Raw genomic sequence first — 144179 nt, 5'->3', positions numbered from 1 at the left:
GCATTCGTCTCAAGAATATTCTGCTATTAAGTGGATTTCATCATTGTGTCATTATTACAATTTCCCAAGGTCCTGAAATTGACATTGTTGTTGTCACCTAAAGTTGAATCATTGTACATTTGTATTACAGTTAGAAAAAAATTACTTTTTTTTACAATCCCCTATTACAACTAAGCTGCCGTAGTTTATTGGTAAAGGTGCTCTACTGTTTGGCCTGACTGGCATGAAATAAGTGTTTTCTGTCAATCCTTCCTGGAAAGAGCTGCCACTTCACTAGCTCCTGGGTTAGGTTTAAAATACATTTGATGCATATTAATTGTTGCACATGTCTCTAATTTTACAATGTATCATGTTTTGATTCAATTTAACTGGCCACTCAGAAACCATTAGTTTGTTTTGACCAAATTAAAAATTTCAGGTGTTTGTGTGAAATCTGGTGTGGAATAACTAGTCTTTTGCTTTTTCAAATTCTGAACATTAGTATCAGAAGATTTGTAATGTACACTAACTTAACTTTTAATCCTCCTGTAGGCAGCACCTGTCCCTGCAGCTGGGAGGACCTCACACACATCTGCATTCAGGAAAAGATTCAGAAATCGATTCAGAAATACATTTGACAAAGCTTTAATCTTCGAATGAAATTTGCCAGTCTCTCCTTAAATTATAGGAAATTTGTGTTCAAATTTTCCTTTAAATACTGTTCAATAAGAAATCTGCTTACGATTTGCTCAGAAAAAAATGTTGAATGCTCTATGTGTACAAAGCGAAACCATTTCAGAGTATAATATGAAGCCTGGCAAGAGAGAGAAGAGAGTGACCAGGACATCCTGATATTCATCCTATAGCCTTAGCATCTCTCAAGGGTAGTTCTCAAGTTTTCCATGCCTGTTTTGATATTGGGCTCTGTCAACCTCCAGAGGAGATGGCAGTAGCTGTTCTCCAAATACCTCAGTGTTGATAGTGGAGAAAAAAACCGATGGACACGCTCCTTCGATTTCGTATTCAGTAGGCACATTTTATGAATATCCTGCCTCCTGCTGGGCCCCTGCTGGGCATTGCAAACTTGGCTACTACTCTTTGTTGCAATTGTCCAGGGAGGTGCAAAGCCTTACTATGTGGGCATTTCATTGTGCAATAAACTCTAAAGTATTTTCTAGGGCTCAAACATGCTCTACAATAGCCAGAATTGAGTCTAGCTTTAAACATGAAAATAATACTGATGCAAATTTGGTGGGTTTTGAATTTTGAACAGCCCTAAATGTGAACACACCAGTTCAGAATGCAGTAAACAATTTTAGCACAATATAAAAGATAAAGAAAATAGTGGAAATAAAGGCAGCATCAGATGTTCCAACACTTAAAATTTGCCCATAACAGATACAGTCATATGAGTTTTTTTAACACAAGAATTTTAATATTTGGACTATAAATAATTGTGTAAAAAAAGAGATTAATAAGGAGGATCTTTAAATAACTAGTAAACATTAGGGTTAATGCTGTTTGAAATACTGTAATTACATCAATCATTAATATTTGTACAAATTAAATAAAATAAAAAAAATTTTATTAATAAAAAAAATTATCTAAGCATCAGGGTGGGAACACTTCCACTCACCCATATTGACAAATCCAATGTCCACATACAACTTTGCACAAAGTGATCCAAGGAGGTAGCCAAACACTGGGCCAATGACTGATATTGTCTGAACAAATCCTGAAACAAAGGAAGCATAGATTTCTATGACAGTTGGCAGGCAAAAACTGGAATATCAAAGTGACTAATACTACTTTACATGCTTACATATAAATGTAATGGCATTTGCACTTGGATTTGAGCATTTGCCTTACTATGGCCTTTGTTTCAGCCCAGAGTTTGCAATAATAATGTTAATGTTATATTTTCTTTTGGCAAGCATGTTCACAATGGACAACGCTTAGACAAGAAATACAACCCTAGTTTCAAAACAATTGGAACACTGTAAAATGTAAATAAAAGACAGAACATAAAAAACATAATAAAATGTTTGTTTCGCAATCGAACATAGAAAACATAATGAAATGTTTGAACTGTGTATATTTAATAAAAAAAAATAAGTTGATTTTATATTTGATGGCTGCCAAATTCGAGATGGTGAAAAAAAGGCTTGAAAAGTAAGTGTTAAAAGAAACAGTTGGAGAAATGTTTTCCAAATAATTTGGTTAATTGGTAAAAAGTAAATAGTATGATTAGGTATAAAAAGAACTTTTTGAGTCTTCAGAATTGAAGAAGTGAAACATGGCCCCATCCCAACTTTTTTTTATGTGTTTCAGCCATCAAATTTACAATCACCATATATAAAGCATCCAAAATTGTTTAAAATTGTGGTTGAATTTCTTTCTCATAGAGAGCACAGCCAACTAGTTGGGATAATATACAAATGATTCTAACTTCTTAAAGTAAAGGTTTGATTGTTCAGTTTTTCTTTATTTTTGGACTTGACCTTAATCTGGCTGTAACTAACATAAAAGGCATTCTAACCACAATATTACATGCTAAATATTTTTTTCATGCAAAGAATAAATGGTTTTGTACTTTTTAAGGCTGTTTTTATCTTTAAGACAAAAGCACTGAAGAGGACAACTTTACCTTAGAAAAATGGTTTTGCATAGTATGAATAGTTCAGAAAATTATTTTTTAACAAAAAGTGTCATGTAACATTGTTCCCAACCTGAGGTTGAAAATAATTTAACTGTTTTTTTTTGTAATTAAATATAAACATATATATTTAAATATATTTAAGCCTTTAGCTAATTTCGTTACTGATTACCATTTTCTGAATTTTACTGAAACTGCACAGTGGCTGGGGCAACTAAAACTCCTATTACGCTATATGGCCTACAAACATGTCCTCCACCATCTTCAATACCCAACTCACACAGGCTCTATCACATTCACGCTTACCTCCTCTAACCACACACATCTGAACACAATCACAGCCACTATATATGTACCCTTTTCTCATTCCACTCATTCAGTACAAAGTATCTATATTTTTCAGACCAGTCATTACCAAGCCTATGATTTGTCATACTCCTACTCTTAAACCATACTGGTTATCGATTCTTTCTGGTTATCTTTTTGACATGGGTAAAAAAGTGACACATTTATTTTTTGTTAAACATAATTTCTCTGCTGATCCACATCTGCACTGACATGTTGGCATACCTTGACACTGGCATGTAAAAATAGAAACTTTTTTCTATTCTTTTTGCCAAATTTATCCCTATGTATCAATAAAAAACAATAACAGAATCATAAACATTTCATACCAATGTAGAAGGCAGCATTATCCTCCATTGCATGATCATCTATGTATGAAATTCCCAATGGCTGTACGGGAGTTTCACCAATTCCCCGCAAGATGTTCCCCAGTAACACATAGATCCACATAGATAAGTTGGACTCGTTCTCACAGCCTGACATAAAAAAAAGTGCATGTACTAAAAGTAATACCTCCCATATAAGCAATGAAATATATATGAGATATTTGTATGTTTACTGTACAAACTCTTAACTCTGATGTACATAGTAAATAAGGGAGTGTACCTGTGTTTAAAACTGTAGAAGGGTGGTTACCCACAGACAGCATTCTAGGTGGACTGGCTGGACAAGGCGTGATGTTATGTGTTGAGTTCACTGAAGATCTAACTGATGTCTCATACTTATATCTAAATACAACCAATCAATTCAATTAATTTGTTAAACAGGCAAAATAAATTGAGCAAAATCTAGTGCTTGATGCATTTCAGTATACATTCATTCATTTAGACCAAAACATAAGGCTTCCTCTGGGGTTTTTAAAGGTAAATGCCACACTATAATTTTACTTTGGTGCATAATTATTTTCTTCAGCCAGTATTTTGGCTGAACCAATATATAAAACCAAAGTGCTATGTAAAAAAATTATTTGGTTCTTTTTAAACACATTTTCCTTTCTAATCAACCTCCCACACAATACTCAACTCTGTAGTGCACTTAAAATGGTTGTGTGGTGCACTTTCACTCCACTCTCAGCTACTCTACTCTTCCGAGTGGGTTTTGACCTTACTGTGGCTTCCTTTACCAACCTCTGTCTTGTTTGCTACAGTGGAACCCGGTTATGTCGATGTCCTAGGGGGGTGCCAAAAAGCATCGAGGTAACCGATGATCGAGATAAACGAAAATCAAAATGGCGGCAATATATTAACGTGCTTGAAATTTCTTTATGTACATGATGTGCGTTAATAAATGAGAATGTGTATGCACGTGTTTTTGAAGGGTTTTTTTACACAACAGCGTTGCCGCGATTTGTTTGATGAAGGCATGCTATAAAAATACATACAGTACATGTTTATCTGTCAGGAATCCACCTGCCACGCCCCCTTCGGCCCCCTTCAGCGTGTCAGGTGCTTTCTCGGCCGCTTTCTCTGAAGCTTCCGGCTTCAATCGCGCACATATGGTGCTCGTTTAGCATCATCACCAGCTCCTATTTAAACTTCCACACTCTCACTGTCCGTTATTGTTGGTATATGTTGGTTCACGGCGGTCGTTGTTATCGCTCATGCGTTTCCCGGTACGTGCCTTCCCACCGGCACTCTCTCAACGGCTGCTCTTTTCTTCCCAAAGCCGCGCCGCGCCGCGCCCCTACTAACACTACGAACACTAGCACTAACTAACAGCAGAGATTCACCAGTATACAATACAACACCTGTAGCATCTGTAAGGCTTGATTTTTCCGCCACTTCCGCGAGTTCTTCTGCGGCTGCACCGAAATAAGCGACGTTAAATGGCAAATTTTTCCCCCCTTGTGCTCGAGATATTAGGGTTCGGCGACATAAACAATGTCGACATAACCGATAAAAAATGCTTAGAAAAAGCGAGAATTTGCCGGTTCCACTTCAAAAATGTCGACTTAATAGGGTTGTCGAGGTAACCGAGGGTGAGATAACCGGGTTCCACTGTAGTTGAGTTTTAAGGGTGGCCTCTAGATAGTAATTGGGCTGTGTGATTTTAGGTCCTCATTGTTAATTCTAATGTTCATCTATTTTATCTTGCCAGAGATGCAAAAAAATGCTCAGTCTACTCCCTGGGAAAGTATTTATCTGGGCCATTGTACTTTTGATAATTTTTCCTCAAAAGGTTATTTTCTCTCAGGCAAGGCAACCCATCTGCTGATTTTGCACTAACCTTTTGCACTATTGTACTGTAGTTAACAATGGCTGGAAGAAGGCAACATAAATAGAAGTACAATGATAAAAAAGCAGACATAATATTATTTATGTTAAAAAAAAAGTTCAACAAAAGTGAGAACACCCCTAGTTAACATGTCAAATTGTGTCCAAAGTGTCAATATTTAGTTTGAGCATCATTGTTATCTAGCACTGCCTTTCACCAGAGTGGCACAGGTTGTTGCTGGATCCTCTTCCACTCTTCCATACCAGCACCAGCAGCACTCATGCAGCCCCAGACCATGATGGTACCGCCACCATGCTGGACTGTAAGCAAGACACAGTTTTTTTAGTGCTCCTCACCAGGGTGTCGCCACACATGCTGGACACCATCTGAGCCAAATAAGTTTATCTTTTAACCGCAGGAGATTGTTCCAGTAATTCATGCTCTTGGACAAACTGTTTGAAGGCTTTCTTGTGAGTCACTTAGAACAGGTTTCCTTCTGGGGTGACAGCAATGCAAACCGACTTATTGCAGTGCATATGGTCTGAGAGAATTGTAGAAAAAACATGAACATGATGAATAGGACATGTGGCTTTGCATGTTTACATGATGTACAGCTGTTATCACTTAGGATGTACTGATTTTTTTGCATTAATTTTAAATCTGAATTGGATATCTAAATTGGAAGCATACCAAACCAAGGTGAAAGCTGTTCAACAATGTTTACAGAGTGCAGAAGCTGGCTGCGACTGGCATGCATGTTTTGATTTTCCTTTTTTTTTTTTATCCATATTTATGCAAAGCACCTGAATCTAAGGTACCAGCGTCCTGTATTTATAATCCCTTCCTATGGTTAACAATGAAGGAGATCCAACAGGTTTAACATGATGACTCCCCCCCTCAAACATTGGCAGCATGTCCAGATCAAAAGAGGAGGTGATCCATTGGCTAAGCAGCTTTCAAATCTGGACACACTAGCATGTTTTGTATATAGTGTATAATTAGAATGTACAATTCCAATCTTATGTCTGGCAAAACATCACTGCTATTATATTATCATACTATTACCCGCTCAGGGTTCCACCACCCATACCTTCCCCAAACGCACCTATCACTCCTAGCAGCTCACCTCCATACTAAATACCCACACCTGGCACTCATCAGCTCACCTCCTACTTAAACCCCGCTCACCTTCATGTCACCGTCCGTTCTACAGTTCACGCTGGAGAACACTCACGGACTATGTACGCAAAAACCCTCTTGGAATATTCCCTTTCACAGGATTAGGTATGTTTCTCGGACTTGACCTTTCCAAAGGATTTCCCAGAGCTCATAGGACTTTCATGTGCTTCACGGTTTGCCGTTTTCCCTATTTTGTCTGCTTATTTCATTAAAACCTTGTTCTACTGAACTTCGGTTTCCGTCAAATTCTCCCGGCCTGACAGAAGAACAGACTAATAAAAAAATAAATAAAAAGGGGAACCACCAGCAATACCTTTTCATGGATCCACAACATCTCAGATACCGTGAAGGAGCTCACCGCTGTAAGCATTCGCACCAGCCGCAACCAGCTGGCCTTCAACGCCATCCAGCAGCCCTATGGCTCTTCCAACCACCTTCTCCAGAGAAGCGGCCAAATGTCACGGGTTCTTACTCCAGGTCTCTCTCTACATAGAGATGCAACCACATTGCTTCTCCTCAGAGCGGGCAAAGGTCACGTTTCTCATTTCCCTGCTCTCCGGGAAAGCGCTGGTATGGACGAGAGCAATCTGGAGTTCAGAGAGCCCAGCAATCGTTTCCTATGCCGCATTCACAGACCACTTCAAGTGAATATTCTGCACGCCCACTGGAACCACCTCGTCCGCCGACCAGCTCCTCAGACAGCGTCGCAGATTTCAGCCTCCGTTTCCACACTCTGGTGGCCACTAGCGGCTGAAACAAGGCAGCGCTTACAGAATGGGGTTAAATCAGAAGCTTTGGCTGCCTATGGCTACATACAGTGCCTTGCGAAAGTATTCGGCCCCCTTGAACTTTGCGACCTTTTGCCACATTTCAGGCTTCAAACATAAAGATATGAAACTGTAATTTTTAGTGAAGAATCAACAACAAGTGGGACACAATCATGATGTGGAACAAAATTTATTGGATATTTCAAACTTTTAAAAAAATTAAAAACTGAAAAATTGGGCGTGCAAAATTATTCAGCCCCCTTACTTTTAGTGCAGCAAACTCTCTCCAGAAGTTCAGTGAGGATCTCTGAATGATCCAATGTTGACCTAAATGACTAATGATGATAAATAGAATCCACCTGTGTGTAATCAAGTCTCCGTATAAATGCACCTGCACTGTGATAGTCTCAGAGGTCCGTTTAAAGTGCAGAGAGCATCATGAAGAACAAGGAACACACCAGGCAGGTCCGAGATACTGTTGTGGAGAAGTTTAAAGCCGGATTTGGATACAAAAAGATTTCCCAAGCTTTAAACATCCCAAGGAGCACTGTGCAAGCGATAATATTGAAATGAAAGGAGTATCAGACCACTGCAAATCTACCAAGACCTGGCCGTCCCTCTAAACTTTCAGCTTATACAAGGAGAAGACTGATCAGAGATGCAGCCAAGAGGCCCATGATCACTCTGGATGAACTGCAGAGATCTACAGCTGAGGTGGGAGACTCTGTCCATAGGACAACAATCTGCACAAATCTGGCCTTTATGGAAGAGTGGCAAGAAGAAAGCCATAAGATATCCATAAAAAGTGTCGTTTAAAGTTTGCCACAAGCCACCTGGGAGACACACCAAACATGTGGAAGAAGGTGCTCTGGTCAGATGAAACCAAAATCAAACTTTTTGGAAACAATGCAAAACGTTATGTTTGGCGTAAAAGCAACACAGCTCATCACCCTGAACACACCATCCCCACTGTCAAACATGGTGGTGGCAGCATCATGGTTTGGGCCTGCTTTTCTTCAGCAGGGACAGGGAAGATGGTTAAAATTGATGGAAAGATGGATGGAGCCAAATACAGGACCATTCTGGAAGAAAACCTGATGGAGTCTGCAAAAGACCTGAGACTGGGACGGAGATTTGTCTTCCAACAAGACAATGATCCAAAACATAAAGCAAAATCTACAATGGAATGGTTCACAAATAAACATATCCAGGTGTTAGAATGGCCAAGTCAAAGTCCAGACCTGAATCCAATCGATAATCTGTGGAAAGAACTGAAAACTGCTGTTCACAAATGCTATCCATCCAACCTCACTGAGCTCGAGCTGTTTTGCAAGGAGGAATGGGCAAAAATTTCAGTCTCTCGATGTGCAAAACTGATAGAGACATACCCCAAGCGACTTACAGCTGTAATCACAGCAAAAGGTGGCGCTACAAAGTATTAACTTAAGGGGGCTGAATGATTTTGCACGCCCAATTTTTCAGTTTTTTATTTGTTAAAAAAGTTTGAAATATCCAATAAATTTCGTTCCACTTCATGATTGTGTCCCACTTGTTGTTGATTCTTCACAAAAAATTACAGTTTTATATCTTTATGTTTGAAGCCTGAAATGTGGCAAAAGGTCGCAAAGTTCAAGGGGGCCGAAATACTTTCGCAAGGCACTGTATGACGATACATTGGGATTAGAGGCATTTATACAGCGATCCATTCGCATATCCCAACGCCTCACCACCTGCAGATACCCGGAGGGAGAGCCAGCTCAAACAACAGTCTCGCCGTCAGTTCCCGAACCCGAGCCCATGCAACTGGGGTTACAAAGACTGCCCCAGCAAGAGAGAGAACGCTGGTGGGCGGCCAGGGCTTGTCTATATTGTGGAGATTTGGGACATTGAGTCGGACAGTGTCCTACTCGACCCCCTCGCCGGACGGTTAGTACCGTTGACTTCCCCTTCGACATATCTCATCTGTTTAAACTCCCCGTACGCTTGCTAAACCCTGCTCTCTCACTTTCGGTCTCTGCCCTAGTCAACTTTGGCACCACAGGGAATTTCATCTCCCAGGCGTGCTTAAACCACCTCCAGCTGCGCTGGGGGCCCACGATGTTGGGGACCCACGAAATGGGGACCCACGAGTTGGCCGTCCAAACCATCCAACGACGTCCCCTCGGCAAGGGCTGGGTCAAATACTGTGCACCGACCCTCACCCTCCAGGTCAGTTTATTTTACCATGAGGCGATACGGTTCCTGGTACTGCAAAACCACGATGTCCATGGGACCTGTGCGATGTCCTCGAGTGGAGCCCCGAATGCCTGAAAAACTGCCTGTGCCATCTACCCATGCCACTCCAGGCACCCATGACCCTAGTGGCCACTCAAGTGGAGGGTGCTCCCCAGCCCATCCAGGTGAACATCCCGGAGGAATGCCAGGCCTTTGAGGATGTTTTCACAGAGAAAGCCACCACACGAGAAAGCCAACACACTACTGCCTCACAGGCTGTGGAACTGTGCCATAGATCTAATACCAGGGGCCAAATTACCCAAGGGTCGGGTTGGGTCTACCCCCTGTCGGCTCCAGGACACCAAGCCATGTACACCAAGTACATCCATCAGGCCCTCCATCAGGGCTTCATCGTCCCTTCTTCACCAGCTGCTTCAGCTTCTTCTTCAAGGGGAAGAAGGACGGAGGACTACGTCCCTACATACACTACCAGGGTCTTAACGCACAGATCTCCCCACTACCATACCCTCTTCCCCGGTTACGGCCGCTCTGGAGGACCTACAAGAGGCCCGCATCTTTACCAAGCTAGATCTGAGGAGTGCGCACAAACTATTGCGTATACGCCAGGGGGACGAGTGGAAGATGGCTTTCATCAGCCATCACCGGAGGTGCAGGAGGCCTTCGAGGAGCTACGGAGAAGGGTTTGCATCACTCCTCTCCTGCATCATCTGGATCCCCGGCTCCCGTTCATGGCGTAGGGGCTGCCCTTTCCCAGCAGTCAGGGAATCCCCCTTCGCTCCACCCCTGTGCCTACTTCTCTAAAAAGTTGTCCTCGGCGGAGCAGAACTACGATATCGGGAATCGAGAGCTCCTCACAATCAAATTGGTGTTAGAAGAATGGAGACACTGGCTGGAGGGGGCCACACATCCATTCACCGTGATTACAGATCATAAAAACCTCCAGTACCTTCGTGAGGCCAAAAGGCTAAACTCTTCTTTACCCAGTTACACTTTCGCATCACCTACCGGTCACCCACAGTATAATGGACAGATAGTCAAGTTGAACCAAGAGACAAGTCATGTCTTTCACTTGCTTTAATAACCAAGATGATTGGAGTAGGGGTTCTGTAATATCCAACCAATGCAGCTTCACTCAAGTTCACCAATGGGCACTCCCTTCCAAGTTCAGAAATGTTTCTTCTCTTGATATTCTTACTTCCTGCCTTTACATTTAAAGGATAACTCCGGTCTATACTTCAAAGGGAAGAAGAATATAAAATATCTGGGCAGAGTTTGCTCGAGGTTCTTTCTGACTCCGATTATCCCAAAGTGCTTTGTGTATTTTGTCACTGCTATGCTGTTATAAACTTCTTCATTACGATCTTCATTGTCCTCATCATAGGTGAGGGATTTCCAAAAAAAATAAAAAAATAAAAAAAAATAAAGTGGGGAAAGGTAAGAAACACAGTTTATTTCTTTTATGCTTTTATTTAAGTTCAGGGAACCCCTCATTTAAAAAATCTAGAAAAGAAAGATTTTAAGGATAGAAAAGTATTTAGTTTATTCAGTATAAGCAGGAGGAGTTCTTAAGCCTATTCTGTACATTTCTGTGTAAGATTCTAATGGAACTGAATCAGCCTGACATAGTGTGGCGGCAGAGTTGTATTGGAATTGTATTGTTTCTAAAGTAACTGAAGCAAAGTGCTTAAGTTTATAAGTTTCTAAAGTAATTGAAACTTTCTGTGAGAGTACTATTACAGTTTCTGACATCAGTGAAACTGGTAATAGTGTAAAGAGTGCGACGCACAGCGGCTCTGTAAAGTTTAAACAGTAACCCGAAGTACTGTGGTGTGTCTGACGCACTGTGACACTGTTTTAAACTCATGTTTTAAGCCCGAAGTACACTAAGTGGCTAAGTACACTGGTTTAGGATATAACATGGTATTGTGACAGCGTAATATTTTGAACAGTTAGTTTTAATTATTTCAGAAGTTTAATCGGTTCATAGACTCACGGCTATTTTTAGGCAACTAGATAATGTGTAGTTGGTAAAAACGCGTTAATAACAGTTTTGTCCGACGGACTGTGACACTTTTAAACATTTAGTGTGGTTTTGTCTTGTATTGTGACAGTGTTGCATTTATAACTGTTTGTGTTATATTGCTAAAGTTTATTCATTGTGTACTACAACTATTGTTATGGTGAATAAATAGACAAACGGTTATCTTAATGTATCTACATAACGTGTAGTTGTAACTTTGGAGTATTTTGAAAATGGAAGAGCTGATTATTAAGTACATTGCTAAACACGGCTCACAAGGGATGTTTGATGGAATAGAGAAGGTTGGTGATACGCCGTATGAATGGGCTGTTTCTAAGTTTGAAAGTTATCCAAAGATGCCTTGGAACAAACAAGGAAAAATTGCAAATGCCCTTCAGGGAGTTTTTGCCTCCTATAAGGTAACCAGGAGGAAGCTAGATGAGCTTGAGTCTAAAAAATAAGCAGCTTCATTCTAGAGTCAGTATCGGAGACATTAATCCAAAAAATTACCAAGTCAGTGAAATACTATGGAAAGAAGAAAAGGACAGAATGCAGAAAGAGATCGCATTTCTGAAAACTAACAACAGTCTGCTCAAATCATCTGTTGAATCCTTGTTAAGTAATTTGGAGGAATCTAATGCTGCCTGTCAGTTTCTGATAAAGAATGGCAGAATGGAGGAAAATCCCAGTCAATGGTTGGTAGATGTTGCACTGTATAACTGAGTTCCAGGAATATTAAATTTGCAGAAAGACATTGATGAGGGTTTGGAGAGAGAGTCTCAGTTACTCAATAGTAAAGGCTCTGACTATACAGTTAAATTTCCAGTAGCACCAATTCACTTCACTACGACTGTGAGAGCTAATGAAGGAGGGGAGGAGCCAATGGTTTCGACTCTGGTCAGAAGGTTTAGCCCCAATGAACTAGAAACCGTGATTAAGAATATTGTGAAATTTGATCCTGTAAAACAGGATCCCTTAGATTTTCTGAAAAACCTGGAATGATATGCCGACATTTACAAATGTACAGATGGAGACACATGCATTTTGTTAACCCTTTGTTTGCCTCACACCTTGTCTGGAGCCTTAACTAAGAAAGTAATGGATAGAACTGCAAATAAGTTTTAGAGGAAACAGGCACTGCTTAAAGTGCTAGGGCTGATATCAGTTAACTGGGATAAAATAGCTGACATTCACTTGCGAGAAGGGGAGCACCCAGTGGCATTTTCTGAGCGATTATTAGATGCCTTTAAAACTTTCAGTGGCAATCCTGATATTACTCAAAATGATGTCAGTTTCAAATCTGCCTTGATTAAGAAGTGTGATCCCCTCACCCACTCTGCTATAGCAATGCATGTGACTCATTTATCTGAATACAATGACATTATTACTAAGATGATAGTTTTACAGTAGTAATTCCAGTTCAAAGACGTCTCATCCTGTACTAGGTGCACTAGGTGTTAAGAAACCAGATTTTAAGGCCACAGAACAATGTAAGCAATTGAAGTTGCATCATAAGCAAAGTACATTTTGTTCCTTTTGCCACAAGATTGGCCACATAGTCCACAAATGCTCTTCTTTAGGAAAGGGACGTCCACCACCCTATTTCCTTCGGTGCAGAAATATGCATTCTGATAACCCAGATCAGGTAACTGTGCATCTAAAAGAAACTTTATGTGAACTCAGCAGTATTCAATAAGGCTATAGGGTCTGTAGTAAAATGTTAAGCTGTCCCCTAAGAGTAAAAACTCTGTTTACTAATGTTGCCTTGGTTAACGATTACTGCATTTTATGACTTTCGGCCCCGACAAAGATTCCTGTGATGTCCAAGTAGTTTGTTTAAAGCAACTTTGAAAATAAGCCTATATTGTTAAAATTACAGTCCTTACAGTTGTTCTTATGGAAACATATGCTATAAGTTACATGTGTAACAAACATAGATGTAGACTAATGTGAATTTGGCTGGTGTTGAACAGTTGTTAATGTGCTTAAGTGCATTTAGGCTAATATAACTAAAGTTTTTACTGTTGTGTTATGATTTAGATTATTGCAGGCATTGTGGTGCTGTAGTTGTTAATGCACTGTAATACATTGACACCAAAGTAGTTAAAAATTGTTGCATAAGTTGTCGCTGTAAATGCTAGCCATAATCAGTAATCTTATGTTGGAGATTTAAACTACAATTTGATAATGATCTAGCTACGTTTTGTCCTATTAGACGTGTTTTAAAGTGATTGCTGACAAGCAGAGATAAAAGGAAAGGTCTAAGCTTGTATGTCGATAAGAACCGCTGAGCTAATAGAACAATTGTTTAGTCATTAAATTATTCAATGTGTGTGTGTTAACTATGTTGAACCAATCTCTCAAAGTGGAATTGTATAGGTTATTTCTACCATAAGTAACACCAACAATACCACAGTAAAGAGTAGAGTTAACTGCTGAATTTTAACATGTAATGATTCTTCCCACTGCATTTAGAGGTGCTACACCTTAAACATAAGTTATGCCTTGGTAATGGGCTTTCATCCCATTCAATGTTTATTTATTGTTATTGTTCCCAGTATTTTCAGAGGAAACTCCGGATATGCTGAGAACTTTTATGTGTAAAAGGGGAGGGGGACAACTGTTTCTTTTTCCCTGAGTTTTTCAGAATCACCAAACAAAGATGGTTGAACCGATGGTAGCATTGGCCTTTCCAGTGACGAAAATGATGCAAGAATACGCAGAGCTACAACCAGCACTTCCTGCTGGTTCGGTGAAGACGAGACCATATCAACAGACATCATTCGAACCAGAAAAGCAATTAGTTTGAGATAAAAATATCCCAGAATTATATTTTTCCTATTCCGGTTTAATTTGGTATGTAACTTTTAAGATCACTGTATGTATGTATGTATGTATGTTATTCCTCATTATTGGCCAAGTATTATGTTGTATGTGTTTCATGTTAAGGTGTCCGATTTCAGACAATTCTATGATCACTATAGGACATTCCCATCGTTTATAAAACACTTTACTGTTTGTGTATGTAATTTTCCTATTTTTGACAGTGTATTATGTTCTATTGTATTTATGTTGAGATGTCAGATTGCGTATGATTCAATATTCAATGTAGGATGCCTCTATTGGTTATGATGTTTCCTGAAGGCCTCTATTCAAAACCCAGATAAAATTTTACATATAGGCAAATATTTTATAGAGATATGTCTAATACGTTTGCTCAATTGGATGAAACAGGTGTGCCTAAGGTGATGAAACAATGATGGATAAGATTTTACATATAACAAATATTTTAGGAGAAACCTGCGTGGTAAGCATGCCGAATGGGATGAAGCGATAACCGGTGTGCATGAGGTGAATGTTCCGATGACAGGTAAGATTCTCTAAAGGCCGAAGGAAGACAACCTAAGGCAGGGCTTCACCGCCAATGGGCACCTGCCTAAGGCAGGAGGTGTAATCTGTGTAAAGGAAGTGGATGTGATGCTTCAGGGCCAAAAGCATCAAAGTGGGGACTGTAAGAATTACAGACTGCCTCGATCCAGATTCCACCCTACACTATATCAAATTCAGCTCATCCTGAAAACGGCTAAAAATTGATAAAAAGTATTTATGTAGTTTGATGTAGAATTTCAGTTGTATCAATCTTAATCATAGACTTAATTGAATCAGTCTGGGAGAGGCAGCAAGCCATCAAGGACTATCTCTAAACAAAAGGTGTCTGAGACCAAGATTATCATTTAAACAATACACCTTCCTGACCTGCTGGGGTTCCAGCGCCAGCAAAGGTGTGAATACCGGTTATTACCACCTGCTTACCTCCGCCCCGAGAATGGTATCCCCCACCCTTTTGTTTCCTCACGCATGTACTATATCTAATTTACATTTAAAGAATAACTCCGGTCTATACTTCAAAGGGAAGAAGATTATAAAATATCTGGGCAGAGTTTGCTCGAGGTTCTTTCTGACTCCGATGAACCCAAAGTATTTGGGTATTAGCAGTGACAAAGTATTTTGTCACTGCTACGCTGTTATAAACTTCTTCATTATGATCTTCGTTGTCCTCATCATTTTTTCTTACACTACATACATAAACAGAGGTTTTTAGATTACATAAAGCCTTAAAGTTCACCTTGTCAGTTGGATTGAGCCATGTTATTCTGTATTGATACATTTTTATTGCATATGTTGTGCATTACCTCTTTTGCCTTCCTGGGTGAATACTTTGTTCTGTTTGAGGCTCTGAATAGATGCGATGGGTTATTATTTTCTAAAAGTAATCACTAGGCTGAAGTGCACACATTTTTATTGATGGCTTTAAAGGTGGTAAGCTTTCCGATTATGTAGCATCTCTAGATGATGTTTCTATCTCAGTGTGTACAGCAGTCACCTTGGTGTGATTATTGACTCTAGCCTTTCCTTTGAGGCTCACATTACATCTAAATTAGACTACTGTAATTCTTTACTGTCTGGGTGTAAGTAAGTGCATAAATAAGCTTAAGTTAGTTCAGAATGCAGCAGCAAGAGTCCTCACTATATCTAGAAAATATGACCACATCACCCCTGTTTTAATCAGTCTACACTGGCTCTCAAATAAATCTTGCATTGATTATAAAATACTACTACTGATGTATCAAGCACTTAACGGTCTCGCACCGCAGTATCTAAGTGAATGTTTGTACCAATATGATCCTCCATGCCTACTTAGATCAAAACGTGCAGGCTATTTGTTGGTACCTCAAATAATAAAGACTACAGCAAAGGGCAGATCTTTCTCTTATAAAGCCCCACAGTTATGAAACAACCTTCCAATCAGTGTTCAGGACTCAGACACAGTCTCAGTGTTCAAGTCGAGGTTGAAAACGTATTTATTTAGTCAAGTCTTTTATCAGTAGATTTTTCTTAGGTAAAAGATCAGATATGGAGGGATCATAGATATATAGTGTTTGGTGAACTGGGATATTTGTATGCTGTTGTCCCTTCATTCTCACACTTTCACTCAGGTTTGTTGACGGTGTTGTGGTGGGACATCTCTTATACCAGAGATCCCTCATGTCTGAGTTACCTTCTGGTTCTCCCTTTTAGCTATGCTGCCATAGCGAGTCTTGCCACAGTCCAAACTGCACAGTGACATTAACTTTCATACAACAATAAGGACACATAAAAATCCATATCCTTCTCTTTCTGTCACTCTCTCTCTCTCTCTCTCTCTCTCTCTCTCTCTCTCGGTTGAGTTAAACATGCTCCTCAGGTTCCAGTGACCACTGTTCCTGCCCCTCTTCCCTCTGCGGATCTTCCTACTGTGTCCAGGCCTGCCTCTGGATAGTGTTCTCTTCGTTTGGAGGCCACTCTGTGCAGCTGGGGACGGTTTCTCATCAACGCCTTGGGTGGTTCCATGAAATTTCAGAGTAAGAACGCAAGCTTTGAGTATGTATTTGGACTGTAGTTAATGTCAGCAGTCTGCTACATTGACTCAGGACTACAGTTTGCTTATGATCACCATCACTGTACCCCGCAACATCGTTTATCTGCAATAAATGGACATTCGGTGCAACTCAGATGAGGATGGGTTTCCTTCCTGAGTCTGGTTCCTCTCAAGGTTTCTTCCTTATGCCATCTCAGGGAGTTTTTCCTTGCCACAGTCACCAACAGCTTGCTCATCAGGGACAAACTTACATTTATAAAGAACATATTCATTTTTTATCACCACATTATCTGTTTAAATCTGCTTTGAGACAATGCTCATTGTTAAAAGCACTATACAAATAACAATGGATTGAATTGAATTGGACTCAGGTAGGATTTCGACCTAAAGCATGATCAAGAATGACTGCATCATGTTGCATAATAAACAGTCAAAGAAATCTGCCAAGCTAAACTAAGTTTATACCACTTCTGGGTGTAGGAGGTACTCTCCTCTCCTGTATGCTCATTTTCTGTACCACTGTGTTTGTTTTCAATAAAGTTCACCATAGTGAGTGCATTTACTGTGTGAGGTGAAGTATGTGGTGACCCCAGCTGTTCATATACCAAATCATTACTTTGTTTTCTGAGTGGATCAGGGCATGGAGGACTTAAGATCTAGCCAAACTGACCACAATTCTAATAAGTTGGTGTTTAATGGGGGAGAGAATCCCTGTGTACCCCCTTAGTGATATGTACGTAGGGGTCTGAAATTGATATGGTTGAAAGGAAATGGTGAAACTACAGCTTGAACTCCTGTGACAATGTTATCAGGATCTGCAACCCTTGGTCTTCAGTGATGAGCTCTGTGCAGTTTTTCAAAAAAAACAAATCATATTGCGGTCTAGGCCTGTGTTAGCAAGTTGGCAATGGCATGGACTAACGCATCACAGGGTGTATAGCTGATGATAAATCTCTATCAGGTCCAGACACTGGCTGCATGATCATGAACTTATCGATGTCTAGGTACATTTGAGGCCACCAGTATTTTCCCTGGAGGAGGTTGCGAATTTGGTCTGTGGTCCATAGTCCAGAAAGCTTTGCATGAATTGAAATTAGCAACCTTGTGCAGTTTATCAATTGTCAGTGGTGTGGGCCAGTTTGAGACTACTTATCTTTGCCTTGAACACCCCAACTTGTCCAGTTTTGTAGACAAGAAAAAGCCACTCTCATCACATGAAACACTTTTCTCTGCTTTACAATCTCTACTACACTTCCACCTGGCCCTCACTCATCTGGAAAATAAGGACACAGACAGTTGAATGCTGTTCATTGACATAGGCTCAGAGATCTGTAAAGCTGGAGAGACTTTAGGCGATCTGGATCACGAACAGCACCTCCAGCCACATCACACTGTGGTCCCCACATAGCTGTTGCTCAGTCCCCTGCTTTTCACACTGCTGACTCACCACTGAGTAGCAATGCACAACCCCAATCACATCATCAAGGTTGCAAATGACACAACCGTGGTGGGTCTCATCAGAAAGAGTGACAAATCAGCATAGAGAAATGAAGTTCAGAGTTTAATGGGCTTGTGCAAAGCCAACAACTCTCTGTGTGGGTAAAATACAAGAAATGGTTGTTGACCTCAGGAGAAGGGCATGCATTGATCACACCCTGCTGAACATCAAGGGTTCATTCGGAAAGATGGTCAAGAATACCAAATTCTTTGGTGTTCATTTGGCAGACCAGCGTCATAACAGTGAAAGCCCAGGAGAATCCCTAATTCTTGAGAAAGCTGAGAAAAGGTCGGCTCCAACCACACAACCTCACTATATACTGCCTGTTTTGGACAGTTTTCACCAGTGGATAGTAAGAACAGCTACAAATATCATCAGGGTCTCTCTTCCCGCCATCTTGGATATTTACCAGCATTGTAGCTGATCACACACCCCTTACACACACTCTTCACTTTGTTGCTATCTGGAAAATTGTACCATAGCATTTAGGCCCTAATGTCCAGACTGTGTAAGAGTTTCTTCTTTTCAATTCTATTCGACTCTTTAACACAAAGGAACTGGACACACACACACACACACACACACACACACACACACACACACACACACACAAATGAACAGAATCATTAACTGAAAAAGTCTGTTTTCACAAAACTGTTGTTTAGCACAAAATGCTGCTAAAACAATTTGGTAAAAAGTTTTTATATAGACAAATAACACAAATCTTCTGTATTGCACTGGCCAGTGCTGAGGTGTCACTGTGTCTACTGTCTTACTGTCTTATGTTGTTCTTCATGTTGTGCCCAAGTTGTTTTGTGGAGTCCTATGATTGGTGTAAATTTTTACAATTTATGTTGTCTTATGTAGCACCTTGGTTCTGGGCGAACACTGTTTCATTTCCCTGTATAGTGTACTGTATATAGTTTGAATGACAATAAAAGACTACTTCACTCGACTTCTTGACTTAAAGTAGGTTGGCAAGTAATCTCGCCAATTCCTCCCTGACATGAACAGTCTGTTTTTCCTTGTCTAAAGAGTAGATTTAAATATTGTAAATGTAAACAATGACAAGTTTCATTAGCACATTATATTGCACAGCATTTACCAGGCACTGGAACCCTTCATGTTCTGAAAATGTAACCATAATTAATTTCAATGTATTCAAAGTGGCCAGACCAGTGACTATTTTTAGTAAGTTTTATGCACTTTTCAAATGCAATTTTGTGAAGATTTTTGGTTTGTATTCTTCAAGATGGGTGGCTCACTCAGGATCCTGCTGTGGTGTCTGAGTCAGCGGCTTAAAGGAGCTTTGTGTTACTTGGTACTTAGGGCTGATAAATAATAGCACCACTATTGGGCATTCTTGCAGGCCAGCTCAGAAGCACATCAGTGTTCAGCCCTTGACAATACTCATAAACACTGTCACATTTAGGTCACATCCCATCGATAACATGCCAAAGATAAAGGTGTATTTGGCAGTCTTTTTCTTTATATCTTTGCTTTCTTAAAAATAGTCAGAGATCATCTGGAAGCTGGAGGAAGGACATGTAAGAAGACATGTGCTGACATCTGCCCCTGTCAGGATATTCTAGAGCTGTGCAACTTTGGCATTCTACTTTGGCCGGCAAACACAGCACTGGAGCCAGCACCCCCTGTATCCTGGGAACCGGCAGACTCAGGTAGTGTTTGAGCACTGATGCTCCAGGCAGAGCCAACACAGTGAAGTAGAGCTAAGTCATCTAAAAAATAAGCATGCTGTTTCTTGATGATGTGGCCCTGTGCCGTTATCAACCAATTCCACTCCAGTGCACATGCTGCATTTCTGATTTGGCAGTGTATTCTGTCATGAGGCAGATGTGGACACAAGAAGCAGACACTTCCAAAACATAGGGCAAGAGTGTAGTCAATAAACAGGCAAATGTCAGGCGATAATCACACTAGGCAAACTATGCAAAACTAAGGCAGAACAAGAAATACTTACAAAATCAGGAACTAGGTAGACAGTGCACAGTGATGAGAGTTGGTAACAACCAGTAAAAAACACACTATGCTTCTCAGTGTCATGCAGTTTAGAATTCCCTATTCTGTGAGCTGTTATTGTAAACATGTGTGATTATTAAGGTTGCAATTATGAATGTGACATTCTCTGATGGTACATGGTGTTTGTAGGCCAAAATGTAATCTGGGTAGTGTATGTACAGAAATTCTGTAAATAGCAGGACAGTACCACTACTATTACTACTGTTACTACTATTACTACTACTACTATGTATAATAATAATAATAATAATAATAATAATAATAATAATTATTATTATTATTATTATTATTATTATTTTATTATTATTATTATTATTTATATATAATTTTATCATTATAATTTTTTTTCTAATGGTCATATTATAAGGAACAAGCAACAAACAAAATAACAAATTTATGTAAATGTTAATACATGCAATAGGACTCACAAATTAAAAGCATCTTTACAGCTTACCTTCCAACAATAAAATGAGGGAGTGCAATTATGAATGTTCCCAGTGACATCAGCAGACACCCAGTGGCAATAATTTTTGGTCGATGAAGCTTGGCACCAAAGTAACTGACGAAGGCAATAACCAGCAAGTTACCTATCAGTAAAAGTGAGAATCGGGAATAAGAAAGGACCATATTCATATTCACAGAGTTACACCTTTTTTAATGGAAAGGTGTAACCACAAAACTGTTGTTATTCTATGTACATGGCGTAACTACCAGAGATTGTAAAAATCTGGTAAACAATCTTATAGATCTAAAGGAATCATCTGCAATCTTTTAGGACTAGGGAATAGTTGCTACACAGGTAGCAGGAAGCAGCAGCTTTCCCTCTGTGATAAGTGTTTATGTAATGCTCATTACTAAATAAACTAAATATTTATTAAGCCTATTAGAAAATTTGTCTGATAACTTCAATTAAATAGGTTTAATCCAAGCTAATTTATTCAGAAAACAGATAGGTCTCCAAATAATGCTAACTTTAACCAAATTGATTCTCTAAGTGGATTGTTGATTTAAAAAGATTTTACAATTAAATGTGTGCCCAGCTAGAATTGTTAAAGAACCTCTGCTGCAAAACGTTATTATGTTTGGTTTAGCAAGAAAGAAGCTGCCTTAATGCTAAAATGTTTTACAAAAATGCTCAATATGACCTTTGTTTTTGTGGTTTTCACACTCCTTTTGCCAAAACCATCACTCACATACACCGACAAATAATTCCATTAAAAGTCCTGCACCGGCTAGGATTACAGCACAATGAGGGGAGACCACACACAAAGCATTTAAAGTTAATGAAGCCCCCAGAAAGTTAATGAAGCCCCCCTACTGTGGTGCATGCAAATGTTTCGCTCTTTAGCAGTACCCAAAGAATGGTTAGGTTTTTGGGAATTGAAAATCAGGGCTTTTGCAGGATTAGAGTCGAATGTATAATTAAACAATTATACCAAGCAGGTATGGCAATCATCATTTGCATATGCACAATGTAACACAGTTATTAACTTAAACAGAAAAATCTGTGCAGGAGCTTAAACCTGGGTGAGGAACAGTCAGAATGTGCTCTACAATGAGGTTTTGGAAGACAGTTTAATCTCACAGGTCTATGACATTTTTAATACAGCAACAAAACACATGGTACTTATACTACATCAGCAAGGGTTTCAAGATGTGCTGTTCAAGGACAAAGAAACACAGAATGTTGTGGGTTGTAGACACAGTGGTCGACCATAAAAACGTAATGCAACATATGAAAGACACAACATGCTTACTTCTCTTCAACATCTGATGTCATCCAGCAAAGCATCGGGAAAGAACTGGAAAAAACAGTGGGACCCAGGTATGCCCATATATTGTGTGGAGATGTCTGGCCAGAAGTGGATTTTATGAAAGAATTTTGGCCAAAAAGCAACTATGCACAAAAACATAGGAACTGGGGTACAGAAAAATTATAGAAGGTGCTCTGGACTGATGAGTGAAAATATTAAATATTTTGTTGTTGCAGGTTGCAGGAGGCAGTTTTTTCCTTGAAGGACTGGAGAGGGGTATAATAATGAGTGTCTGCCAGCAACAGTGCAGCATGGGGGAGGTTCCATGCAAGTTTGGGGCTACATTTCTGTTAATGGAGTTGGAGATTTGGTCAGGATTAATAGAGTCCTCAATGCTGAGAAATACAGGCAGATACTTATACTTATCTTACTTACTTGGTCCCAAATTTATTCTGCAGCAGGACAATGGCCCCAAACAATAGAAAAAAAATAGCTATGATATCTGCCTTGTTCTAATGGCAGAAATTCTACTGAACTGGACATTAGTGACAATGTGTGGTTACTTCAGCAGTGAACCAAGTTTTAACATCTGATTCAGATCTCTGAAGGTGCTTGATTAATTAATTGTACATCACATTACGTTGCATCTCAGTGTAAAGTAAAACACAAGAAATGCCAATGGATTCATGAAAGGCTGTTAGTTCCATATAACTCTCTGCAACCTCAGTAAAAAGCACAAACATGATTTGGTGGGTGTTCTGCTAAAGGATGATGAAATGTTGCTTACCAATTTCAAAGCTGCCATCAATGATGCCTATTAAGTAACTGGGGATGTCAAAGCGCCGCTCCAGCTGAGTTATTGTGCTTTTCATATAGCTCCCAGTTAAAGCCTTTGAAAAGTATGCAAAGGACAAAGCTACAAGAAACATCTGGAATAAAAGAGACATAAGTTTATAGTTTGTATAACTTTCTCATATACAATGTGCGCATAATATTAATTTCACTCATACCTGATCATTAATCTACAGGGCATTCAGAAAGTATTCGGACACCCTTCACTTAAAAAAAAATGTATGTCTAATGTCTGAAAGCAGCTTTACAGCGATAAAGCAGTTATAAAGTTGTATTGAAGAATGTATATGTTTAGTGGCTATAAGTTTGTTTTTGTTTTTTTTTGTTTTGCGTTTTTCCCTAATTAGCAAGCAATGGATCTTTAGGCTGTTGAGATGGAACCATCCCCAGCTGCACAGAGTGGCCTCCAATTGAAAAGAACTTAGGGTCATTATCATGACGGAAGGCAAACCTTCAGCACAGTCTGAGGTCCTGAGCGCAGTGAAACATGTTTTTATTAAGGATATCTTTGTACTTTTCTCCATTACTGCTTTCCATCAACTCTGACCAGTCTCCCAGTCCTAGCTGCTGAAATAAACCCACCATCATGCTTCATTTTTGGGATGGTTCTGGGCAGGTAATGAGCGGTGCCTTATTTTCTCCAGACAAAGTAATTAGAACTGAGGCCAAACAGTTCAATCTTGGTTTCATCAGACCAGAGAATCTTGTTCCATAAAGTCTGAGAGTCCTTTAGGAGGCTTCCACAGGTTTTTTCACTGAGGAGAGGCTTCCTTCTAGAAAAGCTGCCATAAAGCCCAGATTGGTGGAGGAGGTCTTGGAAGAGTCCCGATTTTGCCAAATTTCTTACATTTGAGAATTATGGAGAATACTGTGCTATTGGTAACATAGCTTCAGTTCAGCAGAAATATGCAATGACATCTGTGAGGCATATAGAGAGGTGTGTGCCTGTCCAATCTATTTTATTTACCACAGGAGGACTCTAATGAAGGTGTAGAAACATCACAGCAATGATCAAGAAAAATGGGAGGCATCTCTGCTAAATTTCAAGTGTTTTTGCAAAGAGTCTGAATACATTTAAACATTTCTAGAATTCTGTTTTCACTTTGTCTGTATAGGGTGTTGAGTGTAGATTAATGAGAAGAAAATATAACAATTAAAGTATCAGACATCACAAATTATTACAAAAAAGGAAATTGTGAAGGGGGCTTTGAATACTTTCTGAATGCACTTTGTCACAAATCTTCTAATTTAACTACTCATTGTATATATCGTTAGTAACTGTTGCTCTGGGATTGGCAGTTGGCTTGACCACAAATTTTGATGAGACAGGATGACAAGAGTAACCACATAGTTTCAAAATTAATAAAAAAATAATAATTTTAGGCTACTGTCTAGTAATTTGTTTAGAGTAACACCAAAATAGGAAGTCAACAACATAGTCATCCAGCATACAAAATATACACTGGATTTGAGAAGTTTTGGAAGTAGCACATATTTGTTCAAACCCCACATAGATTAACCTTATCTCTAACCCCCTCAAAAAGTTGAAAATTGGAGGGAATTCAGAAAAGGGACAATCTTTTTTACAGCCTTGAGTGGGGAACAAATTATTTTACTTAATTATACATGCTGATTGGCAACTGCACAGACAGAATCTTAATGGTGAAGAAAACTTTATAAAGCATTCAATTAAATGAAATACAATTCAATCAATTCATTTTTATCTGTATAGTGCGTGGTCATTGTCTCAAAGCAGATAGAGGTTATGAAGTTGTATATACATTTTTTTTTTTAATGCTTATATGTTTGTTTCTTATAATTGTAAGTTTATCCCTAATGAGCGAGTGGCTAATGTGACAAAGAGAAACTTTCAGAGAAAGCATGAGGAAGAAAGAGAAGAACCAGACTCAAAAGGGAACCCGGTGGCACTGAATGTCCATTCATCAAAGTTGAATCATTGTTGAAGTATACTTTTCAGTGATAAATGCAAAACTGTTCATGCAGCCTGTGATCCTAAAGATTTGTAGTGGAATGTTGATATTATTACAGTCCAAATCCAGCTTTAAATTTCTTGATTTGCTTGGTAACTTTTCTACAACACAACGTGCTGGCAAGATATTAATGCAACTCTGGATGGAAATAAATGTTATAACATTGTATAAGCTTATTGAAACAATGCCATGGCAAAAGTGTGCTTTCACTTTGGTCGGCAGTCCAACAAAATATTAAAGTGTCAAAATATGTATTTGACAATAAAAATGTTTGTGTATTTTTCACAAAAATATATTTGAAAAGGGACCATGTTCCATTTTTTTTTTTTTTCTATTTGATGCATTGTACCGAATTTAGCAGATGTTTTCATCCACGGTCCCCTGGCAGTTAATAATAATTTTGCAGTTGCTTTTTCAGACCACTATTAAAATTAAGAATTTATAGCAGCTACAGTATTATATTAAGAACTGGGCAGTCAAGCACAGGCTTTCTTTCTTTTTTTTCTTTTCTTTTTCTTTCCAATTATTTTAATGTGAACCACTAGAAGAGTTATGATAACACCAACATCCACCATTTTACTTGGGCAAAATGTAGTCCAATCAGGTAGTTCCCATCATCGTTTTGCAGGCAAATATTAAAGTCATGTAATGGGAGTGTTTAGATAAAACCAATGAAAATAATTAATTGTGCTAAGCACAGCCATAGCACAAAAAATAATTTGTTAAGGGTGTAGCTACATTCACTGTGCCAACCACACATTAATCTGTCTATAAATCAGATTGTATAATTTTCTAGGTATTCAGCTCAGAAAATTAATTGCTGCAGAGCATTTCACTGAGAGCAGTGATATGATGCGAAAAGCAAAATAGCTATTGACAGTCTCCGGGTGCTAATTTCCACACATGGTGGTATAGAAAAGTAAAAGTAAAACAATTAGAATGTGTTTTTCCTTTATTGACAACTTCCAGTGCGTTCTTCTGAAAGTATAATTCAAACTTTTGAATTTTGTATATTTTTAATTTTTAATTAAAATTGTAATCAGTTACTGGAAATCCAATCCTGCTGGGACCTGAATGTGTTAGCTTTGTGAGATTGTGATCTGCTATGCTACTGAAATGAGATCCGCCACAGTGCATTTTGCTAAGCCTGGAAGCCACTTAGGTAACAGAGATTCCTTTTGGTGCAAACAAAAGGCATGTATTAAATTTGTTAAATTTTTAGTTAGTTCTACTGATCAGCACTATATTGCTTCTTATTTTTTTAAAGCCTAGGTTGCATATTTCAGGTTGATGGTTCTTGTGCAACTGACTTAAGGTAAATGATCACAGGTATTTATAAAACTGAAAAAGGTGATAAAAAATAGCAACAAACATAAGCAACACCCAGAATATTTATACATTTTAAATAAACAATATTTAGCTTATATTATTCCATTATTGGTACCAGTTTTTCTTCTGACAATGGGGACCAGTAGGAATTTTAATGATGATATGAGTATTAGAGGGAGGCACATGCAAATGTTGTAGAAATCTTCATTCAGAGGAGTCCAGCATTAGAACCATCAGTGTGTTAAATGGGTGGCAAGATTGTCATCAATACTTTTCTCTCATTCACTTAACAGGTTTGCTCTTCTTTCTAATACACCTGCTGAAAAGCCTACAGCCTGAACAAGCACTGGTAATAGGAGCCTCAGTTTAAAGGTCACATGTGTGTGTTTAGCTAATTAATTTAAGGTCTTTAGAGACTTTCTTTCCGTAATTTCTAGTCATAAGTCAGTATTATTACAACTAATTTACAGTGCATCTGGAAAGTATTCACAGAGCTTTAATTTTTCCACATTTTGTTATGTGATTAAATTCATTATTTTCCTTAAAAAAAATATTACTAATTACTTAGATAAGATTTGACAGAACTGATTCTTCATCAGTCAAAACTTAAAGCCATTTCTACATTTTTGCCTGAAACTAAAAATTATGTTTTTGGACATTTTGGGATGAGACATAATAAATGTCACTGTACCCTAAACAATGCTTTCAGCTTTTCAACTGAATGCTTTGACAAAAAGTAGGACACAACATTAAAAACATTAGAACCAACAAGTGGACTGACTGATTTCCTAGTTCATGAACATACTATGAAAACCCTTCTTTGTTCACCAGATTAAGTACTTCACTGAAGGATTCCTCCACAAACTGAAGCTAAATCTTGTTTTGATTTAGTGACGTCAATAGCCAATAATGTTCTAACCCAAAGCAAATAAAATACATTTCCACAGCACAATACACAGAGCAATTTGTTGAGAAAATTATTGTTCTTGGGAAAAGCTCCCCACAGAAATTTCCTCTTACTTTTAGGCCGGAACAGCATGAGTGCTGCCTTCTCGATGTAATCCCATTTTGTGGCGACCACGTGGTTTTCTCCACCCTCCTCAAAAAAGTTCCATTTTCCCTAATTAAATTTCTTGCCATTGCCATTGATGCAAACTCCCCTGCTGAAAAATAATAGAACCAGCATTCCTTATTCTATTTATTAATAACTGAAAATCATTTTTTAAATCACAAAAGAAAACAACAGTATACATAAAATGTAAATGCTAAATGAATATCAAGCTGTGTTAGTGTTTTAGATAGATTACTTTACTTTTAATTCTGAAACTTTTAAATATCATCACAATATTTATCATCTTTATGTAAGCATTAAAAATCAAAAGGTTTGACTTCTGCCTCTGCCCTTTAGTAAATAAGCATGAATTTATAAAATAACTGATCTCATGCATCAGGAGAGGATGTGGTACTATTTTAGCAAGCAGGTATGGAAGCAAATCATTAATATCAAGCAGCAAAGATATTTTTCTCAATAGTCACATAGATAACTTTTTTGGCATAACACACTAGCTAAACAATAAACCATTGTTAGATAAAAGGGCACTGGGAATGCTAGAAAAAAAATCTGCCTAATCTGAAGGCAAATAATTTTTTGTTTTATAATATTATTGTTAAAATGATATAATTAATATATCCCTAATGCATCCATTAAATATTAAAACCAAAAAATAAAGGCTTTTCTTTCCTACAGCGTTCAGGTCAATAACTCAGATTACATCCTTCATGTCATGACAAGTCATGTAATCATTTATTTGACCAGATTTGAACTGGGGAAAAAAACGATTTGTGCAAAAATATTAGCTTAAAAGTACAATGCAGAACTCGGTGGAGATTTGGTGAATATAGAACCACATGGTTGTTATTTGCAGTAAATGTAAAGGGCTAGAAGTTACGGCACCCACTCACTCACTCACTCACGTCTTCTAATGAAGCAACGCACATTGAAGCTTTTCTTCTTTTCTAGGTCAAATCCTGTGTTTGGACACAAACGACTACATACATACATAGGTATATATATATATATATATATATATATATATATATATATATATATATATATATATATATATATATATGTGTGTGTGTGTGTGTGTGTGTGTGTAATTTATTATACATATTATACAGCTTTACGGCTCATTCTCCTGAATTCACCTACCTACCGTAAGCACAAGATAAACCCTGTTTCACCCCGTTGTCATTTAAAGACGTGCGCAGGCTCAGTGAGAGCATTAATGCAATAACACGGCGTATGGTGGAGTTCACACGCGTGTAGAAACGTGGCACTTGTTTTCACGCAGTAAATGCGCAACGTCTGGGTTGTGTGTCCAGCACACCAGCCTACACACACACACACACACACACACACACACACACACACTGGCGCGTGCTTACTTAACGCGCAAATGAAATATTTAGTTTTCATTGCGCGCGCTTACAATCTAAACAATCAGAGTTACGGTTAAACGACACACACACACACCCCCATATATATATATATATATATATATATATATATATATATATATATATATATATATGTACAGGTACATGTACATTGGTTGTAACAAGCGTTTAATACCACTCACAGAAACACAGATAAAGGATAAAGTCCCGCTCCTCTCCGTCCTCTTCCGTAGTTTATATAATATACTGGTTTAAATTTCCCGACGCTACAGTATGAGCTGCTCTCCGGTGGATAAGAAAACCTTAGAATTAAGGAAGAGGAAACTTCCCACTGAGTTGGATGAAAGGCTTGTGTTTCGTGTCCTAGTCACATCCCGTGTTTTCCTCTGGAACCCAGCAGCGGTGTTCTTAATAGAATAATCTTTTGCGTCTGCATATGAACCCTCCTGAGAAACAGTTTCCACCGTTTCCGCAAGATTCTCGATGAATTGGCTTAAGCACGTGATACCTCTTAGCCTGTAGACAGTGGTGCTGGACCTACTTTACTAAGGTCCTTTGGAAATGTTTTATGGTCAGCAAAAAAAATAATAATAATAATAAAAAAAGATCGCCCGCTCAATTCAGATCCATTTTCAAGACATTGTCTCATAGCAGCTTTACAGAAGTAAAGATATTACGAATATCAATTTTTAAAATTTAGAAATCTGTCCATATAAGCAGGGTTGGGCAATGAAACATCAAAATGTATTTAAAAATAAAATGCCAAATACCTTAACTTTGAGTGTAAACTACAAAATACAGCAGCCACAACATGTATCAAAATAAACTACAGCATTTTTGTATTTTAAAACTACAAAAATATCTTTTACAAGGCAACATGAAACTGACTCTATTAATTAAGTAAAAAATGTTTGATAGCAACAGCTTTTCTCTGGTCAAATAATGCAGTAGATTTTATATGTGCAACCAATTGACATATACACATGACAATATACACATCCCTTTGATCTCCCAGATGAAGGTTAGTTTTAAAGTAACCAACAGTTTAATGTTTAACAGTGCAAATGACTAATAATTGTATCCTAATTTAGTTACTTGGCATTTGGTAACAAAGGACTACTTTACATCAGCAACACTGACTCAATGACAGTTATTAATGCAATGGAATGCAAAATCATGATCTCACAATCTGGTGAGATCTTCAATTAGGGTACAATATTCAGCAATCAAATATTTATTATTAGTCATCGGATGCCTATTTGAAAGCTTTCAGCCTGCGTGTTTCCTACCTTGTCCACCTTCTTCCATATGGATAGATTTTCTGTTCTGATCTCAAAAGTCCTTGCAAACCACTGTGTAGGCACCAATCAGAGGCCGCATTTTTATGATGTCATCATGTCATGATTCTTACAAAGTCTTTTTCTTCTTTTGGCTTCTCTTATTAGGGGTCGCCACAGCGGATCATCTGACTCCACCCACCCCCTGTACTCTACATCTGCCTCTTTCACCCCAACAATCTGCATGTCTTCCCTCACCACATACAAAAACCTCCTCTTTGGCCCTCCTCTTTTCTTCCCTCCTGGTGGCTCCATCTTCAGCATTCTCCTACCGATATACCCCATGTCCCTCCTCTGCACATGTCCAAACCATCTCAATCGAGCCCCCCTCACCTTGTCTCCGAAACGTCCTATGTGGGACTCTAAACCATACAACATTGCAGGTCTCACCACAGTCCTATAAGCTTTCCCTTTTACTCTTGCAGATACTCTTCTATCACAAATCACTCCTGCCACTTTTTTTCCACCCACTCCACCCTGCCTGAATTCTTTTCTTCACTTCTCTAACATACTCTCCATTACTTTGCACTGTTGATCCCAGGTACCTGAACTTCTCCACCTCTTCTCCCTGCAACCGCACCACTCCACTGCCCTCCCTCTCATTCACAAACATGTACTCTGTCTTACTCCTACTTATTCTCATTCCCTTTCTCTCCAGCACATATCTCCACCTCTTCTCCACCTGCTCTCTACTGCAAACAGGAAAGGGCTCAGACCTGATCCTTGATACAATCCAACCTTCAAATTGAACCAGTCTGTTGTTCCTACTGCACACTTCAGTGCTGTCACACTGTCCTCATACATGTCCTGCACCACCCTTACATACATCTCTGACACACCTGACTTGCTCATACAATACCACAACTTCTTTGTCATGTCGTACACTTTCTCTTAATCCACAAACACACAATGCAACTATTTTCTTTGTTATGTTCAGGGAAATGCTTCTGCTCCCTGAAAGCAAACACAGAGAGAATGAGGAGGAGCTTCTTCCTGCAGGCCATTCGGAGTTTGAACCAGGAAACACCCAGGATCTAAAACTGGTCAACTCTCTCCATCGTCACACTTTCTCTGCACATTTTTTTTTCTTTTCGCAGTTTAATCACTTTAATCTCTGGACTGTCACTTTAACTTTGGACTTGCACAGCACAGTGCACTTTAAACCAGAATTGGGATAAACCACACCATACCGCACACGGTCACTTTGAGAACAATCACATCAACCACCCCAAATGTTTTCTGTTTACTGTCATAAGCATCCTGTAGATACATTTTTTCTCATATATATCTTTATATATTTTATATTTTATATAGTTTATACTCTTTATTTATCTGCCTTCTTTTTTTCTTGGTTTATTTTTCTCCCCATCCTATTCCCTCATGCCGGGCCATCGTATAAAGCATTTTACTGCATGTCGTACTCTGTATGTATGTGTATGTGACAAATAAAATTGTATTTGATTTGATTTGAACTCCTTCTACCTTCTCTATACTTCTCCATCAACATTCTCGAAGCAGATAATGCATCTCTGGTGCTCTTCCTCGGCAAGAAACCATACTGCTGCTCACAGATGGTCAGGTGATAAATTAAACCCGACGTGGAGAAACTCTTTGCAGATACACCCCCTCTTGAAATTTCAGCATTGCATGTTTTGCAAATCGCTATCCGAACACCGCAGACATGTTAACTCTTATCCAGATAACCGTGTGCTGGCTGCGCTTTTTTACTGCGTCATTACAATTGTGTTTCTGCCGTGTTGTTTCTGTGATTTAGGTATTTCGGCCGAAAACTTTTGGTGGGCAAATACTAGTCAACACATATCCATCTCGATCCTTTATTGCTCTAATTTGCAGCACATCCATCCTAGCTCGGTCCCTCTGCCTGGCCAAACGGTACAAATCCTTTTCTCCTTTCTTAGTGTCCAACTTCTCATACAGCTCCTCATATGCCTTTTCCTTGGCTTTCGCCACATCCCTCTTTACCTGCTGCCGCATCTCTTGTACTCAGGCCTACTTTTCTCATCACTCTGTCTATCCCAATTCTGTTTTGCCAACCCCTTTCTCCTTATGCTCTCCTGCACTTTCTCATTCCACCACCACGTCTCTTTGTCTTCCTTTCTATTTCCAGATGTACACTAAGTACCTTACTAGCTGTCTCTGTTATGACTGCTGCAGTATTTGCACCTTCTGCACCTCTTTACCACCACCGAGCCCCTGTCTGACCTCTTCCCTGAATCTCATACTACAGTCTTCCTTCTTTAGTTTCCACCATCTTTTCTTCTTGCAATCCTCACTCTCCTTCTCTTCTTCTTAACCTCCAAAAAACATTCTACACACCACCATCCGATGCTGTCTAGCTACACTGTCCCCTGCCAACACCTTACAGTCTCCAATCTCCTTCAGGTTGCATCTGCTGCATAGAACATAGTCCACCTGTGTGCACCTTCCTTCACTCTTATATGTCACCCTATGATCATCCTTCTTCTTAAAATCACCTTCTCATTACCTCTGTTCCCTTCACCTACATGCCCATTAAAGTCTGCCCCAATTACCAATCGTTCATTTCTAGGTACATCTTCTACCACTCCATCTAACTTACTCCAGAATCTTTCCTTCTCCTCTATTTTACAACCCACTTGTGGAGCATAAGAACTGATGACATTTATCATCACCCCCTCAACTTCCACGTTCACGTTCATCAGAAACTATCCTTACCTCCACTACACTCTTCCTTCAGAATCACCTCTACACCATTTATTTCCATCTACACCATGACAGAACAGTTTAAACCCCCAATGCCTTACTCCCTTTCCACTTAGTCTCCTGAACACACAACATATATACCTTTCTCCTCTCCATCTCCTAAGCCATTTTATCAGACTGTTTACATTAATTACAATCTAAACCCATCTACATAGATTTTTAGATTAACCCTGATCAGTAATTTCAGCAGCGAGTTGTCTTTAATTATAAAGGACTCCATTCAGAAGTAGACCATCAGGATGGTTAAGGCAGGTCCAAATGAATTGGAAAAAAGAAAGGAAAAGGATCACTGGTAACTCAGGAGCATGTGAAACTTGACCAGGGGCAAAAGATAGAGAGAGAGAGAAACATTCTATGTCTCCATATTGTTACATTAGGTTAAGAACACTGTGCAATAAGATTGGCAAGTAAGAAAAATGATTGCTTACTTGCTATTTTTCTAGCAGTTTTGTCACAGGTTAGGTTGCTAGCCCAATGCCTGCCCTCCTCCTTTCACAGCTGAGGCCGTTCATGGTGGAGTACTTTATCCCTGTTTCCACAACTTAACACCCATGGGTGGGCCCCTGGTATGGTCGCTACTCAAACCCACAGCTGATGGATCCAAAGTCCAATGGCTTAACCACACAGAGTAAGAACAGAAACTCTGAGGATTTGGATTTGGACTATAGTTAATGTCAACAGTCTGCTTCACTGACTCAGGACTACAGTTTGCATCTGATCATTATTACTGCACACCTCAACATTGTTTATTTGTAATAAATGGACATTTGGTGCAACACAGATGAGGATGGGTTCCCTCTTGAGTCTGGTTCCACTCAAGGTTTCTTCCTTATGCCATCTCTGGTAGTTTTTACTTGCCACAGTCTCCACCGGGTCGCTCATCAGGGACAAACTAACACTTATATAATTTTTATTTTTTATCACCACATTATCGGTGTAAAGCTGCTTGGAGACAATGTTCGTTGTTAAAAGTGCTATACAAATTAAAATGAATTCATTGAATTAAATAGACTATCACCCTAATATGTTTTCATATGTTTTTTTTTATGTATGTTCAATGCCTAGATTCTGAGACTGTGTCTTGGTCCACAAGCACAATTTGGAAGGCTGTTCCATAACTGTGGGCTTTGCAAGAGAAAGCCCTGCTCCCTGCTGTACTCTTCACTATTAGAGGTACCAACAAATAGTCTGAGATGAAATAGGAAGCACTGTTAAAACCAACAAGCTTTAGTGATGCCGCCCACCTGTAAAATTTACTCGCTTTTTAAAAATTAAATAATATGAATATATCTTATTTATTTTTATAAAATTATATTAGGGAGTCACAAGCCAGTGCACTCTTAGTGCCGGTCCCAAGCCCGGATAAATGGGAAGGGTTGCGTTAGGAAGGGCATCCAGCGTAAAACGTGCCAAATCGAATATGCGTATCACAAACCAGAATTTCGTACAGGACCGGATTTCAAGCCCCGGGTTACCAATGACCGCCACAGGTATCGTTAGTCAACAGGGTACCGGTGGAAATTGGGCTAGTGTTAGCCGAAGGAGGAGAAGGAGAGGAGGGAAGATGTCTACAGAGAAAAGGAGAAGTGTAGGAGAGTGGAGGTTCGGGTTTTTACTTTAAATGTTGGTACTATGACTGGTAAAGGGTGAGAGGTCGCTGAAATGATGGAGAGGAGAAAGGTAGATATATTGTGTGTTCAGGAGACCAAGTGAAAAGGGAGTAAGGCCAAGAACATTGGAGGTGGGTTTAAACGGTTCTATCATGGTGTGGATGGAAAGAAAAATGGTGTAGGAGGTGATTCTGAAGGAAGAATACAGTAAGGGTGTAGTGGAGGTGAGGAGAGTTTCTGATAGGGTGATAAACATGAAGCTGGAAGTTGAAGGGCTGATGATAAATGTCATCAGTGCCTATGCTCTACAAGTCGGCTGTGAGATGGAGGAGAAGGAAAAATTCTGGCATCAATTAGATGAAGTGGAAGATGGTGTACTTAGGAATGAAAGATTGGTGATTGGGGCAGACTTTAATGGGCATGTAGGTGAAGGGAACAGAGGTGATGAGGAGGTGATGGGTAGGTATGGTTTTAAAAAGAAGATTGTAGAAGGGCAGATGGTGGTAGACTTTGCTAAAAGGATGGAAATGGCAGTGGTAAATACATATTTTAAGAAGAAGGATGATCATAGGGTGACCTATAAGACTGGGGGAAGGTGCACACAGGTGGACTATGTTCTATGTAGGAGATGCAACCTGAAGGAGACTGTAAGGTGTTAACAGGGGACAGTGTAGCTAGACAGCATCAGATGGTGGTCTGTAGGATGGTTTTGGAGGCAAAGAAGAGGAGGAGAGTGAGGACTGAAAGAAGAATAAGATTGTGAAAACTGAAGGAGGAAGCCTGTAGTGTAAGGTTATGGGAAGAGGTCAAATAGGGGCTCGGTGGTGGTGAAGAGGTGCTGGATGATTGGGTAACTACTGCAGGAGTGATGAGGGAGGCAGCTGGAAAAGTACTTGGTGTGACATCTGGAAATAGAAAGGAAGACAAAGAGACGTGGTGGTGGAATGAGGAAGTGCAGGAGAGCAAAACAGTTGTGGGATCGAAAAGTGATGAGAAAAGTAGGCAGGAGTACAAGGAGATGCAGCAGCAAGTAAAGAGGGACGTGGCGAAAGCCAAGGAAAAGGCATATGAGGAACTGTATGAGAGGTTGGACACTAAGGAAGGAGAAAAGGATTTCCTCCGACTGGCCAGGCAGAGGGACCGAGCTAGAAATGATGTGCTGCAAATTAGAGCAATAAAGGATGGAGATTGAAATGTGTTGACTAGTGAGAAGAGTGTGTTGAGAAGGTGGAGGGAGTATTTTGAGCAGCTGATGAATAAGGAAAATCCGAGAGAGAGAAGGTTGGATGATGTGGAGTTGGTGAAGCAGGAAGTGGATAGGATTACTAAGGAGGTAGTGAGGGCAGCAATTAAGAGGATGAAGAGTGGAAAGTCAGTTGGACCAGATGACATAACGTTAGAAGCATGGAGATGTTTAAGAGAGATGGCAGTGGAGTTTTTAACCAGATTGTTTAACAAGATTCTGTAAGGTGGGAGAATGCCTGAGGAATGGAGAAGGAGTGTGCTGGTACCAATCTTTAAGCATAAGGGAGATGTGCAGACCTGCAGTAACTACAGGGGAATAAAGCTGATCAGTTACACCATGAAGTTATGGGAAAGAGTAGTGGAAGCCAGGCTGAGAGAAGAGGTGACCATCTGTGAGCAACAGTATGGTTTCATCCAAAGAAGAGCACCACAGATGCCCTATTTGCTTTAAGAATGTTGATGGAGAAGTATAGGGAAGGTCAGAAGGAATTGCATTGTGTATTTGGATTAAGAGCGTACGACAGAGTGCCAAGAGAGGGGTTGTGGTATTGTATGAGGAAGTCAGGTGTGTCAGAGAAGTATCTGAGGGTGGTGCAGAACGTGTATGAGGACAGTGTGACAGCAGTAAAGTGTGCAGTAGGAACGACAGACTGGTTTAAGGTGAAGGTTGGACTGCATCAAGGATCGGCCCTGAGCCCTTTCCTGTTAGCAGTGGTGATAGACAGGTTGACGGACGAGGTCAGACAGGAGTCTCCCTGGATTATGATGTTTGCGGATGATATTGTGATTTGTGGTGAGAGTAGTGAGCAGGTTGAGAAGAGCCTGGAGAGGTGGAGGTATGCGCTGGAGAGAAGGGGAATGAAAGTCAGTAGGAGTAAGAGTACATGTGCGTAAATGAGAGGGAGGGCAGTGGAGTGGTGCGGTTCCAGGGAGAAGAGGTGGAGAAGGTGGAAGAGTTCAGGTACTGGGGGTCAACAGTGCAAAGTAATGAAGAGTGTGTTAGGGAAGTAAAGAAAAGAGTACAGGCAGGGTGGAGTGGGTGAAGAATAATGACAGGAGTGATTTGTGATAGAAGGGGATCTGCAAGAATGAAAGGGAATAGGACTGTGGTGAGACCTGCGATGATGTATGGATTGTGAGACAGTGGCATTGAGTAAAGTGGCATTGAGTAAAAGACAGGAGGTGGAGCTGGATGTAGCAGAGCTGAAGTTGTTAAGGTTTTCGTTGGGAGTGATGAGAATGGACATGATTAGAAATTAGTTTATTAGCGGGACAGCCCATGTAGGACGTTTTGGTGAAAAGGTGATGGAGGTGAGATTGAGATGGTTTGGACATGTGCAGAGGAAGGACATAAGTTATATTGGTAGGAGAATGCTGAGGATGGAGGCACCAGGTAGGAGGAAAAGAGGAAGGCCAAGGAGGAGGTTCATGGATGTGGTGATGGAAGGCATGCAGGTAGTTGGTGTGAAAGAGGCAGATGTAGAGGACAGGGTGGTATGGAGACGGATGATCCGCTGTGGCGCAACCCTAATGGGAGCAGCCGAAAGAAGAAGAAAAAGATTAAAACATAAAACAAAAAGTTATATGTAAAGATAACAGTAATTTTTATGTAATTATAATAACAAAGATATACAAATATAAAAAAAATGTTAGATACAGGACAGTAGCTTTAGTTCACAGCAAACATCAGAATTAACAAAATCTTAGTGATATGAAAGATGGTACAGGATGGTCTAGTTTGAGTTTGTTCACACACAATTCTCTAGACTTTACACATAATGGTGAAAATTATATTCAGTAAGTGATAGTTATGTGGGTGGAAATGCCTTGTTGATAAGAGAGGTCATGGAAAAATGTTGGTTGTAGATGCTAGGGAGGTGGCAGCTTAGTGCTTAAAAAGCTGGATTCTGCTCTGAAGGTCATAAGTCCCATACTGCAAAGCTGCCACTGTTGGGCCCTTGAGCAAGACCCCTATTGTATAAAGTTGTTCAGTTGTATAAACAAACTAATTGTAAAATTGCTCTGGATGCCCTGCTTAAAAGCAAATACAGTATCTCACAAAAGTGAGTACACCCCTCACATTTCAGCAACCATTTTAGTATATCTTCTTAAGGGACAATACTAAAGAAATTAAACTTGGATTTATTTTAGAGTAGTCAATGTCCAGCTTGTATAGCAGTATAGATTTACTTTCCTCAAAAAAACCCACAACATTCAGCCACTATTATCAAAATAGCTAGCAACAAAGGTGAGTACGTCATGTAACTATCCAAAGCCAATTGTCGTATTCATCATGTTTTGTCTGCTTGACAGTGCCACAAATTTGTGTATCTTGTAATAGAGCAGTTAAAATTACAGAAGGTACTTTAAGTACAATTCTTACATTCTGACAATGGGATGTTCAACATGGAAACTCATAGCAAAGGTCTCTGAGGACTTGAGAATTAGAATTGTTGCTCTCCACAAAGATGGCCAGGGCTAAAAGAAGATCAGTATCACCCTGAAACTGAGTTACAGTACAGTGGCCAGGGTCATACAGAGGTTTTCCAAGACGGGTTCCACTCAGAACAGGCCTCTCAAAGGGTCGATCTAGGAAGTTAAGTCCTCATGCTGTGCATCATGTGCAGAAGCTGGCTTAAAAACAATACAGATGCATAAGTGCTGCCAGCATTGCTTTAGAGGCAGCAGAAGTGGAAGGTCCACTTGTCAGTGCTCAGACCACATGCCACACACTGCCAAAAGGAAGCCTTGCCGAAGGTGATTCACAAGAAAGCATGCAAACAGTTTGCTCTAGACATCCTGTCCAAGAGCATAAATTACTGGAACCATGTTCTGCAATCTGATTAGACTAAGATAAGATTGTTTGGCTCAGATGGTGTCCAGCATGTGTGGCAATGACCTGGTGAGGAGTACCAAGGAAATTGTGATCTGCCTACAGTCAAGCGATGTGGAGGCTGCATGAGTGCTGCTGGTACTTGGGAGCTGCAGTTCAATGAGGGAAACATGGATTTACTGTGACATTCTAAGGAGAACATGATGCCCTCCCTTCAGAGACTGGGCCGAAAGGCAGTTTTCCAACATACAAACACATTTCCAACATACAAACACGTGTTTTAGTAACCCCAAACACATCACCAACATGACAGCTGCCTTGCTGAGGAAACTGAAGGTGAAGGTAATGGAGTGGCCAAGTATGTCTTTAGACATGAACCCTATTGAGCACCTGTGGGGCATCATCAAGCAAAAGGTGGAGTATCGTCTTGAGTCTAACATCCAACAGCTCCATGATGTCATTATGGAGGAGTGGAAGAGCAACAACCTGTGCAGCTCTGGTTTTATTCCGTGCCAGGAGGATTAAGGCAGTGCTAGATAACAACGGTGCTCACACAAAATAATGAAACTTCGGACACATATTCTCTTGGGGTGTACTCACGTTTGTTGCCAGTTATTTAGACAGTAAATCTGTTTTGCCATACAAGCTGCACATTGACTACTCTAAAATATAGTAAGTTTTATTTCTATAGTATTGCCCCTTAAGTACATATAATAAAATGTTTGTTGAAAAGTGAGGGGTGAACTCACGTTTGAAAAACTGTATCTGATAATTTTTCATTCATTTTTATTTTAATTATTATAGACTTCCTGTCAGCTCAAACCAGCCTAGTAATTCTCCTTTCTCATCTTTCTCTTTTCTGTCCCTAAATTCCTAGAATTGTGTGGATTCAGCTGCTGCCACCTGAGTAGATAACTGCATGAATAAGCAGGTACAAAAGGTAGTTTTATTAAAGTGGACTCTATGTGCAGTTTGTGAACGTAGTTCTACTGCAAATAATATATAATAGATTTTTTTTTATATTTACAAGCTAGTAAGTTTTAGTACATTGTAGACTATTCCAAACCAAGACATTCGTATGTCTTATTTTTAGACATTCTCTATCGTAAAAGTGATTTTATTTGCTTTGTTGAAGGTGTTTCTCACAGTTGTCACATGGTCTTCCTACCATAGCACATGCTGCGGTCACTGTTTTTTTTTTTGCAGTGGAATCATTCTGTCCCTTTTCTTCTTTATCTCCCCAGGCAGCTAAACTTTTTTGGTCTTACTAGGGCATGCATTCTTGCTACAGGCATTTTACTGTTTACTGACAGACAATTCTTTTTTTCTGTGACTCATGACTGGCGTACAATTAGGCGTGACTTTGGCTTTCTCAATTCTGCTGAAAAGCCACTGCTCAGGTGACTTTGCTCTAGAACCCCCACATCACACACACACACACACACACACACACACACACACACAGACATACACACAAACACACAGACATACACTCTTTCATTCATATACTTGTTTGGATGACCTAATTCTGAAGTCAGTCACTAAATCAGACCACTGCCACTGAAGTGAAACCCTCAAAAAATATAGTCACTGTTGTATTGGATACCACAGACAATCATCCTGGCACGAAATGCCTAAACAATATCTAGGGGGCATCCCTCCAGATACATCCTTCCATCTCACAGGAAGTTCCTTAGGTTTGCTTTCGTATGCCCAATACTGGGTGCTTCCATTTGGTCTTGCCCTCTCACCCCGCACCTTCACAAAAAGTATGGATGCAGCGCTGCCCCTAAGAGTGTGCTTTCTTCATTACAGAGATTCACCTATTTAGGTGTAGTAGGGGTTGGTGCGGTTGTCCTTTGCTTATGTCGAATCCTTCTTCAAGGCCTTCAAGAGAGTGAGAGAAGACCAGTCACTCACTGTGAATCAGTTTTAAAGATTATTGGGTCTAATGGCAGCAGACCAGTCACTCACTGTGAAGCAGTTTCAAAGATTACAGGGTCTAATGGCAGCAGCATCCAATGTGGTTCCACTTGGCTTCCTGCACATGAAACCCCTCCAGTGGTGGTTTAGGGCCCGAGGGGTCTCTCGGAGGAGCAATCCACTCTGTACGATCAAGGTCATGTTCCAAACCCTATGTGCCTTAGATGTGTTGAGAGATCCCGGGTTCCTGTCTCAGGGCCCTGTGCTGGGTTGCGTAATGCTTATGACAGGTGCATCCCTCACAGGGTGGGGGGCAGTCATGAATGGTCGTCTGCCCAAGGTCTCTGGGAAAGGCCCCATATCAATTGCCTAGAGATGCTGGCAGTGCTTTAAACTCTAAAGCATTTCCTTCCAGAACTCAGAGGCCATCATGTATTTCAATCACACTTCTGGGGTTCCCATCATCAACCACCCTGTCTGCTATCTCACCTCCTGTACAAGCTGGCATGTCCAATCCTTGTGTGGGCCAAGGGGAAGCTGCTCTCCTTGGGATCAGCGTATATCCCAGGCCACTCAAATGAGCAGATGCCCTCTCAAAACAAGCACCTAGCCCTGGGGAATGTCGACTCCACCCGGATGCGGTGGAGCAAATCTGGGAGAGATTTTACAGAGCACAAGATCTCTGTCTCAGCAAGACATCTGCAACGCTGTGGGCTGGTCTACCCCACTGACCTTTGTTAGGTTTTATAATCTTGACGTTAGTGCCACTACTGGCCGCTCTAGGTAGGGATTCGTCAGTCTGGTGTTATTGGACTCTTGTTCCAAAAGCATTGTTGATGCAGCTCGAGTTCCTGAAGGGGATTGTCTCCAGGTTACGTATGCGACTATGGTTCCCAGAGGGAACGAGATGCTGCGTCTCCATGCCACACTGCCTGCATCTGGTCATGGCGTCACCCCACCGGTGAAGCCAATGAAAAGCATGGCTTCACCGGTGGGTGACGCCATGACCAGACAACACGGAAGCGCTCCCAAAGTGTTGCTAACGCAGCGTCTCATTTCCTCTGTGAACCATGGTTACATAAGTAACCTGGAGACAGACTTGTTCAGGACAAGCATTCTATAAATATGTTTTTCTCAATTAAAGAAGCAGATCTGGAAGATTCCCTGTGATAATGTTTTTTGTTCTCTGTTGAGCTTCTCATGCTCCTGAGATATCAAAAATCCTGTTCATGTTCCTTCTATTTTCTTTCTGTGCATATCTACTAGACACCACTCACTGCTTCTAAGGATGGCTCCACCTGAACCACTGAAAAAACCCCACTTGAGATTACTTTGTATGGTACCACCTATAATCCACAAAACCTGTTATAGACTGCATGTTTTTTAATTCAAGTCTCCACCAGTGAACCGTTAAAAACTTCAACGATGATGAAACTATAATGAGTGACTATTTGGTATCACCAAGATAATCCGATTCCTTTTCTTTTTTTTTGTTCTCCAGATTTTCCTTTGCCACTATCACCTCTGGCTTGCTCATTAGTAATACACATATAGGGATAAATGTAGGGAAAACAATGTTTATTGTTAAAAGTGCTACACAAATAAAATACAATTTAATACAATTAAATAGTTTGAGAAACACCTGCCTCACAGGTACTCAGCTGGCAGCTTGAATAAATAGTTCCCAAATCAGTCTTCAACAGTGATTTAAGATAAGATAAGATAAGATAACCCTTTATTCGTCCCACAGTGGGGAAATTTCTATGTTACAGCAGCAAGACAAAGAAATAAAAATAGATGCAAATATATATAAAAAAAGAAGAATATACAAAAAAATAAAAACAGAAATAAAAATAAATAATGATAATAATAATAATAATAATAACAACAAAGAAATAAAAATAAATGCAAATATCTAAAAAATAATATACATATACTACAATACCAGTATATATACAGTACAATGTAATAATACAAATAGGAAAAAACTAAAGTACGCTTTTTAAGTCATGTTTTAAGGTAGTATTGCACGTAAATTGCGGGTAATATTGCACATAATATTGTACCTGATTCGTTTAATAATATTTCACACAGATAAAGTTATTGCACATCTTAAAAAGTAATAGCAGTGTTGTATGGTGGTGACTGGTTTTACTGGGAACAGCTTTGGTTGTATAGTCTAATAGCAGCAGGGAGAAAAGACCTTCTGTATCGCTCCTTCAGACACTTAGGATGTATCAGTCTGTCACTAAAAGAGCTGCTCAGCGACGTAACGGTTTCATACAGGGGGTGGGAGGCGTTCTGTAGCAATAATGATAGTTTTGTTACCATCCTCCTTTCTCCCACCTCCTGTACAGTGTCCAGGGGAATCCCCAGGACTGAGCTGGCCTTCCTGATCAGCTTGTCTAGTCTCTTCCTGTCTGCAGTAGATATGCTGCTGCCCCAGCAGACCACTCCATAGAATATGGCTGAGGCCACCACAGAGTCAAAAAAGGTCTTCAGTAGCTCTCCCTGTACTCCAAAAGACCTTAGTCTCCTCAGCAGAAAGAGTCTGCTCTGCCCTTTCTTGTAGATTGCCTCAGTGTTGTCTGTCCAGTCCAGTTTGTTGTTTAGGTGAACACCCAGGTATTTGTAAGAGTCCACTCTCACAATGTCCCTACCCTGAATGTTCACTGGTGATAGAATTTGTTTGTGCCTATGGAAATCCACCACCAGTTCTTTCGTTTTCCCCGCATTTATCTGGAGGCAGCTCCGTTGGCACCAGTCCACAAAGTTCTTTATAAGTCCACTGTACTCTCTGTCATCATCATTCGTGATCAGACCGACGATGGCAGAGTCATCAGAGAACTTCTGTAGGTGACAGGTTGCTGAGCTAAACATGAAGTCTGCAGTGTAGATGGTGAAGAAAAACGGGGCAAGAACCGTTCCCTGCGGGGCTCCAGTATTGCAGACAATCATGTCAGACTCACAGTCACGAGTCCTCACATACTGTGGTCGGTCTGTGAGATAGTCCAGTGTCCAGGCAGACAGATGATGGTCCACTCCCATGTACACCATCCTATCCCTCAGGAGCGCAGGTTGGATGGTGTTGAAAGCACTAGAGAAGTCAAAAAACATGACTTCCAGGTGTGAAATAGCCCGATTTAGGAGGAAGATGACTGCGTCTTCCACTCCAATGCCAGGTTGGTAGGCAAACTGAAGTGGATCCATTGATGGGCTCACCAGAGGTCGGAGATGAGTGAGCACTAGCCTCTCCAATGTTTTTATCAGATGCGAGGTCAGCGCTACTGACATGCTGGACTTCTAGGCAACAGACAAAAGCACAGACTCTTCACATAAAATGATTGGCAAACATATTATGTATAAATCTTAGGTATAAGGATCAAAAAGTCACATTTGAACATTTGTAAGGCATTAAACAAGGAAAAACGATGTTGTGGAACATCTGTCAAGCATGGTGGAGATGATATAATTGTTCCTGTGTTCTTTGTTGCTGGTACAGGGTAGTATTGGACAAGAAAGGTAATTACTCCATTTTACTACTCAATATCATACACAATTTTCAAATCTAAACCTCACTGACCTGTTGTAGAACTACCATGACTATATAAATAATGTGCCCATCTTGCCAATTCAATTGTGGAGCGGCTTTAAAAATGGGCATTGATGCAGATTAATAGCTAGATTGTGAAAGGCTGCAAAGTCTACAAATAAAGAATTCTCGAACAATATTTGAGAATCATTATTTCTAAATGTGGAGGTGGGGGCAGAGTCAAAATGTCAGCGAGCACGGGTGCAACGGTAGGTGCAGAGTGACTGGATGGGAGGACCCAAATGCAGGATGCACACAAGGTTATGGGAAAAAGCTGAATTTAATAAATGAAGCAAGGGGCAAAGGCAAAAACAGAATCCAAAAACAGTCCAGGGTCTAGGCACAGGCAATAGGTCAATACAGGGAAGCAAAACCAAAAACAGTCCAGGAATCAAAATACCAGCGAACAGAGCAATACGGCGAGAAACCGGCTAGGAAACCGGTAAGATAATCTGGCCCGGAACTAAAGTCTTGATTGTCCTTATATACACCGGGAGGCGCAGGAAAAAAACGGCCGCCGACACGGAAGTGTTCACCGCGGAACCGGAAGTGCGCGCCGCGAAACCGGAAGTGCGTGTCGCGAAACCGGAAGTGCGTGCAGTGTGCCCAGGAGATCCTGACACAAAAAGCAGTTTCTCCTGTACCCAGACTGGCCTTCCCCCTCATTGTCTCTATGTCTCTGTCTCTGGAGGTGGGGAATTGGTACATGAGGGAAACAAAGGTGGGTAACCCCACCCCCTGTAATTTAAAAATAAAGGTAATTATTGTCAGGGATTTCCCTTTGTAGCACATACATTAAAAAAACCAAAGGCATGCCTTAAACCAAGTGAAAGAATTAATGGTCAGAGGGTTCAGCCCAACATTGAATTGTACTTCCCCTAGTTGTGATTTTTAAAGATGGTTAAAGGTTATACCTAATGATGCAGGGCACTTAAACAAAAGAAGAATCCCAGTTATTGATCCCAAAGAGCCATAAAATAATTATATTTTTTTAAGATTATAAGTAATTATCTTTCTACAGTCTTATGCAGTTATTTGAGATCATGGAACCACAAGCTACTAAGCAACTCATTAAATAGCTCAACAATTGTGATCATTATAGATCCAACACCAGCTTCTCCATGCCAGTGCCTTTAAACACTCAAAGAGGTCCAATGTCCAAACTCCAATGTACATGAGGTGAAATCCAAATGGCGCTGGAACGTTTCTAGATGGTTTGGGATGTTTGTGAGGTCGGCATCTACTTCTTAAAGGTCCATAATCTTCATGAGGTGGGGGGTGACTGGAGCTGGCGCAACCTCGAGATGCCTTGGGATGGGTAAAGAATCAGTGGAGAGGAAATAGCATAGCTGCTGTTCATCACATGTACTGGAGCACAAGGTTATTATATGTGATATGATTGTGTAGGCCTTGCTAAAAAGATATGTCTTTAATCTGCACATAAACTGTGAGAGTGTGCCTGAGCCACAAACACTCTCAGGAAGACTATTCCAAAGTTTAGGAGCTAAATGTAAGAATGCTCTACCACCTTTAGTGGGCTAATTTAGGAACTACTGAGTTTTGAGATCTCAAGGAGTGTGACATTTCGTAGCATGTTAGAAGACTGAAAAGATACATGGGAGCCAAACCATTTAATGTTTTGTAAGTAAGTAGCAGTAGTTTTTAGTCGATTCGAAACTTAACAGCTTTTAAAACATAAAAGCTGCCAATGCATGAATCACTTGTTGGTATCTGGCACTCAGCCATTTAAGTTAAAGTGCTTTACAGGCCAGAAGCACAAATGGCTGTAGTGGACTTTCTCTCTTGCTATGGGTGTGGCAAAAGATCAAGTATATGTTTGAGGATTTTGCTACAAGTTGAATGTCTGAATAGAGCCAGCAACATAATCAAAAACTCCTGACATCCTAATTAAAAATAACCAATATAAAATCAGGTGGAGATATGGGAACATTTCTACTATAATCAGAAGGCTAAGGGAAAGTTTCTTCCTCACAACCATGACCCTGTCGTAACCTCTTGTGTGGATAATACATTTTATTTAAAGCCCCATTCATTTCTGAACTTTTATTCTTATTTGGTAAAAAATAAGGTGGCTTGGGTGTATAGGACTTGGAGTGGAGGCAGAATTGAGGAGACACACTGAGCATCAGCTGTAACACTTTAAAAGTGTTACTCACTTGCTGGGGGTGAGGGTAACTTCCAGATTGGTTGAAGATTTTTTATTTGAATGAATGGAATTTTGGATTGGTCAAGGGGGTTGAATAACACATAAGACTCTAAGATTACACTAAGGCTTTAGGCAAAATGCCTCGCTGCCATTGAGGGTGTCTGCTGCCATAAACTAAAAATGTGGTCAGCAATAGCCATTATAGTTCATCTATAGTATTTGCCATAAGAAGAATAGGTGAGTATTCAATTCAATTCAATTCATTTTTATTTGAATAGCGCTTTTAACAATTAACATTGTCTCCAAGCAGCTTCACACAGGTAATGTGGTGATAAAAATGAATAAGATGTTCTTTATAAGTGTTTGTCCTTGATAAGCAAGCCGGTGGCGACTGTGGCAAGGAAAAAAACCCAAAATGGCATAAGGAAGAAACCTTGAATAAACATGTGCATTGACTACATCGAAATCCAAAACTATGCCAGAACACTATATTATTATTCTCATAAACAATGCTCTCGATAGTGATAGCAGTTTTAATCTGGAAGTAACCTGTGGATCCAAAATTGCTTATGGGATTCTGTGGATACTACCTGTATTTTATTAGCAAATTACTCTTTTGTTGATCTTTGACTATAGGTTACTCTCTATTAATAGATATTCTCTTACTATTTCAAGGAATCAGAAGCTTTTGCTGAATAATAGGTCAAACTGTGTAAACATTCCTTCAAAAGAAAATCATATTCTGTCTTATAAAGGCCTGGCCTTAGCGTTTGCTGAGTCCAGCAAACTGCATCTGGAGCCCAACCTTGATGATTTAGGTGCAGAACTTAACCAGAACTTTCACCCTGTTGATTTTGCCAGCTGAAAGCTGCTGGAGTTTTAGACCCTGCAATTATGATATTTTAGAGGAAGAAAAAAATTGCTCTGCTGTGTCTGCATGTGGCTGAAAAATCAGTTATTATCTGTAAGGAAGGTTCTTTTCTTTCTTGCTGTAATAGGGTGAAATTGTGGTAGTTTACACCTCACTGATGGCAAATTTAGTACAGCATATATTTTTTTTAAAGACACATTTAAAAGACTATGGACACAGTAAGAATTAGGAATACAAATAAAATAGCCTAAATATAATTAAACATCTGCATATAATGAAAGCTGTGGATCTCTGAATTGGAGAATTCTGAAACCATCTTTTCGCTTCTGATAATCTTCACTGTACCACGCAACATTGTATATCTGCTATAAATGGACATTCGGTGCAACCCAGATGAGGATGGGTTCCCTCTTGAGTCTGGTTCCTCTCAAGGTTTCTTCCTTATGCCATCTCAGGGAGTTTTTCCTTGCCACAGTCACCACCGGCTCACTCATCAGGGACAAACTTACTTATAAAGAACATATTTACTTTTAATCACCACATTATCTGTGTAAAGCTGCTTTAAGACAATGTTCATTGTTAAAAGCGCTATACAAATAAAAATGAATTGAATTGAATTGAAAGCTACATGAAAAAGGCTAGCTATGGAATAAATAAAAATATAGGTATGATTGTGGCATGTTACATTTAACTCAGTGCCTCTAACTGGCTGATTTAGTTTAAATGAATTTGATTCTAATGTTGTTCTTTTACATCACTGCCACCATTTACTGGCTAGTTATCCACAGTCGTGACAGTGCATAGTATTAGTCTTATGAATTGCTAATGCATTGCTAAAGCTAATGAATTGCTAATACAATTTCAGTGGTTCGGAGAGAGAGTGAGTGAGTGAGTGAGAGAGAGAGAGAGAGAGAGAGACAGAGAGAGAGCGAGAGAGAGTGTGTGTGTGTGTGTGTGTGTGTGTGTGTGTGTGTGTGTGTGTGTGTGTGTGTGTTCAGTCCTTAATAAAAAAATTATTGTATAAAGTTGGATGATGTGTGACAGTGTGATGGTGCACATTTTATGAAGTGAAGTTTAATGAAAAGTTAGGACACTTCTCTTTTTGTGACTGTCTTTAGTGTGAACAGAAATCAAGATGAAGTCTTGTAAAGCAACATTTATAAAAAATATCTATTGTGTATGTGTCAAAGTAGGCCCTCGTTACACAATCCATCAGCCACTGCACCTCACTAAATCTTGTCACATGACTGTTTTTTGCAACTGTGTCATGTTTTATAATAATAAGCTCTTGTCTCACCTCGCACCTTACTTATTCTCTTGCATTTGTCTTTGTTCACTTGTTACTCATGTTCTTGATTATGTCAGTCTTGTTCATCTGGATAGTAATTAGGTCATTTCTTTCTTTGTCTTTATTTAAGCCGTAAATTAAAAATCAGCATTTGCATCTGCCTTTGCTATCATTACATGACAGCAAGCCTATTAAAATTAACAGATATATTACTGATTTCAAACTTGCATTTATTCAAACTAAATTATGATAGCTATGTAGTAATTTAGCCTTATGGTTACATTTTCTTTAGGCTTTTAACTGTATAAGACTGTAGAAAAGGACATTACTCACAATCTTACATTGTATTAGTAATCATACTCTTGATATCACTCAAATGAGGATGGGTTCCCCGTTTTGAGTCTGGTTCCTCTCAAGGTTTCTTCCTTATAACATCTAAGGAAGTTTGTCCTTGCCACAGTTGCCATGGCTGCTCATCAGGGATAAATACACATTGTTCACCTTAACTCTTAAATTCTGTAAAGCTGCTTTGAGACAATGCCCATTGTGAAAAGCACTAACATCAAAATAATCTTTTTTTCATTTTCTCAGATATAGAAAGTAATAAAACTTGTCAGATGATGCAGTTATTTGATGCACTTATCCAGGCCTTATTCTGCCATCTGTATTTCTTGTGTTTTTAAGATATGTGTTATTAAAATTTACATGTTTTGTGTCTTTCAGCTAGATGACCCTCAGAAATACTTCCAACTGTTAGAGATTATAACTGTTTCTTTTCTGATTAGATTTTATGTATGCTCTTCTGTGTATTGCTTGCCCAATCATCTTTCTGGATTCTACTTTATTTCTACTTTAAAGTTCAGAGCACTTGCTCAAATATAAGTGAGTTATTGGGATAACCTCAAACATATTGAAAAACATACATACTCAAACATACATTCTCAGTATTGAACTGAAAGTGTGCAGTACTTTGCTAGACATATATAACATGAATTTTGTCAATATAGAATAGAATATTATATTATTACATTATAATATATATATACTCTTGACCAAACACATATACCACAAACGCTGCCTACGAAGGGGGAGAAACATTATCAGCCACCTCTCACTCCATCCACTCACTCTAATTGTTTACTCCCATCTGGGAGACGATTTAGGAGCCTTCACCATCGCACCAGCAGACACAGGAACAGTTTCCCTCAGCTGTCAGCCTACTGAAGTAAATGAAAATCTCTACATTCAACTCAGTAAACTTAACACTTAAAGACTGAACTGTACATTCAAAACTCTTTCTCTACCTCATGTTGCCTTTTTGCACTGTTATATTCACTGCTCATCATATATACAAATACCTCATTTCGAATAAAGCCCTTTTGTGTTTTACTTCACATTTACACCTGGTAATATATATTTTACACCGTGTACTATACTCTTTTTTTTTAAAGAGCACTGAGCTTTTCTTAGCACCTGTACCCCATACTTTACACTTCTATATGTTTATTGTATTAATACTGTATGTTTATTGTATATAAATATGTCTATATGTTCATATATTAGATTTTTTTTTATATAAAATTTTATTTGCACTTCTGGTTGAGTTCTAACTGCATTACATTGGCTCTGTACTTGTACTCTGTACAATAACAAAGTTGAATTTATTCTAACCTGAATCTAATTTAAAATTGATCTGCTAATAGTAAAAGACATAAAGCATGAATATAGTGACTATGTAATTCCTTGTTTCAAGAACCTGTAAATTCCTTCGGTTTAAAACTTATTCTTTCGTCTTGACAACACATTCCTCTCTTTATTTCTTCTGTCCTCCTACTGATTCTCTTGTACTTTGTTATTTCATATCTGTTTACCTTAGTGGAGAACTTGGTCTTTGTGAGGCTGAGTTCCTTCTTTATTGCCTCCATAAGTGTATTCCGAAGTAAGAAGAGCAAAGTGGCAAAGATGACCAGCAGAAGTTTGCAAGAGCACAGCAGTGGCTAATATACAGCATTACTAACAACACAAAAGTTTTGAAGTAAATTGTAAAACACTTGTAAGCTCTGCAGGGTCACAGGCCTTGTCATAGCTAACAATAAAACCATAATGAGATAAATAAAACCTGATAATGGTGATAATCATGTGAGGGCAATACTGTACCTCTGCTTAGTTTGTGTTGATTCAGGTTTCTAAGATCTATTTTCTTTGAAAATATTACATGCATTTCCCTACATTATGTTTTTTTTACTTGCAAAAAATAAAGGATGAAAAGAGACTGACACTGAATATCACAACATTTAATACAGTATTAAACTGTATTCACACAACATAAACAATGTTCAGATTGTGACAAATACTAATAATGTCAGTATATATTTCATGTATTATACATTTTACCAAGAGGCACTTCCAGCATTTTCTGGCCATAGAGAAGCTACAGGATAGTGAGTAAATTATAAAACATTAAAAATAAATAATGTTTATTCAAAAGACATTTGTTATTTTGTTTTCTCCATGCCCTCCGTTAACAATATTGTGTTTTATACAAAATAGAACAATAGACATCAATATACTGAATATTTTACTTCACAAATACTGGTGTACAGCTCCCTTTTGTATAGGTATTGCTACATGTCTTAAGTGCATCATACTAGTGAGAAGAAAACAGTTGATTTGGCCAGTGAGGAACCCATTACATAAGAAAAAACGAACATGTCTCACTGATCATGTACAGAGTGTGAATCTTATGTATCTCTTGGTGAAAGAAGAGTGCACAATGACCACCACCTTCAGATGCATATAGGTTAAGATAACAGGCTGACAACAGTTACAGACAGACAAAAAACAAACATGAAGAATAAACATGACGGTGAAAGAAAATCAGGCATCAGATAAATGCTTTGCATGTCAACATCATATGATTTTATCTGAACACGCCTCCTTACCAAAGCAAGCTGTTGTGACCGGACAAAGCCTTTAAAGAATAATTTCAGCATATTAATGCTTTACCCATCCTGATTCACTGTAAGATAAACACAGTGTATATTGTATAATTGACAGGAAACCAAACTTTTCATTCAATTATTAATTCACGCATCTTCAGTAACCACTGAAAATCTAAATTACCAGACAGAAATTAGTAATGAGTTTGTGCAATACATATCCTATGTAAATAAATCGAAGGACAAGCAAAAGGCTGCAATATTCTGACTGAAATTAACCTTAAACAGTTATCAAAAAAGGCACATGCAAGACAGTGAAAAACAATATTGCTAACAAACAAGCAACAGAATTCTGTCCGTGTCTGCCTACCTTCTCTATCTAATCACATGCATGATCCATGAATTAGGATATATGGTCCTTTACAAATCTTGATCACTTCTGCATTATTTTTAATTGAGCAGATTAACTACACAAAGGACATAAATTGCACCAATGCCATTATTGAATACATGCTCTACTGCGTAAGTATATCGTATGAAAATCGACGGGAATGGTTTAAACATTAGCCGGGACATTGATGAGCATTTGGAGCATATATTGCGCCCTTCATCATTAAAGAATCAAACCAAAACACAGAGATGAGACTGAATCGAGCTGGAAATATAGAACCTTTAGTATCTAGTATGCAAATAGTTTTAATAAATTACCTTCTAAGAAAAAAAATTCCCATATAAAATAGTGAGAGCTTGATGACTATTCAAAGTAGGGAACCATATAAAACACCTTTTTTTTACCCCTCAATGTGTACTGCCAGAATAAAAAAGAATAATAAAGTTGCATAATATTTACAGTGCTGCTATTTTCTGACAAGCGGGGCTCTCAAGTCACAAACTAAGACACAAAACATAATAAAAACTGAACAATAATGCTAATTAATTAATTTTTTAAAGTAAATAAAAGGAATGACATTGCTGTAAGCAGATTACATTAATGACCTTGATCTGTTGAGTCTGTTGGACTCATGGACACTGCTAGTGGGTAGTTGAGGTCTCAACAGGTTGGAAGTCTCCAAACAAAGCCACATTACTGGAAAGTTTTTCTATTAGATGTTGGGGTGATGCTGTATGTATTAGTGTTACAAGGTATTGGTTAAGAAGGTCTGGGCTATATGCAGGACGCTCAAGTCCAATCCAATCGTATTCTATACGATTGCGTGCTTCCAATTTGAAGAAGCTTATCAGATAGGTTTGATGGTCAGGTGTAAACACACATTTGGTCATATTGCATATCAAAAAGAGGAAGCCTCACTGTACTGCAAAAATATTTAGATACTTTAAACTATACTGAGGAATTGAAATATTCTTTCTGCAATGTTTGCAGTGCAACTGTTGTTCATTTTTGTAAAAAAATAAATAAATTATGATTCAATATTTCACTGTATTACTGTAAGACAAGATATTACTAATTCTGTATTAAAGTAGTAGCATCACTTTGGTAGCATTACAGTTTTGTTCAAGTAACTTTCAAGTAGTTGAACAATTCTGAATGTATTTTGAATTGTTATGAATCAGTTAGTGTTTTCCTCGATGACCTTAAAGGCTGCTCTTGTCTAGAAGTTGTGGCTGGGATTCACACTTTTTATATTTACTTACACAAACTTGTCTTTTTAGTAAGTCAGAACCCTTTACTGAAATTTAATTAGCATGGCATAACCTACTATATTAGTTTAATTTGTAACTAAATGTAGTACAAGTACAGTGAGGAAAATAAGTATTTGAACATCCTGCTATTTTGCAAGTTCTCCCACTGAGAAATCATGGAGGGGTCTGAAATTGTCATCGTAGGTGCATGTCCACTGTGAGAGACATAATTAAAAAAAAAAATCCAGAAATCACAATGTATGATTTTTAACTATTTATTTGTATGATACAGCTGCAAATAAGTATTTGAACACCTGTCTATCAGCTAGAATTCTGACCCTCAAAGACCTGTTAGTCTGCCTTTAAAATGTCCACCTCCACTACATTTATTATCCTAAATTAGATGCACCTGTTTGAGGTTGTTAGCTGCATAAAGACACCTGTCCACCCCATACAATCAGTAAGAATCCAACTACTAACATGGCCAAGACCAAAGAGCTGTCCAAAGACACTAGAGCCAAAATTGTACACCTCCACAAGGCTGGAAAAGCTATGGGGAAATTGCCAAGCAGCTTGGTGAAAAAAGGTCCACTGTTGGAGCAATCATTAGAAAATGGAGAAGCTAAACATCACTGTCAATCTCCCTCGGACTGGAGCTCCATGCAATATCTCACCTCGTGGGGTCTCAATGATCCTAAGGAAGGTGAGAAATCAGCCCAGAACTTCACGGGAGGAGCTGGTCAATTACCTGAAAAGAGCTGGGACCACCGTTTCCAAGGTTACTGTTGGTAATACACTTTCATGGTTTGAAATAATGCATGGCACGGAAGGTTCCCCTGCTTAAACCAGCAAATGTCCAGGCATGTCTTAAGTTTGCCAATGACCATTTGGGTGATCCAGAGGAGTCATGGGAGAAAGTCATGTGGTCAGATGAGACCAAAATAGAACTTTTGGGTCATAATTCCACTAAACGTGTTTGGAGGAAGAAGAATGATGAGTACCATCCCAAGAACACCATCCCTACTGTGAAGCATTGGGGTGGTAGCATCGTGCTTTGGGGGTGTTTTTCTGCACATGGGACAGGGCGACTGCACTGTATTAATGAGAGGATGACCGGGGCCATGTATTGCGAGATTTTGGGGAACAACCTCCTTCCCTCAGTTAGAGCATTGAAGATGAGTCGAGGCTGGGTCTTCCAGCATGACAATGACCCGAAGCACACAGCCAGGATAACCAAGGAGTTGCTCTGTAAGAAGCATATCAAGGTTCTGGCATGGTCTAACCAGTCTCCAGACCTAAACCCAATATAGAATCTTTGGAGGGAGCTCAAACTCCGTGTTTCTCAGCGACAGGCCAGAAACCTGACTGATCTAGCGAAGATCTGTGTGGAGGAGTGGGCCAAAATCCCTCCTGCAGTGTGCAAACCTGGTGAAAAACTACATGAAACGTTTGACCTCTGTAATTGCAAACAAAGGCTACTGTAATTTTAACATTGACTTTCTCAGGTGTTCAAATACTTATTTGCAGCTGTATCATACAAATAAATAGTTAAAAAATCATACATTGTGATTTCTGGATTTTTTTTTTTGATTATGTCTCTCACAGTGGACATGCACCTACGATGACAATTTCAGACCCCTCCATGATTTCTAAGTGGGAGAACTTGCAAAATAGCATAGTGTTCAAATACTTATTTTTCTCACTGTATATGTTTTTGAATCTACTCTAAAACGTGTTTTGAGAAAATACTATTCAGACACTAGCCATATGATTATTATTGATTGTACCTTACGGGAACATTTCTTGAGAATAAGCTGCAAATTGACTTTAAAATGGACATTTAATAAGTTAGTTAATTTAGTTAAAAACAATGACAGAAAACATTTATGTGTGTGTGGGCACTTCCTCTATGATGCATGAAGACCTACTCTTGTCTGAAAACATCTCCCTGTGTTACATGTAAAGTAAATTGTTTGATATTTTGTTAATATTGTTCATAAAAGACAAATGTTAACTAAAGTGTTGTCCCAAAGTAAATAAACCTGAATTATGAGTATACTAAGAAACAACTTTTCTCTCATATTGGTGTTTCCCTGCCAGCCTTCTCTCTCCTCCTCCTGTTTTCTTGTCTTTTCTCTTCAACTATCCTCGGAAATGCTACAGAATCAAATCTAGAGTAATTCTTTTTTGTAGTTAATTTTGTTTGTATTATCTAAATGCTTTTTGTAAGTCAGGAAGGCCTCAGATTGTTTTCTTTTTATGCACTATTAAAAAATAATTTGATTCCAAATGAACTCAGCTTGATTCCATACAAACATGTACTCACACAAATAAATAAAAACTGACATACACATACCTTATTATCCATAAAAAGCTTCAACGCAGTTGTTTATTAAAGTAATATTTGGCACAAACAGCTGCACTGTGAAAAAATATATATTATGCCCAACTTCATAATAATAGGATGGCAATCATAAAACTACCATCAATCTACAGTATGTGTCAGTATTGCTTAATGTGCTGGCTTTAAAAAAGCATACATTATGCTGCAAATCAAAATGAGGATTTCTAAACTAAACTGAGGTGAAAAGACAAACACCCAATTCCCACTTTGCAATTCTCCAAATTTAATTAGCACCCCTTCTAAATTATGGCACAGTAGCATCAGGCGCAAGCTGATTGCGTAAATAAAAAAACATCAGACTGCATTTTTCTGCATTATCCCTGAACTGCAGTCGCAATCAATCTGCTTCTCCTTTTGTCCCTGTGTCTAAGGCAACACAGGCAGCACACAACCTTACTATCGCTGTTTGGAGTGAACTGCTCTCTTGCATGTGTCACTACACGATGTCTCATGCCTACATGGGATTCTCCTCTGAGCTACGGGGGGTAGCTGTTTAGCAGTTCACATGCCTCTGTGCATGACTACAGTGCCTCTAGGACATAGCAGCTACTGGATGGCTGGAGTATGAGTGGCCTTCCTTTGTTTAGCAAGAGTGCATGACTTTAAAAAATTCTTACTCTTTAGCCTCCAAGCAGAGCATGCTTATTTGTTTTGGATTTTTGGAACTGTTGAAAAGCTGTTTGCTTTCTATATTAAACATTTAACAGAAAAAGAGTCATACCAGCATTGAGGCAAAAGTACAAAAACAATCAGGTTTTTGGGTGCATTTACCCTTTCATGTCTATGCACAGTATATAATCTGTATGAATCTGTATCTGTATGAATATACAGTCATGTGAAATTGAGCCTCTTCAAGTTCTATGGTTTTTCATACAGTATCACGACATAATAAAAATAATTTGATAATTATCAAGTCTTAGAACTAAATACATACACCCTCAGATGATTTTTTACAAAAATAAACCAAAATGGAGAAACAATGTGTGAAAAACTAAGTACTCCCTATGATTCAATAACTTGTACAACCACCTTTAGTAACCATAAATATGTCATATTTTATCTGACTTTATCAGTCTCCCAAATCATAGAGGATGAATTTTAGTTCATCTTTAGTTACTCTTCTTTACAACTTTGCTTCAGTTTTTGATGTTTGCTGGCATTTATTTATGCATAGCTCTCTCAGGGTCCTGCACCCACCCATCACCTCTCATCACCCAAAGGGCATTGTTCCAGAAATCATGTGGTTTGTTGAGATACAACTTTGCAAGCCAAGTATTGCACGGACTGATCTTGGGGTGAATCTCCTGGGAAATCGTCAATGTTTTTTATTTGTCAATAAAGTTCCTTACTGTATAATGATGAACTATTAAAAATGGCCTTATAACCCTTCCCACAGTGATAGGCAGCAACAATTGCTTCTCTGAGATCATTGCTGATGTCTTTTTTCTTTAGCACAGAGATAACCAAATGCTCCAGACCAGCAAACTGCTAAAACTTCAGTTTTTATAGAGGTGGTCACACATGCTAATCATCTGTTAAGCAAGGGCATTTATTTAGCAGCACTTGGTTGCTACTTATCCTCTTAATTCCTACAGAAGCATTAAAGGTGAACTTAGTTTTTAACACATGGCTTAATCATTTTGGCTTTATATTTGTAAAGTAAATAATGGCACAGTCTAATATATCATGTGTTGTTGTTCATCTGAGGTTGTATTCACCTACTTTTTATACTTGCTAAAGACCAGATGATTTTTTTATGTTCTGGCATGTTAAACCAATAGAATTCAAATAGGGGGTTCTTTTATTTTCACCTAACTACGTATGTACTTGCTACTTAAGATGCATAAAACTACCAATAGATCTAAGATTCAGCAGTTTCAAACTTAAATTCAAAACGCTTGGGGAAGAAATGGCACGAATACCAGATTTGAATACATTAAATCACCGAACTATAGTTTGTGGGATTGATTTACTTCGGTTTTAATAAGCAAAGTAACTGCATTGCATACTTCATCTTTAAAGAATAATATCATAAAAGCATACAGGTATGAGCTGTATGTAGTGTCTGTGTTATTTCTTTCTAACAAGCCATATAAAAACAGGAGATTCAGATTTTGTTTTTAAATGTGTAAAACTGCAAAAGGAGGAAATGTTAAAATGTTGGATCAACAGGAATGATCCAATGATAAACAGGAATGTCAGGTCACAAACTAAAACGATTGAAACCAAACCTGTAACCTGAAAATTATTTTTAAGAAACGTGTCATATTAAAAAGGACAAACACTTGAACATTCACTAGTGCACCTGCAAAGTCAGGGTGCTACTCTACTGGCAGGTGGTGAACCTCTGGAGGCATGAAACCTCCTCAGAAAATCAAGTGGCAAAATAATTTATAAAAGGAGAGATGCTTTTAGCTTTAAAAAATAAAAAGAGAGAATATAAGTAGTGTTACACGTGTCTCTTAGATGCATTCTATGAACCTTCTTACTTTCATATGAATTGTGGTGTATTTGAGTGTTTAATGAGTGTGCTATGAGCTTGAAAGCACTGGTTGTGTCATGATGGAAATGTTGTACCATGATCATCCTCTATAAAGCTGCTTTGGGACAATGTCCATTGCAAAAGTGCTATACAAATAAAAGTAAATTGAATGACGGATGTGATTCCTAAATCACTTTAATACCAACGCCCTTAAAAATACTTGCTGAAATGAATAGATTAAAAAGTGCAGATCACTGAAAGCCCAGTCATGAAACTTTTTTGTTTTGTAACTGAGTTCACCACCAAAGTGTGGAGCTTTCAAAAATCCTGTTCATGTTCATTTTTAGAAATCCCATTTTATTGGACTAGTAAATACCCCCTTATCCAAAGACAGGATACATCCCTGTTTCATAGAGAAACCTTTTCACCTAAAGAATCTACAGTGTTTTGTGTGTCTTTGTGATGTGCTGGCAACCATTAATCAGGAGTCTTGTTTAGAAATAAAGGCTTTGTGAAAATATTCTAGACTAGAAAAATCTCTCATTTGCTCCATGTCTCCGGATTCTCTGAAGTCTCATACCATTTCTGTCTCCCCAATTTTTCTACAGCTTGTGTCTCGATTTTCAGTTTCCTGATATATCTTAACTGTTTAATCTGGTTTTGTGTCCTCACTTTATTCAGTCTGTTCATCTTTTATTGGTGCCTCATATTGCTGCTCTTCTGTTGACCATATCTCCCCTCCTTCTGTGTTTTGCTCCTTATCCTCTGTTGGCTTGTCCTTGCTTATTGTCTCCTCCTCCTCTTCATGAATGGCCAGGATTGGGTCAGAGGCTTTGTTTGTCTTTGTTTGGTGTTGGGTCTCCTCAGCTATGACCTTCTTCCACATTTCATGATTTTCCAATAGGTACTGGGTGATCTGACAGAAGACCTTTTGTCGCATTTTAGGCATCAGTTTCTCTACAACAGATAATAAAAGCATTAACCTTAAACTTAATTCAGGATATAATATTGGTATTTTCCGATTTCAACCTCCTTTGATACATTATGATAGCACACTAAGTAGTACTGTATGTCATGTAGTAAAAAAACTAAAAGGCAAAAAATTAAAAAGTAGTGCTTTCACTGTAAACCATTTAATTTGTTAAAAGTGATTTATAACAAAATTAGAAATAAAAAACATAAGGTAAAGTAAATAACATTGATTAACTTGGTTTTCAAAGTTAAAAGGCATAAGGATCTGAGTGACTGTGACAAGAGCCAAATTGTGAAGTCTAGATAACTGGAGCAGAGCATCTCCAAAACAGCAGGTCTTCTGGGGTTTATCTGAGAATGCAGGGGATAATACCTACCAAAATTGATCCAAGTCAAAACAACCAGTGAACTAGTGACAGGGTCAAGGGCTCCTGAAGTTCACTGGATACATGGCTCCTGAAGCATACACTGGATGGGAGTGAAGGCTAGCCCATCTGATCCGATACAATAAAAAAAAGGATAAACCTGGCCCTGATAGATGAAGTGAGGAAATAGAATGCAATACAGCATGCTATGTAAAATGTAAAGCAAAATGCTCAGAGAGCCCAAACTTAGGCCTGTTCACCACCCAAAGCTCAGAACATAAGAATCAGAACTGGACAGTAGAGCAACGATGAAGGAGGCCTGGTCATATCAATCATGTTTTGGCTAGGTAAGTCTCTTACCTGTGGATGAGATGGCACTAGGATGCACTAGGAAGAAGTTTTCCCACTACTGGTGGGAAAACTTGTGTCCTAGTATTTATGTAGATGTTATTTTGATACGTACAACCTACCCAACTGTTGTTGCAGACTAAGTTACTATCCTTCATGGTAACGGTGCTCTGTAATGGCAGTGGTTACATTCAGGAATGGTTTGAGAAACATGACTGAGCTGACTTGGGCTCCAAATTCCCAATAACTAAATTTTAATGCAAGATACCACAGCTTGCCCTCTAAAGGCTTGTGGATTTGACAGCTCTAGGAGGAGCTGAAACATACATATAACTGACCCATATATAATGTGAAATATGATTTTAACGTTACTGTGATAACAAATTAGTGTTACTCACTAAACAGGTTGTGTATGTAAGTCTACACTAACACCAACTCTTCCATCTCAGCAATTTCAAATAAACACTTTTTAACTCTTGACTATACCATCAGAATGGACAAAAAGGTTGCATACTTGTGTTTTGATAAAAAAAAAAAAAAAAGTGTACAAAATGGATATGAACATACGAGACTGATCCGAGTTGGTGGAGGCATCTTCCTCAGTTATGTCTTCTTCTTCGTCAGTCTCCTCCACACCAGATCCTTCTTCAGCCTCACTAGGCTGAGGCTCCACCCACCGGCCAGGCATGAGGGCAGCTGTGTCATAGGAGCGGCAGAGCGGCCCAACGATGTGTGTGATAAAAGACTCCTGCAACTTGGCTAGCTGTGGGGCTGAGCGGTCCATGAATGGGCTGATGGGTAATTCCAGACTGGCCTCCTCATCACCCTGATAAACAGGGAAAGAGAGAAAAATGAAGCAAACTATATAAAACCTGAAATACACAACATTATGAGGTCAGATCTAAAATGTACTTACTACATTACTTTACTTTTTACTTAGAAAGTTACTTTTAATTATTAGATGGATATTATTTATTACACATTACATTAAAATACGCCAAAAATACGCTGACACTTGACTACCACACCCATGTGTGATTCTTCCCCAAACAGCTAGAATGACTGTGATCTTAATGATAATATGGTCTGTTAGGGTTGGAGTAAAAACAACCTGGGTGTCCTCCATATGTAATATTATAAAGTGCTGACAATAAGCTCACACTAGACTGATTCACTGTACCTTAACCAAATGTTACACAGTGGATAAGTTACACACTGCTTTTGAATTTAGCCAGGAGATGTGTGGTAAATTTGTATTTATGAATACTGTTGCATAAACAAGTGTTTATCTCTTTAATCACATTTGCTGTTGTGGTCTCTGGTTACAACCTATTATCTTAATTACATTAACAGCTTGAGAAGCCTATGCATTCTGTTCTTTCTGTCAAAAATGGCTATAGATATCCAGGTGAACCAACAGACTCTATAGATTATTTAATTTTACAAGGTCAGCTTTCTAACTACAGTAAATACACTATAATACACTTATATTTATTTTGATTGTCTGCATTGCTATTTGGCAATCTGACCTGAACTGTACTGTTTGTAGTGTAGCTGTATTTTGTGTATACTGTTTGTTTGTCAAATTATACTTTTAACATAGTTTTCAGATGACCCACTTCTTCAAAATATATATATAACACATTTTTATCTATTTTATTCCCCATAAAAACAAATTTGTGTAACTTTTTTTTGTTGCTTAAAATACTGTACTGTAAATACAATATGTAAAGAAACCTGCAATGACAATTAGTCCTATTATTATCATTATCCATGCAGATGCATACAAACTGCTCAAGACAAAATAAAAGCAATCAGTGAGCTTAAAAATACAGCTGATGTCAAGCGAATTGTTGGCCTGGGGGCACCTGTGCTGAGTGTGCAAGTGCTGGATATCTTCAGATTTACCTGCTGCTCTTGTTTCAGTTGCAGATGGATTTTAGCACAAAGATTTGAAGTATGTTGTGAAAGATATTTGGAATGATTATATTAAAGGCTGAGCTAAAGTCCACAAAAAGGACACATGCACATGTCCTAGGTGAGATGAAGTGCTCCAGGATGGAGTACAGCCCCATGTTCACAACATATTCCACAGACCTATTTGATCTGTAGGCAAACTGAAAGGGAACCAGCAGTGAGCCTGTGATAACCTTCAGGTTTGATAGCACTATTGCACTAATACAGAGGTAGTACCCTCTGTAAATTGGTCTGCAGTCATTCAGTCATGAGATGCAAGTTTTTTAATGTTTTTTTTTGGGAACATTATGGCTAAAACATGATGGGATCGTGCTCAGTTCTCAGAGATTTAATGAAATCATTGTAAAGGCCTGAGCAGGCTTTCAGCAAAAGGGAGACACCTGGTCATTATCTTTTTTACTTATTCGAACAGTCCTTAAATCTTCACAGGGGGGAGGGAGGAGGATGGCTGGTAATTGGGCTTCTCAAACCTGCATTAGTAAGTGTTCAGGTCTTCAGCCAATTGTTGGGTGTTGTCTGAGAGAATTGATGGTGCCTTGAAATTGGTGTAGGAGGCACCTGGTCATTGCTGGGGGCCTTCCTTATCTTTTGTCTTTTTAACAGTTACCTTTACAATTCAGAGCTGGAAGGGGGAAGGGTGGAGGAGGGTGTAGAGGCATTGATGGCTGGTTAATAGGCTCCTCAAACCTATGTTAGATTGCGTTTAGGTCTTCAATTGTTGGATGTAATCCAAGTGAGGGGGAGGTGCAATGAAATTCATGTAGCTCCACATTGATTCTGGGTCGTTGGCTGTTACTATGTTCCTGGCTTTGTTATATAGTGTTCTGGTGCCACTCCTATAAGCTGCTCTTTATCCTTCCATGGTTGTCTTAGTAAACCATCGATCATAGTTGTTAAATCTTTTGAGTCGGTATGTATATGTCTTCACAGAAACTTATGTTAAACACAACAGAGTCAGATGAACCATGTTGTCAGCTGCTCCTTCAAATACATTCCAAACTGTTCAAATAAAGCAGTCCTGCACTTCTAACCTGGCTTTATCTGTCCATTTCCTTACTATAGTAAATGTGGGTTTGGCAGTTTTTAGCGTACGCATGTATGTATGTATGTATGTATGTATGTATGTATGTATGTATGCATGTATGTTTATCAAACTTGGATAAGATTGAAGTACTTTACTAAGACCACATGCAGCTAGAAGTAAACTTTTCGATTACGAAGCATCTCTGGATGGTCTTTCTGTCTCAGTGTGTACAGCAGTCAAAGACCTTGGTGTGATTATTGACCCTAGTCTTTTCTTTGAGGTTCATGTGAATAACATTACCAGGATCGCCTTATTTCACCTTAGTAATATTGCTAAAATTAAAAATATGTCATTACAGGATGCAGAAAAACTAGTGTTGGACCATTATGATCCCCCTAACCTACTTAAATTAAAAATTGCAGGCTACTTGTTGGTAGCTTAAATAATAAAGACTACAGCAGGGGCAGAGCTTTCTCTTATAACCAATTAGGGTGGAAGAAGAGGAGGAGAGTGAGGACTGAAAGAAGAATAAGATGTTGGAAGCTAAAGGAGGAAGACTATAGTGTAAGGTTAAGGGAAGAGGTCAGACAGGGGCTTGGTGGTGGTGAAGAGGTGCTGAATGATTGGGGATCTACTGCAGAAGTGATAAGGGAGACAGCTAGAAAGGTACTTGGTGTGACATCTGGAAATAGAAAAGAAGATATACAGGTAATGGAATGAGGAAGTACAGGAAAGCGGTTGGCGAAACAGGATTTTGGCAGCAGCAGCAGGTAAAGAGGGATGTAGCAAAATCCAGGGAAAAGACAGATGAGGAGCTGTATGTGAAGTTGGACACTAAGGAAGGAGAAATGGATTTGTACCGATTGGCCAGGCAGAGTGACCGAGCCGAGTAGGATGTGCTGCAAGTTAGAGCAATAAAGGATGGAGATGAAAATGTGTTGACTAGAGAGGAGAGTGTGTTGAGAAGGTGGAGGGAGAATTTTGAGCATCTGATGAACGAGGAAAATAAGAGAGAGAGGGTTGGATGATGTGGAGATGGTGAAGCAGAAAGTGGATAGTATTAGTAAGAAGGAAGTGAGAGCAGCGTTTAAGAGGATGAAGAGTGGAAAGTCAGTAGGACCAAATGACATACCAGTAGAAGCATGGAGCTGTTTAGGAGAGATGGCAGTGGAGTTTTAAACTAGATTGTTTAACAAGATTTTGGAAGGTGAGAGGATGCCTGAAGAATGGAGAAGGGGTTACCCTTCTCCTTCCCTGTTACCATTTTTTAAGAATAAGAGAGCTGTGCAGACCTGCAGTAAACTACAGGGAAATAAAGTTAATCAGTCACACCATGAAGTTATGGGAAAGAGTAGTGAAGGCGAGGCTGAGAGAAGAGTTGACTTCTGTGAGCAACAGTATGGTTTAATGCCGAGGAAGAGCACTACAGTTGCATTATTTGCTTTGGGAATGTTGATGGAGAAGTATCGAGAAGGTCAGAAGTTGAATTCTGTGTTTGTGGATTTAGAGAAAGCGTACGACAGGGTGCGGAGAAAGGAGTTGTATTGTGTAAGGAAGTCGGGTGTGTTAGAGAAAAATGTGAGGGTGGTGCAGGACATGTATGGGGACAGTGTGACAGCAGTGAAGTGTAGGAATGACAGACTGGTTCAAGGTAGAGGTTGGACTGTATCAAGGATCGGCTCTGACAGGTCAGACAGGAGTCTCCGTGGACCATGATGTTTGCGGATGATATTGTTATTTGTGGTGAGAGTAGGGAGCAGGTTGAGAAGAGCCTGGAGAGGTGGAGGTACATGCTGGAGAGAAGAGGAATGAAAGTCAGTAGGAGTAAGACAGAGTACATGTGTGTGAATTAGCGGTAGGGCAGTGGAGTGGTGCAGTTGAATGGAGAAGAGGCGGTGAATGTGGATGAGTTTAAGTAGCTGTTGTCAACAGAGTAAAGTAATGGGGAGTGTGTTAGAAAAGAGAAGAAAAGAGTGCAGGCAGGGTGGTGGGGGTGAAGAAGATTGGCAGGAGTGATTTGTAATAGAAGGGATTTTTGCAAAAGTGAAATGGAAAGTTTATAGGACTGTGATGAGACTTGCGATGTTGTATGGTTTAGAGAAAGTGGCAATGACTAAAAGACAGGAGGTGGAGCCGGAGGTACATGGGGTATATCGGTAGAAGAATGCGGGAGCATGAGGATGGAGCCGCCAGGAAGAAGAAGAGGAAGGCCACTGAGGAGGTTTATGGATGAGGTGAGGGAAGACATGCAGGTAGTTGGTTTGAAAGAGGCAGATGTAGAGGACATGGGGGTATGGAAACGGATGATCCACTGTGGCAACCCCTAACGGGAGCAGCCGAAAAAAGAAGAAGAAGACTGCTGTCAGCACTGCAGTTTTAAAGCCATCATCTTCAACACTGCTGAAAAAGGAAGAGGCTGGTTGCCAGGAAACAACATGTCCCTGCTTTTCTCGAGTGACTCTGGGTCAGCATTATTGATGCACCAACTGGTGGCTAAGACATTTGTATATTGTTCCATTTTCACATGGTGTCACTGACAATGTAAGCTTTCACTCACCACCGAAGCTTCTTGACAGTTGTAGTTATTATTACTAAATAGCTCACAAAAAAAAATCTATATACAGTACATATATATATATATATATATATATATATATATATATATATATATATATATATATAGTGGAACCCGGTTATGTCGATGTCCTAGGGGGTCGCCAAAAAAGCATCGAGGTAACCGATGATCGAGATAAACGAAAATCAAAATGGCGGCAATATATTAACCTGCTTGAAATTTCTTTATGTACATGATGTGCGTTAATAAATGAGAATGTGCATTCACGTGTTTTTGAAGGTTTTTTTTACACAACAGCGTTGCCGCGATTTGTTTGATGAAGGCATGCTATAAAAACACATACAGTACATGTTTATCAGTCAGGAATCCACCTGCCACGCCCCTTCGGCCCCTTCAGCGTGTCAGGTGCTTTCTCGGCCGCTTTCTCTGAAGCTCCGGCTTCAATCGCGCACATATGGTGCTCGTTTAGCATCATCACCAGCTCCTATTTAAACTTCCACACTCTCACTGTCCGTTATTGTTGGTATATGTTGGTTCACGGCGGTCGTTGTTATCGCGCATGCGTATCCCGCACGTGCCTTCCCACCGGCACTCTCTCAACGGCTGCTCTTTTCTTCCCAAAGAATCCCCCTCTTCCCAAAGGATTCCCCAATATATATATATATATATATATATAAAATAAATGCATTCCATACTTGCTCATAAAACTCATTGACAATGCCCTCTGTCCACTGAAGATGAAGATCTTTGTGCTTCAGTGGTCCGTTAACATCAGCTAGCTTGATGCACATCTGGCAGACCAAAAGCCGGTCATTCTCGTTGGACCAGTCAATACCTGAGCAACCTTCATGCCCCACCTGTATGCAAATGACAAAATTAAGTAAAAAAATCTATCTATCTATCTATCTATCTATCTATCTATCTATCTATCTATCTATCTATCTATCTATCTATCTATCTATCCATCCATCCATCCATCCATCCATCCATCCATCCATCCATCCATCCATCCATCCATCCATTCATCCATCATCCATTTTTGAATAAATTGCATTCTAGAAGTAAGACATCACCTTAGCATTAAATTCGGCCAAGAAGTCAAAGTGCTTTTTCAGATCAGTGGCTAGAATGGCCTCAATAACCAGAAAGCGAAATCGCTTGAAATCCACATTATCTAAGCTTTCCAGAAAGTTGTACTCAGCATGGGCCATGAATAGATTCCAGGCAGAGGCAGCATGGTGATTCTCCAGAACTGAACGGTCATTGTACAATACCGCCTGCACAAACAAACAAAAGTAGAAATAAGCAGTTATCTGTATTTTTACATATGGGAGAAATAAATGTTCTCTTAAGTTGTTACAAGTAAGGAAGTATTGTAAGATTTCCTTTTAACACAATAGGATGCAATTAACATATCATTGTGTTATAGTTATTTATGATGAGGTATAAAGAAGACCTGAAAATCATATTTGAGTAGAAGTATAGATACCTTACTTCAAAATTTACTCCATTACAAGTTAAATGTCACCAATTCCAATACGTCTTGAGTAAAAGTCTTAGAGTATCTGATTTGAACAGTGCTTGAGTATTTGACTCATTTTGAACGTAGTCTCAAATATACACTGGTCCTCAACATCAAGACACATCATAGTGAAAGCCAAAAACAGTTGATTTGTGAGGTTTTATTTCCTAAAATACAAATCAAATTGTACACCTGAACACTGCATTAACCAACATCAACCTCTCCACCTTAAATCAGCACAGGAGCATATATTTTTTTTAGTCAGCAATACATTTAAGTACTCATCATATTAGGGTTTACTTGGATGCACCCACTTGACCTACAAAGTTCCTGGACAGATAAGACAATCACTCACTGGTGTTCTTGCTGCCACAAACACCGTCTCCAAGCACCTAGGGCATTGTAAGCACAGTAGGGAGTCCACATTGTTGCTAAACATCTTTATAGAATAACTTTGCAAAACAATACAACTGGGGTACATTCTCCCATCCACACCAACAGGATTCATTATTGCAAAGAAACGAAAAGGTGACCTTTGCCATTTATTGATAAACAACCAAATTATATTAAAGTATTGAAACCTGCTTCTGCCTCATCAGCACTGTAGCAGCTGTTGCTGTCAAGAATTATCACTAAGCTTGACCTTCACAGTGTAATAAATCAGGTCTGCATCTGGAATGATGATGTTGGAAGACAGATTTGGCAACATCTCTAGTTAATTTGATTCCTGTTGAATGTCATATATGCTCCCTCAATATATCAATGTCTTATCAATAATGCTATGAGGGACATGCTCTTGATGATATTATGATTTACTCCTCTTCCCTAAAAAAACATGCACTTCATAAAGAAACAAGTCTTAAAAAGCTTTTTAAAGAAACAGATGTATGTTAAAGTGAAGAATCCTAATGTCTATATGTGCAATATTTCCTTCCTGGTATACTGTATATCATCAGCCTAGAAAGGGTAACTATGGATCAGACCAGGCTTCTGCTGTGACTGAGTGGCGCACACCAAAACACCTCAGGATCTGCAGAGATTTCTTGGTTTTGCAAATTTCTGTCTGTAATTCATGTGAGGCTTAATGATCCTGAAACAAATCAACAAAGTCACAAATAAGCTTTAATTACCACAACACTGCCAAATGGCACCTTCATTTCAATGAATCACACCTCCAAAATCACTTGCTGCAGTCTTGAGATGTGACCGCCATCAGCACCGCTGGACACCGAAAGTCATCCGGTTTAAACAACCAGTGCCAGAAATACCCAAAAGTCCAAATACCAAACATGTGTTAAATGATAAATAAATCAACACCACATTCAAAAAAGAAACTCAGATTGCAAAACAAACAGCAGTCTACAAATATGTAGGAGGGGAGCGGTAGCTTAGTGAATAAGGCATTTGGACACTTTGGATTTAAAGGTCATGAGTTCAAGTCCCAGCCACACCAAGATGCCACCTAAACTCATAGCTGCTCAGCTGCATGAATGAGATAAATGTAAGTCCCTCTGGATAACGGCTTCTGGCAAATGCCATAAATGTAAACTACACTTCTCAAAACCAACTAACATTTTCACATTTGCTTGATTTATAATCACACACACTGAGCCTTAATCTTTGAGTATTATTATTCTGGTTTTGACTTTTGTTGTGCATTTCATTTGTGATTTTGGTTTTTCACAGGTATTGATGTACTATCACCTGAGCCGTGCCTGTCTATGAACACCCCAATCTTCATTTGCATCCAGCTTCCATTTCATGACAGTTAAATACAGTTTTGCAATTTTAATACACAAAATAAATTCACACAGATAGATAGATAGATAGATAGATAGATAGATAGATAGATAGATAGATAGATAGATAGATAGATAGATAGATAGATAGATAGATAGATAGATGTATCTATTAACATTCAATAAGGAGTTCTACCTGTGGAGCACTGGTGGCCACCAGGAAGGCATTGGTTCTGCCAGGATGGTCATAATCATGCATGGCAGCTGCTACATACAATGCCATTAACTCTAAGCCAGGAATAAGCCCTGACAGACAGCCATAGCCATCCTCCATTTGTGGGTAGGTCTTAGAGAACAAATAATCCATATTACCATGACTGATCCCACTGACAGCATCTACACAAATAAGGAGAAAGAAAATGCTGTTAAAAGGTAAGGCTAGGAATAAGCCACTCATACACACAATCGGCCTCAGTTATCCATCTGAATCCTAAATCCCTTTTATAAGTGCTACAACACTCTTTCTTTGGGACAGGGCAACAAGATGCTGGAAAAATAAGTGTTACCAAAGTAAAACAGCTAAAGGAACATTTTTCGACTAATTAGAGCAACTGACAAGTAAGTAACCGATATGCCAAAAATAATTATCTACAAATTTGTAAACAATTTCAGAACGTTTCTCAATTAAATTGAAAAGACTTATTCGTCATTAAAAGATTCTGAGAATCTGGAGAAATCTCTGTGCATAAGGGGCAAAGGCAAAACTCTATATTAAATACCAGTGATAATCTGGTCTTCAGGTGGCCGGCATTAAAACCAGTCATGATTCTCTTATAGAAATCAATGCACGGGCACAGAAACACCTCCAGAAACACTCTCTGTGCACACAGTTCACTGTGTCATCCACAAATGCAGGTTAAAGCTAAATCATGCAAAGAAATAGCCACATGTGAACATCCAGAAACAGCACCATCTTCTCTGGGTCAAAACTAATTTAAAATGAATTGAGGTGAAGTGAAAAATTATTCTGTGGTCAGACAAAGTGGTCAGACAAAATTCTGTGTTCTCCAAAATAAAGCGGAAATGTACTATCAGACTTCTCAGTTCAGCAAACTAGCATCTCTGATGGTATAGGGAGCATTATTGCCAGTGGAATGGGTAGCAATGAAAAGTATATACTGGTTTTAGAGCAACACATGCTTTAATCTATACATCTTTTTTCAGGAAGGCCTTGTATATTTCAGCAAGACAATGCTAAACTGCATACTATATCTATTACAACAGCATGTCTTTGTAGCAGAATATTCTCAGTGCTGAACTGGCCTACCTGCAGTCCTAACCTTTTACTAGTTAAAAACATTTGGTGCATCATGAAACAAAAAATATGCCACACAGTGGTATTCATGGCCCTGTTCCAACCTTTTCTTTTTTTTTTTTTTTTTACATTTTGTGGCCATAAATTCACAATTACCCAATTTATTCTTTAAAAATATATACATTTCCTCTGAATAAACATATGATATGATTTATATGTTCTACTGTAAATAAAATCATTGCAGACTTTTTATACAAAAAAGTTGTATAGGACAAATTAGGTAAGATTTGATAAGATGTTGCTACAGTCACACTGAAAGAGGTGTAACTATTTGTTAAGCTGTCAATCCGTCATAACATGGCTAAGTCTGATTATGTAGTTCTGACAGATGCTGCATTGTTTTAATGTTTAATGTAAATGTTTCATATTTTCTTTTCTTATAACAATGCCAAGAATCTGTTTGGAAAATGGTTTTCAGGAAAGGCAATGGGAGATGTCTGTTTGCACAAATGGCTGTTTGCACAGTTCTGTTAAACCAAAAGTTTACATCCAGACAAATACATGTAAAGTATATTTATTTGGTTTGCATATGGACAATCCTTTCTGCACAACCTACTGTACTGGTCGGCGCTACTTTGTTACTGTTTTCCCTGTCTCATGTTGACTCTTTTTTTTAAGGTCCCCCCTCCCCCCTTTTTTGCACTTAATGTGCACTTTGTGTGGTTAGTTTAAAGCTATGTGTAGTTCTGTGTTCCTTTTGTTAATTCATGTTGTTTGCTGTAGCACATTGGTTCAGGGAAACCTTGTTTCTTTTCACTGTGTACTGCACTGTATACGGTTGAAATGACAATAAAGCCTACTTGACTTGACTTGACTTGAAATGGAGATGGGAACAGGGGTTACTAACTTACTAAAAGGAGCCCCTCAGTGTTTTTATTGTTTATAGTTTGCCCCATCCACCCTACATGTAAAATACATCAAGCTTGCTGCTGCATTTCATAGCAAAGATTTGTGAGGAGGGTGCAAGTCCCTTCCAGTAACTGTACTTAACAGTAATGTACTTCACTGCTCTTTATGTTCAAAACATTGTAAGGGTTGAAAAACTACAGAAATTATGTATCCTACTATATGAACCATTGTGATATGATTGCTAGAATTTTAAGTTAATGAAGATGAATTAATAGCATTTTGGCTTTTTTAATATGCAGTATGTAGTACAAATGTGCCACTATGAAGTACAAAGGGCTTGTCACTGGGGTAGCCCCCTTAAAAGAACAAACTTATAGCACAGATAATGGTTATATTAAATGCCCCGGTGACAAATATTTGTAAATCAAGCATAAACATTTTGGTCAGTTTACATGGGAAATATTTACACAAAAATACAATTAAAGTGGTGCAATATTTTTATACATGTTATTAAAACATGGACAGTTGATCTTTCTGTACAGTGGAACCTTGTCTTAAAATGACATGAACAAATCATGATAAAGTATACATTTTTGTCTTACCTGAGTCACTGACTGAGTTGTGAGCCAGCAAAGGTAAGCCTGGCACAGGCTGTGTGGTAAGATACCAGACAGCATGGAGAACATCGGTAGCATGAATCCTGTTGTGATCTGTAGTGAAAGAGAGATGCAATACTGAACCAATTTACCCGTGGGCAATACATTGGCTAAGAAAAGAAAAAGCAATTCTTGCAAAAGCAGAAAAATTATTTATGAACAAGTGTTTATAAAACGTTTAAAGCTTTCTGAATACTATAAATATAAACAGAAGGTATTTTAGTTCTGCTCCACTTTGATAATATTATTAATGATAATATTATAATAAAATATAATCATCCTTGTTTATAGATAATTCTATATAATAATTATTTCATTCTCTCCCTTACTTACATGGAATGTCCCTGTAACCATTCTCCAAAGCATGGAAGTAATTCATAAATTTCTTCACTGGAATCTTGAAGGATTCAAAGAGACCAGTATCTTCAAACAGTCTGTAAGACATCTAAAGCATCCAGTTGGAGATTAGACTTCAACAGATAATATATTTTTTATATATAAACAGAAAAGGATAAACAGATGTGATTTTGATGCTAAAAGTTTCTAATAAAGAAGACTGAACATGTATGGAGAGCATTGAGATAACATTATACCCTTAACAGAAATAATGAAACAAAATGTAATTTTTATATCAATGATAATTAATTCCAAGAATTAATTATTTTCCAACTCTTAAAAATTTATTTACTAAGATGTACTGTACAATAGCACAACAGAGCATGTATGGCCTTGTGTACTATTATCAGTGGCATTGCCCCACCATGCTGGTGTTTGTGTATCGGGAAAGCAACTTTTTTTTTTTTTTTTACACTATGTAAACTAGTACAGTAATAATAGCATAGTAATAACAATATTTAACAGTTGGTATCATTATGTCAATTAAGTTTAACTTTTACTATGTTGTTATATAATGACATTTTGTCAGCTTTGTATCAGACAATCATAGCAATTTTCCAGCCAAGAATCTCAGTTTGAATTACTCACAATGCAAATAATCAATATCTGGCTGCATTTCCACAAGTTTAAAATCTAATGCATTAACAATCATAATTAAAAAACTGAAAATAATTAAAATTATTTAAATCTGAATTCTGAATGAACTGAAATCTGAATTCATATTTAAACTCTGCAACCTTGACTCATGAGAAATTAGCAGCATCACTGTTTATAAGCTGTAACTCCTACAAAGCTAACTTTAGGATCATAAAAACTGAGTAAAAATTTTGTTTTGGGCTTGCACCTTTTTGTTTAATATTTAGATTATAAATAATAGCTTTGTGGTATTAAACATTACGCACTAATGGTCAGACAACAGAATGACATCAAAGACAGATCATTAAAACCCAATAAAGAAGAATTAGTTTTTTTATGCTGTTTCTCCATCTTTGAACATGTAAAGGGTCTTGCTTGGAGGAGTTTGTGTTGAGCTAATTTATGAGCTGCTCAGGAGCACCTAGGTTCCACAACTCCTACTGACTGTATAAGACTGTGGAAAGGACATTTCTCATAAATACACACTCTGATGCTAATAATATTTCTCACTTTCCTGTGTTTGTAATGTTTTAATGTTTTTTAATTACACTCTTTTGGTTTTTCCTCACGGTTTTTTCCTCATACCATCTCTGGAATTTTCCTTGCCACATTCCCTCCAGGCTTGCTCATCGGGGATACATATGACATCAAGAATACACATACATTTAAATATATGTAAATTTTGCTTTACAATTTTTACATTGTGTGAAAACTGCTTTGTGACAATGTCCATTGAGAAAATGCTATGGATAAAAATTTTATTAAATTGAATTAAGCTATATTTCTGATATTCTTATATTATTTCTATCCAAAAAACATAGTAATAATTAATAATTAATAATAAAAAATAATTAAATTTATCTTCTCATATGTCCTTGCCAATGATTATTTAGAGCCATTGTTTGGCAAAAGCCAAATATTTTTTAAGATCAATGTGCTTATTACATGTATTGCTTTTAGATATTTTCCTTTGTAAGTGTAAAGATTTAGACTTAATATGATGAACATTGTCTTTCCCACTTGAAATGGCAACATGCCTCTACTGTTCCATTTTCTCACCTGGCTCAGAATGCAACCACACTTTCCATTAGTTTTCTCCACCAGGCTGAATATTGGGAAGTTCCAATTGTTGATCTGACTCATTAGGGGCTCCAGGCTTTCCATCACCAGTGGTTCAGGGGCTAGAATAGGCTTGTTCTGAAAAGGGAAGATTAATCATTTATTACTCTTACAATAGTCATAAACAATAAGTACAAAAATATTTGGTTTATTGCCAAAAAATATCAAATGTGTTTCAAATATGATCATCATCCTATTTACACACACACACACACACACACACACACACACACACACACACACACACACACACCTGCATGTTTCTTTTGTTTACATGCAATAAAATAAAAATATTTGACATTGAATGACTGGCAAAAAGTTCTGTGAAAGATTCATTTTTTTCATATATTTTTGGCTTTTGCAGAAGACCCTTTGTAAGACAGAGAAAACAGGAGAGAAGATGTTAGCAAACTGTCTCACCCCCACAGTCAAACATGGAGGTGGAAGCTTAAAAGTTTGGGGTTTTGGAGCAGGGAAGGTTGTATAGGTTGTAAGGTTATATATTCCAAGTGAAAGAAATCCTGAACCAACATGGCTTCCATTCCATACTTCAAAATTCCACCAGAACTGGTCCTAATTGAAACTTCACTTCACCATACCATACACTTCATCAGACAATGACCCAAAAACATATGTCCAAGCTCTGTAAGAGTTATTTAGAAAACAGGCATCTATCTATTAATCTCGCTCTCTCTCTCTCTCTCTCTCTCTCTCTCTCTCTCTCTCTCTCTTTACCTGATGCACAGCATGAGGACTCAACTTCTTTGATTGACCCTTAGGAGGGGTCTGTATATAAGAGAATTGTACTCAAAGCAACAGATTTTAACTGCTCTAATACTAGATACACAAATTTGTATGGTCAGGTCAAGCAGACAAAAACATGAACATCATGAATAGAACATGTGGCTTTGCATGTTTACATGACATACAGCTATTCCTCTTCAGGAACTCAAGCTGCGTCAACAACGCTTTGGGAACACTCTGAATCACATGTGTAATTAGTCCAATGTTCCAATGCTCCATAGTCACTGGCGGGGTGACCGGAAGACTGGATGATCAGGATGCTATGAAATACACATGGAGTGAAACTAGTGCTAGCTTTTGTTTGTTCATAAAGTGCTCTATGTGTGTATGTGTCTATGGTAAGTGGTAAATGTGGGAATAAAAAGAAAAAAAAGAGAGAATGAAAGCAAGCATGAAGACTAAGCACTCTTTCTGGCTGTTCTTTTTGCTCCAGCTATATCACAGAGGGATACACATAGCCTATGTGTTGCTTGCTTGGGAGTGGAGCTTGCTAGGTCGGTTCTCGTGGGAACCGAATGCGCAGATTGCGATTGCATGTCTTTGCAAATTTCTGTCCTAGAGAGCACTCTTTGAGGAGGGCTGGCCCCGCTTTGGACATACCCCCTTGGTGAGTCCTTTTCAAGAAGCTGTTAGAGGTGGTGACCCGAGCTGTGGGCAAGCTTGGTATAGATTTACCAGCCGATCAACAGAAAGCTTGCCTGTCCAGTAAGCTCGGCGAGTGCTTTCTGCAACCCGTGTCACTGCCTCCCTGCCTCCAAGTCTACGCCGTATTCGGCTCGCCTTTTCAGTTCTAAGGTGTCACTAATAGAGTTGGACTGAAAGAGTGTAGACGCTGGTTAGCTATCTTTCCCCGAGTGCTGCGTCATCCCTAAAAACCCTGGAGCTGCCCACCAAGCCCTTTCGAACTACTGCAGTGCTGGTGGACAAGGCTAATGCCTCAGCATGTCAAGCCGCAGGCTGCACTGCAGGCCTATCAGGCTGACCTGCTATGGGTGCTAGACGTGGGAGACACGTCAGGTGGTCAGGAAATCCGAAAGCTCTGCTGTGTGACAAACCTAGCTCTCAGGGCAACTAAAGAGTATGCTAGGGCCATTGGCCGGTCCATAGCCACCCTTGTGTCTACTAAAAGGCACCAAGGACCATGCTTCTGGACGCCCCACTGGTGCCAACTGGCCTATTTGGGCGACACAGTTATTGCGGGCGTCACCAAGTTTCAGAAGGCCAAAAAGCAGTCGCTGACATTCCAGCAGTATTTCCCACATCTGCAGGCTGCTGGGCGGGTGCAGCCCCAACCACAACCCAACACCTTCGGGCATCGAGAGATGCAAAGGCAGAGTTTGACAACTCGCACTCCCCCTTGCTCGGCCAAAAAGTCCTGATACAGGAGCATCTAGGGACCCACTGGAAGGGGGCGCTGTGCACTTTAGTATACGCCCTCAAGGAGCTGGTTTGTAAACCGTACTTTCAGTGCTTCAGGGCACAGCCAGCTCCAGCGAATGCTCTTCGGGTTTCCGCCCAATACCGTAGTGGAATTGGAGGGTTCCCAAAGTCAATGGGGAAGAGCCCATCTAAGGTGGCAGCTTCTTCCAGACCTCAAGGGTCATCATGTGTTGGTCCAAAATATCAACGACCAGGGGGGTCTGCAATCTCGCCTCCTGTATAAGCTGGAATTCATTCAAGAACAGTTCACCAAAGGGTTGGCTCCATCCACCTTGAAGGTTTACATGTCCACCATTGCATGCTGTAATGCCCCTCTTGCAGGGCAGTCGCTGGGTAAGAACCCATTGGTAACGTGTTTCTCCTTGGTACCTGAAGCCTCCGGTACAATATAGAGTGCCTGCGTGGGACTTGGCTATTGTCTTGAAGACCATGTCGACCCTGCCCTCCCTTTGAGCCATTGACCAAGGTGCTTTTAGGTACCTCACAGTCAAGCTTATGTTCCTCTTGACCATCTTCTCATCACCAGTGCGAGCAGAGATGCAGATGCTCCGCAGATGGATTGGGGATGCTATTTCATCATATTATGAGTCCTCTCTCCCCGCTCCTTTGAGGGTCAGAAGTCACTCAACTCTGGAGTTTCCCTCCAAGACATCTGCAACATGCGGGCTGTCCACACAGCTGACCTTCATCAGGTTTTATAGCCTTGAACTTAGTGCCACTCCTGGTCCCTCTGTCCTTCAATGCCCATCCACACTAGGCAGGGAATGTTCAGTCTGCCATTATTGGACCCTCATTCACAAAGCGTTTTTGACACAGCTAGAGTTCCTGAAGGGCCCCCTCTCCATAACTCCATGCCACACTGCCTCCATCTCTGCAGGTCTTTCTTCCCTTTTTCAGAAGCTAGTGCTGGTTTCACTCCATGTGCTCTTATAGCTACTATCTGGTCGTGACATCACCCCGCCAGTGACGCCACGCTTTTCATTGGACTGACAACACGGAACCGTTCTTAACTGTTTCTTCCCTTTTTCAGAAGCTAGCGCTGGTTTCACTCCATGTGCTCTTATAGCTACTATCTGGTCGTGACATCACCCCGCCAGTGACGCCACGCTTTTCATTGGACTGACAACATGGAAGCGTTCTTAAAGTGTTGTTGACGCAGCGTCTCGTTCCCTCAGGTAACCATAGTTACATAGGTAACCTGGGGATGTTATCACTTAGGATATTTTTATTTTAAAGCTTTATTTCTATAGTATTGTCTCTTGAGAAGATATATTAAAATGGTTGCTGAAATGTGACGGGTGTACATGAGATACTGTATATACATGCATTTGTGTAGCATCTGCATAGGGTGAATAAAAATATTGCATCCCAACAAAATTTTTGACATTTTAGATAGACTATTAAAAGTAACTGTAAAAATGTACATAATAACAAATATGAAATTCCTGTTAAAAACCTGAAGTCTGGAACCAATGGATATCACCAAATGCTTGGTTTCTTTCCAGGTGCCAGTTCTTTACTGTTGCATAGTCTTTCTGCTTTCAGTTTTGTCTTCAATAAATAAAAAGCAGCTTAAAAAGGTTGAGGTCAAGTGACAGACTCAGCCATTTAAGAACATTTTATTTCTTGAGGGATGATCATTGTCTCGCTGCACTGTGAAACACTGTCATAGCATATTTGCAGCAGCTTACTAAATTAACTCTACATTTCAGATTATATCCTATTAATCTTGTCTGCAGTCACACCAATAAACACCAATGACCCAGTTGCACTGGAAGCTGTACATGCCTATGCAATCACACAGCCTCTATGTTTTATCTGATGCTGTGAGATGGATTGCATCAAGAACCCTTCCATTCCTTCTCCATGCTCTTTTATGTAACTCTATATTTACCTTCTTGAAGGTGTTTCCTGATATAAACTTAAAACATCTAGTCTGACTATGACAATGAAACATCTATTTTCTTTAGCGTGTTTTTGATTTGGCTAGATGTCGTAGGGGGATTTTTCATCACCAAGGAATGAATTCTGTATCCACTTATACTGTTTTCTGTGATCTTCTAGGTCTTTTGGTGTTGCTGCGCTTGTGTGTTCCTTCTAGTTAAGAATCTATAAAATCTATATTTTTCAGTTTCAGCTCTTTCTCCGAAAGGTATGAAAAAATATTTCCAGCATAATAATGGCATCCTTTATTTGCATTGACATCCCTTTGATCTTTATAATAAAAGTTTTATTAAACTAAATGCAAATCCAACACTTAAAACTCCAGACATTTAAATCTCCTTAATTTGTCATTAAATTGGCCATAAAATTGTGAAAATAAATGGTTAAATCCATTTTGTTGAACTAAAGATGAAAGTGTGCATTGTTGTGGTGGTAGGCACAGAGGAAAAACTGTACCTGATTGTGAGTATATACAAGGTAGACAAGGTACAAGGTAGTACAAAAGTCACCTCTGGTGGTAGGAGGGGGTGTAAGAGAAGTCTCTTCGCTTGCAATGTCCTGCAATGGTCTTGCACGTTGTAGAGCTGTTTTTGAGCGTCTCGATCCTCCTCAATCTGTGCCAAATCGCTGCTGTCACTGTGATTTGTTTCATATGTACTGTCACAGTCAGGGGACACCAGAGCTGGATCATCTGATTAATAACCACACCAAGAAAAATGACTGTCAGGGGACACCAGAGCTGGATCATATTAATAATAACTCCACCAAGAAAAATGACTGTTTATTTTAGTTCAGACCAGTGTAACAAACAGAGGTACAAGTACTTAATCTCATCATCCTTTTTTCCCCCAAATTATATTCAGCTAAATCAACTAAAATATAATAACATCTTTTTCTGAAGAAAAGGAATATAAAATGCTACTTGGTTGCGTTGAGCAGTTAAGCAGGTGAAAGGCTAAAGGCTTGGTTAACTGTTACAATTTTAATATGCAATACTGTATCTAGAACTGGTAGCTAGTCAGTTGCTATGAAAACCCAGCTGGTTACTAGTGTGCTGCTAGCTGGCGGTTATGGGGACCAAGGTGTTGCTATTGTGTTTTTGTGCAGTTGAAATTTTAAACCTATGAACTGTCTCTAGTTGTCTAGCTGCCCTATTTGTCTTCAGCATGTAATACATACTAGTGAGTGTGGCAAAGCAGAAAGATGTAGTTATTCACAGACTTGCTCTATTTTTACAAATCAGTAATTAGTAAAATCAGAGTTAATATCACTTTTTACTTCGTAGTAAACGACATTAATTTGCTTTAAAATACTTGCTGTTTGCTGTAATGTACAGAATTGCAATATGCAGTGTCAAACAGAAGACTGTTTGCCTTATGATGACTTTCATTGAGTTCTTCCTGACACTGTCACCTTTCCTTGCTTAAGGATATATATTTACTTGTAGCTTGATCTGTCATGACTTATTCTTCTCAACACTCCCCTACCCGCATCTGCTGCCTGTGAGTGACTTTTTAGCACTGCTGGCCTCATTTTCAGTCTAAAAAGAGCTAGAATAAATTCCAAGAAATTTGAGAACCTGCTTTTATTGAACTTTAATAAAAATATTCCCCCTTTCTAAAACAGAGAAATGCATTAAATCACATTCAGCTCTGAATATTTGGTTTTATCTAAAATTACTGAAGACTAATGGTTTGTGGCATGATACTGTAATTCTATTTGTTAATTGAAAATACCTTTTTGAAAGATTGCTTTACTATTTTGCCTTTTTTCTGACCGCCATGTTTGATCTTTGTTTCATTCTGGCATGTTGAAGAGGATGTTGTGTTGATGCTGGTTAATGCAGTGTTGAGGTGTACAATTTGTAATTTTAGGAAATACCTCACAGATAAACTGTTTTTGGCTTTTCACCAACATGTGTCTTGATGTTGAGGACTACTACATATTTAAGCCTATGTTTAATTTAAATAAAATACAGAAGTACTGTTCAAATCAGAAACTCTAAACTTTAACTCATCATATTGGAACTTTTTTTATGTAATGGAGTTTTGTTTTTAGGTCCATGTTTTGCAGTATGGTATCTTTACTTTTACTTAAGTATGATTTTCAGGTCCTTGTTACACCTCTGCTGTGTTGTGACAATGTCTATTGTTAAAAATGCTTCAGAAATGCATAAACATTTTATTTAATTAAATATTGAACTTGTTTTGTAGAAATATCTTAAAGTTCAGCAGCACATTGCATTAAACTCAGGGTCAGTAAGTATAAAACTACACAGATTAACATATCCTCAGTGCCAGACAAATTCTTAGAAATACTTAAGCTTAGGAATACTTTATCCTTTTACAAAAAGGTTTAAAGATGTATTAGACTATTGAGTTCAGAAAGCTGAGAAAGTTCTCAGAACTGAGACAAAATCATGCACCCACTAGTTTCTGCAATAGTAATGATGTGCTGAAATTAATGTTTTTTTATTGATCGGAAATCAGAAAATTGAGACAGTATGATAGAAGACTGTACATAAACAGTTGATTAGTTCTAACACAGTCATTAGCATTAGATGCTTAGTTTTCAGAAGTGATGAGTCACTGCTACATGTGTTAGTGGCTTTACCAGAGTGACTGATCACAGAAGTATTTGATGTGTAAGATTTAATACATTCAGTTGTTATATTTTGAAATAATACACAACTCATTTGTTTGTGGGGGTTTTTTTTTTATCACAGACATAACCAAAGAATCAGTCACATGAGCCACTCCATAACTAAATATGGGGTTTTGGTAGCCATTAGAGAAATTAACTAGGTAACATGATGACCTTGGCACCTGAGGCAAAATCCATAACTAATGCTGTACTCTATGCTCTTCATGTTGTGGAACATGCATTTCTTTTTGCAATAAGTTTATTAGGGTTTTAAAAAATAAATTAATTCTTATACTAACTCACTACCCAAGGATTTGAAGCCAAGAAAAAAACAGGTTTTTGATGCCCTTTAAGAATGCACCATGTCAAACACTAATCATTAATAACATTAAACTGTATTGGTTAATATAGGTGCAGTCATGTCCTGGGACACATCATCCAAGCAACAGCAAACTGTTGGTGGTCATTTTGTTTACACACTGAGCATGTATCTCTCTGCTGAATGTAATAGGCCTGATGAACAGCTTCAGGAGTATTAGCTTGAGATCCTACATAATTAATATGTAGACTATAAGACTTACTTACTTACTGGCCACAGGGCATGTGCTCAGCGTTCTCCTTCATTTTCTCTACAATGGTGTTTAGATTTAAGGTGCTTAAACTCTCATTATTTACTGTACATACTGTGTATAATAGCCTTCGTTTTGCACTCTCCATATAATGTTGCACATGTGTAAATAAGCTTTTCATAAACACTGTATACTATATCTCCTTCAATGCACTTTCCATGATCATTGTACTCATTGTATATAATTGCCTTTCACTGTACTGTTTGTTTACATTTTTTTTTTGTTATTTTTAGAGGACAATAAATCTGTATGGCAATAAAGTTTAATCTAATCCAATCTAATCTAATTAATTATGCAGTGGCTAGCTTTATCAGCAGTGATTATGAAACGCCCTACAGCACCTGGTGGAGTGTTGTGCCAAAACAATCTGGCCCCAATATACATAAAAACGTATTGTGGACTTCTGATGAGCCAAGAAGAGTCATGCACACACCTCTATTAAAAAAATCATAATAATCATAAAAAACTTGAACAAGGAGTTTTATATGATTGGACTTATTTGCATAATTTTTATAGTTTAAGTGATTTATATATTTTTAAAGTTATATTTTTTTATTTTTTTATTTTATTTTGAAATAACATAATATTTATTGTTATTTGAATTTCTTGTCTGATGCTAAGTGCATTACATTTTCTTGTAGGAGCATCTCATATACATTATATATTTCACCCAAAAAGACAATTCACCACTGTGCCACAAGAGGGAACTCTCTCATCATCACTGTTTACACGCTGTTCATACTGTAGTGACATTACAAAGTCTTACCACTTGAAAACATTTCTGTGCTTTTGTTTACTGCATTGACAGTATGTATCATGTATCTGGTTTTCTATCTATCTATCTATCTATCTATCTATCTATCTATCTATCTATCTATCTATCTATCTATCTATCTATCTATCTATCTATCTATCTTGTATTTAGTTGTTATAAATGTTAAATGATCAATAAAAAATTATGTACCATATGTGTGCTATATGAATATCTTGTCCTTGTTTAATCATTACTGAGTAACATCCCTTTAAATAACTTACATTAGTCATTAGATAACATTAACTTAACACCAATGTGTCATGTGTATTTCATGTTCATCTCTAACAAAGTATGTACAGTTCTATGTATGTTTCTCAAGAAACAAGAATAATGTTTTTACATAAATCTGTAAATTATTTTATATTTACAACTCAAATGAAATACAATTCGAATATAAGGGCAGATGTCTGTATATTCTCTACACAATACAACAAAACAAGTACCCTTACCAGACATACTGACAACCTCATACATGAGATATTAAATAATTGATTTTATTGTAACTGCAATTGTACCTAACAATTTAAAGCATATGTACAGTAATAATGCAGAAGGTAATTTTAAAAAGCTTTAAAATGACCTTTTACCTGATAGCTGTGTTTGGTCAGCTTTGTCTGGAGAATCCTGTCCATGCCACATATTGCTATATGGCCTTCCACAGCTAATAAGAGAGCATAGGAGATAAATATGTGGGTTGTAAAAAGAAAAAGAAGAATTAAAGCAAATACAAAACCAAGCATGTTTGATTATATATTGTGATCTCTTAATAAATGATTAATGAAAGCTGGCATGTTATATTTTGCACAATATCTTCAGACAGCTGGCTAACTGATCCTAAATCCTCTCTGGCTAACTGTTCCTGAATCCTCTCTGGCTAACTGATCCTATATCCTCTCTGGCTAACTGATCCTAAATCCTCTCTGGCTAACTGATCCTATATCCTCTCTGGCTAACTGATCCTAAATCCTCTCTGGCTAACTGATCCTGAATTCTCTCTGGCTAACTGATCCTCAATCCTCTTTGGCTAACTGATCCTGAATCCTCTCTGGCTAACTGATCCTGAATCCTCTCTGGCTTACTGATCCTGAATCCTCTCTGGTTGACTGATCCTGAATCCTCTCTGGCTAACTGATCCTAAATCCTCTCTGGCTAACTGATCCTGAATCCTCTCTGGCTAACTGATCCTGAATCCTCTCTGGCTAACTGATCCTGAATCCTCTCTGGCTAACTGATCCTGAATCCTTTCTGGCTTACTAATGCTGAATCCTCTCTGGCTAACTGATCCTGAATCCTCTCTGGCTAACTGATCCTGAATCCTTTCTGGCTTACTAATTCTGAATCCTCTCTGGCTAACTGATCCTATATCCTCTCTGGCTAACTGTTCCTGAATCCTCTCTGGCTAACTGATCCTATATCCTCTCTGGCTAACTGATCCTAAATCCTCTCTGGCTAACTGATCCTATATCCTCTCTGGCTAACTGATCCTAAATCCTTTCTGGCTAACTGATCCTGAATTCTCTCTGGCTAACTGATCCTCAATCCTCTTTGGCTAACTGATCCTGAATCCTCTCTGGCTAACTGATCCTGAATCCTCTCTGGCTTACTGATCCTGAATCCTCTCTGGTTGACTGATCCTGAATCCTCTCTGGTTGACTGATCCTGAATCCTCTCTGGCTAACTGATCCTAAATCGTCTCTGGCTAACTGATCCTGAATCCTCTCTGGCTAACTGATCCTGAATCCTCTCTGGCTAACTGATCCTGAATCCTCTCTGGCTAACTGATCCTGAATCCTTTCTGGCTTACTAATTCTGAATCCTCTCTGGCTAACTGATCCTGAATCCTCTCTGGCTAACTGATCCTGAATCCTTTCTGGCTTACTAATTCTGAATCCTCTCTGGCTAACTGATCCTGAATCCTCTGGCTAACTGATCCTGAATCCTTTCTGGCTTACTAATTCTGAATCCTCTCTGGCTAACTGATCCTGAATCCTCTCTGGCTAACTGATCCTGAATCCTTTCTGGCTTACTAATTCTGAATCATCTCTGGCTAACTGATCCTTAATCCTCTCTGGCTAACTGATCCTGAATCCTTTCTGGCTTACTAATTCTGAATCCTCTCTGGCTAACTGATCCTGAATCCTCTCTGGCTAACTGATCCTGAATCCTTTCTGGCTTACTAATTCTGAATCCTCTCTGGCTAACTGATCCTGAATCCTCTCTGGCTAACTGATCCTGAATCCTTTCTGGCTTACTAATTCTGAATCATCTCTGGCTAACTGATCCTAAATCCTCTCTGGCTAACTGATCCTGAATCCTTTCTGGCTTACTAATTCTGAATCCTCTCTGGCTAACTGATCCTGAATCCTCTCTGGCTAACTGATTCTGAATCCTCTCTGGCTAACTGAACCTAAATCCTTTCTGGCTCACGGATGCTGAATCCTCTCTGGCTTACTGATTCTGAATCCTCTCTGGCTAACTGAACCTAAATCCTCTCTGGCTCACGGATGCTGAATCCTCTCTGGCTTACTGATTCTGAATCCTCTCTGGCTAACTGATTCTGAATCCTCTCTGGCTTACTGATCCTTGAACCCTGTCTGGCTAACTGATCCTTAAATCCTCTCTGGCTTACTGATCCTTGAACCCTGTCTGGCTAACTGATCCTCAAATCCTCTCTGGCTAACTGATCCTCGAATCCTCTCTGGCTAACTGATTAGGCAATTAGGCATTGCCACAGCTCATTAGGTCTACTATATAAATGTACACAACTGACAGAACAGTTCCTTTGTTCCCAAGATACATTATAGGTCAAGGGCACTATAGCACTGATACCTTGAAACAAACCCAGGCACACACAGCACAACACATAATATACACAAACAAGAAAGAAAGAAAGAAAATATTTTTATTTTGTAACATATAGTTAATGTAGTAAATGAAGCAGTTCTCAGACTGGAATGTCCTGGTGATCATACCTGCTACAGAGTAAGGGGAGAGTCCAGTGTGAAGTTCTGGAACTGGGCGAGTTGCAGGTTAAGGCTCGGTGAAAGGCCCCTTGTGGGAGGCAATTGCTCTGCAGGGCCACAGAATCAGGCGGGTCCACTGAGGGCCCCTTATTGGTGTGGCTGTTTACAGAGTTTCCCTGGACTAGAGGAGAGTGGAAAGGTGAGGCTACAGGTGAGTTGCTAAAGGGATGGTTACCTACTAATCAAATAAACACTTTCTTAATTATAATGCTTGCGACCACACACACATGCATACACATATACATTAGTTACCTTGCCTGACTTTGTTGTAGAGGTAGTTGGGGGCTGAGGTGATGTGGGAGACAGACATGGACCTGCAATCAGAGACACTGAGTAACACACATGACTATACTACCAAATAACACAAAATCAAGACTGGCATCAACAGATGCACACATACAATGCCTGTCAAAAGTTTGGAAACACCAAATCTTTAATCATATTTGAATGACAAATGCATGTTCCTTTTGTTAATATGCAACAATTTTATTTTGTCCAAACAATTATATAAATGTACAGATGTTGGTATAAAATCTTAATAAACAGTTAACCTTTATTTTAAATGACACTTGTACTTTACACACTCTCAGCATCTGGACAGTTAATTTTTGCTCCTTAAATAATGCAAACAGAGCTTGGATATGTGCTCTAGGTCATTGTCTTGTTGCATGGAGAAGTTGTTTCCAAATGGCCACAGTCCAGACAAAATTATGTGTTGTTGAAAAATGGAATGGTAGCCATTTTGGATCAATATTTCTTCCACCCAGAATCAGTCACCAACCTTCCCTTGTGCAAAATAACCCTAAACCATTAAGCTTCAACCTCCATGTTTAACTGTGCAAGTGAGGCAGTCTGCTAACATCTTTTTTCCTGTTTTTCCATTCAAAAATCTCAAATTTGGATTCATCTCTCCAAAGAATTGTCTTCCAATCATTCACTCAATTCAAATAATATTTATTTAGATAGTGCTTTTTGCAATGGACATTGTCTCAGCAGCTTTGCAGAGATAAAGTTAGAATGTATGTTTAGTGCCTATAGTTTCCCTAATGAGCAAGCAAACTCCTTGAGACGGTATGAAGAACCTTGAAAGAAACTGTCCAGTCATTTCAGTTCCTCATTGTTGAGCTGTGCAGTGATAAGTGCTTAAATGCAGAACTGTTCATGCAAACTGTGGTCCTGAGTAACAGGCAATTTGTAGTGGCACAAGATTACAAAATGGGTAACAGGGTTTGGCATTTCAAACTGCCTGCACACAACTCACATTCTGATATTTATGCCTTTATGTTGGTGCCTCTGTTTGTGTACATGCAAAAGCTGACCCCAGATAAAGTTCCATTTCATACAGCCCACTTTTCGTGTATGTAAAATATTTGTCACCAAACTTAAACATAAATTACCTACTTCAACCAGACATATTTTAACCATAACTAATTAGAACAAATAAACCAGTACTAGCTACTTTACTGAAACACTAGCACATGCTTAGTATTATTTAAGAAAATAAGAGGAGCTGGTTTGATTGGATATCACAACAGCAAGACTAAGCTATCCTAATCCCTTTGGCAAAACCGTTCTTCTTGTCAGGTTTGCACCTGCATACATGAAAATAGCATTACTGAGAAGACATACATTGGCCCTGTAGCAGATTAACAGATACACCATGGAACAGAAAAATGGCCTTTGACTTTTGTGTCACAACATGTGTCTGGATTCACATTAGAAATAAAGCCTGCACTTGGATCTCATTCCTGGATCTAAATCTTAGTCACAGCTGTTTACGAATCTTAGGACGTAGGTCTTCCTGCAAACTATGGAAGAAAAATATCGCTGTGCAGATTTCCTAATTTCCTTAACTTGGCAACTTTACCTATTAATATAAACACTTTGGCATATGAATCTCATCTGTAACCTCAATATGGTAGACATTCTTTTTAAAACATTGAAAATATTTTCCATCTTTGGGAAACCACCACTTTGCCTAGCAGCCTCAGTTGCCCCCAAAGCCAGCTCACAGAGCAAAGGGGTTGCAAGCCTTATAAGTCTTATATTGGTGACGAAAGAAAAGATGAGAACAAGGCTGGAATTAGTCTCCTGGGCTCATATCCCAACTACAACAAGGGAAAGGTAGAAATTAAGGTAGGTTCAGTAGGAGATATGGAGAGTAATGTTAAATGAGATTGTAAGCAAAAATATGTGTATAATGAACCAGTGAGTTAGACTAAGTAACTGAATGTTAATGGAAAAAACACACCTAATCAGCTATAGTATCCCACAAAAGTGAGTACACCCATCATATTTCAGCAACCAATGTAGTATATCCTCTCAAGGGACAATAAACTAAAAATTTAACTTGTATATATTTTAGTGTAGTCAATGTGCACCTTGTATAGGAGTACAGATTTACTATCCTCAAAAAATAACTCAATATACAGCCATCATTGTCAAAGTAGCTGGCAACAAAAGTGAGTACAGCCTAAGTGAACATGTCAAAACTATGTCCAAAGTGTCAATATTTTGTGTGAGCACCACTGTTATCCAGTACTGCCTTAATCCTCCTGGCATGGAATTCACCTGAGCTGCACAGGCTGTTGCTGGGATCCTCTTCCACTCCACCATAATGACATTACGGAGCTGCTGGAAGTTACAAACATGGCGCTTCTCCACCTTCAGATTGTGGACCGATCTTCTTCCAGCCTCAGTCATCTTTGTGTATAGCAACAATTCTAATTCTCAAACCTTCACAGAGTCTTTGCCATGAGGTGCCATGTTGAACATCCAATGGTCAGTATGAGAGAATTGCACTAAAAGCACCTATTTTAACTGCTCTAATACAAGATACACAAATTTGTATGGTCCTGTCCAGCAGACAAAAACATGAACATGAATGAAGGATGTGTGGCTTTGCACGGTTACACAACGTACAGCTGTTATCACTTACTTTTGTTGACAGCTATTTTGATAATAATGGCTGTATATTTTTACAGGACAGTAAATCTATACTGCTATACAAACTGCACATTGACTACTTTAAAATATATTCAAGTTTAATTTCTATAGTATTGTCTTTTGAAGAGATATACAACAATGGTTGCTATAACAGGTGGGGTGTACTTACTTTTGTGAGATACTGCATATGGAATGAAAAGTCAATGCTTTTGATTCTTTCATGAAGTGGCAAACCATTCAAATTTAATGAGATGCCCGAATTTGCACAGTGCTTGGGAAAAGACACTCTGGTTCCAATGTCTTCTGAGAACAGAACATAAGGGGCAGAGAACACAAATGAAACTGGTGTCATGACCCTGAGCCAGGAGAGCAGACCATGAGATAGGAATATTAGGGTAATTTTTGTTTTTTAAAAGGAGCTACTTTGTACATACATTGTTTAATTTCATTGGGGTACATTTAGACCTAGACTAAAAATACCATTAGGATTAAACTTTTCTTATTTTGTTAATTTAAGAATCAAGTCATATTCACATTTAAGGAATCTGTTTTGCTGAGGAGTGTAACAGAACTGCAATAGACTGCATGTGGGTACATGCACAGTATGTTCAACAGCTCCTTAACAGAGAATTTTGTTAAAGGACTTTTGTCTGAAACATCTTGCTGTTAATGAAATGTTGTGTAACATGCATTGTACTGTAAATGCACTGGACATTTTATATGTGTCCTGTAAACATAGGTAGAGGTGGTACAGTAGCTACATGGTTAAGGCAATGGACTTTGGATTTGAAGATCACAAGTTCAAATCCCAGCCACATCAAGCTACTCCTGAGCAAGACCCTTAAACCTGCTCAAGACCCTTACACCTGCTGAAAACTGCTCAGATGTATGTATAAGATAAATATGTCATTTTGCATAAGGGCGTCTGCCAAATGGCATAAATTTAACTGATAAATTCCAGCCTCATATTGTCTTTCTGCCGAAACAACACTACACCAGTTTACCACATCCTGCTAAATAACACATTATAAATTGTAAACTGTGCTTAGTGTCATACCTGCCAGAGGGATTGTCATTAACTGGTTTGATGGTGGAACTATGGTCTCGTCTGACCAGGCTTGGCTCAATGGTAGGAAGCCCTGTGGCAGAGGTGGTAGTTGTCCAGGAAGATGAAATTCGCCGAAGAGGCCCAGAAGGCAAACTCCGTCGGGGGCGGTGCTAGGAAAGAAACAAGTCAAACTTACAAAGCAGTTGCTTGACACATGTGTCAAAGTTCCTAACATCAGACTTGCTCCTAATCTTCAGGGAGCCTGAGGAACAAACATTCAAGCATTACATTTTAGCTGTTATATAGAGCATGGGAATGAATTGGCCCATATTTCAGCTTTCATTGAGGGAAATATGCTAAACCCCACCATCTGGTGAATTTTACTTGGAGATGAAACCCTCTAGCGTGCCTTGGATCAAATGAAATTAATGATGGCCAATGAACAGAGCCAAATGGTGACCTCTCCTTTTTGTATTTTTTTATAATTAATAATAAGTTATATGTTGCAAAGACACTCTTTCATGTCGGGAGTCCAAAAGAGATCCTGACTGACAATGGCACTGCATTAATGTCACATACACTGTGCAAGCTTGAAACATTACTGGGCATTAAACTGATCCACCTACTGTTTTTTTATACACAGACAGAAGACTTAATCATTTAATTTAATCAAACACTCAAAATATAATTCACAGTGATGCAAATAATTGGAATAAGTGGCTTGAGCCCCTTCTATTCTTAATTGAATTATTATATGGTCTTAAGTTATGTGGTGTGCTAGATACCGTTCATGTAAATTGGAGGGAGGAACCTTCCTAAAAATGAAACTCAGTATATTTTTTAACTGAGAGTTAGACCCTACACTTTGAGGTAAGTAACACTGAGGAATCTGCCCAAGAATGACAGTCCTGGGTGTATAATAGTGGTGCACAGCTATGGGAATTTGTACCTAATCTGATCCCTTGTGGAGACCACCGCTTGCCATCCCAAAGTGTGGAGGTTTAAAAATTACAACAGGAATTGCTTTTTGCTGTTTTTTCTTCTGCTTGGGCACATAACCTCAACACCTCTGGCTGAGTGCCACAATGAGAGAGGGGTGGTACTTTTCCAAGCACAAAAAACAGGTGTTTTGGGAGGTGCTCACATCTATGCTTTACATGGTTGCAATCAAGGAATCTCACAGTGACTGGTCTCCTGCTGCGGTCTTGGTGCCCCAGGGAGATGGTTTGAGCTGATTCAGCGTGGACTTTAGAAAAGTCAACACATGTGTAAAGTTGATGCATAGACAATGCCTTGCACTGACCAACTCCTTAGGGGCATCTTGCTTTCATTCAACACTGAATTTAACCAACGGATATTGGCAGTAAATTGGAGTCCCCCTTGCTCTTATGTCTTATGAAAAAACTGCAATTTCAACTCCATTTGGCTTATACCAGTATATCACATTTCTGTTTGGGTTGTCTGGAGCCCCAGCAAAATTTAAACGTGAAGCAAATCCTTCAGTCCCAAAATATGTATTCCGCTACCTATTTATCTGGCATAATTATTTATATAAAAAAATGACAGCAGCATTTACAACAGCTGAGAGCGTCTCTGAGAACCTTAAGGCATATGGGACTCATATCAAACCCAAAAAAGTGTGCAACTGAGTAGGTGGAAATACAATATTTGGGTTTCCACTTGGCTCATGGGCTGGTATAACCCCAAGACAAGGCCCACCTAAGATGCAAGACCAAAAAGGAGTTACTGGTGCTAGCTGGCTTTTACCTGAGGATTAAGAATTATTTGGATGCCGCCAGCCCTCCGCCGGATCTCATTTAAAAGGGAGTACCAGATCCAGTCCAGTGGATGGAGTCATGCCAACCAGCTTTTACTCAGGTAAAAGCTGCATTGTGTGATGAGCCACTTTTACATTTTCCAGACTTATTCCCAGTATGTGATTGACAGTGGGATTCTGTGGCAATGGGGACGTGGTCAAGCCCTGGTTTGTGAATGGAGGGTGAAGCCATAGGAGGTAAACCCTAAGGAGGTGAATCCTAACACCTGTGCATAATTATGAACAATAAGTGTTCTCTGCAGGAATGATAAAGTGAGGGTGGGGTCGGGGGGTTGCTGGGGCCCTTGAGTAAGGCCCTTAATCCTCATATGATCAGTTGTAAAAATATGATATTATAATCAGGCATCAGAGCATCTGTTAATTGACCTAAATGTCAATGCTTTAAAATCACTAAAAAATGAAAGTAAACATGACTGCAAAGAAATATCGTTTTTCTGTTTGCTTACTGTTTTTTGTTTGTTTATTTGTTTGATAAAATGCTGTCTGGGATTTATTCTATGCATTTTTTTTACATTGCTTTTTTTACAATTCTTACACTCCAGTTTCAGACAACTCTTATTATCATCATTATGCAATAATAACGCAGATATTATAGTATATATTTTTTTTATTTAGATTGTCTAGTAGGGGGTGCTTATCTGAGTACTGGTATAAGATCAGTAAGAAATTAATACTTACAGCACTTTGCATTTATTCTGGAATACATGCTGAGTTAATATGGGAAAAAAAAATAATAATAAATAAATAAATAAATAAATAAATAAAGACATTTCTAGAAATCTGTTTTCAGAGCACTGAAAGTAGAATAATGAGGAGGGAAAATCTATTTGATTGATTGTGATCGACTGATCAAAAAGTGTAGGGTGTCTAAAAGGTTTCCGAAAGCACTGTACACACACACACACACACACACACACACACACACACACACACACACACACACACACACACACAGAATTGTCAACAAGTTATTTTATTCTTCTTTTAATGCCTTCCTACTCCTCTTTGACAGATGTCTATTTGCAGATGTATTAAAATGATTACACTGGATGCAGAAAAATAAGAATGTCAAATGAGAATCACATTTGCAGTCATTGCAGGAAAGTTTAACTGTTATGTTAAATTTAATATTTTTTATTATGTAAATATAAAATTAAAGGCAAAACATTAATTTTATATACATTATAACTTTTCCCTACCCCATTGGAATATCACTGATGATTTACCCACACATTTCATGCTGCATTTCATGACTTCTACTAATATAAAGACCTAAATTAATTTCAATTCATTTTTATTTTGTATACAATGAACATTGTCTCGAAGCAGCTTTACACAAATAATGTAAATAAATTACTTACATTCATTATAATGTATATTTCCTGTATGTATACACACATTTCAGCAACTACTTTGGTATATCTTTTCAAGGGAAAATAATATAAAAATGAAACTTGTATATACTTTAGGGAATTCAATGCGAAGTTTGTATAGCAGTACAGATTTTCTGTCCTCTATAACTCAACATACAGCCATTATTGTCTAAATAGCTGTCAACAAAAGTGAGTACACCCTAAGTAATAACAGCTGTATGTCATGTAACCATGCAAAGCCACATGTTCTATTCATCATGTTCATGCTTTTTTCTGTTTGACAGGACCAATCATATTTGTGTATCTTGTATTAGAACAGTTGAAATTTAGTGCTTTAAGTGCAACTCTCTCATACCGACCATTTAAATTTGAATTTTTTTTTAACATTGCACCTCATGGCAAAAAACTCTTTGAGGATTTGAGAATTAGAATTGCTGCTGCTTCGTGCTCAACCACAAAGATGGGCTTGACTATAAGAAGATTGGTAAGACCATAAAACTTATATACAGTAAAGTGGCCAGGGTCATACAGAGGTTTCCAAGACGGGTTCCACTCGGAACAGACCTCACAAGGGTCCACCAAAGAAGTCAAGTCCTCGTGCTATGTGTCAGGAGCTGACATAAAAAAAACAGACACGAGTGCTGCCAGCATTGCTTTAAAGGTTGCAGAAGCAAAAGGTCCGCTCACACCATACGCCACACACTGCAACAAGTCTGAAGTGTCCCAGAAGGAAGCCTCTTCTGAAGCTGGCTCACAAGAAAGCCCACAAACGTTTTGCTGAAGACAACCTGCCCAATAGCATGAATTACTGGAACCATGTCCTGTGGTCTGGTGAGACTAAAATAAAAGTGTTTAGCTCAGAATGTCTCAGCCATGCTGAGAAGTACCAGAAAAACTGTGTCTGTCTACAGTCAATCATGGTGGTGGTAGCAACATGGTCTGGGGCTGCATGAGTGCTGCTGGTACTGGGGAGCTGCAATTCATTGAGGGAAACATTGATTCCATGTACTATTTCAAAATGCTGAGGGTGAAAATTATTAAGTGGCCAAGTATATCTCCAGACCTGAACCCTGTTGAGCACCTGTGGGCCTCCTTAAGTGGAAGGTGGAGAAGCGCAATGTGTCTAACATCCAGCTGCTCCGTGGTGTCATTATGGAGGAGTGGAAGCAGATCCTAACAACATCCTGTGCAGCTCTGGTGATTTCCATTCCCAGGAGAATTAAGGTAGTGCTACAGTACATAAAAATGGTTTTGCCACTTTGGACACAGATTTGCCATGTTCACTTAGGGTGTACTCATTTTTTTTGCCAGTTATTAAGACAATAATGGTTGTATGTTGATTTATTTTTAGAGGACAGTAAATCTGTTATGCTATACAACTTGCACTTTTACTACTCTAAAGTATATACAATTTTCATTTCTATAGTATTGTCTCTTGAGAACATATAATAAAATGGCTGCTGAAATGTGAGGGATGTACTCACTGTTGTGACATACTGTACATACATTAGTTTATCGTTCGATTGGTATCTCATCTCTCTTGTGATTATTTGCCACCCAACGGACTAGAATTCATTGTAATTGTTGGTATCTACTCCATATGATACCTCTCTGGATTTAAAGTAAATCACTGCATTACACTAAAGGCCACCAATCAACGGGTTGAACCATTTTTTAGATGCAGATATGACTTGCATCAAACATTGCAGATAGGTGTTGATTTGAAACAGTTTTCACACTGTGAGATATCAGTGAGTCCACAGAGTGGGTGTTTGCTACACTGATGTGAATTCTAGACAGTGTGAAAATTTTGACTAAGAATGAGATGATTTTATGTTATAATAAAATTATTCCATTGACTGAAACCACTCTTCATTTAACAGTTTAACAAATACTTTGTTTGTAATGACACCTGCATTTCAGGATATAGGCCACATAGTTCTGTAATTGGAATGTGAAAACAGCTTCTGCTCTTTGCGAACTTTGTTGAATTTGTTAGCATTACTATAGTTCTCATATACACCTATTCCAAATGTTCACCCTGTCTCCTTCCAAAACGTTCATGTTGACACAGCTGCAGAGATGACAGATAAAACATTTCTTTGGGAACCAGGCTTGTACATGTTTTTCTTCACTCTGACTGCCAAAACATCACCTTTAATTCATCCTAGATTTAAAAGCTCAACTGTCAGAGAACTCTGGGAAGCTGGATGACTAGCAGTGGTCTGTTTAATATCAGTGTTCAGTGCTGTGTGACACACTTATAAGCCTAGTGTAATAAACATCTTTGTTTGCTAATCTTACTGTAGCGTGGGACAAGAGCTTGAGAGCTGTTTGGTCAAGCTCTACTTTATGTGCGTTTTTCTTGTGAAATCTTTTAAGTATCGGAATTCTTGATACCCCATTGATACAGAAATCGCTTTTTTCACTTTTGCATTTCCTGTCACTCGAAACTTCCAGTTTCAATATATGAATGGAACATTATTTCCACCAAGCTGAAACTATTATTTACAAAAAAAAAAAAAATTATTATTTTAGATTCTCTGATACATTTACAGCTCAGCCACTTCAAGATGTTGCATTTACTTAAGCACAGAATGAGGTCCTACCTTAGGGATAGTCAGTTTATCACTTTTCTCAAGACCCTCCTCAAGATCAGTGCAGGAGTATCCATCGGTGGAAACCAGCAGAGGGTTGATGCGTGAGCGATGATGCAATGGCTGAAAGGTGAGTTGGGTGTTGAGTAATTTACTAACAGCTCTCAATGAGCTGCAGGTGTTTGGAGGCAGTGATGGGTCAGCGAGGAGGTCTGAGATTAGTCCATGGGCTTCACCCATCACCGCAATGTCCACCATCACAGTGGTGCCTGAGGACTGCAGAGAGACAGAAACAGAACAAAGTGTGAGCTAAAAAACTCCTTAATGTTAATCAGCACCTCAGTGTAAATTAATTTCAGGGCTGTTGTTATTACTGACTGATGAAGTGTAAAGGCATATACATGACTAAGATTCAAACACAAAAAGGAGAGGATTAAGCAATTTCTGCGTCTAAATCCAGGAAAGAACTTTACTGAATATTTAAAAGTACAATATTTGGTAGACCCTTATCAAGATTGACTTACATTTAATTTATTTGTACAAGTGAGTAGTGTTAAGGGCCTTGTTTAAGGGCAAGGAGCTGCATCTTAGCAGTGCTCAGATTTAAACCTCATGACCTTCTACTCAAAATGCCTATACCTTAACCACTGAGCTACCACTTGCCATTTCTGGCCACTGAAAGCTAAGAGAAAATGCCTTTGACAAAAATGTTGCTTGCATTTGTATTAACACTTCCCTGCAAACAGAATTCACCTGAGAGTCTCGATACTCATAATCTCACACTCCGGTGCTTATGTTAGTTCTCACTCTCCAGTGTTCTGTATTGTTTTAAAGATTTATAATCACACTCTTGATGTCACCCAAACGAGGATGGGTCCCCCTTTTGAGTCTGGTTCCTCTCAAGGTTTCTTTCTCATAACATCTAAGGGAGTTTTTCCTTGCCACAGGTTTGCTTATCAGGGATAAATACACACCGTTCACTATAACTCTTAAATTCTCTAAAACTGCTTTGAGACAATGTCTGTTGTAAAAAGTGCTATAGACATAAACTTGACTTAATATACAATTCATAACCACTGTAAAACCTAATTTGGGTCCAACTATCACAACCCACAGTCAGCTTTCGATCATGTGCTATGTCCAAGGGCATGACCCATCACTACTAACCCTTTTTGTGTATGAGTTTATAGGAGTAAACACACCTAGTGTTGCTATCATGTTTGTCTTCACGGGGCTGTTCATATTCAAAGCATCAATTAAAGCAGACATCACCAACTACAAAAACAGCAAAGGTTGCATTAGCAAAATCCCAGATTTATAGGTCTGTTCTTGTTAGTACAACAGTTAATCCAAGTATCATGCAGTGGTGAACAAAGTACACAAACAATTTACTTAAGTTAAAATAGAGATACATTAGGTAAATTATTACTCCCATAAAAAATGTAAATGTGCTCCCTTCAAACTTTCAATAAAGTACAAAAGTATTTGCCTTTAAATGTACTTACATATCCCAAAAAATACTATGATTTATTATAGCTATAATGGCCAAAAATTATCTTTTTGTCACAAGGCATTTGCTTAATCAACTCAGTTTATGTAAAAAGACTCTGTCACTCCTAGCACACTAATCTATTAATAGAATGATATTAATGAGTCAAACACTGATTGATATCTATTACAATTATAAGGAGCCCAAAACCTTCTTTTCAAATACTTAAAAAAAAAATCACGCAAATAACGCCATGGGTGTCAGAAGTTTCTTCCATCATTTATTAATTTTTATGTTTGTGCTCAGTAGATACCACCAAGTTCAAAAACAAGTTCAAAACAGAGCACACGCTCTATCCTGACTTTCCTGGCTTTCTGCGTTGCTGGTGTGCTTGACCAAAAAAAGTGCATTTGAGTAAAAAGTAAGATATTTAACTTTGAAATGTTGTGAGGTTAAAGTAAAAGTCTCATCAAGTAGAAATACTTTAGTAAAGTACAGATATGTGGATAAAGCAGCTCAAGTACAGTAAAAAATTACATTTACTTCGTTACTGTTAACCAATATTATGATGTACACCACAATGGCCATACTAGGTAAGGGCACTACTCCTACCAGACATTACAGGTCTTAGTCTCTCCTTGATAGTGGACTATATCTTTTTACTTCCTGGTTTCTAAACTATATAAAGTTTGTTATATATACCAGTGCAAAAACTTCCAAATTCAAACCTGAGTATGCCCTGCACCTGGCCTGTTTCTGTTATATAATGTATTGGATAATCCTTGTTTTCAGATTTATGTGACCCCTTTGTGTTACCTGAATTTTTTAATAATGTTGAATAAATTCAAGGACATGCACACCTGTATCTCAGTTCTAAACTTTAAAAAGAGATCTTATTGTCCTTCTTTCAGGATTTTTCTAATACTTGATAGGTTTGTCTGATATGCCCTGTTCGACATTATTCCTTCTGACAGCTGAAAAAAGTCCTGATCCAAAGTTTTACCTTGACACTCATGCTCTGGGCTTTATTTGGGCTCTTGGACAATATTTTCTACAGTGGCTAGTGTTTTATGTCATATTTGCATGTGCTAATTATTTACACGTATAAATCCAATAAGAAAAAGTGTGTAATCATCTCTGGACTTGGTTTAAGAAGCTACTGCAGGCTCGACCAGATCAATGTATTTTAGATATATAGAGATTTAGGTACATTTAGATATACATCCGGAAAGTATACACAGCGCTAAGATGGAAGGAGTGGTGAAGTGGTGGAGAGTGTACCTAAGAAAGAAATATTGGTGATTGGGGCAGACTTCAATGGGCATGTTGGTTAAGGAAACAGAGGTGATGAGGTGGTGATGGGTATGTAGGAATTTAAGGAGAGGAATGTGGAAGGGCAGCTGGTGGTAGATTTTGCTAAAAAGGATGGAAATGGCAGTGGTGAATACTTATTTTGACTAGAAGGAGGAGCATAGGATGACATATAAAAGTGGGGGAAGGTGCATACAGGTGGACTATGTTCTATGCAGAAGAATGCACATAACAGAATGCAAGATGATGCAGTAATTAGACGCAGCATTCCCTCTCTCTCCGACATCAATGTTTAATTGTGAATTTTCAAGTGCTATTTGTTCACGTTCATGTTCGCATACTTCGCCGTCATCTTTGTCCCATGCAAGATACTGTCGCTATTTCCTTTTGGATATTGAAACAAGGACAACAAAACATATCTTGGACAACACAGTATTTGAGGAACTTTGGGCCCCTTCGGCATATTCCGCATCCTGACCAAAGCACCGACCTCGCCTGCTGCACCTCACCCAGAGAGGAGGCATCAAAAGTGCTGTGAGAGGAAGCAGAAGCAAGGCAAACACAGAGACATCTGGGCTAGGCTAACAGCTAGCCCACACAGACCCATTATACTATACCTCATTCTAGCAAATGTAAGATCACTGGGTAATAAAATGAACCACATACAGCTTATAAGATCTGCGCAGCGTGAGGTGAGAGAATGCTGTGTTTGACAACATACCAGACCCTGCTATCCAGGTATCTGGGCTAACATGAAACCACGCTGACCATGTCTGTGTTGAGGGAGGTAAACTTGAGTTTGTTTCAACTATGCTTGGTGCCAAAACACTCTTCTCCGCTGGTAAAGTTTATCAAGTGCCGACCCTTCTACCTCAATCACAGTGATTTTACTCGTCGCTGTTTACATCCCCCCACTGCTAACCACAGCGACCGAATTGAGGCACTCTGTGAACTGCTGGGGACTTTAATAAGAACTGACATCTTTAACATCTCCTCCAGCCACAACGACTACAAGCCCGTTGCACGCATCATTATGAAATGCTTCAAGCAGCTGGTCATGCAGTACATAAAATCCATTCTTTCTCCCTCTCACGACCAGTTCCAGTTTGCATATAGAACCAATAGGTCCACGGAGGATACCATCTCTGCCGCTCATGGATCTCTGTGTGATGCTCACATTCTTTCTTAATGAAACCTCTGATTGGACATGACTGGGTTGGTTTAAACAGCTGAAGACTGCATAGGTGGAAAACTTTAAAATATATCACATTGAGTTTTCTGTTAAGAACAGAAAATATAGTAAAATATAGTGAGTGAATGTGAATATGAGTGTGAGTAGTGGGATTAGTGAATTCATCATTCAACACTCATTCTTACTTTGCTCTGAATGTATACAGACAAAAGAGATGGTTGATGACTTCCAGAAAACATAGAGGGACCACTCTCTGCTGAACATCAACTGTGGAAATTGTCAATAACACCAAATTCCTTTGTGTTCACCTGCAGAGAACCTCACCTGGCCCATCAATGCCAGCTCCGTAAACAAGAAAGCCCAGCAGCATCTCTACTTCCAGAGAAGGCTGAGGAATCACCCACCACTCACCCTCTTTACAGAGGAACTGTTAAGGACATCCTGAGCAGCTGAATCACTGCCACTGCATCAAGGCCCTACAGCAGATAGAGATAACAGCTAAGAAGATCATCATTAAAGGAAGGGTCTCTACTCCCTAAAAATAACAAACATTTACATTCGCAAAACCTCTAGTAGTTTAAGTGAACAGTGGAAGTTGAAGTGGAAAAAGTTACCGAAGCATTCAAGCCTTCACAGCCAGACTGATTAACAGTTTCATCACACAATTCATAACATTTCTGAATAAGAGACTGGACTGACACACACACACACACACACACACACACACACACACACACACACACACACACACACACACTCTCTCTCTCAAACACATTTATTGCAAATGCACAGTGCTGCATTGTTATAGTGTTATTGTGTTGTGTAGTTGACCTCCATTTCTTTGGGAAACAGAACCAAATATATTTTTTTTTAAATGCCATGGGGAGTTTCCAACAAAATAACTGAAAGAAGGATTTAAAAAAAATAGTCCTGCTCACAATATATATACTATACAATATATATTATACAAAGATGTGGCTATTTTGAATGCTAAACATATGCTATAAACAGATATATAGTCAAACACTATACATGTATATAAAGACTTCATTGCAAAAGTACACAAAAGCGTGACCATGTGGTCAAGCCCCTAAACACAATTTTTGAGGCCTAGGATGTCATTGTACCAAGCAGCATTATGACTGAGCCCAAACTTGTTCCAGCATGATAATTCCCTTGTCCATAAACCTATGATTTGCCAATCAGGTTTGAAAGCACTCAGGTGGCCTGCAGAGCCATATCCTGCACACATTTTAGTTGAATTGGAATGCTGACTGCATACCAAGCCTGAAAACCATGCCCAGCCACCTTGATGCTCTTGTGACTGAATGAGCAATAATCTCCTCAGTCACAGTGCAAAATCTAATAGAAAGTCAGATTTATTGGGCTAGATGTGTTTGCCATGTGTTGCCATGTGTTTGCCAATCAACATAAGCAGCAACACACAGCCCAAGATTGTCATTAAGTGTTCACATTTCTAATTTTATAAAATATCAGTGGCCTGGCATGGTCATTTAATTTAAAACAGGCTGATCTGAGTTTTTCAGAAATTGCTAATCTCCCGGAATTTCTCTAGAGTTTACACAGAATTGTGTGAAAAGCATACATCATACAATCCAGCAGTAGATTGAAAGAGGGAAACAAATGTAGGTGAAAGAAATCAGAGAAGAATTGACAAAATGGAGCAAGCATACTAGAAGGGTACAGTTAAAGCATCTCAGAACAGAAATCAAAGGCAGGCCATCAGGGACAGCAAAGTCTTCTCTGCTGGCCTAATCTCTATCAGCATCACTGACTTACAGTGAGGAAAATAAGTATTTGAAAACCCTGCTATTTTGCAAGTTCTCCCACTTAGAAATAATAGAGGGGTCTGAAATTGTCATCGTAGGTGCATGTCCACTGTGAGAGACATAATCTAAAAAAAAAAATCCAGAAATCACAATATATAATTTTTAAACTATTTATTTGTATGATACATCTGCAAATAAGTATTTGAACACCTGTCTATCAGTTAGAATTCTGACCCTAAAGGCCTGTTAGTCTGCCTTTAAAATGTCCACCTCCACTACATTTATTATCCTAAATTAGATGCACCTGTTTGAGGTCGTTAGCTGCTTAAAGACACCTGTCCACCCCATACAATCAGTAAGAATCCAACTACTAACATGGCCAAGACCAAAGAGCTGTCCAAAGACACTAGAGACAAAATTGTACACCTCCACAAAGCTGGAAAGGGCTACGGGGAAATTGCCAAGCAGCTTGGTGAAAAAAGGTCCACTGTTGGAGCAATCATTAGAAAATGGAAAAAGCTAAACATGACTGTCAATCTCCCTCGGACTGGGGCTCCATGCAAGATCTCACCTCGTGGGGTCTCAATGATCCCAAGGAAGGTGAGAAATCAGGCACGTCTTAAGTTTGCCAATGCTCATTTGGATGATCCAGAGGAGTCATGGGAGAAAGTCATGTGGTCAGATGAGACCAAAATAGAACTTTTGGGTCATAATTCCACTTAACGTGTTTGGAGGAAAAAGAATGATGAGTACCATCTCAAGAACACCCCTACTGTGAAGCATGGGGGTGGTAGCATCATGCTTTGGGGGTGTTTTTCTGCACATGGGACAGGGCGACTGCACTGTATTAAGGAGAGGATGACCGGGGCCACGTATTATGAGATTTTGGGGAACAACCTCCTTCCCACAGTTAGAGCATTGTAGATGGGTCTAGGCTGGGTCTTCCAACTTGACAATGACCCGAAGCACACAGCCAGGATAACCAAGGAGTGGCTCTGTAAGAAGCATATTAAGGTTCTGGCGTGGCCTAGCCTGTCTCCAGACCTAAACCCAATAGAGAATCTTTGGAGGGAGCTCAAACTCCGTGTTTCTCAGCGACAGGCCAGAAACCTGACTGATCTAGAGAAGATCTGTGTGGAGGAGTGGGCCAAAATCCCTCCTGCACTGTGTGCAAACCTGGTGAAAAACTACAGGAAACGTTTGACCTCTGTATTTGCAAACAAAGGCTACTGTACCAAATATTAACATTGACTTTCTCAGGTGTTCAAATACTTATTTGCAGCTGTATCATACAAATAGTTATAAAATCATACATTGTGATTTCTAGATTTTTTTTTTTAGATTATGTCTCTCACAGTGGACATGCACCTACGATGACAATTTCAGACCCCTCCATGATTTCTAAGTGGAAGAACTTGCAAAATAGCATGGTGTTCAAATACTTATTTACCTCACTGTATGTTTTTATATATTTTTGTCCATGAATATGTAATAAATGATTCCCAATAGTCCATTCTTTTTATTTTACTTCATGCCCCTGAGTGCAAGTTTTGGTTTAATTTTCTATCCCATCAGATTTCAGCTATCACATCACGTACTGCCGTAGGCCAGCATAAATGAACATTGTGGGCTCTTGTTAGATTCACATCCATGTTGCCTGAAGCGGTTGCTTTAACCAATCAGATGGTGATTTGGCCAGAAGTCTACAAAAGGTACAAGATGAACTGAACTTTTCAAGAAAAGCAGGACAAGGTGAGGATTTTTTCCCCATTAAGTTGGTACAAAAAGATTTCAAATTCCCAGAGAAATTGTATTGCATGAAAAAAGAAACAAAAAAATGCACAGAACACCCAGGGTCATTTTATGAATAATATTTGATGCTTAATGGATAATATTGATGCTTTTGCTAGATATGATGTATGTGGGTGGTGCAGCTGTGGGTGCAGTGAAAGTAGATTTGTTGAATTGTGTTCATTGAGTTTCTTGCTTTAATAATGGCATTCGTTCTTGATGCATGAGATACCTGTCTGTGATGCAGCGCTCTGTTATACTGCGTTTTTCTATAATATTGATGGTTTCCAAAGCCATGGTGTCATAATAATGGTATTAAAAGTTGAATTGGTTCAGATAAGACACTACTGAAGGCCTAGGTGTGAAATGCACAGCCTGCCACTGCATGACCCAACAAACCTTGAAAGAGATGGGCTTCTTAAAATTCTCTTACAGTAATTTTTTTTCATCCACTATTCAACTGTATATTTATGTGAGCATTGTACCAAATGCAGAACATCTGAGTTAAATTCAGAGTTCCCCCAGAAACGTATTAAGTGGTATCAAGTTTGTTTAGTCTCTGGCTCGCACTCAGTGTACATTTATACTTATTGTTGTTATTAAAAACATACCCAAAATCTTCTTATGTTTTATGTCCAGCTTCAAGAATTTCTCTTAAAAGGAGAAAATCCTGACAATTCCATATATCGAAGGAGTGAATGAATGAAGGATGGAATGAATGAATTAAGCAGAGCAGTTAAGGAGATTATATCTTTAGAAAATTAAATGTATAACACACACACACACACACACACACACACACACACACACACACACACACACACACACACACACACACACACACACACACACTGCACTTAACTACAAATATGTATTACCCGAATGTTTTTTTTTTTTATTTTAACTGTTTAATCAAAATAATAAAAAATGTGTATCGCATTAATTAAACATTATATCTATTTTTATATAAAACATTCTTTTATGTCAATTAACCAAGCAGGTATTTTATTTAAAATAGTATTAAAATGTAAACTGTTGATGTTAAAAAATGTTATTAATAATAACCTTAGTTAATAAAAACGACAAGCAATTTTATGTTTTGCATTTCTTCTCCCAGCTACACCGAAATTGTACCGAACTATGAATTAAAAAAACTTTGTGTTCTGTTACACCCCTAATGTGCAGTATACCTTATATGTATACAACATATTTTTAGTCTGGTGGAATGGAATAAGGTTGTGTAAAAATGTTAACTGTTTTCAACAGCTTTGTGGTTTATATACAATAAACTACATTGTTGAAAGGATAATATTGGTCTATTTTTCAATGATCGATCTGTTCAACTGCTATACCTATACTGACCTACAGGAGGAGGTGTTCTCAAAGAAGCACAGTGTGGGTCTGAATTCTGCTCTGATTCTATTCAGTAACAAAAAATTCCTGTATTTTAAATTTAGTAATAAGAAAAAGGCATCAATGCGTATGTTTATTACATTTAGAGACTGTGAATGAAGGCTCATACTTTAAAACAATATTAAAATATGTATCATTTTGCTATAGTATAATCAGTGTTGTGCTAGTTACTAAAAAATAGTAACTAGTTACAGTTACTCGTAACTTCATTCAAAAAGTAACTTAGTTACTTTGTTGATTACTTACACCAAAAAGTAATGTGTTACTATTAAAAGTAACTTTTTAGTTACTTTTTTAAAGAACCTTCTTTAATGTTCCCATTAATGCCCTTTTATGCGTTATGGTCTATAAAAACACAAAACTGACTTAAACACAAAGTAATTTTTGAACAGTATTATATTTAAGTAAGACCAGCACAAACTGAATATATCACAAGGATTTCTGAAATAAATAACAAAACAAGCTGAATAATATATTCACAATCAAAAACTAAAGTGGCTTCTGCTGTTGTGTTGAGCTCTTAAAAATGTTCCTTTCACAGCTGAAGTATGAAAACTATCAACAATGTACAGCAGAACACCAGGTTAGCTTCTAGCTTCTAGCTTCGTCGAGGCGTGGAGTTTCTGGAGGTGCTGTTTATCGCAGTAGATACGAGCTTCGAACCAGAAAGACACAGCTTACATTTGACTAAAAAGTTTTTGTCTTTATACTCAACTAAAGTGAAATAATGAGCATATTTCCACTTTGAGAAACTCGTCTTGCTCTCGCCTCGACTCGCCATTACTGCCACACAGACCTGAATAAACGGAGACACGCCCACAGTGCGTCTTCTTCGTGTTTACAGTGGTTCATTCACCAATACTAAAATGCGATGCTGCTGTAAGCAGGTTAGACTGTAGTCTACACTTCAGCCAAAATTCATTCATTTATAAAAGTAACGGGTAACGCACCATACGGTAACGGTAACGAAGTTACTTTATTTTTAAAAGTAACGCGTTACAGTATTAGTTACTGTCAAAAGTAACTTCGTTACTAGTAACACGTTACTGCCCAACACTGGTATTAATTGCAATTACAGAAAAGAAAGGCACTGTATACATGCCACATGTAATTTACAGCACATAGAGTTTCATTCTTGCATATCCCAGTGATGCTAGAAAGCTGGGTTCAGAGCACATGATCAGCAATGATACATCACCCCTGGAGCACGGAGGGTTAATGGCTTTGCTAAGGGGCCCAAAGCGTGGCAGCCTGGCAATACCAGGGTTTGAAATCCTGACCTTATGATCCATTACCCAGAGCCTTAACCCAACACCCTTAACTACTCTGTCTGTCTATCTGTCACTTTCTTTCATTTTTTCTTTGTCTTAATGTTTGTCATGTTTGTAAAGTATCCATTTCACATGCAAATGTTCTATATCTATAGCCATTGTGTGCGAATATGGTGTGTATGTATGTATGTATGTATGTATGCATGCATGCATGCATTTGTATTGTATGTGTGCATATGTGTGTATGTCTATGATGTGTGGTTATATAGAAAAATGGCCAAATACATTAGTAAGTAAACAGCTATAGTGCAGATCTTCTAAAGAAGACTGTGTAATGGCATAAATATCAAATAGTGTGTTTCCTTCTCCAGTAAAAGTAATAATATATTTTTAATGACGACTTAATATTTAAAAAAGCAAAGCACCATACAATCTGTCCTTCTTTACAGTTCAATTATTTTTAAGAAAAAAAAAAACTGTGCATCTTAAACTGCACAGCTGTACTTTATCGTGAAGGAATTGTGTCAAACTAACAAGGATGGGTTTAGATAACAAAGAGAGAACACGAACATTTTGGAAGTTAGATTTTTTTTATTTATCTGGTTGTCATACCATTTTACACCAGCAGGCCATACCAAAGACCAGGACAAAGGCAGTTAATATGACTGATTATTTAATCTAAATGGATAATCTACTTAATTATCAAGCTTTTGAAAACCAATCTCAAACATGCTGCTCTTTGCCTTAGTGTTGAAAAATGGCTCTGAAGAAGGTCTCCATGAGGAATAATTATTAATCCAGGCTTGTCACAGCCACAACCTTTTACTTGCTGAGATCAGGCATTATTTTTACTAAGTTTGACCAGTGCAACTACCATCTTGTGTACATATGCAAAGGTAAAAAGCAGAAGAAGTCTTTTTGTAACCTTAGAAGTCATTATAAAAGCTTAGTAATATTTGGTTGACTAATAATAATATTAATTTTCTTGCTTTTGTGTATGATTTTCCTAAACATTATCAGCAGATATTAGAGCTTATTTGTAATAATCAAATAAAAGACAAATCTTGAGTTTGTTTTCTAAGAGGCTCCACTCCTCCAGATGTCCACTGCAAGCTTGACATCAAGACAGAGGAGTGTCTCAGGTTTGAGATTCAGAAATGAGCTTTGATGCAGGGAACAGGGTACAAATAATATACTTCCCCTCAGGCCTCAGATGCAATGTAACAATAAAATGCACACACACGTATCACCTGTGCAACTCTAAAATTTCCTGGTCCCGGGTTCTGGCCATACACTGCAAGTGATGGGAATGAAGCAATGTTTGCCAGTCTCTGATGGGAACCTTTGATACAGATGACAGACTGTTTTTCCAAAGTGCTTCCACTGTTACACTGACTAAACACACTACACCCGAGAAGACAACCCCAGTGGTTGTCCATTTCATTAGAAATGATTTGTTTACAGGTATTGAGGATTTTCAAGAAGTTCTATAAAATTCAGCAGCACAATCATGAAGTTTGCATTCTGACCATAGTTTGTGCTGATTTCATTGAATATGAAATTTAAGAAATCATTATAAAGGTATAAACTGACATTTGATTGCATTATTTGATTGATTTTGTTTTTGGTGCAACCCTTTTTTTTTTCAAGTTTAATAGTGAAAATCCTTCTTTTTTAAATTTACATATAAGCACATGGAGCACATGGAGAGGACAAATTCATAATAGTAGTGTTTTTCTCAATGTTAGGATTTTATGTAATTAATATTATTTAAGCAATAAATTAGTATTAATTACTGCAAATATTTTAGTCGATGAAATACATTTTTATGAAAATGGAAAATCTTCAACCTGGCAAACATGCAACACTACACAGATGTTTTGTTAGTGCAAATAGCATGCCCTCATAATAGTTTCGACTTTAAAATTTTCCTCTAGTTTCTAGCAGTCTGTCTAAAATACCTACAACAATTATTAAAGCCTACTTGAAATTAGCTGGAAGCCTGCAGTTTCAACCAAAAAAGATTATTTTATATTATACTGTATGTATCCATACAGTGTATAGTGTTATATTGTAAAACAATGTTGTTTTTATAAAAATGCCAACACATGACATGAAAAGCATTTTAACAATCATTAAAAAATAATACAGAAACATGAATACTAACCAGAATCAACTAACTGTGGCAAAATAGATTTTTGTTTCATTTTTACTGTGTATGACAGACAATTGCTAGTGAATAGGTATGCTAACAGTGCTAATATAGCAACTTGAGCATTTTAAAAATCCTTATACAGTAATCAAAATCTGTATCAAATTAATGAGGAAATATAGATGTCCATAACTAGATAACCTTAAAAGGATACCTAGAATAGACTAAACTAAAACAGCCAGATTAAATTCCAGTATATTCTTGTTTCCTGTGTTTGGGTGCACCTGTGCTATCTAAAGCTACATCTGATGCACCTGGCATTATTAAATTATTACCTTATTAATTAATACCATTATTTATAAAATTAAACATACTAATGTTCAGTGTCATTGCAAGTTTTGTTTTGAAGTTTAGTAAAAATTCACCAAGCTGTTTGTAGCCTTAGCATTTGAACAAAAAAAGAAAGGTTTTAAAAGGGATATTTTCTTTAACTAATCTAGTTACCTGCTTCAAACAATTTGCTCACAGTATGGTTGCAATTCAATTGTTAAATTCTAGCATGTTTTATTTCCTTTACTTATTTCTTATTTGTTGGTCAAATATACAGTATATAAGTCAATGTAAATGTTTGGGCAATATTAGCCTATAAAAAAGCCCTTTAAAATTACACCTCTAGTTTCCCATCCATTATAGAAATTACCAGGTTCGTATTGTGGATTCACAAAATTTGGTTTGCCATTGCTGATTGACAAAACATATATAGTGATGTTTTCTCCGAACAAAGACAATATTTTATTAGTTATGTACTTTGGAAAAGAGAAAATGCAGTGTTTATCAGGCCTTTAACTGCCCTTAGCTAATAGCAGTCACCATTGGCTTGCTCATTAGGGACAAAAATTTAAATTATAAGGGCTCATAATATAAACGTATACATTCTTTATTACCGCTTTATCTTTGTAAAGCTACTTTGAGACAATGTCCATTCTCAAATGTGCTATACAAATAAAAAAGAAAAGAAAAAACCTAGATAGCTCATTCTGAGCATTCTATAAATAAAATGAGCTATTAAATAAAATATTTTATTCTAATAAAGATAGCTTCCACTTCCTGCTTCTGAGTCTCCTGCACTTCTTTATCTGGTAAAGCTGTTAGCAAAGATCATAGAAACTGTATTTTGAATTGTATTTTAGCTACTACTGTAAATATTATTGCTAAAGGGTTTAGATAAGGACCTTAGAACATGCCAAACATCTGCAAACCAATGAATATTGAGAGTGATGAAACCTTGTGCAGGTGTGAGCAGAGTAAAAACAAAACCAGTCACATGTCCCATTCACTTCTATACAGCTGTCTTTTCTCACCCCTTCACACAGTCCTGGGTGAACATATGGTCGTAAACATTCTTTTTAAACTGCTGGCTCCCTCAAACTCATACCAGACCACCCAGCATTGTATATCGACATCACTACGATCTCAGACCATAAATATGGCAGGCTTGCTTCATGCATGTGAAGAGGTGAATTGTTGGTGCTTCGACTCCTTGTATTTCCATGTGTGCCCATTTAAGACTCTTTAATCTAAACAACTCCAACACCTCCTTTCACTCTGCTTGCTATTAAAATGTCAAGAAAAGCATGGCAGTTCCCTCAAGCTGAACAAAAGTAGACATGAACCTAGAAAATAATGCATCACATTTATTCTTTCCTTAACAGCATGACCCTTTACAAATCAAATAAGGACAACACTGCTCTTAGCTCATTAAAAGACTTTTCCTATTTTTTTTTTAACTGTTACTCAAACTATGCCTCACTAATTTCTTTTTTCTTTCTTTCTTTCTCTCTCTCTCTCTCTCTCTCTCTCTCTCTCTCTCTCTCTCTCTCTCTCTCTCTCTCTATATATATATATATATATATATATATATATATATATATATATATATATATATATATATATATATATATATATATATATATATATATCTCCTCCGCTTGCCCTTGTTTCTCTCTAGGCTGCTTTGAGGTGGTGAGTGAAAGGGGGCGTAGACAACAGCATCAGCTCATGCAGTGTGCATGCTCCTGCAGTAAGGCCTTGTAAGGAATAGAAGCTTTGGAGAGCCTGGATGAGAAGAGCCTGCCAGTCATATTAGAGACAATTTTGACATCTAAGTGGCTATGGGGCAAGTGAGAGTACAGTTTCTTTAGCTAAACTGCCAGCATTAATCTTACTTCTACCTGTTTTAATGTCACGCTGGTAACTGGACCTCACATTATAATAATATTAGGTCTGTCAAGCGATTAAAATATTTAATAATAATTAATTGCACGATTGTCATGATTGTCACTCACGATTAATCACAATTAAATCACACATAATCTGTTTTAAATGTACCTTAAATTAATACTTTTCAAGTTTTTAATACTCTAATCAACATGGGCATGGACAAATATGGATGCTTTATGCAAATGTATGATTATTAATTAAATGTTAAATGTTTTATAGTAATTACGGTGTTTTAAATTATGGAAATCATCAGGACAGCAAACAAAACCTTTGCTATGTTTTCACACAGACGGCTATTGAGGTGATACCGAAGAAACTGTACCTTTCATAAACTTTCATACGGATTACATAATCAGGGAATATTTGTTTTTGACGTGAATTGTTAAAAAGAAGACATTTCGAGCTTAAATATGCACTGAGATTCAGGTCGTTGTGTGTCTGTGTCTGTGAAGAGAGGAGACAGAGATGGCAGAGAGCACCCCTGTCTTTTTTATTTTACATAAGCACAGCATATATTTGTTATTATAAGTGTTTACAAATAAAAGCAGACCCTTTACAGATTGGATCGATGCATTGCTCTCATCTGTACGATCAAAAAAGAGAGAGTCATTTAAGTTTGCATGAGGAAAAAATGACACAAAACACACAGGTGCGTTTGTCGACCACAGAGGGTAAATTATGTGCATCATGGCAGATTAAGCTGCTTGATTTGAGACTTGGCGCATCAGTAAAACAAATGTTTTGTGATTTTTTTTTATATATCTGATCAAAGAAAGGACATTGTGAATAAATGTGTGTTGCATTAAAGGTTTAAATTTTCCCACTTTATATTTATTTCTATTTTTGTTAAAAATGGTCAAACAGAAATGTCTGCTGCATTAATCGCACGTTAATACATTTGTGCCCTTAAAATTCATTTACAGCCCTAATTATTATATTAATACAAAACTAATTTTTAATTTTGTTACCTAATTAATGTATCCAGGCTAAACAACCACAATATAGCATGAGAAAAGATGATGATGATGATCAGGTGATAAGGAATGTCTCTGTTGTCAGTCATATTTAAATCGCTGACTCCCTCTGTCTCATCCATACTGTCCCATATTTCTTGTTGCCTTCTGCCCTGCTCACCTCACCTCTGGTTGAAATAAAAGGAGTGTCAGACTAGGTGAAGTGGCAGGTTTTGTCTTGTTTTCATTATCCTGATGATTGACTTAATGGTCTAATAGGAATGATGTTCTTGCATTTCTTTAAAAGTGAAAACTTTGGCTGCAAGGATTCATCTTTATCCTTTTTTATTCAGTTTTTAACTAGCAGATTTTTGACTAAATGGTGCAGGCAGGTCAGATATTACCACATTCAGAAATCATCTGTTCCACAGATAGAAAAGAAATAAAACAGAATAGTGCAAGGTTGTTATAGAAAATAGTGGTTTGGTACACCAAACGTGAAACAAATCTTTACAGCAACATCAAAGCAAGTGGCATTGTTGACTAATTTTCATCCCTGTTCATCAGAATTTTAAGTTATTTAGTTTATACTGGATAAAGCACCAATTTAGAGGAGACAAGGATTTTTCTTTACTTTTATCGCTCATGAGTTTATTTGTAAATCTAGTAACCCTAGTGGGGTTAAGACCCCTACTTCGGGAATTACTGTTGGTATTGTTTTCTGTGCTGCTATTTACTCAATGAATCCCAGGTCAGATGGTTGCAAGTGATCATGCAACACGTCCCCTTTATGCCCTCAAGGCCCAACAGGCTGGACTGCTAGTAGGGAAAATGGCAACCCACATTATCACTTCTACCTGGGGTTTAATGCATTTACATTGTGTTTGCAAAACAGAGGTGGCTCCTGACCCAAGCTTCTGTATGTTATGGCAAAGACTTTTCCAGGCTACATGCATTGCTGTCTAGCAGGCTAACATTTAGCTGTGGCATTTAACCCTTCCCTCCACCAAATCCTTTCTGGAACTAATATTTTTAATATTCTTATCAGAGGGGTCGAGAAGTGTCGAAGAGAATCGAAGAATCGAAGTGTCTATCCCAGTCTCTGAAAGTTCTCAGATGCCTTTTCTCTTCTTCGGTAGCAGAGAAGATGCTCTTTTTAAAATTTTCCTTCTCTTAAAAACCTTAAATGCTTTTCCTATCACCCTGAACAATCACAGACATTTTCTTTTCTTAGGATCACAGACACTCTCAATCAGTCTTTTTCAAACTCAGAGGACACTCCCATTTAATCTCCCACATAAACAACTGGTTGTCAGGGAACCACCTGCCACGCCCCCTTTGGTGGCTCTCTATGCCTCTGCTCTCCCTAGAGCTCCAGGTTTAATCACGCACACCTAGAGCTCATCATCACTCATGCCTCCACTCTCTCTGGAGCTCCAGGCATAATCACGCTCACTTGGGGTTCATCATCACTCCACCCCGCTTCTATATAAGCTCCTCATTCACTCCCAATCCCCGTTCGTTATTGTATGTGTTGGACTTCTGTGTTTCTGTGTCCTGATTTCCACACAGGACTCTATTTATCCGTTTCATCCGGACTCCTCAATCTTGTATCGGCTGCGCTTCTTCTCCCCGCGCATCTCGGGTCAGCTACGCTTCCCCAAAACGCACCTCGGACTCTCTTATTAAATCATTAAACCTGAGTGAGCTTATTCCGGCGTCCACCTCCTGTTTCACTCGCACCCTGACAGAATAACGAACCCCTGAAAAGGAATATACAAAAAAAAAAAAAAAAGGGAGATTTTGGGAAGGAAAATGATCGGATTACCGCCGTGGTCCCGGCGCGAACCGAACCTCGAAGGTAGGATCTGCTCTGCCGCGATAAAGCTGTCGTTTCACGCGGATCATGCTCAGCAGCGCTACGCCCCTGTGATGACGTCATGGATTTCCCAGCTCGCTTCTCCGGCGACAGGGCTGAGTGGGGTGGGTTTATACGGCGCGTCAGTGATCACATGGATCTTTATTCCTCCTTTTATCCCACTGAAGTAGGTAAAATCGCGCTCCACATTTCTCTACTGTCTGGAGAATCCCTCTCTCTGGCCCATAATTGTGGAGCGCGTCTGGAGGCGAATTCGGTTCGTGCGCCCGGTTTATCCGGCTTCTCACCAGGGAACTAGGGATGGTCACCGCGGATCTCCACCATCTTTCTCCCGCTCCCGAGAGCACAGATCCACTCCAGTGTTTCCCGGAGAGCTTGGTTCTGCACCAGATTATCCCGGAGAGCTCCGCTCCGTCCCAGGACCTCTAGGGGATCACCACCCTGCTCCAGGCCCTGCTTCAGGCCCTCCAGGATGGCACCCCTTCGCTCCAGGACCTCCAGGAGATCTCCGACCTGCTCCATGTCCTGCAGGACGGCTCTGCTCCGCCCCGGGGCCTTCAGGAGATCCTTACCCTGCTCCAAGACCTCCAAGAGAGCACAGCTCCGCTCCAGTGTGCCCATGAGAGCCCAGCTCCGCTCCTGGAACTCCAGGAGAGCCCAGCTCCGTTCCAGGACCTCCAGGAGAGCCCAGCTCCGTTCCAGGACCTCCAGGAGAGCCCAGCTTCACTCCAGTGTGTCCCTGAGAGCACCCCTCTGCTCCAGTGTGTCCCCGATAGCACCTCTCCGCTCCAGTGTGTCCCCGAGAGCACCTCTCCTCCTCCTTCATGCTGGAAATCACTCCGCTCCAGACCTCCCTGGTGGGCGTCAATCCGCCCCTGATCACCGCTGAGGGCATCACTCGGTCTCTGGTCTCTGCTGTGAAGGCTGCTCAGCCTCTGGATTCTGCTGCGGGCACAGCTTGGTCCCTGTCCTACACCGTAGAACATCTCTCCGCCTCTGGCCTCCGCGATGAGCTACGCGCCATTTCGGACCTCCGCTGGGAGCATGTTTCCGTCCCTGGACGGACACCAGGATCCCTCTGAGTGCCCTGGCCCTCCGAGCGTCTGTGGGTTTGGGGCGTCAGGTGCCACCCCTCGGGGGTTATGTCAGGGAACCACCTGCCATGCCCCCTTTGGTGGCTCTCTATGCCTCTGCTTTTCCTAGAGCTCCAGGTTTAATCACGCACACCTGGAGCTCATCATCACTCATGCCTCCACTCTCTCTGGAGCTCCAGACAAAATCACGCTCACCTGGGGTTCATCATTACTCCACCCCGCTTCTATATAAGCCCTCATTCACTCCCAATCCCCGTTCGTTATTGTATGTGTTGGACTTTACGTGCGGTCTATGTTTCTGTGTCCGGATTTCCACACAGGACTCTATTTATCCGTTTCATCCGGATAAATAGAAGCTGCGCTTCTCCTCCCCGCGCATCTCGGGTCAGCTAGGCTTCTCCAAAAAGCACCTCGGACTCTCTCAGCCGAAGGACTACCGTGTGCGTGCGTGAGTGAGTGTGTGTGCGCGTCTGTGTGTGTGTTTGTGTGTATCTCGCTCTCTCATTCTCATCATTAAACCTGAGTGAGCTTATTCCGGCGTCCGCCTTCTGTTTCAATTGCACCCTGACACTGGTACTGTACATTTTCAGTACTGTACATTTACATTTCAGCATTTAGCAGACTCCCTTGTCCACAATGACAAAAGTACAAAAGTGCTTTCAGTCTCTATCAATTGATAAATCTACACTGGAATGCTAGATAGCCATCTTAAGATAAATCAGTCTACAACTCTTTTTTTATTTTTTATTTTAAATTATAAACAAAGTAAACTTAGAAAGTGTTAGTTTAAGTATTTCAGGAAGAGGTAGGTCTTCTCCTTGTCGCTTGAAGATAGACAGGGTGCCCGCTGTTCGGACATCTAGGTAAGGTTATTCCACCACCTTGGTTCCAGAACAGAGAAGGTGGTACCAGTCGAGCAGTGCTGGAGGATCTCAGGCAGTGTGGTACAGTACTAGGAATGATGAAGTGTCAATGTTAAGATGGTGCTGGTCCAATTTTGGCTTTGTAGGTGAGCATAAGTGTTTTGAATCTGATACGTGCAGCCAGTGGAGGGAGCGCAGCAGTGGGGTGGGGTGGAAGAACTTGCGCAGGTTAAGCACAAGTCGTGCAGCTGCATTTTGCATCATTTGCAGTAAATGAATAGCATTCAGAGGTCGACCTGCCAGCAGAGAGATGCAGTGGTCCAGTCTCGAAATGACAAAAGAATGAACAAGCACCTGAGCAGCCTGTGTGGACAGAAATGGTCAAATCCTTCGGATGTTGTAGAGAAGGAATCCACATGAATGAGACACATTACCAACATGTGAGGAGGACAGTTGATTGTTCATAGTTACCCTAAGGTTGCGAGCAGTGGCTAAAGGGGAGAGCAAAAAGTTATGAAGGGTTATTTTAAGATCCTGAACTGGAGATGAATCACCTGGAATGACCAGCAGTTTGGTTTTGCTAGGGTTGAGCTTTCGTTGATGAGAACTAATCCACGAAGATATGTCCATCAAGAATGCTGATCTGAGCAGAAGCTCTGGTATCTGGTAGGCTCCATATTAACATACACTTCTCCAAATCCACTTCATCCTTACTTTCAGCCTCTTCCTTATTCAGCCTAACTCAATCCCTTATTACTAATCCCAACCACTTATATCTACAGAAATACACTGCCCCTCACAGTCATGTGTGGTCATCCTTCCTCTGTATAGAAAATTATACATAAAAGCCTCACTTCTGCATTACCTTATGCAATGATTTCTAAGAAACACTCAGTTAGAAAATTAGAACAGTAAATTAGATTCATCTACATTTGCAGTACTGTATGACACATTCTCAACCCACATTACTCCAATTATATACATTTTTGTAGATTTCTTGTACCATGGGCTGTACCTGCTAGCTTAATATCCGCCTTCTCTGACATTTATTTCATATGAAAATGTGATAAACCAATAACTGCTTTGATTTTCGACTTTTAAAATTGCTGCATAACTGTGCTGATATAACACAGACTAAGACAAGAATAAACCCAGTATAAGACAGTAGAGAGAGACATCCTAGAATTGGAAAACGGCTTCATCAGTGTTAGAGAAGGCCAGGAAAATGCTGTACAGTACCCCACAGGCAAGGAGTTTGTACTCTAGTATCATACAGAAGTGTGCATCATTTCATTCTGGATGAATAGTAAATACTTGGCTTGTGTACTAGCGTCCAGGCATGAAGAAATGGCAGTGAAGAAATCCTGCTGTTTGTTTCCATTGGAGAGATGGCCACTGGCAGCATTTACCAAACCTCTACGCCACAACACAAGGGGCTTACACACTGATTTCCTATACTCTTGTAAGTACGTACCAAATAAAATATATGTACTGAATGTTTCAGCTTGGAATTACAATTTAAGTGTAGTAGCAAAATAACAATGTCTGCATGAGGTCTGATTACAACAGATTATTTTGCAAAAAGACAAAAATAATAATATTTTCCACTGTCACTGTTCTATTTTAAACTTATATACACAGTTACTCAGACTAATCTAGGGCTGCTCTTGACCTATATTGAGCATGCTACACAGTCTTTTGTGCTACTGGGAATCTCAAAGGGCCTCAAAGGTAGACAGATGACTTATGTCTTTCATAAATTAATATAGCTCTCATTGTTCATGCAAATCAATAGTAATTAAACAATTTACAAGGCATTTGTACTAGTAAAGATTGACAATATGGGGAAAATGCTGTAGAACACATATCACTAATAAATGTTAAACAAGCATTTTTTGTAGTGGCTGAAAATTTATTTTTTAATTATTAGTTAATACAGCAAGTAAGCTATGTGGGTTAAACAGCACAGAAAATTTCATATAGTGGACACAGATTTGGAAATTTTTGCATTGGTCTTTAAATTGCACTCTAGCTAGCTATGTAGAAAAATGTTCTGGAAGCAGACTTTTCCCAGCTAACAACTGCTATATTACAGAAAATACATGTTTAGAGAGTCAATAAGATAAAACTGCCTAAGCAGCCTAGTGTCAAATGTTTTGCGCTCACAATGTTTTGATTACTAAATGAAAACCAAGAACAGCACCTTGTTTCTTTTTTATTATTATTATCAATACATGAAATAAACATGAAATATTTTACATATGTAATACTGTAGTCAAAATCTGTCATGTACTTAATGTTTGTGCCACGTTTACATCCAAATGACCACAAAGACACATCTGAGACACTAGAAAACACCAGGTTATAAATTACTGATCATCCATTTCAGTAGAAGAATCATACAATAAAATATAATGTGCAGATGCCACACATTAACACATCACAGAAAAGCCACCTGAAGGTGATTCTGCCTTTGGACTAATGTAAAGTTTTCTACTATACTTCAAAACAGTTAATCTGGTTTAATTTCCCAGGACCATATAAGTGTAGAGTCTTTATATGAAGCGTGCTAAAAAATATCCAAAATAAGAGATCTTAACTCACGGACTAATCATCTCAGAGGAAGCTGAGTCATGGTACAAAATAGACCTCAAATGATTAGATGTAACAGTGTACATTGAAACATAAATCAGGGTGAATAATGGCTGTATACTTTTCCAGGGCCACACAGAGATCTGCCAATGAGGTAAATGCGTGGTGTTTTTTCCACTCTTTTTACTGAGTGTGACATCAGTGTCAGGCTAAGTGGAAGCTCTGGCCAGGATGTGATTGGGTTATAGAGCTTTAATGGTCTGGCCTGTGGAGAGGCTACATTAACCCCACATGCTGCAATCCACACAGCCACAGGGCTTATTATATCCCCTGTACTAATAAGAGTGGGTCTGGTGTCCCAAAGCAGCATAATAGAGAACAACAGAAACCCAAGCATAGACGTGTTTATACAAAGCTAACAGCATGCATATATTTAAATACACCTACTACATACAAATGTTATATTTGGTTTACATTACTATCCAGATTTACATTACACGACAGAAAACATAATTTATTGGTTATTCTAAATATCTTTTTCAGTCACCACAAGACATTATACACAAGTATTTCTCATTCCTCAGAAGGAGAACATGTTTGCTTCCACATAACACCTAGAGTACCTGAATTAGGATGAATCTCACATTGTTGACTGCTTGGTACAGATATGTTGGGAGGTGGAGAAACATTACCAATGATACTTTGAAAACAAAATAGCAGTTTGATATAAATTCATTTCATAGTAATTATTACAAAATACTGAAATGCAACTGAACGGTGAATAAGGAATAGACAACATTTTTGTGATGAAAGACAAAAGGGACACTTTGTGACCCATACTAAGTAGCAGCTGTGCTTTATCAGGATCCTACTAAAAATCATGCATGCAGTGTCTTATAAAGCTGCTTCAATAAATCATCCTGTTTTTTTTGTTTTTGTTTTTTACTTTTTTTTTACTGATTTTAGTAAAAGAAGAAAATAAAAAAGGTAAAAAGACACAAAAGTTACTTAGTAAAACATAACTCAAAGCTTCTTTTGTTTGGGATTGAAAAACGAGATGGACTGTCCATCTTCATGAATCTGTACAGAAATTGTATCTTGCTAGATCTGCCTGACTGATTTCTGGTGTAACCATGGCGACATGAAAAGGTAATGACGCAGCTGAGCAGTCCTTCAGGTATTACTCAGTGTGTAGATGTTGCATTATTTTTTTGTTTTATTTCATATAATTTTTGTCTTGGTTAGCAGTTTCAGTTCGAGGGTAGGTTTATGGAGCTAAGCAATTAATCCTATTTGCAGAAACATCATCGCTTACATCACATCGACCCACTGTATGGCCAACTGACCATCTTTCTACTATTGTGTAGGATTGGTTGACCCCAATACTAACAGATGTTTTACTCTCAAAATCAATGATCAATGTTATAAGAAAATCTACTTTAAATAAATAAATAAATAAATAAATAAATAAATAAACAAATAAATAAATAAATAAATGAGTGTGTGTGTGTGTGTGTGTGTGTGTGTGTGTGTGTGTGTACAAAATTGCTATTTTGTTAGATACAGCTTAAAGTGAGTAAGCAGCAGAGTCTAGCACGACCGCCTGACAGACTGTTCTAAAATGCTTTAATGTTTTTTCAATAGATAAAATGGAGAACGACTTTTTATGTGCCAGTGTAGCAGATGAGTGCTTAATCAGGAGACTTAAAATCAAATTAACTATAAATTAATTAACTGAGCAGATCAAAACTAATTAAAATTATATTGCTTGATCACATAGATTATATCTTACAAACACATTACAATTTCATGGCCTTGATTTATTATCTTGCGTTTTCATTCAATTGTGTGCTGTAACTGTTGGAGCATGAAAGCTATAAAAATCTAATCAAGTGCTATTTTACAAGCATTTATATTCTGTGTTGATTTTTTTCTATCTTATTATATTTGACAGGAAAGGAAACATACCTGAAGCCAGTGCATAGTCAAAGTCTAAATATGTGCAAATTTCACAGCATAAATATTGACCTAGCAATTAGACTCAAGTCACCAATTTTCAAGTATGGCCCATGCACTTAAACTCATGCAGTAATTTAAAATGAACCTCAAATTTGTGAACTGAATTGAATATGTAGTTCCTATAGACAATTTGGCATTTTTCATTAATACTTACTATAAAGCGCACCCTTGTATAAGCTGCACCCACTGAATTTTACAAATATTGTTATTTTTAACATAATTAGCCGCACCTTGTGTATGAGTCTACACTAAAACTAATGAACTTTGGGAGACTGAAGATTATGCGCTCATTATTTTCTGATGCTCATTTCTAAGTTTCTTTGACTAACCCATAACGCTGTTGCCAAGAAAAATAAAAAAGCACGCGTTTTGGAAACCTCTCTGTGCTTATATGATTTAATTTGCAACTGGAGTTAGCGAGCTCTTATATCTGAACAGTAGCCGACCAAGAAAGTCATTGTTCACTGTCTTCCTCCTTCCTTTCACAACTACTGTATTTCTGTCTGGAGTTTATCTTTTGGCTTGTTGTGCGTTTAAAAATCAACACCGGTGAATTTTTCTCCCGATGCTGTGCAGCTCAGAACACAGGTGAGGTGCGTTTTTTTGTTTCCGTTCGAAAATTTCATTGGTCTAATGTTATGTTGCCCAGTTTTTTGGCTTGAAGTTTGTGAAACTGGATGCAGAAAAACTAGTTAATGCTTTTGTTGCATCTAGATTAGACTACTGTAATGCTTTATTGTCTGGGTGTTTAAGTAAGTGCATAAATAAGCTTCAGTTACTTTAGAAAGCAGCTGCAAGAGTCCTCACTAGATCTAGAAAATAGTATGCACTGGCTCCCAATTAATCTTGCATTGATTATAAAATACTACTACTGACGTATAGAGCACTTCTCGCACCTCAGTATCTGAGTGAACTTCTGTACCACAATGATCCTCCATGCCTATTTAGATCAAAAGTTGCAGGCTATTTGTTGGTACCTCAAATAATGAAGACTACAGCAGGGGGCAGATCTTTCACTTATAAAGCAGCACAGTTATAGAACAGCCGTCTAATTAGTGTTAGGGACTCAGACACAGTCTCAATGTTCAGGTCGAGGCTGAAAACCTATTTATTTAGTCAAGCCTTTTATGAGTATGTTTTTCTTAGGTGAAGGAGCCTATTTGGAGGGATCATGGATATAGAGTGTTCAGTGAACTGGGATATTTGTATGCTGTCATCCCCTCACTCTTACATGTTCACTCAGGTTTGTTGATGGTGGTGTGGCTTGCCGGAGTCCCCAACTGCACAGTGTCCTTTACTTTCATACAACAATAAGGGTACTTAATAATCTATATCCTTCTCTCCCTGTCACCCCTCTTCTCTCTCTCTCTCTCTCTCTTTCTCTCTCTCTCAGTCAAGTTAAACATGCTCCTTAGGTTCTAGGGACAACTGTTCCCACCCCTCTCCTCTCCTTGGATCTGCCTGCTTTATCCTGGCCTGCCACTGGATAGTGTTCTCTTTGATTGGAGGCAACTCTGTGCAGCAGGGGATGGCTTCTCATCAACACCCTGGGGATCCATAAAATTACGGAGTAAGAACAGGAACTCTGAGGATTTGGATTTGGACTGTAATTAATGTCAACAGTCTGCTACACTGACTCAGGACTACAGTTTGTATCTGATCACCATCACTGCCCACCTCAACATCGTTCATCTGTAATAAATGGATATTCGGTGCCACCCAGATGAGGATGGGTTCCCTCTTGAGTCTGGTTCCTTAAAGGTTCCTCCAAGGTTTCTTTCTTAGGCCAACTCAGGGAGTTTTCTCGCTCATCAGGTACAAACACATATAATGAACATCTTATTCATTCTTTATCCCCACATTATTTTCATTGTTTAAAGCAGTATACAAATAAAAATGTATTGAATTTAATTTAATTAATACTGTTACCCAAACAACTGAGCAGGTTATATTTGGTAGCTGGAGCTTTTTCATTATATACTAGTAGACTAAAATTTCATGACATACTAGCATAATAGCATCTACACATATGCCAAATTTAATAGACACACCTTCTGTATAATTGTTAAAACTGTACATGGTCATTGAACAGTTAGAAACTTTATAGTAGTTTAAACTTTTTCTATATTCTTCTTGTTCTGTCCTCCTCATCTCAACCCATCAATTCAAACCAACTACAAGCATGTCTTCCTTCACCACATCCATAAACCTCCTTCTTGGCCTTCCTCTTTTCCTCCTTCCTGGTGGCTCCATCCTCAACATGCTCCTACCAATATACCCCTACTCTTGCAGATACCCTTCTATTATAAATCACTCCTGCCACACTTTTCTTCACTTTTCTAAAACACTCTCCATTACTTTGCACTGCACTGACCCCAGGTACATGAACTCTTCCACCTTATCCACCTCTTCTAAAATATTCTTTCTCTAAATCCACAAAAACCCAATGCAACCCCTTCTGACCTTCTCTATACTTCTCCAACAAAATTCTCAAAGCAAATAATGCGTCAGTGGTGCTCTTCCTCGGCATAAAACCATACTGTTGCTCACAAATAATCACCTCTTCTCTCAGCCTGGCTTCAACTACTCTTTCCCATAACTTCATGGTGTGACTGATTAACTTTATTCTCCTGTAGTAACTGCAGGTCTGCACATTTCCCCCTATTCTTATAAACCGGCACCAGAACACTCCTTCTCCATTTCTCAGGCATCCTCTCACCTTCCAAGATTTCGATAAACAATCTGGTAAAAAAACTCCACTGCCATCTCTCCTAAACATCTTCATGCTTCTACCAGTCCAACTGACTTTACACTCTTCATCCTCTTAAAAGCTGCTCTCACTTCCTCCTTACTAATTCTATCCACTTACTGCTTCACCATCTCCACATCATCCACCCTTCTCTCTCTCAATGTTCTAGTTGTTTAGCTGCTCAAAATACTCCCTCCACTTTCTCAACAAACTCTCCCTTTTCACCTGCTGCCGCATCTCCTTGTATTCCTACCTACTTTTCTAATTTCTCTGGTGATTCCAATTCTGTTTCTTTTTCTCCTTATGCTCTCAAATCAAATCAAATTAAATCAAATTTTATTTACGCATACATACAGGGTACGACATGCAGTGAAATGCTCTCCTGCACATCCTTATTTTACCACCATGTCTCTGTCTTCCTTTCTATTTCCAGATGTCACACCAAGTACCTTTCTAGCTGTCTCCCTTATTACTACTGCAGCGGTTGCCCAATCATCCAGCACCTTTTCACAACCACCGAGCCCCTGTCTGACCTCTTCTCACACTACAGTCTTCCTCCTTCATTGTCCACCATCTTATTCTTCTTTCAGTCCTCTTTCTCCTCCTATTCTTCTTTACCTCCAAAGACATCCTACAGACCACCACCCGATGCTGTCTAGCTACACTGTTTCCTGCCAACACCTTACAGTCTCCAATCTCCTTCAGGTTGCATCTCCTGCATAGAACATAGTCCACCTGTGTGCATCTTCCTTCACTCTTATATGTCACCTTTTAGAAACATCTACCACCATCTGCCCTTACACATTTCTCTCCTTAAGGCCAAACCTACCCATCACCTCCTCATCACCTCTGTTCCCTTCACCTACATGCCCATTAAAGTCTGCCCCAATTACCAATCGTTCTTTTCGAGGTACACCTTCTACCACTTCATCTAACTCATTTCTGAATTTTTCCTTCTGGCCCATCGCGCAACCCACTTGTGGAGCATAAGCACTGATGACATTTATCTTTACCCCTTTAACTTCCAGCTTCACGTTTATGACTCTATCAGAAACTCTCTTCACCTCCACTAAACTCTTACTGTACTCTTCCTTCAGGATCACCCCTACACCATTTATTTTTCCATCCACACTATGATATAACAGTTTGAACGCTGGCCTTACTCCCTTTTTACTTAGTCTCCTGAACACACAACATATCTACCTTTCTCCTTTCCTATGTACAATGCTTATTGTTTTCATTGCTGTCAGACACACTAGCCAGTTTCTCATCAGCTGGATATTTTTTGTTGCTTGTTGACATTGAAATGCTTAAAGATAAAAAGCAGCACACTTGACTCTCTTTTACCAGCAACACACACTACTATTCCTGTCACTGCTGTACTGATGGTCCACAACTGTCATCTGTGATCATATGGAGATCCATGTATATCAATCTACATTTGTGTTATGGTTCACTTTTACACAGTTTTACACCTTTAGACCCTTTTTATTCTGTGACATTTTACATAGCTTTAACAAGGTAGTGCTTTGGCAGTCAACCACAACAGTAGATTGTGGCAGAGCAAAAAGATAAAAAAATAGCTTTGGCTTACTTATGCAAAAGAGTAATGAAATTAATAGTTCAAGATCTGACTATCCACCTTTTTTCTAAGCAGACTACAACTACTAATACTAATAATAGTAATACTTTTACAGTCTTGTACTACAGTCTTATGAGCAGGATGACTATCCTAAAGCTCAAAGTGAAATTATATTGTTTTTTTTGGTTTACCAGGCTACATTGAGTATGAATTTTTGTGGATATGTAGCTCAACATTCTATGGCTTTGTGCCTGTTCACAAACCCCTTTTTGCTTAAGTTACTTGTGTTGCTTTTGGCTTCCATAATATTGGTAAAATTCAAATGGCCTGCATCATTGATCTCATAAATACTCTATAATCTGTACCGTCTGCTAATTCATATAAGTACACACATAAAAAGTTGTATCTCTCCATATTTTATACAGCAACAGGACACAATAGTTACAATTATGTAGTTACACTGCATCAGAAAAGGGGTCTCCCAGGCACACACACATATGTATATACACACACACACACACAAACACATACATGTATGTATATATATATATATATATATATATATATATATATATATATATATATATATATATATATGTGTGTGTGTGTGTGTGTGTGTGTGTGTGTGTGTGTGTATATACACACACACACACACACACACACACACACACACACACACACCCCAAAACTTTGGTCTGTACTGTATATGTATGTATGTATATGTATGTATGTATACATATATATATATATATATATATATATATATATATATATATATATATATATATATATATATACATACATACATATACAGTACAGACCAAAATTTTGGACACACATTCAAAGAGTTTTCTTTATTTTCATGACTATGAAAATTGTAAAGTCACACTGAAGGCATCAAAACTATGAATTAACACATGTGGAATTATATACATGTATATACAGTGCCCTCCACAATTATTGGCACCCCTGTTTAAGATGTGGTCGTGGACTTCTAAAATTCTCCTTTTTAAAACAACATAGAACCCAAATGGAAAAAAAGAGAAAAATCCAACCTTTCATTTAAGTACATTACTTTGGTGGTAAAAAAATCACACATTTAGAAAAAAAAAAAAAACTTGAAATCATGTGTGCCACAATTATTGGCACCCCTGATGTTAATACTTTGTACAACCTCCTTTTGCCAACAAGACAGCACTTAATCTCCTCCTATAACATTTCACAAGATTGGAGAACACAGAGAGAGGATTTTGACCATTCTTCTTTGCACAATCTTTCTAGATCATCCAGTGTCCTGGGTCCTCTCTTATGCACTCTTCTCTTTAGCTCGCCCCACAGGTTTTCGATTGGGTTGAGGTCTGGGGACTGAGATGGCCATGGGAGGACCTTGAGTTTGTGACTGCTGAACCACTTTTGTGTAGATTTTGCCACATGTTTTGGATCATTATCCTGCTGAAAGACCCAATGACGACCCATCTTCAGCTTTCTGGCAGAGGCCATCAGGTTTTTATTTAAAATATCCTGGTACTTCAAAGCGTTCATAATGCCATGCACCCTAACAAGGTTCCCAGGGCCTTTGGAAGAGAAACAGGCCCACAGCATCACAGATCCTCCACCATACTTCACGGTGGGCATGAGGTGCTTTTCGGCATACTCATCTTTTGTTTTACGCCAGACCCACTTAGAGTGTTTGTTGCCAAAAAGCTCAATCTTAGTCTCATCTGACCAAAGCACACGATCCCAGTTGAAGTCCCAGTACCGCTTAGCAAACTCCAGGCGTTAACGTTTGTGAGTGTTAGTGAGAAAAGGCTTTTTCCTTGCATGCCTCCCAAACAGCTTGTTGGCATGTAGAGAGCGTCTGATGGTTGTTTTGGAGACTCTGTGACCCCAAGATGCCACTCTTTGATGCAATTCTGTGACGGTGAGCTTGGGAAATTTTTTTACTTCTCTTACCATCCTCCTCACTGTGCGTTGTGGCAAGATAAACTTGGGACCTCTTCCAGCCTTGTTTGTCACTGTTCCAGTTGTTTTAAACTTCTTAATGATTCCTCTGACTGTAGATACCGCAAGTTAAGGCGAGTGGCTATTTTCTTGTAGCCATTGCCTGACTTATGAAGGTCGACACATCTGCCTTACTTGAATGGTGTGTTCTCTTGTCTTTGCCATGTTGACAAATGGGTAAGAGAATTAGGCCTCTGTGTCACGTCATATTTATACCCCAGGGAAACAGGAAATCATGAATTACTAATTAAAAGTCCCTAGATACCCTGACCAACCTTAGCAACTACAGAAAAATATATTTAAAAAAATTTTCAGAGGAACTGTTAGGGGTGCCAATAATTGTGGGACACATGATTTCAAGTTTTTTTTTTTTCTAAATGTATGATTTTTTACCACCAAAGTTATGTACTTAAATGAAAGGTTGGATTTTCTCTTTTTGCATTTGGGTTCTATGTTGTTTTAAAAAAGGAGAATTTTAGAAGTCCACGACCACATCTTAAACAGGGGTGCCAATAATTGTGGAGGGCACTGTATATATGTATGTGTGTGTGTGTATATATATATTTATGTGTGTGTATATATATATTTATGTATGTGTATATATATATTTATGTATATATATATATATATATATATATATATATATATATATATATATATATATATATATATATATATATACAGCGGAACCCGTTATGTCGATGTCCTAGGGGTCGCCAAAAGCATTGAGGTAACCGATGATCGAGATAAACGAAAATCAAAATGGCGGCAATATGTTAACGTGCTTGAAATTTCATGATGTGCGTTAATAAATGAGAATGTGCATGCACGTGTTTTTGAAGGGTTTTTTTACACAACAGCGTTGCCGCGATTTGTTTGATGAAGGCATGCTATAAAAATACATACAGTACATGTTTATCTGTCAGGAATACACCTGCCATGCCCCCTTCGGCCCCCTTCAGCGTGTCAGGTGTTTTCTCCGCCGCTTTCTCTGAAGCTCCCGGCTTCAATCGCGCACATATGGTGCTCGTTTATCATCATCACCAGCTCCTATTTAAGCTTCCACACTCTCACTGTCCGTTATTGTTGGTATATGTTGGTTCACGGCGGTCGTTGTTATCGCTCATCCGTTTCCCGGTACGTGTCTTCCTACCGGCACTCTCTTAACGGCTGCTCTTTTCTTCCCAAAGCCGCGCCGCGCCCCTACTAACACTACGAACAATAGCACTAACTAACAGCAGAGATTCACCAGTATACAATACAACACCTGTAGCATCTGTAAGGCTTGATTTTTCCGCCACTTCTGCTAGTTCTTCTGCGGCTGCACCGAGATAACCGACGTTAAATGGCAAATTTTTCCCCCCTTGTGCTCGAGATATTAGGGTTCGGCGACATAACCGATAAAAAATGCTTAGAAAAAGCGAGAATTTGCCGGTTCCACTTCAAAAACGTCGACTTAATAGGGTTGTCGAGATAACCGAGGGCGAGATAACCGGGTTCCACTATATATATATATATATATATATATATATATATATATATATATATATATATATATATATATATATAAAGAAAGAGAGATTGAGAGAGGAAGGGAGAGAGAGAGATAGAAAAAGAAAGAGAGAGAATACTGTTCGCAATTAGGCAATTAGGCAATTATGAGGCCTAACCATCACTTCCAGGACTCCTTATTCTTCTCTACACTGAAGATAGTTTTAAAAAAAATTGGCTGTATGTTTGGGATCAATGTCCTACTACAGAATATATTTGGTGCCAATCAGAAGCCTCCTTCAAAGTATTGTACGATGGATAAATATCTGCTATATTTCTCAGCATTGAGGATACCATTAATACTGACCAAATCTCTACCTTCATTAGCAGAAATGCAGCCCTAAACTTGCAAAGAACCTCCCTCATGCTTCACTGTTGGTCTTTTGTATGCAATTTTTCCAAGAAGACCACTTCTGGCCAGACTTCTCTGGACAGTAGATGGATGGCCCTGGGTCCCACTGGTTTCTGCCATGTCTTTTCTGATGGCACTGCTGGACATCTTTGGATGTCAATGGGAATAAGCATGATATGCTTTTTCAAAATAGCTTGAACAGCACACCCTGAAACCCCAGTCTGCTTGGAAATCTTTGCCTGGGAAAGACCTTGCTGTTACAGTAGAGCTACCTTGTGCCTTGTTGCTGTGCTCAGACTTGCCATGGTGTATGACCGGTGACATGAAACTGTTGTCCACAACCTCACCCTATTCGCAGAAATAGGCTTTGCTTACCCTAGCCCTCATACACAGCTGTTTTTATTTCAATTAGGGACTGTGTTATGAACTTGATGATAATCTTTATAGAATTGGTAAAATATACACCTAACTCTGGTCCTACAAAATCCGTGAATTTGTGCAAGTGTATGAAGTGTGTAAGTGTAAGAATTGAAAGCCAACGGGTGGTCACACCAAATATTGATCTAATTTTGATATTTTCTGTTCACTGCACTCATTCTGTAACTTGCTAAAAAACAAAAAAAAACAAACAAATAGAATTTATATTTGTGAAAGAATTCCCAATTTACAGCATTTAATGTTTATAGCAAAAACCCTTTTTTCAATGGGGACTTTACATTTTACAAAAATAAATAAATGAATAAAAAAATTAAATAAATAAACAAATAAATGTTTACATTTGTATCCTAAACAAAGTCTCTTTCTGAATATCTTTAGTCATTATTGATTCATTTTTAATAAGATATTGAAACATATTTATCGTATTATCTCTAAAATAACAAAAACAACTCATTATAAGTAAACATTTCATGTCATAAACTCGTTTCATTGAGACATCAGCTATTTGTTTGCAAAGTCGCTGTACTGCAATAACAAATTTATTAGTCTCATATACTTTATTTTCAAAGAATGTGATTTACTGTTATAATTTGTATACACAGTGTGCTTAAAATATGCGAGCTGATGTATTGCATTTATTTTTATACATAAAATATGTTTAGACTATGCATGCCTAATCAGTTTCCATCATCAGAACATGTACCAGAATTCATTGAAATTTTCCATACATTTACAAAGCAAACAACAAATATTCACATTTTTAACATCATAACAATGACCCTCTTTAGATCATTTCAAAATGTATTTAAATCATCATACCATTATATGATTTATCCAATACTTGATGATATTATGATAAATCTTACAATCATGTATATACTTGTTCTTTAGATGTTAACTATAACGTAGTGAGCCATAAAATAGGATGAAAACATATGATACCGATACTAATTATTATCCACAAATACTGTAGTTACAATTTGTAAGCTATATGTCCAAAATACAAACCTGACCATTCCACAAAATTAAAACCTCACAATTGTATCTATTATCTGAAGCATTACATTCTTTCTTCAGTGAAACTTAGAGACCCAAAATTGTTTCACTTACATGGTGTGTTAAAGTTAGAGTGGAAGATCTTGAGTGTCCTGCACAGAGCCCTGACCTCCTCAACAACACTGAAAACATTTGGGATTGATTTAACTGCCGACTGACCCCCATACCTCTCACTTTCACTAATGCTCGTATAGCTGAATGATCACTAATTTCCACAGCCAAAATCTAGTGGAAAACCTTAGGAATAAACCTGGAATGGGATATTTAACATATGCATATGGGGTGTTCAAATACTTTTGGTCATCTAGTTTTAATTTTATGTTGAGATGTTCTGCATGTTCTTTATTTTATCTATAAAATTATTAGAGTAAACATTTGTATGTCTATATAAGTGTGTTATTGTCTAGAATGTCACCGTGTGACAGAAATACATTATATAGACATATGCTACAATTAATTACATTTACACAGATTCATCTCGATACATAGGTAAAAAAGGGAAAAGTTTCTATAACGTAATCGAAAGCACACAAAGACTGATCTGTTTCTCAACTCCCTCCCATGAACTCATGCATGTTTTAAAGAACAGAAATGTTAGTTACACATACTCAGTATGCGGTTAAAGTCCATTCCCATTGCAACATTGCGTTTTCAGCTTATATAACGAAGATGTATAAAGTAATAGAAACTGTTTTAAAGTAGATCCCTGGTTGCATATGTCACAAAGTTACGATTTTGATACCGTACATACAGAATGCATCCAAATATCTACTAGAAACTCAGCACAGAAATGATTCCAAAGCCTGTTCAAAGCCCAAGGTCTAAATTACAGAAGATCCTCACACCCAGCCGTAAGAAATTCAAGGAGCTTGAAATACTCTGCAGGAGCTGAAGATTCCTAAACAGTGCAGAAAGAAGCTCATAGTTGTTATTCCCCCCATGAGAGAATTCACAAAGTGTGCAAATATTTCTTTAAGAAATATTGCGTTAAATCATTTTGGCCTTTGGATATAGCAAATTATGAGGCTTGGAGTTACTTTCAACTAAGCTCTGTGTTGGTAAGGAAATGCTTCCTCCAGGACAATTGGTGGTTCTTTCTTTCTTTCTTTCTTTCTTTCTTTCTTTCTTTCTTTCTTTCTTTCTTTCTTTTTTGGTCATGAGGATCAATAGAATACCTATGAACACGTGCCAATTTAATAGTCCCAGTTTTAAAAAATCCCTATAAATAAAGACTTGCCATACATGCCAATGAGAAGCTCATATGTCTTTGGTTTCAGCTCCAACCAATATGCTGTATAATTTGGCAAACCTGTACTACAACCAGGGGATAGTGAAACGTTTGTTTGTTTAGCATAGCTCACATCACATATTTAGCTCTTGAAATCAAGTTTTAGTGATTTGCCAGTGGTAAATTCTGTCATGTAAATTTGTTAAAACTTTATTTTTAGCCTGAAACCATCAATTTGCAAGTTCAGTTAAGCTTGAGAGTCTAGCCCACTGCCTCATGCCATCTAAAACTTCTCTGTGTTATGTGACAGCCCTTTGGCCAATCAGTTAATTTGAAGAAATTCGCATTTCTATGGTAACCACTGAGGCAGTGTGTGTTATGGATGTTCCACTGGAAAAGGGATGCACCGGAATGTAAGTTTCTCTACAGCCTTCCCTCTTTCCCTCCCCCGTTTCTTCCAACTGAGGCTGTATATTTTGGAGTTAAAGAGCAGAGGAAGGCTCTGAGGAAATCTCTGTTTGTTTAACTTTTATTGTTCTGTTCATCTTGGATTTCTTGCTCAAATAGTTACAAAAAGTTTGAGAAGTTTGATTCACCCATATACAATTTTTTTGGCTGTGAACTGAGCACACTGTCTCCCTTCTATGTTCATGAACTAGTTCAAAGTCATTTCCTAACTAAAGTATAGCACTGTGTTGGGCAAAGATACATCAAAATGTATTTTAAAATAAAATACCAAATACCTTAACTTTAAGTGTATCAAAATAAACTACAAAATACAGCAGCCACAACATGTATCAAAATAAACTACTCTGTTTTTGCATTTTTAAAAAAATACTAAAAAATACTTTTACAAACCTTCCATCAATTGACCTATTTCATCTGTTCCTTCACCATTACACTGACTCAGTTGATTATGTAAACAGTGTTTGCAACAGATTTTCTCAGGCCGAGTCATGCAATAAATGTAACATATGCAACCAGTTAACATATCAAATATTCACATATATATCCCTTAAATCTGCCAGTTAAAGTTTAGTTTCAAAGTTACCAACAGTTTAATGTTTAACATTTCACGAATGACTAATAATTGTATCTTAATTTAATTACTTGGTGTTTGGTAACGAAGGGCTACTTTACGTCAGCAACATTGACTCAATGACAAACAAGTCATTCATAAGAAGACAACTGATGGCACCTGTATTCATAGCATTTGATTGTTAATCATAAATATAATAATACATTATGTGTCAGGAAGTCATTCATGCAATGGTATGCAAAATCATGATCCTACTAAACAGCTACTTCAATTAGGGTGCAATATTTAGCAATCAAATATTTATTTATCAATCATTGGACACCTATTTAAAAGCTGGCAGCCTGCAAGTTTCATACCTTCAGCACCTTTTTCCATATGGATCAAATTTCTGTTTTGATCTTAACAAGTCTGGGCAAACTATTGAGTAGGCACCAATCAGAGGCTGCATTTTTATGATGTGATCATGTAGACTTCTTACAAAGTATTTTACAATATTTTAAACTGCCTAACTTCACTGTATGCACCATCGTTCACTCTAATCTTTTTGTTTTTTTCTTTCTGTCTGTAAATCATTAATGTATTTTCTCGCCTTCAGTCTTCTGGGCTTTCAGTTCTTGATGATTAGAGGTTTATTTTTTCAGTGTTCTCTTTATTTCTGCTGTTGAAGTCTTGGGTAGATTATTCGTGGAACTCAAAGGTTAACAGTGATTTCAGCAAAAGCCATTGTTTTCTCACACTGACCACAGCTGTCCTCAGCCAACGCAGTGACTGTAAAATTCAACAGCACTAGGACTGGGATGGAAATTTTTATTTTTTTTTAGGAACTAATCCTACACACTTGGAGATGTCTGTATTCTTCACTGTCATAGTCCATTTTGCTAAACTAGAGCTAGAAAAAAATAGCTGGGATATAATTAAGCCTATTTGGAACTGTAGTTTTAGTATGTAGTATTTCTGTGTGTGTGTGTGTGTGTGTGTGTGTGTGTGTGTGTGTGTGTGTGTGTGTGTGTGTGTGTGTGTGTGTGTATTACACATTGTGCATGATGAAGTAGTTTATTTGGATTAAATAGGTTGTCAAACACCATACAAGTTACTTAGATGTTATAATGCTATTAGCTAATAATCATAGTGATTAAGTGCATTGTTCTAATACTAATACTAAGACAGCACTACTGTCTGAGCAGTACTGCTCAAAAGTGAAAGGGGAGAGGGGGGTGCAGTGAGAATAAAAAAAATAAAGACAAAATTGCAGATATAAATTTCCTGGAGTGAGAGGAGAACCTAGTTATTCTGTTGCTTACGGACAAAATTAAATCAGTAACAGCTTAAGGCTGAATGAACACAGCTCAGAAAGAACAACACTTTTGTGTCTGACAGTCAAATATTTAATGAGATTTAGGACTCAATTTTTGTGCATTCATAATTGCAATTTAGTGGTGTAACAACAGTATGTGCCTAATTTGGCTACTTTGTTTTTTTTGCCGGGTTCTTGTTTTTCTATTTTGATGGTCAGGCATTAAAACCCTTGTGCCTGATGCGTGGAGGAGTAAGAACAGTTGCCCTCCTTTAACCCAGATGTAAATCTATAATATAATATAATATAATATAATATAATATAATATAATATAATATAATATAATATAATATAAAAACACTCAGACAATTAATTAAATTAAAAAACTACCATCACCAGATTTATTACTATTATAAATAAAAGGGTATTCCAGCGCACTTGTACACAAAATGCACCCAAGACAGAAAATACAATTGCTGAAAGTTTATTAGATTTGATTGATCAAGCAAATTTAAAATACCAACATCTATAAGTGAAATGTAGTTTTGTTTTATGAAGATTGTTCCTGTAGTATCATCCCTGTGTCAAAGGCCTTGTACTGTTCAGCTCACTGTTCACCCAGACATCAATCTATATAGGAGTCCATTTCACAGTTAAATATTTAACAATACTAAACAAAATGAGCAGGTATATTAATTCCCAAGAGGGCTGCAAAACCAGATGTGTTTGCACCATCAACAAACCTTAATGGTAGATTTGGGCTGTTATCTGTATAACACAGGCCCTCATTTACAATCACAATGTTTCAGTTCGGGTACTGACTGATAGAAAGGACCGACAACCGAACGAACACCTCTGCTATGCACAGACAGGCCAATGCAGTCATTTTGTTTCTTATGTATTTTGTGTTTGCATTAGGATCATAAAAAATTTAACTGAGAAATATGTCAGTCAATTTAAAGCCAATTAATCAGTGTGTTTATGTGACAAGATTATCTGCTGCTCAAGCTCCCATGCTTGTATGAAATGTCAACTGTTTAGTTACAAAAAAGGCAGGAATCAGGGAAATGGAGGTGGGGCAAACAGTGGGGGATGGGGTCGACCCCAGCATATTTTTAAATGGAACACAAAGCCCACAGCTGGAAAGACTGCATACTTCTGCTTGATTCTCATTGAGTTCACAGAGAAGTTGTAGCTATCCATTAGTTACATATATGACATCACCAGATTGAACAATTCAAAAACAAACAAGAAACAAAACAAGATTAATAAAGTGGAAAACAGAAAGGAGAAAAAAGGGTACGTTTGTGTTTTTGCTGTTAACACAAAGTATAAATTATAGTTGCATATTAACCAAATAAAACATTACATGTGACAGGAATGCCACTGAATGTCTTAGGATGTCACTGAAAACATAATAATAAAATTCTCAAATTATAATTTTTATATGAATTAAAGACAAGAATGTTGGGTTTAAAAAATGCATTACGCAAAATATTATGCATTACATAATACATATATTATTTTACCAAAGGTAAACCATAATGGTCACGAGTTGACCATAAGGGTGATCATATACATATGTGCTTATTATAATAACCGCCACTCCTCTGAGGTCAGGTCAGGACCTGATGTCAAGAAAGGGGGTGAGTGGGGTTAAGGTATTCAATAAGGTTGTGTTAAACGTTCAGTGTAAAAGAATGGTATTTCTCAAAAGAATTGATATTCTTTTATTTTATTTGTTCTATCTATCTATCTATCTATCTATCTATCTATCTATCTATCTATCTATCTATCTATCTATCTATCTATCTATCTATCTATCTAATTATAAATGATAAATTAAATAACAAAATTCACCTATATTTAAATGTATGTGTATTTATCCCCAATCAGCAGCCTGGGGTGATTGTGGCAAGGAAAAACTCCCTTAGATGGTATGAGCAAGAAACCTTGAGAGGAGCCAGACTCAAAAGGGGAACCCATCCTCATTACATTACTTCTACATTCCACTACATTAGCACCTAAGTCATACAGTAAATGTAATATTAGCATTATAATAAAATGATTTTGTATTGCTGAATAAAACTGCAGTGCATTTGCATTTATAGTTCTTGTATAATTTCCTAACATTAGCAGTTGCTCATTTTACAGAATGTCATCCAGTGCAACCATGAAGAAAAGACCATTGTAAAACTTTTATAATGCAATTCACATGGTACAAATAAGATTTTTTCCAAGACATGGACATATGACCTTCTGTTCTTATCATATATCTTTTCTTACAATGCCCTATTCACAATCTAATTTGTGTCTCTGGAATGCTATATTTTATTAGTAAAACACAGGAGATGATATAAGCTACTAATGACTGACAGTAAATGTGTACACAGTATATATTGCACTGCATGTTTTAGAAAACGTTTTAAGGATTAATAAGTTCTGTAATAAAATCTGTATGTGCAATAGATATTTGAGATTTGAGGGCAAAATTAATTTATTTCAATATTTTTTAAACTGTAAATGATGAGCAAAGCACATGATCATATTTAAGACCATGACCAATTAACTGGATGTTTGTCTGGTCACTTTCAAAACTGACACACTGGCTTTTATGCAATGCCATAATATAATACTGAACAAAAACAGCAGATAGCGCCAGTAATGTTCAAGCTGTTGTATGATAACTATCACAGAGGAGCAGTGAACAGGACACAGATAACCTCTAATCAAACCTATTTGTTTTCATGACAAAAAACACTACCCCAGGATTCACTCTTAGAGTGCAGTGTTCAGTGCCTGATGTCTGCTCAATAAAAAACTGATGCAGATAAATCGTCCTTTATTCCACCTATCCAAATGACGGAACACTTTCCCTTGCACGAGACATGGCACAACTAAAAGGATGCGCATTTTATTCTGTACATCTCATGTGCAAGAACATTTAACAGTAAGAGAAAGTTCATTTCTATCTAACATAGAGGCTCACATTACTGCACAATAGTAATGGAAAAATCTGATCATTTTAGTGACTTGGTTCATTGAATCTTGGTCATCAAAATGAACAAATCTTTATTTGAGTCATTTAGTTTATTTTGTTCCTTTGATCTGAAATAAAGTTTAAAATTGTTAAAAATGAAAATTTTAATGCTAAGGATAATTTATAATAACCAGAATGAGTAGTTCACCTCTCATATTAACTAACAGCTGGAACTAAATTCCTTGTGTGTGTCAACACACTTGGCCAATAAACCTGATTCTGATTCTGATATTTTCTGGTCGGAGTCGTTCATTCTTTTTTTATATGACTCCCATATGCAAGTCAAGTCAAGTTAAGTCAAGTTAAGAACCCTTTATTGTCATTTCTACCATATATAGCTGATGCAGTACACAATGAAATGAGACAACGTTCCTGCAGAACCCTGGTGCTACATGAAACAACATATATATATATATATATATATATATATATATATATATATATATATATATATATATATATATATATATATATATATACACAACTCAGACCACAGGACTCATAAGAAGAACTACTTAATTCTGTTTCCAGTGTAATGCCCTGCATATCGTATATGGGAGTCACATGATAAAAGAACAAGCGACTCGGACTAGAAGAGTCGAGCGGTAAAAATCATCGCATCCAGTAATAAATTAAGGAATCACTTTTTCAGACTACTCATTCCTGAGACACATTAAAAACTTGTTCAAAATAAACATCACGACTGCACAATGCCCAGATTGAACTGGAATGTATGGAGTTAACCTCAATTATCACATTCATCCCACTTAATTCAAATAAATTTTATTTGTATAGAGCTTTTTACAATGGCCATTGTCTCAAAGCAGCTTTACAAGATAAAACAATAATAAAGATTTCTATCTCTCTATCTCTCTATCTATCTATCTATCTATCTATCTATCTATCTATCTATCTATCTATCTATCTATATCTATATCTATATATATATATATATAAGAATTTGTAAGTTTATTGCCTATAAGTTAGTTCCTTATAATTGTTTATCCCTGATGAGCAAGCCAGTGTTGACTGCGGCAAGGAAAACCTCTCTGAGGTGGTATAAGGAAGAAACTATGAGAGGATCCAGACTGAAAAGGGATCTCGTCCTCATCGGGTTGGCACCGAATGTCCCTTCGTTGTAGTTACATTGTTGAGGTGTGTAGTGATAGATGCGTAAATACAGATCCATTCACTCCACTAATGATTACATCTAACATGAACTTGGAAATGTAGGTATATATTGTCTGGGTTGCAGATAAAGCAGTAGTTATCCATATGCCTGTAGGTAAATGTGTGCTAGTGGGCCTGTGTTGGTTCAGTGAAAAGGACACATCTGGCTTAAGCTGTCCATCATTTCCAGTCTCCACTGCAAGTTTTGTTTCACACATTTCTTTGCTTTCCTAATAACAACAAACGTTGCAGATTAATGGATATTTCGGAGAAAAAAGACATCCTACATTTTACAGGTCAGCTTATCTTCATAAACCATTTATAAAGATAGTGACTAATGACTGTGTTATACATAGAAAAGACAAACAAAACAAAAAGTAAAAAAAAAAAAAAATGCTGTGCACACATTTTTGTGATGGTATCGCCAGCATTTTTGGACAAGTAAAATAATTTGTTAAATGGTTTTATAATACATTGAACACACAATGAGTGTTAATAGGGCTTATATATAAACGCACACCCTTGGCCAGCATACTTGTTAAATTGCAAAGAACTATTTCCAGCAAATAAGTTAAGTGTAGCTCTGGACTGAGTTGCAGTGGAATGCAACAGTAACAATTTTCTTATTTCCACATACATCACCTTTTCTTATTTAGAGATTATTTATTTATTTATTTATTTATTTATTTATTTATTTATTTATTTATTTATTATTATTATTTAGAATCTGTCCTAGACAAACCTGTTGTGCACAGCATTTACTCGATATGAATGTCAAGGCATTCATTAATGTTTTTATGTAAAGAAAAACATCCTCTACACTAAGCAGGAAAATATAGAGATAGCAGTCATGATCACATCTTTCATTGGACATAACTAATGACTCCTGCATCTTACAAACCAGTCTAAATACTATCACTCTGTATGACATACCACTGCTGGGCCCTTGAGCAAGGCCCTTAACCCTTGCTCAAGGGCCTTGAGCAATGAATGAGATAATTGTAAGTCTCTCTGGATAAGGGAGTCTGTCAAATGCCAAAAATATAAAATAAAGTACATATTAAGTCCACATTATTCCATACACTAGGTTTCTGTGCATAACAAACAACTGACCACAGTATCTGGCCTTTAGCTGTATTACACACATTACAAATATTCCTGGTGTCTCAAGACTAAATTCCCATTCTCATTACATTAACAGGAAGCTGAAAATGTTACCAGGCTAATGACTGCACAAACCATTATACACTCAAATGGCGAAGATATCTGCATTAAAATCTATACTCCGGAAACATTGAACAAGGGCAAGGGGGTGTTTTTAAGGATTTTAACTGGGGCAAAATAACCATGTTTTTTTTTCCCCTCCAGTATTCAAAACGCTAGGATCAGAACAGCTGCAATTTACCACATACTACACAAAATCCCCAATGCATAATTAACACCTAACAGCAATTTGCTATTTATCAACAAAACATTTCGACATTTTTAAAAAGAATGTTCTGAACATGTATGTTATGGCAACATCATCATAACTGTTTAATTACAGCTTTACAAAATTGGTTGATGGTTGATTGGGCTTTAAATGAATTAAATACCAGATTTGTGTCCTTCTGCTTTGAGAAACATTTAAAACACATGAGCCCATCACACTTCAGTAAAAAATAAGTTATAATAGTATGTATGAAATGGTGATTAATTATGTTTCCTAATCAACCCCCATTTTCTTTTTGCTACAATAAACATTTTATCCCCCCCAAAAAGTTTTGGGAACTGGGCCAAAAAGGCTGGCATTTAATGTTTTTGGAGGACATTGTATTTTATTCCATTTTAAAACAATAGAAAAATACACTTAGACTCGCTCACCTAGTTTTTGTTAAAAGCATAAGGCACATGTTGTGGTTACCAGAATCAGCAGCCACACTTACCGGTTTCCACAACAATAATATTCTCTGAATACTCTTTGAATGATGGACAGGCTTAACCTCAAAGTCGGTCAGGCCAGTGGCGGCTGGTGCGGTTGGAGTTTCTAGTCTTTTGGAATATGCTAGCATCATCACTGCTAGGTTTTGGGCAAAACTATATGTCACAAAACTAGCAGTGTCTGATGCAAAGCTTTTCTGTTTGCTTGTTTTTAGATTTTAGGCACCAGCTTTTCTTTGTATACTGTGAAAATCTGTCATCAAACTTTAGGTTTCTATGACTATGACCTCACAGTGTCTATAAACCAAAGGTATTGAAGTCTCTCAATGTATATAACTCTGTTGTTTGTTGGCATGTTCAAGACATAATGTTGTAAAATGACAACATGGAGGAATTGAGAGCCAAGGTGCTACCCAAGCAAATGCCATAAACTCATCTGTATGTTAAAACAGCTAAATGTGTCCAAGTCAAGGTATTGTAATTTCAGCCATATTCAGCTGGTAGAGTACTCAATGAAACACATCAACATTTCTACTGGACCAAGGTGCTTCAAAAACAACAAAAAAAACTACACAAGACAACGGATAATTAATTAAGGCAACACAGACTTACACATAGCACAATATAGTACAATCATTACCAGAAAACAACAAAACAACCGGCACAATAAAGGACAGTGCAGAGCTGACCAGAACAAAGAGCTGGTGTGGAATAAAGTGCAGGATATTCTTTTTCAGGTCATTGTAAGGGTTAGGTGGAGGATCATTTTGTGTATCGTTGGGTCCTCAGTTAGTCCTATTGGCCTACTATTCAAAATTAAAGACTACACAACTCTCAGAACCTTCTCCACATTGCTTATTCATTTATGGGAAAGGTATACATAATACATTTTAAATACTGCTCAAAGTATAATGTATTAATATTACTTATAATTATCCGCTTAAATAATAAATTTAACTTCCATTTCTTATCCAGTTCTCAACACAAATATACATTACTATCTAGCATTTTTACTTAATTAATATGCAGTCTGTAATAAAAGGTTATTCACATAGGCTGAGTAACTGACTGACACATTCGAAATAAACACATGCTACTTTATGGCAACTTATTACTTTTAAGATACATTAATAACTGTGTTGCGAAAAATAATAATAATCAGTTAAAAATTGGATTTCAAACTTTCCCTTTGCTCTAAGGCGGAGTGCCATTTCAGCAGCAATGTAGACTGTTCGACAACATACAGAAAAGTGTCAGCCAAGTCTAAGCTTTTAAATGAGCAGATGGAATTCACCACACTTCAGCTTCTAGGCTCAAAAATTGGGTGGGTCCAGTAACAGCATTTTCTCTTCTTTTGATATTCTGACTATTTTCGGGGATTTGTCAAAGATTTTTTTATCTTGAATGACATTCTTGCATACCAAATTTCCTGTGTTTTTCTCCAAATGTTTGCACATCTGTTGCAAAAAAAAAAGTAAACAAAAAAAACAAAAAAAAAACATACACTTAAAAAATTAAAACCACTTCTTCTTCTGTGTCATTAGAGATAAAAAAATAAACCATCCATTAAACATTTAAAACCTTTTTAACACCAAAACTAAGAGCCACATATAGACAAATTCACAGACATACTTTTTACTTTTGGCTAGACCTTGAACCCACTACTGGCCCCCTCTTCATCTGCCTGATATATTCTTGAAGGTAAAACACACCATTGAGTGTCGTAACAAGACGGGCCTTGTCTAGGGAATGAAGCTCATATGGACAGCTAGCAGGGGACCTATGAGAGAAAGGCATGCTGGGCCAGAGCCAGCCCAGGTTAAAATAACAAGCTCCCTCTCAGCAGCCATGGGCCATGGCGTTTACATGTGGCACACACACACACACACACACACACACACACACACACACACACACACACACGCACACACACATGCACACACACTTATATTCCAGCTGAGTATGCAGTAACACATGCAAACATGAATCATAACACAGTTAAGTTAGGTTAATGATTTACTTGTGCTTAATGTAGTGGAAAAACTGTGCATCTTGCCTATTTCTTTAAAAGCTGTTTAGCTGTAAGTGAAAGAAAAGAGAAGTGGAGTATAAGGACAGTAACTTTAAAACTGATCTGTTCTTTGACCAGATAAAAAAAAATCAGATTTTTTTCATTGATCTGATTGAATTAACATCTTAGAATTGGCTGCACTGCTGCCTCTTAGCTTTCTGTGACCAGGCTTACCTGTGAAATTACAGGTTTAGGCTGGCTGGCTGAAGTTTTTGGCAGGCAGCTGGCCGTGCACGCAAGACAGCTGAAGCTACACATTCCAAGCTACACAGGCTGGCTAGACGAAGACCCCTTACAAAACACTAACAGTGAAAAACACAGTGTTGGCTCTCTGTCTAGCGCAACAATGTAAATGAGGCCAATTAAACAGTAGGGGTGAGAAACAGAGAAAGTGCAAGTAAAAAGTGAGCAAGTGAGAGAGAGAGAGAGAGAGAGAGAGAGAGAGAGAGAGAGAGAGAGAGAGAGAGAGTAGGAGGAGGGGGTGAAAAACTTATTCCTGCATCTCTTTTTAAAACATTTATAAGAAGACCTTATAAAACATGTCACCGAAATATACCCGGTCTCTATGGATCTCCATTTGCGTCAATGAGAGAATATTGTTCTTCCTCATTTTTCCTCAAATAGATCCAGGCACACCCTCATGTCTCCTTCAAACCGTAATCCATTATCTTTTCCAAAGCACAATCTAAAAGAACCTGAAGGTACTGCCAATTCCACAAGCCTTTAGAGAGGAAAAAAACAACTTCAGGCACACATTAGGGAAAATAGGTAATGAATGTAAAATCAGTGATAAAGTCTGAAGTAGCCTGTTTTCAGTTCAAAAGTTTGGATTAGCACGATCCTGCTAAAGGAAGAAAGGGGCTCGGGTTGAAGCTAGACTCAGGTTCATTAAATTATAATGTATTGTTTAGGGTCTTTCCAGTAAAACCCTTCTCCTAATTTTCTAAGTTAGCTGTTATAGAAAGAGAGAGAGAAAGAAAGAAAGAAAGAAAGAAAGAAAGAAAGAAAGAAAGAAAGAAAGAAAGAAAGAAAGAAAGAAAGAAAGAAAGTTTTTTCAGTACTGTTTTTGGCACTGGGTTCATTCAGATGGGCTTATGTAATGCTCATCACGTGGCTGCAATGTTCATAACAGACCAATTTTATCTTTGTCATTGACAAAGGCATGTGTTCTGCAGAGTGGGTAACAGATAATGCCCTAATTTCCTCATCTCCTGAGTAGCAGGTTAATGAAAAACTAAGATCTTCAGAATGACATGGTCACTCACGCACACTTCTCCTTGCACACAAAAAGCTTAACCTCCAACATCTGTAGAAACCACATACCACAGTGTGTGTGTAGGTGTGTGCGTGTGCATGTGGGGCTGGACTGTGCAACTCCATTGAGCAGCACAGATTACTGGAAAAGCTTAGAGCCAGAAAAGAATGAGTCACGCTTAGGTTATAGTATGATGCATTTACTTGGCTAGATTTCACAGATGAGACCAACTAAACATGCACGTGTTATACGAGTAGATTATTTTTCTGTATGTATCTGTACGTAAATGTCCAAAATATTCAGTCACTAGAGGGCGCAATTTATACAACAAGGTGTCAAAAAAAACTAGTGTAAACTAGTAATAACTACATATTATTAAATATACAAAATAAAATCTTGTAAACAAGTAAACCTTAAATTGAACATAAAGTATGAGTATCTGATTATTTGTGCCTTTACTGTAATCTTAAAAGTATAAACCAAATCTTTCTTAAAATGACTGAAGTAGCTTAAGTGCTGCCAAAGTTTTGTTTTTATTAGGATATTTTATATTTGACTAAATGTTGTAAAACGTAAAGCCATATTTAATGGATTATGAGAATTCTGTGAATCATTTTTTAATATAAACATAATCTGGTTTGCTAAATAACATTATTAATATTATTATTATTATTATTATTATTATTGTTGTTGTTATTATTATTGTTATTGTTATTATTATTATTATTATTATTATTATTATTATTATTATTATTATTATTTAGCAATTTAGATACTTGGTTCTTGATACACTTTGGTCAAATGAAAGACATATGAGTGGCCTCAGCTAGGTGAACATGTCAAAAACAGTATTAAATAAAGTTGGTGCCAGGAGGCAATGTGGAAATGGTGGAACACACTGGAACAATTTCCTAATCATTCTGAAACACATATATACACACACACACACACACACACACACACACACACACACACACACACACACACACACACACACACACGCACACACAGAGAGAAAAGAGAAAAAGAAAGCCTGGGCCTGGGAGTAAAACATTCCCTTAATTCTTCTCTGCAGAAGGCAAACACACCTTTTAGTAATAAACAAAATTCTTTCCTGTAATGTGAACAGTAACACAGTCTGTTTGGCCTGTAAAATCTGTTTCACAAATATGAAGTCTGATTTATTTTAATAATAATAATAATAATAATAATAATAATAATAATAATAATGAGGATGATGTTGATTATTATTATTATTATTATTATTATTATTATTATTATTATTATTATTATTATTATTTTCCTGCCACCAGTCCACGTGAGAAACCCTGGCGTTTTCAGTAATAAATGGAAGGAAACTTGTACCTGGTCTTTTCGGATGCAGGGCAGGGAGGTTCTTCTGTGCGACTTGCTGCTGGCCTCGAAGCCGTGCTGTGCCATGTCTGATGAAACTACGGAGCTGGATCTCCTGCGCCTTTTAAACACGAGAAGGTCTTCTCTCGAGCCTGTCACGGAGTTGCAGCCCCCCAGTTGGCTTGTCTGATTCGGAAGCAGCCTGTCAGCATACCTCGCCAACAGGACGCCCAGAACCCCGACCAGGTACGCCAGGTAGGGTCTCCAGCTAGCGCGAACTCTGTGCAGAGAAATGAGCGAGGCGGCTCTGATGATGCTGATGAAGAGGATGACGGAGATGCCCTGGCCCAGTCGCATCACCACGAGTGCCCCGCTTGCCAAGCAGCCGAGCACCAGCACGCAAGCTGTCAGGGAGTGCAGCTGCTCGTCCGAGCCATGCAAGAAGCTCTGCGCCGCCGCTTCTCCCAAATGACACAGGGTGAGCAGGAGAACGATAGTCCGGTCCAGCACTCCGCAGCGGATCAAATAGAGGCCGGCCCAGAAGAAGGCACTCACCAGTGTGAAAATGGGGGCGATCAGATGCCACAAGGCGAAGCAGAACTCCAGCACACTGGAAAGGAATGAAGACCCCGAGTCAGCCGGGACAGCACTGGTACAACCGGAGCTGGGCTCCACATCCCACTCGACAAACTGGAGCAGAAATGCAAGACAAAACGACACGGAACCGACACACGCCGCAGACGAGAGTTTACCACACCTCCAGCTTGCGCTCGGACAAAACCACTGGCAACCGCTGTCCTGATACAGAGGGGAAACACACGCTCTCACATAGGCGCTGCGCTTACTCCCGTGCTCAGCTCTCGGTGTTCCTCTACAGAGATCTGCGTCTGCTCCCGTTGCCATCAGTCAAGGCAGGACGTGCAGTGGAGAAAAAAAATAGAAGTTTCATGGGCTGTGCATGGATGTGAAGGGCTGTAAATGGAAGCCTGTGCGTGATTTATTGCACAAGAATGAGCTTCGACGAAATCACATGCTTAAGTAAACACAAATTAAAGCTCAATGCATAAATAGAGCAAGTAAGAGAGCCGGAATTCGCTGTTTCTTTTCTTTTCTTTTTTTCTTCTTCTTTTTTAATTAAAACATTTTTTTTTTTTTGCAACAAACCTCAGTCGGTTCCTTTCCCCTCGCTCGCCATCCCGTGGTGTGTGTGGAGACAGGCTACCGCGCACTGAGGCAGAAAGCAAGCCTCCTGTCTTTCTTCACAAGGCCATTGCTTCCTTCCACAGCGCCAGTCCTTCTCCTTCTTTTTTCTGCCTCTCTCCCTACACTCTCCACTTTTGTTTGTAACAGAACTAGTATTTTCTAACATCTACACTTTCTTTGCCTCCACTGGCCCTTACACAGCCATCACCCTTGCTCATAAAAACAACCATTATTCCTCACTTGCAATTCCGCTGGCTAGTCCTGATCCAGGCCAGGACTCTGTTCCTCATGAGGCGGTCCGTAA

The 144179-nt window shown here is 38.4% G+C and overlaps 2 protein-coding genes and 1 long non-coding RNA gene across 10 annotated transcripts in view; 1 reads left to right on the top strand and 2 right to left on the bottom strand.

The window, feature by feature from the left end:
• Positions 1–30143, bottom strand: part of slco1c1 (solute carrier organic anion transporter family, member 1C1) — a 41670-nt gene extending 11527 nt beyond the window's left edge. Inside the window, exons 1-8 of one of the 7 annotated variants that reach the window (XM_046873104.1) lie at positions 30028–30143; positions 27299–27441; positions 22894–23035; positions 20807–20939; positions 3587–3708; positions 3310–3456; positions 1616–1714; positions 515–571 (exon numbers count right to left, since the gene is read on the bottom strand). In XM_046873104.1, coding sequence (XP_046729060.1) covers positions 515–571; positions 1616–1714; positions 3310–3456; positions 3587–3708; positions 20807–20939; positions 22894–23035; positions 27299–27441; positions 30028–30046 — 862 coding nt within the window. In that variant the 5' untranslated portion in view covers positions 30047–30143. Of the gene's footprint in view, positions 1–514; positions 572–1615; positions 1715–3309; positions 3457–3586; positions 3709–20806; positions 20940–22893; positions 23036–27298; positions 27442–28252; positions 28274–28494; positions 28661–28920; positions 29225–30027 lie in introns of those variants that run through there. The other 6 variants (XM_046873106.1, XM_046873107.1, XM_046873109.1 and 3 more) reach the window with 6 other exon arrangements.
• A 13489-nt stretch (positions 30144–43632) lies between these two features.
• Positions 43633–50044, top strand: LOC124401574. The gene is made up of 3 exons (XR_006928587.1): positions 43633–44762; positions 49091–49249; positions 49531–50044. It is a non-coding gene; the product is annotated as an uncharacterized LOC124401574 (long non-coding RNA).
• Positions 50045–57315: 7271 nt separating this feature from the next.
• pde3a (phosphodiesterase 3A, cGMP-inhibited) lies at positions 57316–143830 on the bottom strand. 2 transcript variants are annotated; one of them, XM_046873327.1, is made up of 16 exons: positions 143430–143830; positions 142685–143282; positions 94497–94760; positions 88687–88847; positions 84936–84997; positions 84633–84804; positions 82248–82321; positions 78084–78265; positions 73327–73464; positions 71569–71680; positions 71182–71289; positions 68552–68751; positions 66168–66371; positions 65790–65951; positions 60086–60344; positions 57316–58790 (listed from the first exon to the last, which is right to left on the bottom strand). In XM_046873327.1, exons 1-16 carry the CDS (start codon positions 143573–143575, stop codon positions 58507–58509), a joined length of 3126 nt encoding a protein of 1041 aa, XP_046729283.1. In that variant the 5' UTR covers positions 143576–143830; the 3' UTR covers positions 57316–58506. The 2 variants fall into 2 exon arrangements, with proteins under 2 accessions (XP_046729283.1, XP_046729282.1); XM_046873326.1 differs by having other exon boundaries at positions 142685–143830.
• Positions 143831–144179: the final 349 nt, after the last annotated feature.

This window comes from Silurus meridionalis, chromosome 18 (assembly GCF_014805685.1).
Source record: "Silurus meridionalis isolate SWU-2019-XX chromosome 18, ASM1480568v1, whole genome shotgun sequence".
Taxonomy (NCBI): Eukaryota; Metazoa; Chordata; class Actinopteri; order Siluriformes; family Siluridae; genus Silurus; species Silurus meridionalis.
This window is presented reverse-complemented; position numbering and strand designations above follow the sequence as displayed.

What these genes read in the sequence shown, in the direction of transcription:
- pde3a (XM_046873326.1), bottom strand. Translation starts at nt 143,575, where the DNA reads ATGGCAACGGGAGCAGACGCAGATCTCTGTAGAGGAACACCGAGAGCT. An exon ending in TGACCAAACACAGCTATCAG is followed by an intron (nt 78,266 to 82,247) that starts GTAAAAGGTCAT and finishes GTTATTAATCAG; the next exon opens with ATGATCCAGCTCTGGTGTCC. An exon ending in CAACTCAGTCAGTGACTCAG is followed by an intron (nt 68,752 to 71,181) that starts GTAAGACAAAAA and finishes TTATTTGTGTAG; the next exon opens with ATGCTGTCAGTGGGATCAGT.